At 41.9% G+C, this 121,896-nt stretch overlaps 1 protein-coding gene across 16 annotated transcripts; it reads right to left on the minus strand.

Annotated features, from left to right (window-relative positions):
* Positions 1 to 50,017: 50,017 nt before the first annotated feature.
* On the minus strand, positions 50,018 to 121,644 carry SLC41A3 (solute carrier family 41 member 3). 16 transcript variants are annotated; one of them, XM_074340431.1, is made up of 12 exons: positions 121,279 to 121,611; positions 109,701 to 109,987; positions 94,757 to 94,912; positions 87,765 to 87,872; positions 70,866 to 70,937; positions 66,340 to 66,484; positions 63,140 to 63,286; positions 60,268 to 60,412; positions 59,012 to 59,091; positions 56,751 to 56,885; positions 52,094 to 52,242; positions 50,018 to 50,862 (listed from the first exon to the last, which is right to left on the minus strand). In XM_074340431.1, exons 2-12 carry the CDS (start codon positions 109,953 to 109,955, stop codon positions 50,656 to 50,658), a joined length of 1,599 nt encoding a protein of 532 aa, XP_074196532.1. In that variant the 5' UTR covers positions 109,956 to 109,987; positions 121,279 to 121,611; the 3' UTR covers positions 50,018 to 50,655. The 16 variants fall into 16 exon arrangements, with proteins under 16 accessions (XP_074196532.1, XP_074196535.1, XP_074196533.1 ...); XM_074340434.1 differs by having other exon boundaries at positions 109,770 to 109,987; positions 121,279 to 121,610; XM_074340432.1 differs by lacking the exon at positions 121,279 to 121,611 and adding an exon at positions 121,167 to 121,266.
* Positions 121,645 to 121,896: the final 252 nt, after the last annotated feature.

Below are 121,896 nucleotides of genomic sequence, written 5' to 3' on the forward strand. Positions count from 1 at the left end.
CGGCAGGCCTATTCAGTTTTGAACCTTCTGGCTGGGCAAGAGGGCATTTATACTCTGGACATTGCTGTGCAGTTCTGTTTCCAACAGTTTCTGAAGGTGGAAATGAGATAATGATAGAAGAATAAGTGAAAATAGCTCAGACGATTTAGTGCTGACTTTTAACATCCTCTGACATGAGCAATCCGTGGAGTGATACTTCACTTCCTCTTTCTGTTTTCTTTGTGCTTTCCAAAGGTTCCTTATGCTTCTTTGAGCAGTCTAGAGATAGGATAGTACCAGAACTGGTTAATTAATCAGATCTACAAATTCCTCCTGGATGAGGTTCTTTCCAGCCCTCCTCTAGAGTATTTACTTCATCTACAAGCAGCTCTATCTTGGGCATAGATTGCTGTACAATTCCCAACACTGCTCCCAATGTCTCCTTATTAGGAGCAAAGACACTTTTCAAAAAGCTCCACAGCAGACTGCCATTCACATCCCATTGGACAGAACTGGGCAACCTATTGGCTTAAATTATCAGATTCGATTTCTGAGCTGGAAATTCGGTTTCTCCTGGAAGAGGAGTTATCTCTTTGAACAAACAGGAGTGCTCATAGGAAGTAAGTCTGTGGGCAGTAAGAGTGACTTGCTCAGGACACAGTGCCTCTTGTTCCTTTCCTGGGCAGCACTAAGCTTTATGTGTAACTCCTACTTGAATTTTCTACAAAGCTGTGCTTTCCTGCCTTGGGTGGGCAGCTCAATCACTTTTTGGAGATACATATTCCCCTTAGTTGACTGACTCCAGTGCCATGATAGTCTCCCCCACATGCTATGCTCTTTGCTTAATATTAGGAAATGTTGAAATGTTTAATTCTATCTAATATCATGGGAACAAATTTACTAGCAGACTATAAAAATATAACAAATGCAGTATAATTTGGCATCCACAGTAACATGTTCCATGAAAAACAGAAAGAGAACTAAGCATAGTTGATTATTTCAAGATAGTTCTGTTTTGCTTCTTTTATTACTTTCTTGTAATAGAAAAGAAATAGAAGATGTGCCAATGAGCAAGTGGGTGCAGGCACCAAAGGCTTTACTTATTGGAAAAACCTTAGAATTGCAAAATTTATGAATAACAACTGGATGTTTTTCTAAATATTAAGGAGAAGCCACCATTTTTCAGTTTTAGCAGAAAAATATTTAATTAATCCCATGAAGTACTTACATTCTACAAGATCAACATTTGAGAAGACTTTCCCTGCACTGATCCCATAAAGCTGCTCCATACTTTTCTCCTGGTTTTCAAATTCCTATCTCACACATATTCTCTCATTATTAACCTTATCTTATCAATGAGAAGATAAAGGCCAGGCTTAAATTCCTTTACCTCTTCACCCAAATTGTCATGTTTATCTATTTTTTATTACATAAGTAATATGTGAATACATATTTATAAAGGATTCACAAAATAAGTAAAAACATAGTAAAATGTGTTTCACCCACTGGCAGAAAATGTCTTTCTCACCTTTTTCCTCAGTAATCAGACCCCCAGATTTTTATTAGTCATGTTGTCACCCAAGATACAGACTGTATTTTCTAGCTTCCCAGACAGTTGGGAGTGGCCAAGTGACTAAATTCTGGCCAAGAGATTTAAGTGGAAGTGGTCTGTGCAACCTCTAGGAAGTTATCAGAATTTTACTTCTTGTTGTCTACCATGTAGATGTGATAGCTGGACTTAAAGCAACCATCATACTTTAATCTCATTGTTCCAGCATGCATACTTTCCATGCTGGAGCAATGAGATTAAAGGACTCTGAGTTCCCATACCACTGAATTCACCATAAGAGATCTAGACTGCCTACCTGCAATGTTATGTGAGTGAAAAATCAACTTTTACATCTCTTAAGCGGCTGTTTTTTGCATTTACTTTCTAGCATCTGAATAACATTTCAACTACTCTTCCCCCATTTAATCTTGACCCTCACCTTTGGTTCTGTTCTTAGAAGTAAAACTACAACAGTTTAGTGTGTACCTTCCTGCTCTTTTCTATGAATTTTCCTCAAATATGTATATGAACACATATACACATATGGATTGGGTGTAATTTTTTTCTAAAATTGGTTCACTTATTATCTTCTTTTACTTTCATTCATGAGGAATGAGTTTCTCTTCTTTTTTCCAAATGTAAGTCTTCCATCTGTCAGTGTCCCCTTCCCTTCATATGCCCCTGCATTGCCTTTAGCAATGGTGTTTTTTAAGTAATGCTTTGTAAATATGTAAAAATAGACATTCTTTTTTTTTAGTTTCAAGTGTACAAAACAATATAATAGTTAGACATTTACACCCCTCACATATCATCCTCCCCCAATCTACTACCCCTCTGACATCGTATACAGCTGTTACAATTCTATTGACTCTATTCCCTATGCTGTACTCCATATCTAGTGAATATATATATATATATATATATATATATATATATATATAAAATTGTAGTTGACATTCAGTATTATTCAGCTTCAAGTGTACAGCACAGTGGTCACACATCTACACCATTCATAAAGTGGTCCCCCAATAAAAAAAATAGACGTTCTTTCAAATGCAATTTCTATACCTCAGAATCAGGGCATGGAGTCATTTGTAGGAGGACTGGTGATTTTTCAGTGTTTTACTGGTTACCTGGAAAAAGCCAACTGGCCCAACTGTCCTCTCATTTATTTTGATGGAGTTTCAGGCTGGGGATCTGGAGTGGGCAATACCTCCAGCAGTAGGGAAGTTAAATTAACATTCCAACGCTGACTATATCGAGTTACAGAAAGCCACTCAGGCTTTCACCCTGGGCAAATGACCTGAAGTTGTTCAGAGCAGTGAAACATGCATTTTATCTGAGAAAAGAGATTATAGACTGATCCAGGCTCTGAACTTTGTTCAAGGCTGGGTCAACTGTTCTTCCAGGTGATAGCCCTAGCTAATGACAGATTCAGAAGCAGAATTTATGCTGTCTGTTCCTCCCTCTTTCTGGTTAAATGAACTGAGGCTAAAAAACTTGAGACAGTAATACAGTTTAAGGATTTTAACAGTGGTGTGAAAAACAAGCAAAAAGAACATCATGGTCTGGAATGGATTGTCAAAATGGCTGCGTGAGGTAAGCCTCTGGAAATCTCCCCTGGAATTTACAACAAATTGAAAAACTATAACTCCACAAAGGACACCCTGCACAGCAGACAGGGAAGACAAAGCGTCTCACTACTGAATTAACCTAAAGGTGGGCAAATAGCGCGAGCAGGGGGGAGGGAACGGAGAAGTGCAAAGATGGAGACCCATGGGCTCAGGATGCAGACCTAACTCAGTACTCTGAGCTTGCTGCATCCCGGAGCTATCGCAGCTATGGGAGAGGGAAGCACTCGGACTGCTAGGGCTCCATTTATGGACCACTGGGCCAAAGAAACAGCATATAACAAGACTGAACCCAACACTCACGGCAGAGACCTCGGAGCAAAGACTGAGGGAAGAAGGATGAAAATGGTGGTTTAAGCCCTCACTGCCGAGCAGAAAAATGAAAGCATTAGGCACTAGACTAGCTGCCCCCCCCCAACCCTCCCAGAGCTCGCCCAACCCCGACCTGCCCAGTGCTAGAAGCAGAACAGTAGCAGTGTCAGATCAAAAGAACAGAATATTTGCTGTTCTGAGAACTGTGGACCAGAGACACAGATTCGCAGCCCAACTAGTTCCAGTAAAGGAGAGGGAGCTGTGGAAGCAAGACTGGCTGTGGTGGTGGTTGCTGCCATTGCTCTGGGCCACCTCTACACACACCACCCGCCCTGCCCCACCTATCTGGACAGATCCCTACAGGAGTAAACAGAACTGCTGAAATATACAGGCTCAGAGTCTCATGCAGGAAAAGCTTTGGAACTTCAAATGCTCTCTGCACACTCACACGGACACTACACCGGGTGACCCAGTAGAACTATTAAAAGAAGAGAAGTTCATCTCCCAGGGAATCCCCCCATTGTGTGAGAAGCTGGAATAGTGCAGAAAAAATATAGCACTACCGTGTGAGAGAGAAAAAAAGGCTGCAGTCGGAGAGAAAATAAAACATTCTACCAACAAGTACTGGAAAACAAAAGAAAGACCTCTTCCTATCAACGTGTTGAGGAAGCCACTCCTGTAGATGTCTAGGAAGAGAAATAGTAAATCAGTAATTACCATTAATAACCAAGGCAACAAGACAGCTCAGAAAGAAAGTGAGAAGTCTCCAGAAAAGGAAGTTAAAGATATGGAAATATGTGACTTAAATGACAGAGAATTCAAGATTGCAGTTCTGAAAAAACTCAACGAGATGCAAGAACACACAGAAAGGCAGTTTAATGAACTCAAAAACACAATCAAAGAACATGAGCATTTTACAAAAGAGATTGAAATTTTTTAAAAGAACCAAATAGAATTTCTGGAGATTAAGAACTCAGTAGAAGAAATAAAGAACGAAATTACCAACTTAGGTAGTAGAGTTGACCAGAAGGAGGAAAGAATCAGTGACATTGAAGATAGAAACCTGGAAATGACAGGGATGGAAGAAGAAAGAGACTTGAGAGTTAAAAGAAATGAAAGAACGCTACAAGAACTTTCTGACTCCATCAGAAAGAGCAATATAAGAATAATGGGCATACCAGAAGGAGAAGAAAGAGAGAAGGGAACAGAGAATATATTCAAACAAATTGTCGATGAGAACTTCCCAAACTTGTGGACAGAACTGGATCCTCGAATCCAAGAAGCAAATAGAACACCTAATTACCTCAATCGCAACAGGCCTTCTCCAAGACACATTGTATTGAAGCTGTCTAAAATCAACAACAAAGAAAGAATCCTCAAGGCAGCCAGGGAAAAGAAGACGGTAACCTAAAAAGGAAAGCCCATTTAGAGTATCATCAGATTTTTCGGCAGAAACTCTACAAGCCAGGAAGGAGTGGAACCAAATATTCAAACTATTGAAAGAAAGAAATTATGAGCCAATAATAATATACCCAGCAAAGATATCCTTTAGATATGAAGGAGGAATAAAGACCTTTCCAGACATACAGAAGCTGAGGGAATTTTCTAATACACAATCTGCACTACAAGAAACACTAAGGGAGGCTATTTGACCACCATCAACAGGAACAATTTGTGGCAACAAAACCATAAAAGGGGGGAGAGTAAAGGCCTGAACCAGAACATGGGAATGGAGAAAGTAAGCAAGCTGAAGGAAATGGAATACTCTAAATATCAAACTTTCTTTTACATAAACTTAAAGGTAACCACTCAAAAAACATCCAGAACTGAAATATGTACTGTAATAAAAGAAGAAACAGAGGGAAACATCAAAGAATACCACCACACAGAAATAATAGACAACGAAAAGGAAGAAAAACAATGGAGCCACAGTCTTACCAGAAAACTAAAGACAGAATGATAGGAAATCCTCACATATCAATAATCACCCTAAATGTAAATGGACTGAACTCACCAATAAAAAGGCACAGAGTAGCAGATTGGATCAAAAAATTAACCCAACCATATGCTCTCTAAGAGACAAATCTCAGCTACAAGGACAAGCATAAACTCAAAGTGAAACGGTGGAAATTAACACTGCAAGCAAATGGTACCCAGAGAAAATCAGGTGTAGTCATACTGATATCAGATGAAACAGACTTCAGGGTGAAAAAGGTAACAAGACACAAAAATGGATATTTCGTAATGTTAAAGGGGACTATAAAACAAGAAGACATAACAGTCATCAATATTTATGCCTCCAGTCAGGGAGAACCAAAATATACCAAGCAACTACTAACAGAACTGAAGGGAGAAATTGACCAAAACACAATTATATTAGGGGACTTAAATACATCATTAGAGGTAACCACTCAAACAGAAAATAAATAACGAAAGAGCAGCCCTAAATGACACATTAGATGAAATGGACATAACTGACATTTATAGATCACTTCATCCTAAAACTTCGGACTATACATTCTTTCTAGTGTACATGAAACATTCTCAAAGACAGACCACATATTGGGATATAAAATCAACCTCAGAAAATTTAAGAAGATTGAAATCATACCAAGCATATTCTCTGACCACAAGGCTTTGAAATTCGATATCAACTGCAAAAAGAAAACAGGAAAAAACACAAATACGTTTAAATTAAACAACATACTGTTAAAGAACGACTGGGTCAAAAAAGAAATTAGAGGAGAGATAAAAAGACACACAAAAACAAATGAGAATGAAAATACATCCTACCAAAATTTTGGGGGATGTGCAAAAGCAGTTTTAAGAGGAAAATTTGTATCATTACAGGCCTATCTCAAGAAAAAAGAAAAATCCCAAATAAATAACCTCATGTTACACCATAACGAAGTAGAAAAAGAAGAACAAGTGAAACCCAAGGTCAGCAGAAGAAGGAAATAATAAAAATCAGAGCAGAACTAAATGAAATAGAGAACAAAAAGACAATAGCAAAAATTAAAGTGACAAAGAGTTGGTTCTTTGAAAAGATTAACAAAATTAACAAACCCTTGTCTAGGCTCACTAAGATAAAAAGAAAGAAGACACTAATAAACAAAATCAGAAATGAAAAAGGGGAAATAATCACAGATGCCATAGAAATACAAAGGATCATCCAAGAATACTATGAATGACTATGTCACCAATTCAATAACCTAGAAGAGATGGACAAGTTCTTACAAATATGTAGCTCTCCTAGGCTGAACCAAGAAGAACTGGAGAATCTAAACAAACCGATCACCAGTAAGGAAATTGGTTCAGTCATCCAAAACCTTCCCAAAAACAACACTCCAGGACCTGATGCCTTCACTAGTGAATTCTACCAAACCTTCAAAGAAGACCTAATACCAATCCGGCTCAAACTCTTCCAAAAAATTAAAGAAGAGACAGTACTCCCTAACTCATTTTATGAGGCCAACATTACCCTGATACCAAAACCTGGTAAGGACAACACAAAAAAAGAAAACTACATACCAATATCTCTGATGAAGACAGATGAAAAAATCCTAAATAAATTCTAGCAATTCGAATGCAACAATGCATTAAAAAGATTATTCTTCACGACCAAGTGAGGTTCATCCCAGGGGCACAAGGATGGTTCAACATATTCAAATCCATCAATGTGATACATCACATAAACAAAATAAAGGACAAAAATCAAATGATTATATCAATTCATGCAGAAAAAGCATTTGACAAGATACAACATCCATTTATGGCTGAAACACTTAATAAAATAGGTATAGAAGGAAAATACCTTAACATAATAAAAGCCATATATGACAAACCCTCAGCTAATATCATAATTAATGGTGAAAAACTGAAGCCCTTTGCTCTACGTTCTGGAACATGACAGGGCTGTCCCCTATCCCTTCTGCTTTTCAACATAGTGTTGGAAGTCCTCACCAGAGCAATCAGGCAAGAGGAAGAAATAAAAGGCATCCAAATTGGCAATGAAGAAGTTAAAGTGTCACTATTTGAGGATGACATGATGCTATATGTACAAAACCCTAAGGACTCCTCCAATAGCTATTAGAAATGATCAATGAATACAGTAAAGTTGCCAGCTACAAAATCAATGTACAAAATCCATTGAATTCCTATATACTACCAATGAAATCTCAGAAAAGAATGAAAAAAAAATTCCTTTTGCAATTGCAGCGAAAATAATAAAATACCTAGGAATAAAATTAACCAAGGATGTGAAAGACCTGTATGCTGAAAACTACAAGACATTATTAAAAGAAATTGAAGAAGACACAAAGAAATGGAAAGATATTCCATGCTCATGGATTGGAAGAATCAACATAGTTAAAATAGCCATATTGCCCAAAGCAATATACAGATTTAGTGCATTCCTCATCAAATTCCAAGTGGCATTTTTCAAAGAAATAGAACAAAAAATCATCAGATTTGTTTTCAACCACAAATGACCCCGAGTAGCCAAAGCAATCTTAAGAAAAAAGAACAATATTGGAGGTATCACACTCCCTGACTTTAGCTTGTACTACAGGGCTACAATAATCAAAACAGCATGGTATTGCCAGAAAAACAGACACATAGACCAATGGAAAAGAATTGAGAATGCAGAAATAAAACCACATAAATATAGACAGATAATTTTTGACAAAGAAGCAAAAAGATACAATGGAGAAAAGACAGCCTCTTCAATAAATAGTGCTGGGAGAATTGGAAATCCACGTGCAAAAGAATGAAACTGGACTGCTCTCTGTCATCATGTACCAAAATTAATTCAAAATGGATCAAAAATTTAAGCATAAGACCTAAAACAATAAACTGCATAGAAGAAAACATACGTACTAAACTTATGGACCTAAAACTTTCAAAGAGCATTTTATGAATTTGACTCCAAAGGCAAGGGAAGTAAAAGCTAAAATAAATGAATGGGACTATAAAAAAATTTACAAGCTTCTGCCCAGCAAAAGAAACCATCGACAAAATTAAGAGGCAACCAACTGAATGGGAGAAGATTTTTGCAAACAATACCTCCGATAAGGGGATAATATCCCAAATATACAAGGAACTCATGAAACTGAACAACAAAACAACAAACAACCCAATTTTTTTTTTTGGGGGGGGTGACAATTGTTAGTAAAATTACATAGATTTCAAGTGTACAATTCTGTATTACATCATCTATAAATCCCATTGTGAGTTTACCACCCAGAGTCTCCTTCATCACCATATATTTGATCCCCCTTACCCTCATCTTCCCCCCCACCCCCCTTAACCTCTGGTAACCACTAAACTATTACCTGTGTCTATAGGTTTTTGTTTCTCATTTGTTTCTCTTGTTCTTTTGTTGTTTTTGGTTTATATACCACATAACAGTGAAATCATATGGTTCTCTGCTTTTTCTGTCTGACTTATTTCGCTTAGCATTATATTCTCAAGATCCATTCACTTTGTCACAAATGTTCCTATATCATCGTTTCTTACTGCCGAATAGTATTCCATTGTGTATATATACCACAACTTCTTTATCCATTCATCGATCGAAGGACATTTTGGTTGTTTCCATGTATTGGCCCCCGTAAACAAAGCTGCAATGAACATTGGAGCACACGTGTCTTTATCTATAAATGTTTTCAGATTTTTTGGGTAGATACCCAGGAGAGGGATTGCTGGATCATATGGCAATTCTATTCGCAATTTTTTAAGGAACCTCCACACTGCCTTCCATAGTGGCTGCACAAGTCTGCATTCCCACCAACAGTGTATGAGGGTTCCTTTTTCTCCACAGCCTTTCCAACACTTGTTACTATTTGTCTTGTTGATGACAGCCATTCTGACTGGGGTGAGGTGATATCTCATTGTGGTTTTGATTTGCATTTCTCTGATGATTAGTGATGTTGAGCATTTTTTCATATGTCTATTCGCCATTTGTGTGTCCTCTTTGGAGAAATGTCTCTCCAGGTTCTCTGCCCATTTTTCAATTGGGTTGTTTGTTTTTTTTGTTGCTGAGTTGCATGAGTTCCTTGTATATTTTGGATATTAGCCCCTTATCGGAGGCACTGTTTGCAAAAATCTTCTCCCATTCAGTTTGTTGCCTCTTTATTTTGTCGATGGTTTCTTTTGCTGTGCGGAACCTTTTAAGTTTCATATAGTCCGATTGATTTATTTTAGCTTTTACTTCCCTTGCCTTTGGAGTCAAATTCATAAAGTGTTCTTTGAAAGTTTTAGTTTTATTTGTTGATTGTTTCTAATAGCTTTTTGGTGGCGTCTTAGGGTTTCTATATATACCATGATGCCATCAGCAAAAAGTGACAATTTAACTTCTTCATTTCCAATTTGGATGCCTTTTATTTCTTTCTCTTGCCTGATTGCTCTGGCGAGGACTTCCAACACTATGTTAAAAAGCAGAGGTGATAGGGGACAGCCCTGCCGTGTTCCTGAACGTAGAGTAAAGGGCTTCAGTTTTTCACCATTAATTATGAGATTACCTGTGGGCTTGTCATATATGGCCTTTATTATGTTAAGGTATTTTCCTTCTATACCTATTTTATTAAGTGTTTTAATCATAAATGGATGTAATATCTTGTCAAATGCTTTTTATGCATCAATTGATATAATCATATGATGTTTGTCCTTTATTTTGTTTATGTGATGTATCACATTGATGGATTTGCAGATGTTGAACCATCCTTGTGCCCCAGGGATGAACACCAGTTGGTTGTGATGAATTATCTTTTAAATGCATTGTTGTATTCAATTTGCTACAATTTTGCTTAGGATTTTTGCATCTGTATTCATCAGAGATATTGGTCAGTAGGTTTCTTTTTTCTGTTGTCCTTACCAGGTTTTGGTATCAGGGTAATGTTGGCCTCATAAAATGAGTTAGGGAGTACTGTCTCTTCTTCAATTTTTTGGAAAAGTTTGAGCAGGATTGGTATTAGATCCTCTTTGAAGGTTTGGTAGAATTCACTAGTGAAGCCATCTGGTCCCGGACTTTTGCTTTTGGGAAGGTTTTTGATGACTGATTCAATTTCATTACTGGTGATCGGTCTGTTTTGATTTTCCAGTTCTTCATGTTTCAGCCTTGGAAGGCTATATGTTTCTAAGAACTTGTCCATTTTTTCTAGGTTATTGAATTGGTGACATATAGTCCTTCATAGTATTCTTGGATGATCCTTTGTATATCTGTGGCATCTGTGATAACTACCCCTTTTTCATTTCTGATTTTGTTGATTAGTGTCTTCTCTCTTTTTATCTTAGTGAGTCTAGCCGAGGGTTTGTCAATTTTGTTAATCGTTTCAAAGAACCAGGTCTTTGTCACATTAATTTTTTCTGTTGTCTTTTTGTTCTCTATTTCATTTAGTTCTGCTCTGATTTTTGTCATTTCCTTTCTTCTGCTGACCTTGGGTTTCACTTGTTCTTCTTTTTTGAGTTCTTTAAGGTGTACATGAGGTTATTTATTTGTGATTTTTCTTGTTTCTTGAGATAGACCTGTAATGATATAAATTTCCATCTTAAAACTGCTTTCGTTGCATCCCAAAAATTTTGGTAGGATGTATTTTCATTGTCATTTGTTTCTATATATCTTTTGATCTCTCCTATTATAGCTTCTTTGACCCAGTCGTTCTTTAAAAGTATGCTGTTTAATCTCCATGTATTTGTGTTTTTCCTGCTTTCTTTTTGCAGTTGATATCCAATTTCAAAGCCTTGTGATCAGAGAATATGCTTGGTATGATCTCAATCTTCTTAAATTTTCTGAGGTTAGTTTTATGTCCCAATACACGGTCTTTCCTTGAGAATGTTCTATGTGTACTAGGAAAATATGTGTAGTCTGATGTTTTAGGATGAAGTGTTCTATAAATGTCAATTATGTCCATTTCATCTAATGTGTCATTTAGGGCTGATATTTCATTATTCATTTTCTGTTTGGATGATCTATCCATAGCTGTCACTGACATATTTAGGTCCCCTAGTATAATTGTGTTTTGGTCAATTTCTCCCTTTAGCTTTGTTAGTAGCTGCTTTGTATATTTCAGTGCTCCCTGATTGGGGGCATAATTACTGATGACTGTTATGTCTTCTTGTTGTGTTGTTCCCTTTATCATAATGAAATGTCCATCTTTGTCTCTTGTTACCTTTATCACCCTGAAATCTGTTTCATCTGATATCAGTATAGCTACACCTGATTTTCTCTGAATAGCATTTGCTTAGAGTGTCGATTTCCACCCTTTAACTCTGAGTATATGCTTGTCCTTGTAGCAGAGATGCATCTCTTAGAGACAGCATATGTTTGGGTTTTGCTTTTTGATCCAATCTGCTACTCTGTGCCTTTTTATTGGTGAGTTCAGTCCATTTACATTTAGGATGATTATTGATATGTGAGGATATCCTGTCATTCTGTCTTCAGTTTTCTGGTAAGGCTGTGTCTCCATTGTTTCTTTGCCTTTTTTTTGTTGTCTATTATTTCTGTGTGGTGGTATTCTATGATGTTTCCCTCTGTTTCTTCTTTTATTACAGTATATATATCAGTTCTGTATTTTTTTTGAGTGATTACCCTTAAGTTTATGTAAAACAATGTTTGATATTTTGAATATTCCATTTTCTTAAGCATGCTTACTTTGTTCATCCCATATTATGGTTCAGGCCTTTACTCTCTGCCTTTTTACGTTTTGAATGCCACAAATTGTCCCTGTTGATGGTGGTCGAATAGCCTCCTTTTTTATTTCTTGTAGTGCAGGTCGTGCATTAGAAAATTCCCTCAGCTTCTGTATGTCTGGAAAGGTCTTTATTACTCCTTTGTATTTAAAGGATATCTTTGCTGGGTATATTATCCTTGGCTCATAATTTCTCTCTTTCAATAGTTTGAATATTTGGTTCCACTCCCTCCTGGCTTATAGAGTTTCTGCTGAAAAATCTGATGATAATCTAATGGGCTTTCCTTTGTAGGTTACTGTCTTCTTTTCCCCGGCTGCCTTGAGGATTCTTTCTTTGTCACTGATTTTTGACATCTTCAATACAATGTGCCTTGGAGAAGGCCTGTTGGGGTTGAGGTAATTAGGTGTTCTATTTGCTTCTTGGATTCGAGGGTCCAGTTCTGTCCACAAGTTTGGGAAGTTCTCATCGACTATTTGTTTGAATATACTCTCTGTTCCCTTCTCTCTTTCTTCTCCTTCTGGTATGCCCATTATTCTTATATTGCTCTTTCTGATGCAGTCAGAAAGTTCTTGTAGAGTTCTTTCATTTCTTCTAAGTCTCAAGTCTCTTTCTCTTCCATCCTGTCTTTTCCAGGTTTCTGTCTTTGATGTCACTGATTCTTTCCTCCATCTGGTCAATTCTACTACCTAAGCTGGCTATTTCATTCTTCATTTCTTCCATTGCATTCTTACTCTCGAGAAATTCTATTTGGTTGTTTTTTAAATTTCCATCTCTTTGGTAAAATGTTCATGTTGTTCTTTGACTGTGTTTCTGAGTTCATTGAACTGCGTTTCTGTGGTTTCTTGCATCTCGTTAAGTTTTTTCAGAACTGTAATCTTGAACTCTCTGTTATTTAAGTCACATTTTTCCATATATTTAAGTTCCTTTTCTGGAGACTTTTCACTTTCTTTCTGTGCTGTCTTTTTGCCTTGGTTATTCATGGCAATTAATGCATAATTGTTTCTCTTCCTAGACATCTACAGGACTGGGTTCTGCAACAGGTTGATAGGAAGGGGTCTTTCTTTTTTTTCCTGTATGTGTTTGTAGAATGTTTTTTTTTTTTTTTTTTCTCTCTGACTGCAGACTTTTTTCCTCTCTCAAACTGTAGTGTTATGTTTCTCTCCATATTCCAGCTTCTCACACAATGGGGGTATTCCCTGGAAGGTGGGCTTCCTCTGTTAACAGTTCACCTGGGTTATAGGGCACCGCATACCTGTAGTGATGGAGAGAGCTTTTGAAGTTCCAAAGCTCTTCCTGCACCAGATTCAGAGCCCGTGCATTTGAGCAGTTCTGTTTACTCTTGCATGGATCTTCCCAGATATGTGGCGACAGGGGCAGGGTGAGTTGTGAGAATTGGCCCAAAGCAATGGCGGTGACCACTACCACAGCCAGTCCTGCTTCTACAGCTCCCTCCCCTTTTCCGGAACTAGTTCGGCTATGAATCTGTGTCTGCGGACCACAGTTCTCAGAACTGCAAATATTCTGTTCTTTTTATCTGACACTGCTAGTGTTCCCCTTCTAGCACTGGTAGGTGGGGGCGCGGCGAGCTCTGGAGGGTTATGGAAGGGGCAGTTAGTCTCAGTGCCTACGGCTTCTGTTCTCTGTGGCAGTGAGGGCTTAAACCACCATTTTCAGCCTTCTTCCCTCTGTCTTTGCTCCAAGGTCTCTGCCGTGAGCATTTTGTTTAGCCGTGTTATATGCTGTCCTCTCAGCCCTGTGGGCCATAAGCGGAGCCCTAGCAGTCTGAGTTCTTCCTTCTCCTGCAGCTGCGGTTGTTCCAGGATGCAGCGTGCTTGGAGCACTGAGCTAGGTCTGTGTCCTGTGCCCGAGCATCTCCGTCTCCGCACTTCTCCATTCCCTCACCCCTTCTCGCGCAATTTGCCCACCTTTAGGTGAATTCAGTAGTGAGACCCTTCGTCTTTCCTGTCTGCTGTGCAGTATGTCCTTTCTGGAGTTATAGTTTTTCAGTGTGTTGTAATTTCCAGGGGAGATTTCCAGAGGCTCACCTCATGCCGCTATTTTGATGACATCTCTGGACTATCCCCTTCTAACAGATAGTTTTTATTCCCCCTTCTCTGGTGTTGTGACCACCATGAAAATGCAGAATGGACATTCCTGTCCCCAGCAAAAATTTGTTTGGATATTGAGACTGAGGACATCCTAAATTCACCACGAGGATATGAGAATGTTTGAAGTTTTCTGAAGAGAACAGGGCAAGCTCCTAAGCAGGTCCAAAAGTGGTTTAATAGCACAGTAGAAGGAGCCTGGCTTGGGATTTTTATGATGGTGAAGGGGCTGGTGAGGTGACAATTCCCTTAAAGCCAGGAGTTTGTGTCGTTTGAAACTCACTCCCACTGGCAGCAAAAGAGAGAACTCCCAGGCTCTCTTATCAACCTGTCCCAAGATGGGCAAAAAGGGAAGCAGTCAAACATCATAAAATAGAGTCAAACTTTTTAATATATCTACCCTACTCTGTAATCTGGGAAACCAATCCATATGGACTGCATCCCTTGACTCTCTAGGCAAGCTTGTTGTTGGGTTGAGGAAATTGGAGATCCCAGCAGGTGATAGGAGAAGCAATAGGAATGGTTCTCCATCCACCCCCTCACTGATCCTCAGCGATCTTTTGCAAATGCACCTTCTTCCTGCACAGTTCAGGATCTCACCAGATCTGGTAATACCCCTCAGATTAAAAAGCTATGATTGGTTCCTTCCTTTTCTACCCTCTGCGTGCTTCAAGATCCTTTTTGATTCCACATCACTATAAATTGTGCTTTTATCAAATTCTCTTAAAAATCACAGCTGAGTGTGCCTTTTCTCCCCTCCTTTGTCCCTGAATGGCATAATGACATAGTGAATTAGATCATGTCACAGCCCTTCTTCTTCTTCTTTTTTTTTTTCAGTTTCACATGTACAAAAGAACGTAATGATTAGACATTTACACCCTTCATAAAATGATAAATCGGACTTCCAGAAAAATGGCGGCGTGAGGTGAGCCTCTGTAAAACTCCCCTGGAACTTACAACGAATCAAACAACAAAAACTCCACAAAGGACTCCCTGCACAGCAGACAGGCAAGACGAAGAGGCCCACTACCGACTGAAATCACCTACAGGTGGGAGATTCGCGAGAGTGGAGGGAGGAGGAAAGAGAGAAGTGCGCGGAGACGGAGCCGCGCGGGCGCAGGACGCAGACCTAGCTCAGTGTGCCGAACTCGCTGCTTCCCGAAACTACCGCAGCTGCAGCTGCGAGTGAGGGAAGAACTCGGACTGCTAGGGCTCCGCCAGGGCTCCACAGGCCTGAGGGGACAGCATATAACACGGCTGAACCTAAAGCTCACGGCAGAGACCTCGGAGAAAAGACTGAGGGAAAAAGGCTGAAAACGGTGGTTTAAGCCCTCACTGCCGAGCAGAGAACAGAGCCTTAGGCACTGAGACTAGCCGCCCCCTCCCACCCCTCCCAGAGCTCGCCCCACCCCCACCTGCCTGGTGCTAGAAGCGAAACAGTAGCAGTGTCAGATCAAAACAACAGAAAATCTGCTGTTTTGAGAACTGTGGGCCACAGACACAAATGCACAGCCCAACTAGTTCTGGCAAAGGGGAGGGAGCCGTGGAAGCAGGACCGGCTGTGGTGGTGGTTGCCGCCATTGCTCTGGGCCACCTCTCACAACTTACCCCGCCCCTGGCCCCACCTATCTGGGAGGATCCCTGCAGGAGTAAACAGAACTGCTGAAACATACGGGCTCTGAATCAGGAACTGGAAGAGCTTTGGAACATCAAAAACTTTCCGCATACCCACCGGGACACTGCGCCCTGTGACCTAGACGAACTATTAACAGAGGAGAAGCCCGTCTCCCAGGGAATCCCCCCATTGTGTGAGAAGCAGGAATAGTGCAGAGAAAACAGCACTACCGTGTGGGAGAAGAAAAATAAATTGCAGTTGGAGAAATAATAAGACATTCTACCAACAAGCACTGGAAAACAAAAGAAAGACCTCTTCCTATCAACCTGTTGCAGAAGTCACTCCTGTAGATGTCTAGGAAGAGAAATAGTAAACCAGTAATCGCCATGAATAACCAAGGCAACAAGATAGCTCAGAAAGAAAGTGAAAAGTCTCCAGAGAAGGCACTTAAAGATACAGAAATATGTGACTTAAGTGACAGAGAATTCAAGATTGCAGTTCTGAAAAAACTCAACGAGATACAAGAAAACACAGATAGGCAGTTAAATGAACTCAGAAACTCAATCAAAGAACAGCATGAGCATGTTACGAAAGAGATTGAAATTTTAAAAAAGAACCAAAGAGAATTTCTGGAGATTAAGAACTCAATAGAAGAAATTAAGAATGAAATAACCAGCTTAGGTAGTAGAGTTGACCAGATGGAGGAAAGAATCAGTGACATCGAAGATAGAAACCTGGAAATGACACAGATAGAAGAAGAAAGAGACTTGAGACTTAAAAGAAATGAAAGAACTCTACAAGAACTTTCTGACTCCATCAGAAAGAGCAATATAAGAATAATGGGCATACCAGAAGGAGAAGAAAGAGAGAAGGGAACAGAGAATATATTCAAACAAATTGTCGATGAGAACTTCCCAAACTTGTGGACAGAACTGGACCCTCGAATCCAAGAAGCAAATAGAACACCTAGTTACCTCAATCCCAACAGGCCTTCTCCAAGGCACATTGTATTGAAGCTGTCTAAAATCAACGACAAAGAAAGAATCCTCAAGGCAGCCAGGGAAAAGTAGACGGTAACTTACCAAGGAAAGCCCATTAGATTATCATCAGATTTTCCAGCAGAAACTCTACACGCCAGGAGGGAGTGGAACCAAATATTCAAACTATTGAAAGAGAGAAATCATGAGCCAAGAATAATATATCCAGCAAAGATATCCTTTAGATATGAAGGAGGAATAAAGACCTTTCCAGACATACAGAAGCTGAGGGAATTTTCTAATACACGACCTGCAGTACAAGAAATACTAAAGGAGGCTATTCGACCACCATCAACAGGGACAATTTGTGGCAACCGAAACTCAAAAAGGGGGAGAATAAAGGCCTGAACCGGAATATGGGAATGGAGAAAGTAAGCGTGCTGAAGAAAATGGAATACTCTAAATATCAAACTTTCTTTTACATTTCAAGTTTTTTGAGATGCCACCATACTGATTTTCATAGTGGCTGCACCAATCTGCAATCCCACCAGCAATGCATAAGGGTTCCCTTTTCTCCACAACCTCAGCAGCACTTGTTGTTTGTTGATTTATTGATGATAGCCATTCTGATCCGAGTGAGGTGGTATCTCATTGTGGTTTTTATTTGCATATCTCTAATGATTAGTGAGGTTGAGCATTTTTTCATATGTCTGTTGGCCATCTGTATGTCATTTTTAGAGAAATGTCTCTTCTTGTCCTCTGCCCATTTTTAAACTGGGTTGCTTGTTTTTTTGGTGTTAAGCTAAATGAGTGTTTCAGAAATTTTGGATATTAACCCTTTATCAGATATATCATTGACAAATATCTTCTCCCATTCAGTATGCTGCCTTTTTGTTTTATTAATGGTTTCCTTTACCATAAAAAAAAACAAACTTTTAAGTTTGATGTAATCTGATATGTTTATTTTTTCTTTTACTTCCCTTGCCCAAGGGAATATATCAGTAAAAATATTACTCAGGGTAATGTCTGAAAATTTACTGCCTATAATTTCTTCTAGGAGTTTTATGGTTATGGGTCTTACATTTAAGTTTTTGATCCATTTTGAATTTTTTCTCATATATGGTGTAAGAAGGTGGTCCAGTTTCATTTTTTTGCTTGTGTCAGTCCAGTTTTCCCAGCACCATTTATTAAATAGACTGTCTTTTCCCCAGTGTAAATTCTTGCTCCCATTCTCATAGATTAAATTACCATATATGAATGGATTTCTTTCTGGACTCTCTATTTTGTTCTATTGACTTCTATGTCTGTTTTTATGCCAGTACCATACTGTTTGATTACTGTAGCCTTGTAGTATGATTTGATCTCAGGTAATGTGATAGCTCCCACTTTGTTCTTATTTCTCAAGATTGCCCTGGCTATTTGGAGTCTTTTATGGTTCCATATAAATTTTAGGATTATATTTCTGAGAAAACTGTCATTGGTAGTTTGATAAGAATTGTGTTGAATCTATATATTGCCTTAGGTAATATTGACATTTTAACTATATTAATTCTTCCTACCCATGAACATGGTATGTGTTTCCATTTATTTGTATCTTCTTTGATTTCTCTCTTCAGTGCCTTATAATTTTCTGAGTACAGATCTTTTACTTCTTTGGTTAAATTTATTCCTAGGTATTTCATTATTTTTGAAGCAATTGTAAATGGGATTGATTTCTTGATTTTTCCTTCTGATAGTTTATTATTGGTGTATACAAATGAAACTGATTTCTAAATATTAATTTTATATCTTGCTATTTTACTAAATCTGTTTATCAGATATAATATCTTTTTTATGGAGTCTTTGGGGTTCTTTCTACATAGTATCACGTCACCTGCATATAAAGACAATTTTATTTCCTCTTTTCCTATTTGGATGCCTTTTATTTCCTTTTTCTTGTCTGATTGCTGTGGCTAGAATTTCCAGAACAAGGTTGAATAAAAGTGGTAAAAGTGGGCATCCTAGTCTTGTTCCTGATCTTAAGGCTAAAAGGCTAAAACCTTTCCCCATTGAGTAAGATGTTAGCTTGGGTTTATCATATATCATATATGGCCTATATTATGTTGAGATATGATCCTTCTATTCACACTTTGCTAAGAGTTTTTATCACAAATAGCAGCTGGATTTTGTCAAAAGCTTTTTCTGCATCTATCGATATGATCATATGATTTTTATTTTTCATTTTGTTAAAGTGGTGTATCATGTTAATTGATTTACACATATTGAACCAACCTTGCATACCAGGAATGAATCCCACTTGATCATGGTATATGATCTTTTTAATGCGTTGCTGAATCCAGTTTGGTAGTATTTTGCTGAGGATTTTTGCATTTATTGTCATTAGGGATACTGGCCTGTAGTTTTCCGTTTTTGTAATGTCTTTGTCTGGTTTTGGGATCAGAGTAATAGTGGTCTCATAAAATGCACTTGGGAACCTTCCCTCTTTCTAGATTTCTTGGAATACTTTGAGAAGAATAGATGTTAATTCTTTTTTGAATGTTTTATAAAATTCACCTGTGAAGCCATCTGGTCCAGGACTTTTGCTTTTGGGAGCTTGTTGATTACTGATTCAATTTCTTTGGCAATAATTTGTTTGTTCAGAGCTTCTGTTTCTTCTTGATTCAGTCTTGGAAGATGGTATGCTTATAGAAATTTATCCATTTCTTCCAGATTGTCTAATTTGTTGGTATATAGTTGCTCATAGTATTTTCTTAAAATCTTCCATAATTCTGTGGTATCTGTTATCACTGCTTCTTTTTCATTTCTGATTTTATTAATTTGAGTCCTCTCTCTGCTTTTTCTTGGTGAGTCTGGCTAAGGGTTTGTCGATTTTGTTTATCTGTTGAAAAACTAGATCTTGGTTTCATTGATCTTTTATGTTGGTTTTTTGTTGTTGTTGTTGTTCTCTATTTCATTTATTGCTGCTCTGATCTTTATTATTTTCTTCCTTGTACTCCCTTTGGGCTTGTTTTGCTGTTCTTTTCCCAGTTCCCTTAGGTGTAAAGATAGCCTGCTGATTTGAGATTTTTCTTGTTTCTTTAGATAGGCCTACATTGCTATGAATTTCCCTCTTAGAATTGCTTTCACTGCATCCCATAGATTTTGGGTAGTTGTGTTTCATTTTCATTTGTCTCAAAGTATCTTTTGATTTCTTCCTTGATCTCATTATTAACTCACTCGCTATTTAGCAACATGTTATTCAGCCTCCATGTATTTGTGTGTTTTCCAGATTTCTTCTTATAATTGATTTCTAGTTTCATAGCATTGTGGTCAGAGAAGATGCTTGATATGATTCCAATCTTCTTAAATTTATTGAGCTTGTTTTGTGGCCTAGCATGTGGTCTATCTTGGAAAATGTTCCATGTGCACTTGAGAAGAATGTATATTCTGCTGCTTTGGGGTGAAATGCTCTAAAAATATCAGTTACATCCAACTAGTCTAAAATGTCAATTAAGGCCCTTGTTTCTGTGTTGATTTTCTGTCTGGAGGATCTGTCCATTGGTGACAATGGGGTGTTGAAGTCCCCTACTACGATAGTGCTACTGTTGATCTCTGACTTTATATCAGTCATAAACTGTTTTATATATTTAGGTGCTCCTATGTTGGGTGCATAGATGTTTACTAGGGTTATGTCCTCTTGTTGGATTGATCCCTTTATAATTATGTAGTGCCCTTCTTTGTCTTTAATGTAGTCTTCATTTTAAAGTCTATTTTATCTGAAATAAGCATTGCTATCCCAGCTTTTCTCTCATTTCCATCTGCATGAAATATCTTATTCCATCCCTTTGCTTTCAGTCTGTGTGTGTCTTTTAATCTGAGATGAGTCTCTTGTAAACAGCATAAGCATGAGTCCTGTTTTCTTATCCACTCAGCCACTCTATGTCTTTTGATTGGCACATTTAAAATTTTGCCCATTCACATTTAGCCCATTCACATTTAAAGTGATTATTGACAGGTACAGATGTATTGCCATTTTGTGATTCGTATTTCTGGTCTTCCTTTGTTAGTTTTTTCCCCCCTTTCTTCTGTTTAGAAAAGCCCTTTTAACATTTCCTGCAATGCTGTTTTGGTGGTGATAAATTCCTTTAGCTTATTCTTTTCTGAGAAGCTCTTTATCTCTCCTTCAATTTTAAGTGATCGTCTTGCTAAACAGAGCAATCTTGGTTGTAGGCCTTTGTTTTTTTATCACTTTGAATATTTCCTGCCACTGCCTTCTGGCCTGCAGAGTTTCTGTAGAAAAGTCAGCTGATAGTCTTCTAGGAACTCCCTTGTATGAAACCCATTGTCTTTCTCTTGCTGCTTTTAGGATTCTCTCTTTGTCTTTAACCTTTGCCATTTTAACTATGTGTCTTGGTGAGGGCCTATTTGGATTCATCTTGTTTGGTGGTGGGCAAGGTGGTGTTACAGGTGAGTAAAGTTGTGGTAAGTGGTTTCTACAAATTCAGTATAGTCTGAGCTCCTGGACCAGTGCTGGGCCCGTGTCTACTTTGCAAAACAAAAACAAAGCAGAGCAAACCAACAACACCAAAAAAACAAATACACCCCCACAAAAACACGGTGAGAAACAAAAATAAATAAAAGAGACAAAAACAGCAGAACAAGACAGAAAAACATTAACCAAAGCAGTAACAAGACAAACAAACCCTGGAAACGGCAACAAACAGAAAGCAGACAAAAGAAAAAGAAGTAAAAGGAACAAAAATAAATAGAAAAGGAAAAAAAGGATAAAAAGAAACAGGAAAAAATGGTAATAATAATAATTTTTACAAATAACCAAAAAAGGGCCGGCCCAGTGGCTCAGGTGGTTAGAGCTCCATGCTCCTAACTCCGAATGTTCGATTCCCACATGGGCCACAGGGCTCTCAACCACAGGGTTGCCAGTTCAACTCCTCGAGTCCCACAAGGGATGGTGGGCTGTGCCCCCTGCAACTAGAAAATGGTAACTGGACCTGGGGCTGAGCTGCGCCCTCCACAACTAAGACTGAAATGACAACATCTTGAAGCTGAACGGCACCCTCCACAGTTAAGATTGAAAGGACAACTTGACTTGGAAAAAAGTCCTGGAAGTACACACTGTTCCCCAATGAAGTCCTGTTCCCCTTCCCCAATAAAATCTTAAAAAAATAATAATAATAATAACCAAAGAAAAAGAAAAAAAAGGCTCTCTGCCCACTTTAATCTGTAGGCTGCTTATTCAGCAATAGAGAGTCTCTGGGTGCCTCAGCACCAGCTGTGTTGAGGGGAAGGGCCAAGCACGTTGTGTGCTGGCCTCCCTCTCAGGCTTGCAGTGAGCTACGTGCAATTGGCTGGCTGGCGTGGGCTCTGGGGCCATACTCACCATCAAAAATCCCCACAGGTTGCTGCGGACTGTTCACTGCTGCAAAAACCCTCTATGGCCTGTGGAGGTGGGGGCCGGGTACCAGGGGCCCAGGGTGCTCCTGGCAACATAGCTCTAGGTGGGCAGGGCAGGTCCCCAAGACACCACGGGATGTGGTCAGTGGCCCCCACCAAGTCGGAGCAGCATGTGCTCCTGCACCGGCATCCAGTGCCACCAATGTCTTGGCCAGATCACGCCTCCGCACAGCTCCTGGCCCAATACTCTCCAGAAAACTCTCAGTCTCTGCCTGTCCCAGTCAGCACAGTTCAGTCCTTCCCCTCAGGTTCCTGGTCTCCCACCCGCCGAGTCATTCCCTCCACCAGGGACCGGGCGAGTGCTCGCCAGCCAGCCAGTCCGTGTGCTGGCTCCACAGGAGGGTGATTGGGTCTCTAGTTGCCCTCCGCCCCACCAAATCGAACAAAGAGAGTCCTCACTGATTTCTACTGCCAGCTAGCGTGGAACTCTCCTTCTCAGCAAAGGGTCTCTGGGATGGGGAGCCCGGCATGGGGCTTAAGCGTCCCTCCCACAACAGGGGAAGCCTCTGCCACTGCGGTGCCCCTTGTGGGGTTCACCCTTTCTCCGTGGGCCTGGAGTCAGCCTGCCTCACATATCCACCCCTCCTACCACTCTCAAAGTCATGGCCTCTTCTTTAAATCCTTAGTTTAGAGGTTTTGTTTGGCTAGTGTTCAGATGAATTCTGAGGTTGAATGTTGTATAAATCATTTGTAATTTTGGTGTGATTCTGGGAGCCAGTTAGCACAGCGCCCGTCTATTCCACCATCTTAGCTCCTCCCCCCATCTCTGTTGATTTTTTTTTTTTTCCTTTGAATTGACAGTACTTTCCTGTTTCTTTGTATGCCTTGTCATTTTATTTTGGTTGAAAACTGGACACGAATTTAATTATGTGGTAATTCTATAAATCAGATTCTTCCCCCTTCCTCAGGGTTTGCTGGGTTTTGTTTATTGTTTTTGTCTGTTTGCTTGTTTTGAGGGGTTTTTTGTTTGTTTGTTTGTTTGTTTTTGTAGGCTGTCTTTGTGCCAAGAATCTGCCTGAGGTGTAAACTTAAAGTATTCTGGGGGTTTTTCTGTGTCTTTATTTGGGCATTAAGGGTCACTTCCTAATTTTCCCTGTTGTTTCTAACTGTAGTTTTTATACAATTGTTTTTAAATATCCTAGTCTTTAGTGTCTGGCTCCCAAAATAGAAAAAAAGAGAAAGGGGTGTGAAAAAAGGGCCCCAGCCCTTTAAATGTCCTGGAAGTCAATTCAGCTGGAGGAGGGGAGGTTTGCATCAGTGCAACAACAATGGCTGTCCACCCCTTTGCACCTGTGTTATCAGAAGTAGCAATAGGCAATCAGAGCACAGATTCCTTATATTTGGAAATCAGGGTCCTCTTTGCCTACCCTGGTTCCCAAAAGCTGTGTGCAAGCTATTCTAGGAATGCGTGCACCCATGCCTGTTATAGAGTTGGCGGGCTGGAGAGGAGGAGGGTGTAGCTGCTACTGTGTTAACATCCAAAATTAACAAAATTAACCGCAATTTACCCTCCAAATCTTCTGGACGTTTCAAACTTTCAATGGATTCCAGATAGTTTCATCAGACAATGCTGCCAAAGCCATTGTTGTCTAGGTGGGGAGACAGATTTCTGGTGCTTCCTACTCTACCATCTTCCCAGAATCCTCTGGACTGCATTTTCTTATATGTAAAATGATGCTGGTGTTCAGAGTATCCTGCTAGGCTAGACTGATGGTTTTAAACCTTTTCCAGGTGAGGAAAAGACTTTTGAAAACAAAATCATTGGTAGAAAACAGTTTACAAAATGGATAAAAATGGAGCATTCTAGTTGAAGTTGGTCAGGAGGAGTTAATAATAAGGGTAGGGCTCCATCTCCATCCGACTCCAAATCTGCTTCTTGCTAAACCTGAGTCACACCTTTAATATCCCTGGTTCGCCTCAGAACATTATTTGAAAATTATTGTATCAGATGGTTTAAAGTTATCTCTAGCGGACTAGGTAGTGGAGTCATAGGTGACAGTGCCTCCGCCCATAATCTGTATTTAGATTGCTCTGGGTTCAAATGCCGCCTCTAAAATATGCTAGTAATGTGAATTTTGACCACTTAAGCTCACTGGCCTTTAGTTTCCTCATGTATAAAATGGAGGTTAATAATAGTACTCACCATATAGAATGTTGGACTTGATTAAATAATTCATGTAAAATGTGTGGTTGAAGATAGAGGTAGCTAGATGATGATAGATAGATAGATAGATAGATAGATAGATAGATAGATAGATAGATAGATGATAGATGATTTGCTAAATTGTGTTGGGAGATACTGGTATAAAATTTTTTGTTGTTGTTTGTAATGTTTCTGACAGATTTTGATACAGGGTGGCATCATAAAAAGTGTTGGAAAAGTTCCTTTTTATATCATGAAAGCTTCTGTTAAGGTTGGTGTTATTTCTTCCTTAAGTGTTTTATAGATTCTCCCTGTGAAGCCAATGGGCCTGCAGTTTTCTTTGTGGTAACGTTGTTAATCATAAATTCAATATCTTTAACAGATGTATGGTTAACAATAGAAGAAAATTATAATAATAGAGGAAATTTCATGTAGCTTTCCAGAAATCATCTAGAATGTTGGTTAAATATATAAACATGACATTTTACCTGATTCACTTGAAGAGTGGGTTTGAGGTGCTTCTACTTTTTCTAATCAATTGGCAAAGAGTCCACATAAATAATTCAGATGGCTTATTTTATACCCTAGGACTTCCACAGACCTGTTCTGTGTCAATGCAAGTGACATGTAACTTCAATGAATAGGTAATAGATAGATGATAGATAGACAGACAGACAGACAGACAGACAGATAGATAGATAGACAGACATATGTAGGATAGATAGATGATAGGCAGGTAGATAGATAAATAGCTGCAGAAATTGACATGAAGCATGCCTAAGAAAAAAAGTAAAAAACAAATCACCTAATTCTTATCAACAAATATGAAATGTGAAGCAATAATACTTATACAGAGTACTATTTAAAACAAAAATAATTCAGGCAACAGATTCTGCAATCAAGAGGTTATAATTTTGCTGAGCAGGTGTGATATATACAAATGAAGCAACCAGAGAATTATGGTTGAGTCTGACCACGGCTTTGGAAGCAAAGGAGTGGAATGAGGGAAATGAGGCGCATGTTAGTTCAGAAATTGCCCAAAGTCACACTAAGGTTTGTCGTGGGATTCGTTTGTGCCTAAATTCCATGCTTTCTCCACTACTTCATGCTGTCATCCCTTCTCCTCTAATTTGATATGTGGTTTTTCTTTTCTGTTTCCCTTTAAATGAAAATGATTCATTGAGGAAATCTATGTGACTGTGTCATTGGAAATCTACATTTTGTAATATAAAGTACCAGTTAAATTTTTAACATTTGAAAAACTTAATGTAAAACTGAGATAATAGCAAAGAATATATGAGCTATGAATATATAATGAAACATATTTTTGTATGATTCTCAAACTACCTCTGAAGGAAATTTTAAAATATTCCACACTTCTCTGAAATAATTGCAGCTTCTGAAGGGTTACAAAATATATTGTTTCAAGCTAATTTCTTAAAATGGCAATATACTTGGTTGCACAAGCTCTGGTGCTTTAGTTAAAATTAAAAAGAAACATTTTTCTAAAAATGAATCTGTTTCATTACCATTATTTTCAAAGATAAATTTTTTGTTTTGCAAATAAAAATTGGCTTTCAAATGTCTGATTCTGAAAGAGAAAAGATGCCACCTAGTGATCTAAACACACATTAATATTGACAAGTATTGAGCAAACAATGCTTTCAGATAGTACAAAATCAAAATTATAAAGAGTTTCTAATAGCTTTACTTATAATTTGAACAGAGATGATATTTAATGAAAATAGTTAATTACAATGAAATCACTATACCTTTATCTGTAACTTTTCTTATGGTCTTTATCGTTTTGTGTCTTTTCCTCTGTTCCATTCAGTTAAATGTCTTATCTACTCAACTAGATGTACTCTTCTGAGAATCAGCGTTATTTATTTTCGTATCCTGAAAATACTTTATGTAAAATAGTGGGGTGCACTCATAGTAGGCATTTTATAAATTTTTCAATCAATGAATAATTTAATTTGCTTCTTTATAGGGAATTTATACAAGGTACACCATCATCAAGTAGAAGAGGGGAAATAGGAACCCAAACCTTCTGAGTCCTATTCCATTAATCTTTTACCACCTCATATGTTGTGTTGGTTCACAGGAATTCAAGGAAGAAATGGAAAACTCATGTGACGTTTCTTCATTGTATTAGTTATTTATTTCTCTGTTTCTGTAGGTTATTTGTCTAAGATGTTATTTTTTTCTCTATGAAAATTTTCTACACCTTCAAATTAAATATACATCCCTTCCTCTATGTTTCTCCAGTAAATATAGTACTTAACTATGGAATTTACATTATACTTTGTGTATAATTAGTCATTTGCGTGTTTGCATACCTTCTAAAGCAGAGGGATATCTCCATTAGGATGCTACAGAGATAATTTTTTGCCATATCCACAGTAGTACAGACCCCGTTCTAGGCCTTCCCATAAGGTATTATTTTGTCTTTACAGAAACTTGGAGAGGTAGATAAGCCCCTTTATTTAAAAGTTGAATAACTTGTCCAAAACCACATTGCTAAGTGGCAGAACTTGAAATTGATCTAAGCCCTGTTGCTCCAAAGATCAAACTTTTATCATGCCGCATGCTTTCTCCCTCTTTTATAAGAATGCCACTGCACCAATTTCATTTTGCTGCGCACAGTAGGTGCTCAAGGCATGATTAATTTAATAAATAGAGAAAACTGTGAGCCAAGAGTGTTTTAAGACAAAAAACATGAATCAACCTGTTGACAAAAATAAAACTGTGCCTCTCTGTCTGGGCCTTGACTGCAACTCACAGAGGAGCAGAAATAGTGAAATAAGTAATAGGAGTTCCATCAGTTTATAAACAAACAGACATAAAAACACTAATGCTATTGGAGACAGAAGAGTCATTTCAAAGAAACCAGAAATCCTGATGTATTCATGTGTAATCATTTTGGATTTCTCCTCTTTTTTTTTTTTTTGGTTTGTTTCTTTTTTAAAGTGTATTGGGGTGACAATTCTTAGTAAAGTCACACAGATTTCAGGTGTACAATTCTGTATTACATCATCTATAAATCCCATTATGTGTTCACCACCCAGAGCCAGTTCTCCTTCCATCACCATATATTTGATCCCCCTTACTCTCATCTCCAACCCCTCACCCCCCTTACCCTCTGGTAACCACTAAACTATTGTCTGTATCTATGACTTTTTGTTTCTCATTTGTCTTGTTCTTTTGTTGTTTTTGGTTTATATACCACATATCAGTGAAATCATATGGTTCTCTGCTTTTTCTGACTTATTTCGCTTAGCATTATAATCTCAAGATCCATCCATGTTGTCACAAATGGTCCTATTTCATCTTTTCTTACCGCCGAATAGTATTCCATTGTGTATATATACCACAACTTCTTTATCCATTCATCTATCGAAGGACATTTTGGTTGTTTCCGTGTATTGGCCACCGTAAACAAAGCTGCAATGAATATTGGAGCACACGTGTCTTTATGTATAAATGTTTTCAGATTCTTTGGGTAGATACCCAGGAGAGGGATTGCTGGGTCATATGGTAATTCTATTTGTAATTTTTTGAGGAACCTCCACACTGCCTTCCATAGCGGCTGCACCAGTCTGCATTCCCACCAACAGTGTATGAGGGTTCCTTTTTCTCCACAGCCTCTCCAACACTTGTTATTATTTGTCTTGTTGATGACAGCCATTCTAACTTGGGTGAGCTGATATCTCATGGTGGTTTCATTTGCATTTCTCTGATGATTAGTGATGTTGAGCATTTTTTCATATGTCTATTTGCCATTTGTATGTCTTCTTTGGAGAAATGTCTCGTCAGTTCCTCTGCCCATTTTTCAATTGGGTTGTTTCTTTCATTGGCTCTTGAGTTGCACGAGTTCCTCGTATATTTTGGATAAAGCCCCTTATCGGAGGTACTGATTGCAAAAATCTTCTCCCATTCAGTTGGTTACCTCTTTATTTTGTCAATGATTTCTTTTGCTGTGCAGAAGCTTTTAAGTTCCATATAATCCCATTCATGGGTTTTAGCTTTTACTCCCCTTGCCTTGGGAGTCAAATTCATTAAATGCTCTTTGAACCCAAGGTCCATAAGTTTAGTACCTATGTTTTCTTCTATGCAGTTTGTTGTTTCAGGTCTTATGCTTAAGTCTTGAATTAACTTTGGTACATGGTGACAGATAGCAGTCCAGTTTCATTCTTTTGCACGTGGCTATCCAATTCTCCCAGCACCATTTATTGAAGAGGCTGCCTTTTCTCCATTGTATGTTTTTGGCATCTTTGTCAAAAATTATCTGTCCATATTTATGTGGGTTTTTTTCTGAGTTCTCTATTCCATTCCATTGGTCTGTGTGTCTGTTTTTCTGCCAATACCATGCTGGTTTGATTATTGTAGCCCTGTAGTACAAGCTAAACTCAGGGAATGTGATACCTCCAGTATTGTTCTTTTTTCTTAAGATTGCTTTGACTATTTGGGATCTTTCGTGGTTCCAAACAAATCTGACAATTTTTTGTTCTATTTCTTTTAAAATGCCATTGGGATTTTGATGGAGATTGCATGGAATCTGTATATTTCTTTGGGTAATATGGCCATTTTAACTATGTTGATTCTTCCAATCCATGAGCATGGAATGTCTTTCCATTTCTTTGTGTCTTCTTCAATTTCTTTTAAAAATGTCTTATAGTTTTCAGCATATAGGTCTTTCACATCCTTTGTTAAGTTTATTCCTAGGTATTTTATTCTTTTTGTTGCAATTGCAAAAGGAATTTTTTTTTTAAATTTCTTTTTCTGAGATGTCATTGTTAGCATATAGGAATGCAATGGACTTTTGTATGTTGATTTTGTAGCCAGCAACTTTACTGTATTCGTTGATTGTTTCTAACAGCTTTTTGATGGCGTCTTTAGGGTTTTCTATATATAGTATCATGTCATCTGCAAAGAGTGACAATTTAGCTTCTTCATTCCCAATTGGGATGCCTTTTATTTCTTTTTCTTGCATGATTGCTCTGTCTAGGACTTCCAACATTATGTTGAAAAGCAGAGGTGATATGGCACAGCCCTGTGGTGTTCCTGAACGTAGAGCAAAGGGCTTCAGTTTTTCACCATTAATTATGATATTATCTGAGGGTTTGTCATATATGGTGTGGGACACTACCAGGAGTGCAGTTTCGGGCTCACATAGAAAGGTGCTGGCTCAGGTAGTAAATGGCCATCAACTGTGATTGGATGACCATCAGCTGTGGCTAGTTGGCTGTCAGCTGTAACCAGTGAACCATTGGCCACTAAGACAACTGCTGTGGCTGCGCTAACAGAAAATGGGGGCTAGCAAGAAGATGGTGGCTAGCAAGCAAAGATTGCAGTTAGCACAGAGTATGGGTTGTGGATTGCAGAGAAGTGGATGGCAGGTTGCGAATAGAGTGGCTCCTGCTTCCTGAGTCTCCAACCCAGCCACCAGCGAGAATGTAGTGGTATGACTCCTCTATCTATGGCTCCGTGGGTGTTCCTTTTCGGCCTCACCATGTCCTGCATTCCTATGTGGGGAGCGGGGCTCGAGATCCCACGTGACACACGGCGTGACAAATGGCGCAGAGAGCAGGGTACGGTGCTGGCCAAAGCTCTCCAAAGGGCAATGGAGCAGTTTGTGCCTATGAACACTCAGTCTCAGAAAGACCAGGAGGAGCAGCCACTGGAGACCTGGACCCGCGTGGAGGGATGGGAGGACGTGGACGGTTCCCCAACCAGCATAGGCCAGAGAAAGCAAAGGTGGTTGCAGCACTGTGGGCTGGGAAGTGCTTGCTGAGACCCTCACCCCCAGGTTGGGGAGGACTTGGAGCCCTTTCCCTGTGGAGGGGGCAGAGATTGTGAGGCTCACAGCCCTCGCGAATAACTCTGGACTATGGGGAACTGTCGTCCATCCCTGATTTGATGGACCACTTGAGTGTTTGCTTGGGAACGTACCACCATGTAATGGAACCAGTGGATGTTTGTTTCCTGTGTCTTGAATGGCCGCCATCGAGAATATGTAAGCACCTTGACTGTAAGTCACTGTTGTTCCAGCACGGTACCCTGAGAGGCCCAGAGAGAGTGGCAGTGCCCTGAGAGCCCTGGCTGTGCCTGGGGAGACTCACCTTAAGAAGCCCAGGAAGTCTGGCTGTGTCCAGAAGGACTGGTGGTGCCCTGAGAAACCCTGGCTGTGTCCAGAGAGACTCGCTGTGTTGAGGATATTGCATTCACCTCCAGGCTTCTCGCACAGGGCCCCTCGCGGAAGATGCTTGTCGCGTAGATTATGAGGCGAGACCCTGTAGGGGTGGAGAGTGGGGACAGAGCCAGGAGTGTAGTTTCCAGGCTCTCGGCCTCACGTGGTAAGGTGCTGGCTCAGGTAGTAAATGGCCAACAACTGTGATTGGATGGCCATCAGCTGTGGCTAGTTGGCCGTCTGCTGTAACCAGTGAGCCATTGGCCACTAATATAACTGCTGTGGTTATGCTAACAGAAAATGGGGGCTAGCAAGAAGACGGTAGCTGGCAAGCGCAGATTGCAGTTAGTACAGCGGAGTGCGGGTTGTGGATTGCAGAGAAGTGGACAGCAGGTTGTGGATAGTGTGGCTCCTGCTTCCTGAGTCTCCAACCCAGCCGCCAGCGAGAATATAGTGGTATGACTCCCCTATCTATGGCTCCGTAGGTGTTCCTTTGTGGCCTCGCTGTATCCTGTGTTCTTATGTGGGGAGAGGGACTAGAGACCCCGCCTGCCACCCTGTATGACATATGGCCTTTAGTATTTTAAGGTGTTTTCCTTCTATACCTATTTTATTAAGCGTTTCAATGATAAATGGATATTGTTTTTTGTGAAATGCTTTTTCTGCATCAAATAATATAATGACATGCTTTTTGTCCTTTATTTTGTTTATGTAATGTATCACATTGATGGATTTGTGTATGTAGAACCATCTTTGTGTCCCTGCAATGAACCCCACTTGATCATGATTAATAATCTTTTTAATGCATTGCTGTATTCGATTTACTAGAATTTTGTTTAGGATTTTGGCATCTGTATTCATCAGAGATATTGGTCTGTAGTTTTCTTTTTTGTGTTGTCCTTACCAGGTTTTGGTATCAGGGTAATGATGGCCTCATAAAATGAGTTAGGGAGTATTGTCTCTTCTTCAATTTTTTGGAAGACTTTGACTAGGATAGGTATTAGATCCTTTTTGAAGTTTTGGTAGAATTCACTATTGGTCCTGGACTTTTGCTTTGAGGAAGGTTTCACATGTGGGATTAAATTTCCTTACCGGTGATCGGTCTGTTTAGATTTTCCAATTCTTCGTGATTCAGCCTAGGAAGGCTATATGTTTCTAAGAATTTGTCAATTTCTTCTAGATTATTGAATTTGGTGGCATACTATCCTTCATAGTATTCTTGGATGATCCTTTGTATTTCTGTGGTGTCCGTGATAACTTCCACATCTTTCATTTCTGATTTTGTTTATTAGTGTCTTCTCTCTTTTTATCTTAGTGAGTCTAGCCAAGTGTTTCTCAATTTTATTAACCTTTTCAAAAAACCAGCTCTTTGTCACATTTTTTTCTATTGTCTTTTTGTTCTCCATTTCATTTAGTTCTGCTCTGCTGTTTTTTGTTATTTCCTTACTTCGGCTGACCTTGGGTTTCATTTGTTCTGCTTTTTCTTGTTCTTTAAGGTGAGGTTATTTATCTGGGATTTTTCTTGTTTCTTGAGATAAGCCTGTAATGATATAAATTTCCCTCTTAAAACTGCTTTCTCTGCATCCCAAAAATTTTGGTAGGATGTATTTTCCTTGTCATTTGTTTCTATGTATCTTTTGATCTCTCTTATTTCTTCTTTGACCCTGTTGTTCTTTAAAAGTATGTTGTTTAGTCTCCACATATTTGTGGGTTTTCCTGCTTTCTTTTTATAGTTGATATCCACTTTCAAAGCCTTGTGATCAGAGAATATGTTAGGTATGATTTCAATCTTCTTAAATTTGCTGAGGCTAATTTTTTGTCCCAATATATGGTCTATCTTGGGAACGTTCCATGTACACTAGAAAAGAATGTATAGTCTGATGTTCTAGGATGAAGTCCTCTATAAATGTCAATTATGTCCATTTCATCTAATGTGTCATTTAAGGCTGCTATTTCGTTATTTATTTTCTGTTTGGATGATCTATCCATAGCTGTCAATGATGTATTTAGGTCCCCTAGTATAATTGGTTTTTGGTCAATTTCTCATTTTTGTTCTGTTAGTAATTGCTTGGTATATTTCGGTGCTCCCTGATTGGAGGAATGAATATTGATGATTGTTATGTCTTCTTGTTGTATTGTCCCCTTTATCGTTATGAAATGTGCATCTTTTTTTCTCTTGTTACCTTTTTATCCTGAAGTCCATTTCATCTGATGTCAGTATGTCTACAACTGATTTTCTCTATACCATTTGCTTAGAGTGTCAATTTCCACCCTTTCACTATGTTTGTCCTTGTAGCTGAGATGTGTCTCTTGGAGACAGCATATGGTTGGGTTTAGTTTTTTGATCCAATTTGCTACTCTGTGCCTTTTTATTGGTGAGTTCAGTCCATTTACGTTTAGGTGATTATTGATATGTGAGGATTTCCTATCATTCTATCTTTGGTTTTCTGGTAATAATGTGTCTTCTCTGTTTCTTTGCCTTTTTGTTGTTGTCTGTTATTTCTGTGTGGTGGTATGCTGTGATTTTTCCCTCTGTTTCTTCTTTTATTACGTTATATATTTCAGTTCTGAATTTTTTTTGAGTGGTTACCTTTAAGTTTATGTAAAAGAAAGTTTGATATTTAGAGTATTCCACTTTCTTCAGCATGCTTACTTTCTCCATTCCCATATTCCAGTTCAGGCCTTTATTCTCCCCCCTTTTATGTTTTGGTTGTCACAAATTATCCCTATTTATGCTTGTCCAATAGCCTCCTTCAGTTTTTGTTGTTGTTGTTCTTGTTGAGTAGGTCATGTGTTAGAAAATTCCCTCAGCTTCTGTATGTCTGGAAAGGTCTTTATTCCTCCTTCATATCTAAAGGATATCTTTGCTGGATATATTATTGTTGGCTCATAATTCCTCTGTTTCCGTAGTTTGAATATTTGATTTCATTCATTCCTGGCTTGTAGAGTTTCTGCTGAAAAATCTGATGATAATCTAATGGGCTTTCCTTTATAGGTTACTGTCTTTTATTCCCCTGGCTGCCTTGAGGATTCTTTCTTTGTCGTTAATTTTGACAGTTTCAATACAATGTGCCTTGGAGAAGGCCTGTTGGGGTTGAGGTAGTTAGGTGTTCTATTTGCTTCCTAGATTTGAGGATCCAGTTCTTTCCACAAGTTTGGGAAATTCCCATTGACTGTTTGTTTGAAGGGACTGTCTGTTCCCCTCTCTCTGTCTTCTCCTTTTCGTATGTCTGTTATTCTTATATTGCTCTTTCTGATGGAGTCAGAAAGTTCTTGTAGAGTTCTTTCATTTCTTGTAAGTCTCAACTCTCGTTCTTCTTCCATCCATGTCATTTCCAGATTTCTATCTTCGATGTCAGTGATTCTTTCCTCCATCTGGTCAACTCTACTACCTAAGCTGGTTATTTCATTCTTCATTTTTTCTATTGAGTTCTTAATCTCCAGAAATTTTATTTGGTTCTCTTTTAAAATTTCAATCTCTTTGGTAAAATGTTCAATCTCTTTGGTAAAATGTTCATTTTGTTCTTCGATTGTGTTTCTGAGTTCATTAAACTGCCTTTCTGTGTTTTCTTGCATCTCGTGAGTTTTCTAAGAACTGCAATCTTGAATTCTCTGTCATTTAAGTCACATATTTCCATGTCTTTAAGTTCATTGTTGGAGATTTTCATTTTCTTTCTGAGTTGTTTTGTTACCTTGGTTATTCATGGCACTTAATGATTCATTATTTTCTTCCTAGCCATCTACAGGTGTGCGTTCTGCAACACATTGATAGAAAGAGGTCTTTCTTTTGTTTTCCAGTAGTTGTTGGTAGAATGTTTTATTTTTTCTCTGACTGCAGCCTTTTATTCTCTCTCACACTGTAGTTTTATATTTTCTCTGCACTATTCTGGCTTCTCACACAATGGGGGGATTCCCTGGAAGGTGGGCTTCTCCCTTGTAAACAATTCACCTGGGTCATAGGGTGCCTCCTTCATGGGGGGATGTGGAGAGCTTCTGACGTTCCAAAGCTCTTCATGCACCAGATTCAGAGCCCATGTGTTTTAGTAGCTCTGTTTACTCCTGCAGGGATCCACCCAGATAGGTGGGGACAGGGGCAGGGTGGGTTGTGAGAGGTGGCCCAGAGTAATGGCAGTGTCCACCACCACAGCCAGTCCTGCTTCCACAGCTGCCTCCCCTTTTCCTGGAACCTGTTGGGCTGCATGTCCACATTTGCAGACCATAGTTCTCAGAACTGCCATTATTATCTTCTTTTAATCTGACAATTCTCTTCTTTTGATCTTTTAATCTACCATTCTGCTTTTAGCACTGGTTGGGTGGGGAGACAGCTGTTAGGCCCAGTGCCTAAGCCTTCCATTCTCTGTTTGGCAGTGAGCATTTAAATTGCCGTTTTCACCCCTTGTCCCTCAGTCTTTGCGCCGAGGTCTCTGCCGTGAGCGTTGGGTTCAGCCATGTTATATGTTGTCCCCTCAGCCCTGTGGGTCATAAGCGGAGTCCTAGCAGTCCGAGTTCTTCCCTTTCCTGCAGCTGCAGTAGTTCCAGAATGCAGCAAGCTTGGAGCACCGAGCTAGGTCTGCGCCCTGCGCCCCTGCAACCCCACCTCCGCACTTCTCCCTTCCCTTCTCCCCTGCTCATGCAATTTGCCCAGCTTTAGATGATTTCAGTAGTGTGCCTCTTAGTCTTCCCTATATGCTGCACAGCGAGTCCTTTGTGGAGTTACAGTTGTTTAATTTGTTGTAAATTCCAGGGAAGATTTCAAGAGGCTCACCTCACGCCACCATTTTTATGACATCATCATAGAAGTGATTCTTATACTCTCTCTGCCCCTTTACCCAGCCCAGCCCTCACCACACCTGACTAATTTAACTCACCTGCTGACACACCTGCCTCCAACTAGACCTTGAGCATCTGCTCTTACTCATCTCTCCCACCTGTGCTCATCACATAAACCAGTTCACTGTAGTCTCAGACTTGGTTAATAAGTAAATTACTTCCCCATCAAGGCCAAGGACAAAGTGAAAGAAAAACAGCCTCTCATATTCCCTCTTTGCAAACACAGCTTTCTTAGAGTCTGGAACACTTTAGCATAAATGTTGGGAAGGAGATGATTTCCACGTCAATCCCTGAACCCCATGATCCTTTCAGAGATGTAGTATGACAGGACTGGAGCTCAAAATCTTGGATGCCTCTTAAATACACAAGTGGAGAATCCTTCCCATCCACTGGAAATAGGGTTGGTAATTCAGGAGAATTCCCTAGTTACTTGTGGATGCATTGTCAAGAATTCAGCTGCCACCTATTTTCCTCTGTATCCTCACTTGTCTGTATACAAGCAGGCAAATCTGAGAAAAGAAAAAGAAGCCATGAGACTTGAGTCCTATCTATAGTTTCCAAACCTGTCAGTCACGAATCCCCAAACCTTCACTTTGGGAGGGACCAACGAACCCACATGCAAATGCAGAATGGTCTAAGAGACACAGTGAAAACTCTCCTTTCCCAGAGTAGAAACTAAGAAGTCTTTGGCCTTTTGTTTCTCTTAAGGAATATATTAATATACCAGATTTACTTATAAGGAAATGAATATCATAAGTTTTAAAAAGTAATTAAGCCTTGATGTTCAAAGTTAATGTTCCATTTCCTCCCTTACCCTAAATGCTACAGAACCTTTATGTATTGACCTCACTCCCTGAATATTTGTGCCAACCTATCTTCATTTTTATGCCAAGTTTAACTGAATTAAGTAATATCAATATATGTGTATGAAAACGGAAAATGTTAATGTCCCTCTGACCTTTTATCACATCCGCTAATCGAGATTCCAGTTCTGGGTGACTCCAAATACCTGCTTCTTCCATGGTTGAATCTAACTATGATCTTAAACCTGGTCAGTCACAAATTGCCCAATGGCTTTTAAACATATCTGGCCTTTGTACTACATCTGGATAATTAAACCATTATTTTACACCTCATAAATATTTTAGACTTTCACCACATCTTTCAATATTTAAACACTACCAGTTTTCCCTTCATTTTCCATAAAAGGAATCACTTTCTATTATACAGATGAATCAATAATTTGAAGAAATTCTTCAGTTCACTGCCATGAAATCTACAAATATTCCTGGATTCATACCCATTGTTTACTCCTAATACCATAATAAAACTGAACAATCATCTCTGTCCTAGCTCATCCCAATTTCGCCAATTGTATCATTTTCTCCCCTGCATTCTTGGGAATTTCATTTAATTGATTATAAATTAAGTAATCTTTATTTTGATTTTAAAACATGAACACTTTAGAACCCTCCAAATATATCCCTTGCATATTTGATATTAGCATAAACACCACACTTACTGCACTAAAGCCCATAGTATGAGAGGCTGTTGGTAGATTAAATTCATTTAAATTAACACTGATACTCTTTCTGCCAGTTCTCTACAGTACTTTCCAGAACTGATTTGAATCCACAAAGCAGTGAAGACTTTGACAAAAGGCATCAAGGTTGCTTTCGAGGCTTTTAGAACATTAGTAGGATTAAAGGAATCTCCTTGTCCTTAAATGTATCTGAATGGTTGACATAAGAGAAGGAAAAGCTTGTGATAAGGCATTCCCTGATTAGTTTTATTTTGATTGGCATCCAAGTTAAAATGTGTCTGTCCTTGGGATTATAAAACTGATAAGGTTAACAACTCTTTAAAAAGGGAGTCCACAAACAGTTTTATGCCTGATTCTAGAGAGAGAATGAAGCTCTTAGCACAGGAGTGTGGTGACTCTACCTTCAATAAGAACACAAACTTAGTTTTTCTATTTCAACTCTTGTAATTACTGGACACAAATTTTCTCCAGGAAGTGTCAAACTCTTTTATCGAGTCAAGGAATTTTGATCTGAAGGTGATTGTTTAATTTCACTACAGGCCTTTGGTAGCAGGTTAGGTGACTGTGTACATGGAATTTCTGTGGATTTATAATTCATAAGTGATAGTCAAGGGAAATTTGCCTTGAGTCTTCAGTTGACTTTGCTGTAATTAGTCCAGTGGGGGATACAGGAAATAAAGAAAGAAACAAACAAATAAATAATGGTATAGTGAGAAATTAGATGAATCTTCTGTAGGTTCTATTCAAGAAAACAGAGGAGAGACTACATAGGTAGTAACAAAAGAAGGGATTTCACATTTTATTTTAAAGGGAATTCACATTTTATTTTAAGGGGAAGAAATACATTGAGCAGAAACTGGAGATGAATTGATTCAGAATGAAGAAACTAAGAGTATAAGGGGGATAGAATGAGCAGATGGGAAGTTTATTGGTAAAGAAGATTCAGTTTATAATCAAAAATAAAATGTTCTCGAGAAAAGAGGATATATTTGAGAAATTGGACTTATCCAAGGATAGAGCTGTCTTTTCAATTCAAACAGAAGAGTCACCAATGTGTAGGAATGCAGCAATATTTGCAGATTTCATGGTGGTGAGCTGAAGCATTTCTTCTGATTATCTAAATTTTCTGTGTAGTAGGAGGTGAGCCCATTTCTGAAAGTGAGAATTTCCCAGATTCAAAAGACAGGGGAAATATCTGACTTGTTAGGTAGAAGTTAGAAAATGGAGGAGGAGGAGGGATGGAAGAGGGTGCCTACAGAAAAAAGCTCATAACTAGCTTTGATTAACTGCCTCCAGCCACATATCTGTTTTTACAACAGAAAATGAGATGGTCTGGAGCAAGATAAGGATCTGAGTCAATAGATCTCCACCCATCTTAGGAGATCAGTCCCTCCCATGAAAGAGCATGCACCACTTTTCCCGCCAAATCAATATGTAACTCCCTCATCTCACCCAGCAAAGTATAAGTCCTTAGGACAAGGTCTCTCTCTCTCTCTCTCTCTCTCTCTCTCTCTCTCTCTCTCTCTGGTCCTCATTCTCTCTCCCCCTTTCTGTTTCTCTCTCTCTCTCTCCCTCCCTCTATTCCTCCCCCACCTTAGCTAAGCCGGTTCTGTTCCCTGAGAACACATCACTAATACTGGGGGTCTAGGCTTCTCTTTCTCTCTTTCTCTCTCTCCCACTTTGGCTAGGCCTGTTCTTTTCCCTGAGAATGTATCACTAATAAACCCTGCTTGCATTTTTGTTTTCATTTTTTAAACATTTTTTATTGGGGAACTGTGTTTTTCCAGGACCCATCAGCTCCAAGTCAAGTCTGGTTGTTGTTTTTTTTTTTTTCAGTCTAGTTGTGGAGGGCACAGCTCACTGACCCATGTGGGAATTGAATAGGTGACCTGGGTGTTATGAGCACTGCGCTCTAACCAACTGAGCCAACTGGCTGCCCCCTGCTAGCATATTAATCAGCTTATTGACCTTTGATTCTTCACTGCATGAGCAAGAATAACTGAGACTCATGTAACATTTACAAAGCATAGAAGAATTTTTTAATTATCAAGACATAGTAAGTTGGTTAGAGCTCTGCAAGGAAAGGAAGGCCAGTCAGCCAACCTTCCACAGAGGTTCCCGAGAGTCCGTTTCTGTCCGTGGGTCGGTGGGTCTGCAGAGTCGGCTGGAGACCCTGTCCTCTGGGCACTCTACGGGAGGCTACATCAGACTGATGGCGGCGACGACTGGCCCGTCGCCTGGTGGTGTGGCTGTTGCGCTGGGCCGCAGCCCGCAGCTCCTACTGCTCCTTCTGCAAGGGGCTCACGCGCATGCTGCTCACTTTCTTCGACCTGGCCTGGCGGCTACGAATGAACTTCCCCTACTTCTACGTGGTGGCTTTGGTGATTCTCAACGTCGGCCTGCAGGTACATATTTAGCGCAACTACCTTTGTGGCAGTCACGGCCCCCCCGGCAGGATGGCTGACTTCCATCCACCGGCTCACCTGCCCCAGAGCAAAGCGACCAGCTTGGCTCGCGCATGCAAACTTGCCGGCCTGTCTTTCTCATGCCTCATTTTTTAATGTAAATGGGCGGCTAGAAATCATTCTTTTCTGAAAGCCTTCTATATAACCAAAAAAGCCTGAGATATAATGAAAAGTTGACTCTCAAGGAAATACGTAATTCAAGGAACAGAAAATAACTTAAAAATATTAAAATCCTCAGAAATATATGAGAAATTCTTGCATCCACAAAACAAAAACTTCACGAATTTTAGGAAATGACAATGAAAACAGGATGCCTTAAGGGGAAAAAAAAGAGGAAATGTTACAAACATCTCAAAAACAGATTAACTGTACAAGAATGGTCCAAATAGGCTAATTTCCGAATTTGAATAAGAAGTGAATAAAATTCCAGCTGAATGGAATGAATTCTAAGCAATAGATGGATGGCGTTAAAAGCTGGAGGAAATTAATAACATGATCTGGAAGCCATACATTTCTTCATCCCCAAAGAAGAAACAATGGTAAACAGCAACTACAGGGAAACAAAGATTTCAAACTGTACAAGGAAAGCATGCTTCAAATAGGAAACAACGTGAGATGTGAACTGGTTTTTATAAAAGGGAATCGGCTTGAACTCTGGCACATGGATCAAGACTGCAATCACAGAGGGGAGAATCCAATCATAGCATTCAACTTTGCTATTCAGTGAACAGTATTTGAGCATTACAATGGAAATATTAGGTATGGTTTTCCATTTTCAGAGTAAATCTGTAGGCAAAGCAGGGAAGACTTGATTGACGTTATAGAACACAATGGGAATATTATCAACTTTTAGAGTGTACAAGTACTGGCAGAGGGGAGGAAATGGAATAGTGGTGTTATCCTCACAAGGTGGGAAGTCCTAATACTATCTCTAGTTCAATTATCTGGGGGATCACTTCATAGGTTATATAAATGTCTAACCATTATGCAATAGACCTGTAACTAATATATTATTGTATGTCACTGTAATTGAAAAATAAATAAATTTATATTAATAAAAGACCTAGTAGGATCGCAGATCTTTAGAAAACCCATTGGGAAATATAACACATGCAGCTATGGGAAAGGGAGATATTTGTTGTAGTCTGCGATTGGGGATTGACATCAGGTGTACTGAAAGGTCAGCGGGTCCCGAGAATTGTTCATATGGGTAAAACTGATCTATAAACTAAGGATAGGTGGGGCTGATTTGGGAAGTTGGGTCAGTGCACTGGATGACCCCTGTAGTGGGAGAACCTGGACAGGGGAATCGTTGTGTGAACAGGCTGGAGGGGAAGGGTTGTGATAAGAAGGGGGTATCTAAGCACTGATATAAGAGGTGACAAACTTGAGTCTGGGATCCACCCCTCAAGACCAGCATGTTTAGGAATTTGAGATGCAGAGACAGGCAGAGCTAAGTTTAAGTTCCGGCTCTGTCATTTTCTAGTGACATACTTTTTTCATTTAAATAAAGTTTTCTGAATCTGGCTCCTATCACTTGTTCAATGGGTAAATAATCCATAAATAGTGGGGTTATAATGAAGATTAAATAAGCAATTATATGTAAATCCCAATCATAGGGTCTCAATACTACCAGAAATATTTTCTGTTTTCAGGATCTCAGGATCAAAGGGTTGTAATCCAACCCTCTTCCTGACACATTATTAGTATTTGTCCATGCGATAGTGCGGTCATTTAAAATGATTCGCCCCAAGATGTAACTCTGTGGTGTGCAGATTGTTTTGAGCTAAAGGAAACTTTAGCCTCAGGCACAAGAGAAATTTCTGCCTTTCCCTTAACTACCTAGAAGAACTTGAATTAGGGGCCTTGCCCATGATGAGTGATTATCAGACATAACCTCTTTTGACCTATCTATAGTGAGGCGCAAACTTCTATTTATTAAACATCTGCTCTTCTTCTCATCCTGCAAGTACCCTTTGAAGCCCCCAAGGTGCATTATCTCATCCCTAGCTCAGAATGTTTCATGTACCTTAACCCCCTTTCTATCTCTGAACCTCTCATGCAAGTGTGGTCTTTGAGTCTCTCAAGTATGTGGGGTCCTTATACATATGTATGTATTAAATTTGGGTATTTTCTCTTCTTAATATGTCTAATGTCTATTTGATTATTAGACCAGCCAAAAGAACCTTGAGGTAGAGGAAAGTTTATTCCTACCCCACAATAGTTAGTGATTAACATTGATTTAGGTAGTACATCTCAGTTTACAAATACCTTCCTATACATAAATTATGAAATATAGAATGTTTCTGCCAATAATAATTACTAGGAGAGAACTCCAGCTACCACTTCACTAAGATATCTGAAGAAGTCAACTCATTTTTCCCCAAAATTAAACTTCACTCTTTATTTGATGACCCTGTATGCCCTGTGGGGATTGTTAGACCCAATAATAGACTTATGTATGACGTAATGTGCTTCTGCTTCTTTTCTGTGTATAGGGGTTTTTGATAAGACAGCGGTAATTGTAACATTGGCACTAAATCTTCTATTTTGAGATTCAGACCTCTGGTATAATGCAATTTAACAAGTGTAATTTAGCTTGGGACTTTTTGAAAGCTTTTTTCTTTCTTTTCTTTGCCTTCTTCTCGCCAAAGCTTAATGATTCTGTTTAATACATTTACTATGCATGCCACTTTCAATGGCTCTATTTACTTCAGCCTTGCTTGCATGACCTGGTGACTTGGGAAAGGTTTTTGCATCTGTATAGGATACACTCCTGGCTCCAACTTAAATTTACATAACATATGCAAAGGTTGCAATAACCAGTTTAACTGCACCTTTCCCATCCCAATGGACAAAGCTAAACACAACAGGAGATTCCTCCACAGGCTGAGAAATTTATTTACATCCCGGTTGGAAAATATTGGGGGTGCCAAAAAAATGTATACAGGTGGATACTTTGGTCAATGTTGCGCAAGCAGTAGTTCACCGTAATCAGAAGTGAGGACTCTGATGGTGACCACTTTGAGCACGTATTGTAATTTCAGAAGTCAAATGTGACTTGTATTCATCTTTTGTTATCAGTATATATTTGATGAGACAAGTAAAGTGTTAACAGGAGCGGGCTTGTGAGCTAGCAGGATGGGACAGGCAAAGAGTTAACAGGAGTGAGCTTGTGGGCTAACAGGAATGAGCTTAAACATTAACCACTTGGCTCTGACTCCCATGGTTAGCACTGCACCTGTAAGCTGACAAGCACCTTACATCTATCATAGGTGGGAACAGAACAGTTCGCAATTGCAATGGCAACCCTCTGCAAACTAACAAACAGCCATCATAACTGGGAACAGAATGGTTCCCAATTGCAACAGCAACCCCCTGCAAGCTAGCTAACATCCATCATAGATGGTAACAGGGCAATTCCCAGAAGAAAATTGTAACGGCAGCCTTCCCCCCACCCACCCTCGCAAGCTAACAAGCACCCTACATCCTGCATGGAAAAATATAAAACCCCAACGCTCCTTCTCATTGGGGCAGATGTCACCTTTTGGACTCTACCCTGGCTAAGCTCCTGCCAGTATCTTTCTCTCACCCCTCTGTCTCTGCAGCTCCACAGCTGTCCCCCATTGGACTCTACCCTGGCACACTTCATTTGCCAGTATCTCTCTCTGACTGCTCTGTCTCTGCAGCTCTCCTTCTCATATTGCCCTGGCAAAACTTCTGTCAGTTCCAAATGATGTAGGATATTTTCTTTGTGCCGGGATCGTATCTTGTGAAACTGAAGAAGGAAGCACAGACCAAGGAGAGGTGAGGAATTGTAAGAGGATAGTTTATTAAAAGTAAAGAGTAAAGAGTCGCAGCTCTCGGAATGAGAGGGGGTTCTGACTGGGTTACCCAGTGACTGAAGCAAAAATTCTTACTTTTATACCTTCCCTTGCCTGCTTGGGGAAGGGGGCTGGTGCCATTTAATGGAATGTCTATCAGGTTTGTCCTGTTTGCCCACCCTAAAGGGATTAGTGAACCCATCCCTATCAGATCTGCTCCTTTGTCCAGCCAAAAGGGATTCATGAGATAATTTATTAACCTCACGGTGTGTTCTCATATCTTTGTCCTGGAGTGAAGGAGACATTCCAGAACCTGGAGTTTAAGGATATGGCTGCCTTTTGTTTATTCCACCAGGGACCTCCCTTTTTACCTACCAACATGCTAACTAACCTGTCTCACAAACAGAACTCTCTCTCTCTGACTTTCAATAAATCTTTTCTCTGAAAACTCTTGTAGAGTCTCGTATATTGTTTTATATTCTGCAAATGACATGGGGTTAATTCTACACCAAGACAATATTGAGTATTACAATTTTAATAGTTTTTTCCTTTCTTAAGATGTGTACACATTTTTTTGGCACCCTCTGTGTAAAACTTCAGATGAAACAAAGACTCTAGGCAGTAGTCTTCAGCAGACTCTGCCCACTTGACCCTCCTCTGTAATAAATCTTCCTTCTGTATTTCTATCTGCCTTGTGAATCCTTTCACAACCTGTGAGCAAGCAGCCACGACAGTTTTTAGTGCCTAATTTGTGTGATGGGAGTCACTGACCCTCCAACAAGATGTGAATCTTTGGATTGGTCCACCTACCATTAAATATATTCCAAAGTAGCCTGGCCACATGTCCAAGGCTATGGATGGCAGAGCTAGGGTTAAGGTTGTCTGAATCCCACATGTAGAGGAGCTGGTGACAGAGGGCAGGTGCATCCAGAGGGGAGAATGGGGCAAGGCACAGCAAGGAGAGGGGGGGCTCTAAAGGGCTGAATGTTGGAGAGCAAATGCTGGTGAATTTCACCAAGAATTATTAAATGACAAGTTGGAGAATGATGTCATGGCTATGGAAACAAGATTCCCTAATTGACCATTGTGAAGATTTCCTTGGATTTGGTGTTAATCCTATAAATTAAATATTTGTGAAATAATAACTCTGAACAGGAGGTCTAATTACATTGTAAAATCCCATGATTTTTATTTTGTTATCTGTAAGATGGGGATATTACTGTTTTCCTTATGTATAGAGTATGCCAACACTGCCTAACTTATACTTGGGAGAGGAGAGGGCTCTCCTTGATTGTGCATGCCTGTTGGTTAGGCTGGGAGAGGTCACTCTCAGGTGAATTGTTCGGGATTCCTGCCACATGTATTTAGCAGTGCTTTAAAAGACCCAATTCTCATGGCTTCTTTCTCTTTCTCAGCTTTATTTGTTTAGTTTTCAGACTGTCCCTGAGTGAGAATAAAGGTTCCTAATGTAGAAAGGAAAGGGGCCACATGTTAAAGCTCAAGAGAGTGAAAATAACCACATAGAATCGCTTGAACATAAAAATTCCTAACTAAGGTGGGCCATAGCAGGAAGTCATATCCTTGGCCTGTAGTTTCCCTGACAAAGGTTAATCTTTACCTTAAGTGAGCCTATCTGTTGTCTTTTTGCATCTAAGATAACATACCCTTGGAATGTCAGAGTAACCCCTTTTTCCAGACACCCCCCCCCCCACGGGGGGGGGGGAGGGCGGAGGTCAGCACAACCCACCACACCAGAGCAGGAAACTCCAAAATCCCTCATTGTTATCTTGTTCCCCAAATACCATCTCTATGTGCTGTAAAATGCTATTAACTCTGCTGTACCCACCAATGTAAAAGAAGTGTGTGTCTCTCCATTTTACTTTTTATCTAATCCCAGAGATTTCTCCGCCTTGTTTTCTCCCAGACCCCTAATCTACAACCAGTGGATTTCATGTAACCTTCCTCCTTTGATTCTAATGTGTAAAATAAGTTACAAACCCACCATTTTCCAGAGCATTTTCTCAACCTGTTAAGACTTTGCTTCCTGGCAATTGTCATCAGTTTGGCTCAAATAAACACTTATAAGCTTTCTCTTAGGTTGGATGTTTTCTCATCAACACAGACAATGACACAACAGGGGAGAAGGGACTAGCTCTTATTCCTAAATTGATCTATCTTTGACAAATGGTCAAGTTTCTCATTTGAGAAACTTGGATCTTCTAATTGTACCCAGGAAATATTAGTGCCAGGGTGATATTCATCACCCTCTTAGGCATATGGCAGATCAGGGACCTCCTTCCCAACATTTACACAACTTGCTCTATTAAGGCTGTGACTTCACAGAATACATGGGAGAGGTTTTCTTTATTATTAGTGTGATTTTTAAAATCCAGACTCTGGGCTTAGTGGAGAAATAATTCCTTCATTTACCATGTTAGTGGCTGCAATGGTGTTAGGCATATAGTGAACACAGGTGATAGAGATGAGTGAGAGCAGAAGTTTCTAGACCAGTGGGGAGGCAGATGTTTAATCAGATGACTCTAATGTCATAGGTGCTGGGGTGAAGGTGAGGGTTGGGAAAGAGAGAGCAATGAGTAATCATTTATTTATTTTTTCTAATTTTAGTGTATTAGAATTGTTATAGAGTATTCTTGAACATTTAGATAGCTTCAAAAAAATAAATCAAATTCCCTTACCAAACTTGTTCATAACAACTCAGTTTCCCTCTGTGTTCTTAACCGTTGTTCAAATTTGAAAATTAAATACAGTATATGCAGATTATTACTGGGTTTTTTTTGGGTGGAGCCTAAGATTTACATTTCTAACAAGTTTGTTTTGTTTTGTTTTTAAAGATTTTATTGGGGAAGGTGAACAGGACTTTATTGGGGTAGTGTGTACTTCCAGCAGGACTTTTTTTTTTTCCAAGTTAAGTTGTCGTCCTTTCCATCTTAGTTGTGGAGGTTGCTGTTCAGTTTAAAGTTGTTGTCCTTTCAGTCTTAGTTGTGGAGGGCGCAGCTCAGCTCCAGGTTCAGTTGCTGTTGCTAGTTGCAGGGGGCGCAGCCCACCATCCCTTGCGGGATTCGAGGAGTTGAACCAGCAACCTTGTGGTTGAGAGCCCACTGGCCCACGTGGGAATCGAACTGGCAGCCTTCAGAGTTAGGAGCACGGAGCTCCAACCGCCTGAGCCACCGGGCCGGCCCTCAGATTATTACTTTCTTAAAGTTGACTGTGTATTGAGGAGAAAAATTACAGTAGGCAGAATAAAATGTAGGGTGATTGTCAGCAAAACGACAGACTAAGAAGCTCTAAGCTCTCACTCTCCTACAGTAACACCAATAAAATATCCAGAATCTGTCTGAATCAGTTGGGGTTGTCAGTCCAGGGGACCCAAGAAGTAGCAACAAAGGTTTCTTTTCTACTCTCACCACTGCCAGCCCTGGCAGGAGTACCAATTAGCTCCCAGAATATATGTGTGTGTTTTTCTCCTTTCTTCCTGACTCCCCCAAATTGCTAAATGCATCTCCATGTTTACTGACAGCAACGTTCGTGAGCATGCCAATGGGTCTCAGGCCACTATTGGTGTGTCTTTGGGAGTTCAGTACACACATAGTATGATGGATCCAGGTGCAAAGGTTCAGTTATCCCCTTGGCTCCTACCCACTATGGGGAGGGAACGTCTTTTCCTCTGTAAAGCAGCCCAAGGCTCATGGATAGGGCTGCATTGCTGTAGGCTGGGGGTGGCAGCCCTTGGCTTGGAGTTTGGGGCAGCCAGATGAACTGCCAGGGGCTCCTGGTATGAGGGAAGAGGCTGAAGACTTAGGGAGTCCAGGACTGCAGAGTCCAGGTTCCGCTCAATCTGAGTTGACTCTGTGTCTGGGAGCAGAGAAGCTGGGATGCCAGCTGCCAGCCTGGGGGCTATAGTACGTTGGGGCAAAGATGTGGCCCATCTTTGTTCCTGAAGACACTCTCCTTTCTGGCTCCTGGCACCAGGATACAGGGAAGAACTTTATTCTGGTTTTTCAAATTGCTTTAGCTATTCTAATTCCTTTGCTTTTCCATATAAATGGTTTTAAAAGGTAAATGCATATACTTTTTTTTTTTTTTAACACCACAGAAAGTTCTACAACTTGCTATTTTCATTTAATAGTTCATCATCAACATCTTTTCAGGTCAGTACCTATAGATCTTTCTCATTTAAAAAATATAAATAAACAATACACACATAGTATGATGGATCCAGGTGCAAAGGTTGATAGTATTGCATTGTGTGAATATACTGGGATTTAGTTACCTGGTCCCTCTTAATGGCTAGTTTTTCAAATGTTCTGTCATAAGTAATGCTGATATCAATATTTTTAATTTTTAAAAAAATCTTTCAATTACAGTTGACATGCTAGTTTCAGCTGTACAGCATAGGATTAGACATTTCCATAATTTAAGTGATCACCCCAATAAGTCTAGTAGCCATCTGACACCATACATAGTTATTACAATATTATTATTCAATTATAGCTGACATTCAATATTAGATTCAGGTGTACAGATAGTGGTTAGACATTTATATAACTTATGAAGTATCTCCTCAATAGGTCTAGTACTCGCCTGACTCCATACATAGTATAACAATATTGACTATATCCCCTATGTTGTACTTTATATCCCTGTGACTATTTTGTAACTGCCAATTTGTACTTCTGAATCCCTTCACCTTTTCCACCAAAAGTACAGAATTCAGGGTTCTTTTATATCAAGGGAAGAGGGAAATGGGAAGGCTTTCAGGTTGATTGATGACCACAAACATATGAGCAACAGCAGGGGTCTGAGGAAAATTGTGAAATTTCTTTGTTCTTAGTCTGTTGACTCTGAGTTGATGTGAGTCTGGCCACAAGGTTCCTGCTTGTCTTTGATAAACAATCATTAATTTTGTACATATTTCTCATCTCAGGAGAAGCAGTTTCTGGTAAAGGGCTGTTTTACTAAAACTCAAGCCACAAGCAGAATTCCTCCAATGATTAGTACGGAAGACCATGGAAACAAAGCAGGTTCAACAGATGAAGTCAGAGAGGCCGAGCATTTCACTGTTACAATAATGCCCTAGTTTCCTAATCTGTAAACAGAAATGACAGTAGTATCTATTGTATCAAATTGTTGCGAGGTTAATGAGTTTACACATGTATAATAAAATGCTCAGAACATGGCACAGGAAGTGCTCACTAAATCTTAGCTCTCATGTGCTTTTACAGCATATGTACTTCTCTTTTGCAGGACTTACTGGAAATAGAATTTTACTACTTATTGGTGTGATATTGGTTATTAACCATCTCACCAGTAGACCCTTGAGACAACAGCCATGAGTGGTCTTCCCACATGTGCAACCCTAGCACCTAGCCTGGGCTTCATTGTAGGTGTGCTGGGTATTCTTCATTTGTCCCTCCAGAGCCACTCTCTACCCTCACCTGATTCTGTGCCCCAGGAGGCTGAGACTTGTATGGACCATCCATAAATGACACCCCTAGTCATTTAACTTCTGGGTGGGTTTGGCTATTGGGAAATACTTGCATGAGATGAAAGTGGGCAGAGAATAAGGTTGGGTTATTTATTCCCATGGCTTTCTCTCTGCCAGGCCACAAGGTGGTAGTCATTTTATTTTTTGATTAGAGAACTCCTCTCAGGCACCCACTTCTAACTACTCTCCTTTAAGTGAATGCCTCAGGGTAGAAGCTCCCCCACTGTGCCCAGCCCCAGGGTGCTTCACTGATTCATTGTTCCCATGTGGCTGCAAACTGTTTCTGCCTTAAACCTTGCTCAATTACTCCAATTAGCTGCAATCTCTTTCTTTCTGGGAAAGATGCAACAGGTTGTCAATATTTGATTTTTTTTTTCACCATATGATGTGTGGAAATACAGAGAAACCTCATTTAAATTGGAGTTGGGAGGCTAGAAGAGAGAACTGTAATGCATATCACTCAACGCACACTACTAACCCCAAGGGGAAGAGAGGTACTTTGCAACTCTGACTGGAAGTGATATTACTTTACTACTTAGCAGGAGAAAAATTCCTCCTTGCCCAGTGACAGCTCAGCCAATGGGAGACTGCCATAACTCACCCAATGAAAATTCACTATACTTAGAACTTTCAGTTTCCTCCAATAGACTCTTCATTTATAACAGCCCCTCCCACATGCATAAAAGCCTTCCTCTCCTTTGCTTCTCTGGACTTGCACATGGTCAACATTAGACTGCATGTCCCAAATTGCAGTACTTTGTTGTTCCCAAATCAAACCAATGTTGCTAGAGAAATATCTGCTGTGTATTTATTTAAGGTCAACGGAAGATAATAATCCTCAGCCAAAACCAGGGCTAAAGTTGTTTGAGTTAATAAGAAACGAAAAATGAGTACATGTATATTTTTTAAAAGATGGAGTTCTGGAACAGTGGTTCTCAAATGAAAGAGTGCATCAGGACTACCTGGAGGGCTTGTTAAACCCACATTGCTGGATTGTGACCCCGAGACATTCTATTTTGCCAGGCCTGGGGGAAGGGAGGATTAATAATTTGGATTTCTAATAAGGTTCTTCATGATGTTGATGCTCCTAGGCTGGAGAGTATAGTATGACAAACATTACACTAGAGAAATGCCAGAGGTTTTTGTTACTTATGCACCCCAAGTCTCATGGTTGCATTAATATCTTTACAAACACAAAATGCCAAATACAATATAAACTATGCTTTATTTTTCACTTCTCAGTTCATTAAAATCTAAACAGAGGTTTTTGCTAAAAAAAAAAAAAGAGGGGGAAAGCATTGACAAGAGTAAATGCTGGGAGCAGATGAGGGGGTGTGTAAGGCCCCATCCTAGGAAGGGGCTGCACACATTTGCAGGGCACACCAGCAGAGTGGCCTACGGAGCCGAACCTAATAAAGATAGCAGTTAAGCCAGGGCTCAAAGAGTCCTGAAGCTTGGGCACACAACAGGTCTCCTTCCTGCTTCACCCCAGTCTGGGCTGCACTGGCATGAAACAGGGCCAATACATCCTCCAAGGTGTACTGGACAGGCCTCTTCTCCAGCATCTTCAGGACAGAGAACGCTGCTCTCCACACACACGTGCACACTCATTCACACACTCACCCAGCACTTGGGAACATGCAGTCACATTCACACACTCACAATGCTCCTGATTTCAGGCTTCATCATGGACTCAGGTACAAACTCTGCGGTCAAGGTGTGTGTGAGTCTTCTTAGTAGATTGACAAAGGGCCACCTAAGGACCCAGCCAGGGAGGAACTGCGTTCTATACCCTGTTGGTGTGAGGGAACATTCTACTGATTAACTGGGACTGCGTGAGCTCATTAGGGAGGTCCAGACGCTGGTTCTAAAATGCCATCCAGCTCTGCTTCACTCAAGAACCAGCTGATAAGAAAGCAAAGTGCCAAGAGGCCAGTTCCTAGCAGGTCCCCTAGCCCTGTGAGGTAGGGGATACAGTGGTTGTCAGGATCCAGGGCCTGGTGCCACGTTAGCCGAACCATCACTTCTGCCAAGTACAGCAGGATTGTCACCTGTCATAAGAGCAAGCAGACACAAAAGATGGTGACCAAATCAGAAAGCCAAGTGTCATCAAGAAACTCTAGCAGATTTTAAGGGCAGACACCAGGTGGACAAGTCAACCCCTGGTAGTCCCCTTCCTCAAGCTTCTCTTGGGGTCTGACACCCAGCTATGAGCTTGTGAGTCCACCCTCATCCACACTTGCCTAGCTTCCCTCCCTGTGGTTGGGCCTTGCTCCTGGCATCCTGAAGTGCCAGACAGACCTGCTGCTGCTCACCAGCCTTTACCTTCTCTGCTGTACCAGATCCCTCAGCATCCTTGGAACCTTAGACACAAATCTTGCTGGGATTTCAATTTGGGTTTGCTGGAGGCCCTCTCATGGGCAGCTTTAGATGGTTGGCCTTTCCTGAAAGTGCCAGGGGGTAGGCCACACAGCCCTGGCCAGGTCTCAGGGATCCTTGATCCCTTATTGGGGGTTGTCCCCAGCCCCTTTCCTGCTGTTACTCAGGACAGGTCTCAGACTGCCCCAGCCTATTCTTCAGGGTCAGGGACATGCTGAGATTGTGAATGCCATAATTCAAGATCTGAAAACGCTAATCCCTTAGAATTGCCCTCCAGTGCCCAGTTATCCATGCAAAGGCCTCAGGCCCATCAGGACATCAGCCAGCTATAGTCTTGGCAGACAGTCTGCTGAGTACTACTCCAAGGCAGGCACCAGCTTAATCTCTTTCATGTCCTATCACCATCCAGCTCTGAGTAAAGTCCACACGTGCCTTTTAGCAACAGCTCAGCAGGATCCTGGTCCCTGCCCACCCCGTCTGTGATGGATGACTGATAAACATGGGCCAGTTCATCAGCTGGATATGTTCATCAGCTTGCTTCATGGCGACACGCTGAACCCTCAGGACAGCTCCTCTGATTCGCTGGTGAGGAGTGTGGAGTGAGCTGCATGTAGTATGGATTGTGCCTTGTGGTGGGTAGAATAATGAGAGTGCTGTGTGGAGTGCGCTGTGTGAAGTGTGCAGTATGGAGAATCCAGTATGGAGTATGGAGTGGCTTTTGTGTCTAGATCATGCCCTTGAGTTTGAATGAATTGACTTGACTCATGGAAGATGGGGATTGTGCCCTGAGTGTCCAGGAACCTCCAACCCCACCTCCTCAGCATCTCTACCAGGATAAGGAACAAAGCTTGCTGGCTGCCTAACCCCTGAATGCTGCTTTGCAGCTGCCACAGTTGTCCTTACCTGGATCAGGCCAGCTAGCAGATAGAATACCACAAAGGTTTTGCTGTTTGGGACCAAATGGCCTTCCACCAGGTAGATGACGTACAAGAAAATCAGATGGCCCGGAATCACTAGAAAGAGCAGAACTCGGGCTGACGTGGAATTGATTTCTGGAAGAAACAGAACCAAGGAGGGTTGTGTGACCTGACTGGAAGCAAAGCCCACCTTTGCATGTGCCAGTCTCCAGTGAGGTATCGACATTCATTCAGCTACTTCTTGAAGGTGCCAGGGGGTAGTCCACATAGCCCTGGTCAGTTTACTGAGCACCTACTATGTGGCAGGCATGTTCCAGCAGATGGGAATGTAGTCCTGTCCCTTACTGCATGGAGCTGACATTTTAGGGAAGAAAGAAAACCTGGAATCGAGTAGCAACAACAAACAAATAAGAAAGGTCATTTCAAACTGTAACAAGTACTAGGAAGAAAATAAACCAGATAATGTGGTAGAGGATGAAGTGTCTATTAGTGGAATGAGCTACTGGGGATTGGAAACCCTCTCAAGGAGATGACATTTAGGCTGAGATCTGAATCTGGGGGAAAGTATTTTGGCCAGAGGAAAGTGAATGTGCAAGGGATTTAAGGTAGAAAAGAGCTTGGGAGTGTCAAAAAAACAAAGGCTTTGCATGAAGAGTTAAGAACCAGGGAGGGTGGTACACTCATGGGACCTCAGGTAGCCCCTTCCTCCTGCCAAGCCTCTGGGACCCTGTCAGCAGGTACAAGTGATCCCCACACTCTCTTTAGGATCCAACACTCTACGAATTTGAGACTCTGCAAGAAACATGATTTACCCTGCCCCATGCTTTAAAACTGTAACATATGAATGTGATGTACTTCTCAAACACAAAGAGTTTCAATGAAAAGTAAGTCTCCATTTGCCTCTGAGTTAATATAATGTATTTCTTCAACTTAATATGGAAAAGGGAAAAAAGTCATGTGTAGCTTAGAAGATGAAAAGTCTACTATAAAATAATATGTAGAAAGAGGGTGAGAATACATAAGAGCACCCATATCTATTCATGATCAAAAATTAGACAAGGTATAAAGAGATTCTTTAAAAAACAAACAAACAAAAAACCAACTTAAAAAGGAGGAAGCAAAATAATTATTGTTGGTAGCTGGCATAAAACTCAAGAAAATCTACAGAAAAACTACATAAAGAATTCAGTAAAATATGAATTTTATTGCTGCTATAGGCTGTTTGTTCCTCCCCAAAATCTGTATGTTGTAACCTAACCCCCAATGTGATGGTATTTGGAGATGGGGCTTTTGTGAGATGATTAGGTCACAAGGGTAGAATCCTCATGAATGGGGTTTGTGCTCTTATGGAAGAGACTTCAGAGAGCTTCCTCACCCCTTCTACCACATGAAGACACAGTGAGAAGACAGTTGTCTATGAACCTGAAAGAGAGCCCTCACCAGACACCGGATTTGCTAGAGCCTTGATCTTGACTTTCCCGCTGCCAGAACTATAAAAAATAAATTTCTGTTGTTTATAAATCACCTAGTCTGTTTTTGTTATAGCAGCCTGAACTAAGACAGGTACATAAATAATATAGAAAGAAATACATTTTCTATATACAAATGACAAGTCAGAAAATGTATGGGGACTTCCACTTCTGGACAAGATGGGGTAGACACACTACTTATTCCTCTCACTAAATAAAACTAAAAACCTTGGGTATTATATATAAAATAAACATAAGAAGATTCTTTTGTTGTTGTTTGCTATTTTTTATTTATCCATCTAAATTCCTTTATTATATGTTGTTCATTCTTGTAGCATGGTTGCCTCTTTTCTTTTTCCTTTTTTTAGTTTCAGATATACAAAGCAATATAATAGACATTTACACCCCCCACAAAGTGATAACCCCTCAATCTACTACCTCTCTGACATTGTATACAGCTGTTATAATACCATTGACTATATCCCCTATGTTGTACTTTACATCCCGTGACTATATATTTAATTATAGCTGGCATTTAATACTATTCTACTTCAGTCTCAGGTGTACAGTGCAGTGTTCAGACATCTACACAGTTCATGAAGTGATCCCCCTGATAAGTCCAGTACCCATCTGGCACCCTACATAATCTTTACAACATTATTGATTATATTCCCCATACTGTATTTCACATCCCCGTGACTATATTGTGACTATTAATTTGTATTTTCTAATCCCTTCACCTTCTCCCCCACCCCCACGCCTCTCCCATCTAGCAACCATCAGTTTTTTCCTCTATATCTCTGAGTCTATTTCTGTTTTGACAAACATAAGAAGATTCTGAAAGGTGGAGAAAAAAGGCAAGCTGGCTAGGGACCTCAGAGCCCAGGGAACAACATGGCAATGAGTTGCCCAAGTTGTTGTTTTTTTTTTTTTTTTGCCTCATATATCCTAGCCTGGGTGCTGGAGAAGTCAGTAACCCAGAAATGCCAATGGGTACTGACCAAAAAACAGATTCAACGAAAACCTGCTTTCTCTAGCCAAAGATCCACAAAAGGGCAGCCTGGCAAACTAGAAAACTTTTAGATAATAACTGCTCTACTCCAGCCAAACACCACAGGAAAAACAGCAGCCCCACCTCCATCAGCAAAGGTCAGGTAGGGAGTCTGGACTTCTGCCCTCATCCAGGTGGAATGTGGTATTCATTCCTTCTGGCTGTGTGGAAAATAAATTGTACCGTGACTAGTGGTAATAAGGACCTTCCCAACCCCAACCACCATATCAGTGCAGGCCATGTGGGGAGTAATAACAAGGGACGCCTTTCCCTTCCAGCAAGGATGGTGTCAGAAGGACATGGACTTCTACCCTTCACACCAGTAACGAGGTGCTCCTTTTCCAGGAGGGTGTCAGTGGAGAAGGAGGGGGAATCTGGACTTCCACCACCACCTGGCAGTAAGGAAGCAGTGCATTCCCTTTTCCCACAGCGGTGCAGTGTCAGAGGAGGCCAGCTAAAATAGAAGACTTAAATAAGATCCAGAGTCTCATAATACTCTAAATGTCCAGGATTCAATCTAAAATCACTCATTATAGCAGGAAAAATCTCAGTGAGAAAAGACAACCAACAGATACTAACACTGAAATGACACAGATGGTAGAATTATGTGAAAGAAATTTTAATAAATCCACTTTTTAAATGTTTCAACCAGCAATTACAAGCACACTTGAAACAAATGATAAAAATAGAATAATTCAGTAAAGAAAGAGAAAGTCTCAGAAAAGTAGAAGATAACAAAAAAGAGCCATATAGAAATTTTAGAACTGAAAAAATACAATAGCCAAAAAAGTCCAAACAACTCACTGAATGGGATTAATAGCAGAATGGAAAGGACAGAGGAAAGAATCAGTGAACTTGAAGGAAAAACTATAGAAACGAGCCAATCTAAATAATGAAGAGTAACATACTGGGGGGAAAAATAAGAGAGCCTCAGGGAATTGTGGGTCTATAACAAAAGACCTAACATTCACATCATCAGAACACCAGAAGGAAAAGAGGAAGAAAGTGGGGCTGAAAACAGAATTTGAAGAAATAATGGCTTAAAATATCCCAAATTTGGCAAAAGATAAATCTGTGTATTCAGGGAGTTGAGTGCACTCCAAGCAGGTGAACCTGAAGAAATCCATACCAATGCACATCATAATCCTAAGTCTACAAAGAAAAAAGTCTTGAAATAAACAAGACTTAATGACACCTGATGTACACAGCAAAAACCATTCCAATGATGGCAATTTCCCATCAGAAAACATAAAGGTCAGAAGGAAGCGGCATATTTTTCAAGTGTTGAAAAGAACTATCAAACTTTTACCCAGTGAAAGTATCCTTCAGGAATATGCCAGCAGACCTATCCCAAAAGAATGGCTAAACGTAATTCCTGAAACAGAAAGGAAACGATAAAAGAAAATAAATGGGAGGACGACCCAATTTTTAAAAGTAACAAAAAGATAAAACACCTCCAGTGGTTCTCAGAATAGAAAATCCAGTCTCCTTTCTCAAGCTTTGAGGCCCTATATGATCAACTCTTTCCTACCTTTCTGGCCTCCGCTTCCTTCATCTTCTCCCTTGCTCATTATGCTCAGGTCTCACTGGCCTTTCAGTTCTTCAAACTTATCAAGCTCCTTCCTGTCTCTGGCCCTTCGCTCAGGCTGTTCCCTCTGCCTCAAATGCTCTTCCTGCTCCAGCATGCCTCCTCCCCAACCTACCCATGCTCATCCTCAGAGAACTTTCTAACCCCAAATCTGAGTATCTCCTTTAATTCTTTTTCATCATACCCTGTGCTTTTTGCCTTTTAGAACACATAACAATTTGTAATCATGTGTTCATTTTTTGGTGTGTTTGTTCTTTCACTTATACCCACAAGGGTAAGAAACAGCTTTTTCTCTCACCACTGTAAACTGATACCTAGTACCTAGCAGACATTCAATAAATATTTGCGTGAATGAATGAATCAAAGGCAGGGTTGGGGAGTCAGGTCTCTGGGAGAAGGAGCTGTGCCCTTGAAGATGATCTGTGCTGAAGTCAGCACTGGTCTTAGACAATAGCTACAAGCACCATATTCCAATGATGTTAATTTACTTGTTTAAAGAAATAGTCACATGGCTTCTGGAAGACATCAGACCCACCTGAGGTGCAGAAAGTGGAGCATGGGTTTGGCCAGAATGTTTTCATCCAGAGGGGTAGGACCCCAGGCGTGCTCCACATGTGTAGGTAAGTGGAGATCCGGCTTGTCTGAATGGCCACGAGATTGCCACCAACACCTGCAAGAAAAAAAAGCATCTGGTTTCCCGCTCTTTATAACAGTATCTTGAGTTCTAACCCTTGTTTTAAGTTCACTTCCCCCAGGAAGCCTTCCTTGACTGATTCAGCACTTGACCTCTTTTCCTTTCCTCCCCCTTGACCACAGATCTTATTTGGTACCAAGCAATGGTGGCCTGAACCTCATGAGTGAGGTATCAAGGTAGAAACTGTATCACCTTGACAGCTCTTAAGATGAAGGAAGTGTGACGGCAAAGTAGGTTCTGATACATATTTGTTGGGTAGAGGGAGAGTCAAAGGGAGGGAGGGAGGCAACTCAGGAAAGGAGTGAGGGTGAGGGAGGGAGGACAGTAGATGGAGAGGCCGATGGGAGGATATCTTGATAAACCACTTAAAGTCATAGGAAGTGACAGGGACCAGACTACAGACTAGAATACCTGAGACAGCGAAACGGAGTTTATTCACCTCAAGGTGAGGAAAGGGAAGAGCACAGTGGGTAAGAGCAGCAAGGGAGAAGAGAGACGCTCATGTGGCAACAGAGCTGGGGCTTAATGCAGAGGCTCCCAGCTTCCACAGGGAGCTGATGGTGTACAGCTCTGCCAGGGTCAGCGGGCCCAGCTAGCAACGGCAACCCTAAGCTCCTTCTGCAGGGGCAGACTCTGGGGCTGGCAGAGACCAGGGCCCACCCATGATGACTGTCTCCTTTAGAGGATGGGTTGGGTTGCCCCCATTCTATTTCCTCAGTCACACAGAGAACAATGGACCAGATATGCCCCAGTGACCTCCAGGGCAGAGACCAATGGCCTCAGTGCTCCACAGGATACAAAAAGTGGTCTGTGGGCAGGGGAGGGCTACAGATCTATTTTGCTGGGCCACACATGATTTAAAAAATAAAACAAATTCAATTGGCAGCATTTACAAATTAGGCCTTTAATCCAGATTCCAGCTTCTCCTAACAAGTCAGCTGAGGTATCTCTGGACCTCAGTTTCTACCAGCAGCAAGTGGGTGGAGCAGAACAGGCACTACTCCTGTCACACCAGGAACACGTGCCCTGTTCCCCATCACACGTCACTGCCTAGCTATTGACTTACCTGCTTAACTCATTCAAACTGCTCACTTGGCCCCTATAGTATCTGACTTGGTGCCATCCAAGGATACCTTTCTAAGTTTATGGCTGTCTGGGCCTGACTTAGCTGTTGCTGGCCTCACTCATAAAGGCCAGCCCTTGTGCTGGGAACACGCCCTGTGGGGCTCTGTCAAGGAGCAGATGTACTGAGGTAGCCTACTGACATGCAAGGAACACAGGCCTAGCTTCCCACAGAAGTGGGGAGGGGTAGCCCAAGGAGGGCCTCTGAAGCTTGTTTCTGAAGTCCCAGAAGGCCAGTGTCTGGGGACCAAGGAAACTATGCAATAAGTTATCATCTTTGGCTCTTTTCCTGACCAGTAGGCCCACTTATAGAGCCCTATCAGAAACCAGACACAAACCAAGCTTTGGTTAAAAGATGGGCCCTCGCCACTAATGTCCAAAGGGTCTAAGCCTGGAAGGTGAATCAATGAAGGGTTGGGTGGAATATAACAGGGATGGAAGGGATTGGGGCAAACTGGACAGCACAGGTCCTCTCTCAGCAGCAGCTGATTCCTGCCCTACCCCCAATGTAAACCCAGTATTGTCATAACCTTGCTTTGCAGAAGACAGAAATCCAGATTTTTATGTGTAAATGTCTGAGTTTTAAATGTCATCAATGTTAAAATCTAAGTTAAAAAAAAAAACCATGAGAGGCCAACACCCAGTTCTGATGGCTACATTCATTCTGCGGTGCCAGAGAATCCTGGGTTAAATTCTGTGTGCCTTCAAGGCATGGGATTTAGCTCTGTGGGAAAGTTCAGGTGGCATTTATAAAGAGCAGGGTGTGATCTGGTAAGCAATGGGCAGGGCTCCCCTGGAGGTCTCCTTCTCTCTGAGAAAAACCAGGCTCAGTAGCCTCTACCTGCTTAGCTTCATGACTCTGCCTCTGAGGGTCTGGGGTTGGACCTCTGCCATCATTGCTGCTCAGGTCCCACCACCTGGGCCCTGGGGGCCAACCCAGCCCAGGGACTCCCCCAGTGATGGGGGTTGCCAATACCTACCACATATGATGGGAGTAAATATGGCCATGCCTTTGTACTGCTCTTTGGAAATGGTTTTGTTCAAGATGAGCCCTCCGAAACTGGGGAGAGAGCAGACCGCAGTCAAATGACTAGAGTTTACAACTGTAAGTGGCCTTACAAACCTTCTTTGTATAAATTGCCTTATCAGTCTGTCTTCCCAGCTTAGCAAACACTTTCCTTACCCCTACATATCTGTTATAGCCAGGCTGGACTCCCCAGTGCCCTCTGCACCCTACACATGCACTTTCATCTCTAGTCTGAGTCTTAGCTGTTCTAGAAGGCCCTTCACATAATGCCAGCCCACGAAAAACAAACAACAAACTTCTTTTTCCAAGGTCACTTAGCTGGCTGGAATCTGTGACTTGACAGCCCCTGAACTGCAACTGAGCTGATCCTTAGCAGAAAATGAGCCTGCATGAGTATTATCTCCTGCCCTTTGTTCCTGGAAGATGCTGCAGCAAGACCTCACTCCCACCAGCCCCTGTAGTTTGGCAAAGGCTACCCTGTCCCCAGAGCTCCAGAGAAGTGAGATCAGTTTGTGTAAGGAGCCCGGAAGCAAAGATACCTAGACCATACCTTCTCTTCCCTGAGTCAAAGTTAGAAAAGCACATCAGAAAGGAGTGAGGTGGCTCTATCTGGGTCTGCTAGCAGAAAGGGCCCTCGAGAATGAGGCTGGAAGATGGAAGACCTGGGCTCAGCTGGAAGACCGAAGGATCCAGGGGGACTAAACCCTCAGCCCCACTAGGTCCCACCAACAGTCATCCTGTGGAAATGGTGTTCATTGAGCCATCACCTTGAGGCCAGGTGAGGGACTCCCTGCAACCTAAGCAGGGGTTCAGGCCAGTGAGAGTTGTGGCAGCAGGGGAACAGGAGACCTGGTATCCCACAGTGCCAAAATGGGGCAGAGGGCCATGGCACTAGTGCGCTCATCTGACGTTTCCAGGTTCAGCTCTTCCTGGCTCTCTGGTGCTCTGGCAATTGTAAACAGGACTGTCTCTCAGAACAAACAAGTCTAGGGTTCTTGGTGGGAGAGAGAGAAGAGTAAAGAGGTATTACTCAACCAACACCAGGAGTTAGCGAAGGAGCCCACAGTTGAGTTCACTCTGTGACCACAGGGCGGTGAGCATCATCCTCTTCCAGGGGACTCCTTGGCTCTCAGGTCACTCTCCTGACCACAGAGCCAGGGGATGGCAGAGGGAGGGAGAAAGGGGACAGAGGCTCTCACCCAAGCTCACCTGCTGATCACCATTGCCAGGATGATTGGGAACCACCCGAACTTTAGGATCTGCATGATGGGTGGGTTCTTCTTGGCAATGAGGACCCACACCGGAGTCAGGGCCATGAGGCTGGTGCAGACCAGCGGAGTCAGATACCGGCTGTCTAGGAAGAGAAAGAGAAGGAGAAAGGGGACACATGCAGCTGTGTGGCCAGGGCCAGAGCACACAGCATGGCCTGGCGGGCTGTGGCCTGGGTTGCAGAAATGAGAGGTGGGCTGGGAACTAAGGGCTCTGGAGTTCTGAGGAGACACCCTAACCTCAGTGTAGGGTAGACTGTACTACCATCCTTTCCAAAGAATTTTCTCCATCCTGTTAAGCTACTGGAAAAGTTCCTCCCTGTCGACAATTCCTGTCACATTTAACTTCATTTCTCCAGCATTTTTGTTATTTTCCTGACTTAAGTACCCTCCTCCACCTCCTTCCAACTTTACTATTATTAATGCTATCATTTATGGGATCATGACCATGGGCCAGCACTTCTGGTACATGAATTCATTTCGTGTTCTCAACAACCCCACAGAGATAGACAAGAGGAGACTGCAGTGTGAGAAAGTGGCCCACCCAGGACACGATCCAGCAAGCAGTGAAGTCACGGCTATAGCCACAGTCGGTTAGTGAAGCCAATCCTGCTCCCTCCTTGGCATCCGTGTCTCATAGGGCCTGGCGCTATGGCCAGCTTTGCAGCTATTCATGTCCCTGTGTCATGTGAAGATGAACCTAGGTCTGAATCAGCTGACTTGGGCATGCACACAGACACCATTCTCACTCATTCCCTTCTGTCTTGTACTCTGTGTGTGTTTCACTTTCTACACGCACACAGACCAAGACACTGGCTTTCTCTAGAACTATCCTCTCATCTCTGGCCCTGCCTCCTGAGGGCAGGTTCAGGGTGGTGCACACCCCTCTGTTGAGTCGTCCCAACACGCAAAGGGGTAGGTCTGTGTTCCATGTCCCCTTTCTCTCAGCAGCATTAGTAGGAGCAACCCCTTCTTGCCCTTCTCTGTACTAATCAATCGTGGTCCCTTCATCTGCCACAGGGAGGCCCACTTCCTCGGGCAGCTACAAGGAAGGACAGAACCCAGGTGCCTGAGGCTGGCTAGAGACAAACTGCTTCATGGTGAAAGTGGTCAGCCTCTTTGTCTTACCAGAAGACAGGAGGCAGGCCCAGTGAGCTCTAAGCAAGTCTCAAACACTCTGGGAGACAGCAACCTACAGGAGTGCCTATTTGCAGGACATTATTGCGGCTAGCCCAATTTTTCTAGAACTACTCAGAAGCTGTGGCAAGGGTTCCACCTCAGTCTTCCAGCACCATGGTGAGTACTTCTCCTGCATGTGGCTTATCTTCCTGACTACACTGGCAGGTGTGATGGTCGATGTGTCACTCCTTGTCAGTAAAGATTTATCTGATATGTGCCAGCCCCAGTGACCCCCTCCTCCCAGTGCTCCAAAGATAAATTCACAGTCTAATTGGAAAGACGAACCATCCATCAATGATTCAACATCTAATAAGTCATGTGTTGAAACACACTATTTCAGTAGGGGTACAGAAGGGACAGGCAGGAAGGGTCTGAAGACACCTGTGATTCATATTTATTTTGCAAATCAAATGCAATTAACTAACCCATACACACATCTTCTTGTTTTAAATTCAGTTTTAAAATAAAATTAGATCTTCATTGCCACTTATATGAACTTTGAGAATCTCCCAAGCTGTTAAACATTGGTGGTGGCAGGCAGCTTCCGGGGTGGTGAGGAGCAGGTCCCAGAGCTGAGTCGGAAATAGTCCCAGTGTCTGAGCACTCCCAATCAGAAGTGTTTTGCTGCTCTGCTTCAGTTGCCAACATGTAAGAACGGGTGACATCTCAAATCCTTGGGTCCATGTTCCGACAGGGCAATGATAAATTGGAGCTCCGCTGTGGCTGCTCCTCTGTCTGGGGCATTTCCTCCCACCAACGATCACCACATGCCCCACCCAGTGCTCCTCAATGTCCTCACCACTGTCTACTCTACTCATTTATGCTACTTGCCCCCAGGCATCTGGGGTCCTCACCACACTCAGAAGTGACACTAAATGCAAACAGTTGTGTGTAGCCATCTTATCTAGACTGTACCAGCTGGAAAGTAAAACAGTGATGTTTGGAGAGGAGCAGTCAGCTGTGCAAACCCAGCAGGCGAGAGCCATCTGGGCAAGGGTGATGCTGCCTGCCCTCAGAGCTCAGGGCATGCACAAACCGTTTCCAGGGCAGACCTGGGGATACCTCTGGTGTAGTGAGGGCCTGTTGCCAAAAGATGTGTGAACATCTCGTCTCCCTCAGCTGCTGAACAGGTTGCCAGCCTGCTTCAGAGGAGCTCTGGCTTCCCCTGCCTCGTGCCTATAGGAGAGCATATGCTGGTACTGCTGCTGCCTTGGCTGAGGCATTCCTTCTTGGGAGTCACTTCTTGGGCAGTTTATATGAGTCTTGTATGAACTGCCTTCCCCAAGGAGGCACTGTCACCTGTGAGGATGTGCTGCAGTGACCAGACCAGCCTCAGGCCCTCCCTGGCCTCCTCGCATACCCTGATCCTAAGAGGGAAAATGACAACCTATGTGTCTGCTGACTTGAGTAGTTGTGTCCCATCTAACATGATTGGGACAGCTTGAGGCACTTGCTGGAGAACACCTTGACTTGTTCAATGACCTCAGGCTTTGCCTCTGTAAAAGGAGGATTTCTGACTCCATGACGGACCCCAGGTTCCTTCCTGAGGGAACAATGCCCAATCTGAATGTTGCAGGCACAAACACTCCCACTCAGCCTTGCTGGTGGGCCCCTCCTCCTTGGGGCCCCCCTACCTTTGTATTTATAGAAGAAGCTACTAAAGAAAGCCAGAATGGACAACGTGATAAGGTCTCCCAGGCTGGCTGCAATGGGTGTGGCGATGTTGTCTGGATTGACCCCGAGCTTTCGAGCACCAATCACTATACAGACCATCAGCATTCCTGTAGAGAGGAGAGAGAAGAGACTCAAAGCTCAGGGAATCAAGTGGCCCCAAGGAAGCTCAGCAGCACAGGGGAGAAGTGACACAGGATGAGCAGGTGGTCAAGAGGCTGCTCAGTAACTTCCCTCTATCCACATAAGCCTAGGCTGAAGGCTGGGACAGTCGGACTCTGCTTTGTGACTTGTAGGCATAATGCTAAGAAGCGACCTGCTGGCTCTGATGACACACTCAAACCTGTCGGGGAAATAGCAGTCAAGTGGTTCCTGGGTTCTCAAACCGCTTGGAACTACAGACATGAAGCTCACAGCTCCTCACTGTAGGGAAGATACTCCAAAACTGCTCTGAGCAATGGGAGCCCCAAGGACTGAGCCTACTGTGTCTGTTGGGGAAGCAGGAGCCTGGGTGGAATTAGTAGTGTGAGAGGTTTGTTAGGGGCAAAGCCTGTGAAGGGAAATGGGAGGGGTGGCAGTACAGAGTGGACTCTGCGGCAGGAGACAGGGAAGGAAGGAGCAGGAGCACACGCACACTGTAGTGCAGTGCTGGGCAGCTCGGCAGGGCTGTCAGGTGTCCTCAAGCCAAAGGCACATGGGTAGGTACACATCTCTGGGGAACAGGCCTATCTCAGGAGCCCCACAGGGCCACCACTGGGTGCAGGAAGCATGTGGCCTCTGAGTGCAGGGGTGATAGATTTTAGGGTACAGCATTAGAGATCTGCTCCCCAGCTGGAGACCTGAGAGGTACCTTTTCGTGGCCACCCTACCTCACCAGGTCCTACTTTCTGTTCTGACTCTGTTCTGAGGTGACTGTCGCATGTGAACTTCTAGGCCCCAGCTGCTGCCTAGGACTTAATCCAACAGCATCTAATGTGGGTCTTTAAGAAGACACTTTGTATCTTGGCTCGTGGTGTTTAACACTTTACCTAGCATTCTGTAACTAAAAATAATTAGAATTATTACATCAATGTGGTCCTAAAGCTGCCACAACCGGCCATAGTTTGTGCCCTATTTTGTGACCAGGTCACAGCTCTTTTCTCCCTTTTGAAATACCAGTTTTAAGTGAATCTGAGTTGTGTGGCTGAGCTGGTGGTCTGGTGACAATCCCACTGGGACTATATAAGGGGCACCACCCCCAGTTTGAGAGCGCTTATTATAAACCACCACCACCACGTGGCTTTATGGCAGTCATGTCGCAGTCACACTGAGCCACGGGCAGCATTTCTGACCTTCCACACATCTTTGGACAACCCCAATTACATACATCCATGGAGCCGAGCTTTACCCCATTTCTGGGCTTCAGTTTCCTCATCTGTAAAATGGGGAGGTAGGAATGGCGTTCTCTACAAGGACCCACAGGAACAAGCCTGAATCATTTGATTGTGTTGTTTTCAGAGGAAACATCATGCCAAGTATCTCCTGGGCTCTATTTCTCCAGAAGGTTTGGCATACTCATCCTGCCCTTCCTTTAACCACACTGAGTGATAGTGCCACTGGCCATGGGCACATGCACAGGCAGGTGACTAGGAGCAAACATCCCACCCAGGAAGCACAGCTAGGGAATATGCTCCCAGGCTTCTGCACTCTTACCTCCTTCCCAATTATGTGCCCTAGTTCAGGAATGCAGCCCTTTCATCAATCGGCTGAAGTCACCAAACAACCTGCTGTATTCACTCACAGAGAGCTGAGCTCAAAGGTGTTTCATGAGCAGTGAGACAGGCGGCGACAGAAGTGTAAATACAAATCCAACTCCTACAGTATCACTTGTTCCTTCTTGTACTTGCACATGTTGCAACATACACACAGACACACACAATCCAGAAGAGAATCAGAATAAAGTCCATTCATTCAGCAAACATTTGGGAGCTGGTTATATGCCTGGCCTGTTTTAAGTGCTCTCATAACCATCAGGCTCTGTACTCACACATAAATGTTTGTTGGAACAGACAGTACACAAGTAAGTGAACAAGCATTTGAAATAAATAAACAGGATACTAAAATAAAGTATGACTAACAGGGCTACTCTAGACAGATGAGCAGAGAAAGCCTCAGAAAGGAAGAGGCACTGACACTTAACTGGAACTATTATATGCTCCTGTATTGATGTCTTACTTTGAACTAGAATATGAACATCACAAAACAGGATCCCAGTACATTTTGCTCACCAGTGTATCCCAAGCCCTGTAACAGTGCCTGGTCCATAGCATGTCAACACTCAATAAATACTGAGTGATAATGAATGGGTGACATTCTATCGTAGTCACACAGCAATAGGGTCTCCACTGACATCCATGAGGTCCCTGAGGATGGGGTTATTTCTGCCAATGCTTCTGTCTTTCTGCCTTCTGTAGACACATAGGAAGCATCTGCTGTGTGGCAGGCAGATGGAAGAATAGGAGATGGGAACCCCACTCTGAGCTGACATTGTAGCAGGGAGGTGACATAGAAAGTTAACAAAGAAACAAGATAATTTCAGATTTTTACAAATGCTCTAAAAGGAAAACAGCATGGTGCAATAGAGCGTGGTGGCAGTGCAGAAGGGGAGAAGGGAGGAGAGCAGTACTTGTGAGGGAGTAGTCAGAAAATGCCTCTCTGAAGAGATGAAATTTGAACTAAAAACTGAGCCTTGCTTCCCACCATGACTGCAGACTGCAGACTCCAGCAGAGGCCCATACACAAGCCATACTCAAGAAACAGTTAAGGAATGAGTGAATGAATGAATGAAATGAATGAACGAATGAATAGATGAACAGACGAATGTGTCTACAAAGCACAGGCCAGCTCTTTCAATAAACAGAGGGAAAAGAAATGGAGTTAGGAGCTCACTCTGGCACACACACTTTACTCAGGAAGGGGCTCACTGCCTTCCTCCCCTGCCCACAAAGTGGGCCAAGACCCAGGCAGGCTCTTCCCCACCCCGTAGCCAGACACGCAAGGCTCCACCATTAGTGTTCCATCTTTCCGATTTGAAAGCACAAAGACCTGAGACTGGAGCCCTGAGGAGTGGGGCATGCCAACAAGCCAGGAGGAGTAGAGGTGCTGGGGTGAGGGCACAGCTCACCTAGGGCAAAAGCAGCAAGGAAGGCAGTGATGACACTGCTGGCACACAGCAACTTCACCTTCTCAAAGTCTAACTCCTCCGTAGAAAGAGCTCCCAGCATCAGGGCAGCCATAGCAGCCAGGAACCCCACAACGGTGGCCTGCACCTGTTGGGGCAGAAATCAGAAATGTGAGGCAGGGTTCCCCTGACCACCTCCACTCCTCCCTGCTCTTCACCACAATACTGGTATCTATTCTCAGTAATCCAACACATCTCAATGGAATCATGTGTTATTAAAGAAGGTTGAATAAACAAAGAACACTACCATATATACGGATAGGGCGAGCTAGTATTTTTCCTTTTAAATTGAAGCTTATTGGGATGACAATTGTTAGTAAAGTTACATATATTTCAGGCGTACAATTTTGTAATACATTATCTATATCTCACATATAAAACTGAAAACAAAAAAAGAACAAGACAAATGAAGGAACAAAAACTCACAGACATAGACAATAGTTTAGGGGTTACCAGAGGATCAGGGGGAGAGGAGACTCTAGAAGAGGGTAAACAGGGTCTAATATATGGTGACGGAAAGAGAACTGATTCTGGGTGGTGAACACACAATGTGAGTCAGTATTTTAAAGAAGAAGAAAGCTCTCCAAGTTCACCTATATCATTCAATGAAAGTCCCAACAAGACTTTTCATGATACTTAACTCATTTTAAATTTCACAAAGATAAGCAGATGTGTGAGAATAGCCAAGACAATTTTGAGGAGGAAGATCAAGAGGAAGTTTTGACACACTCAGTATCAGTATGTATTTTAAAGCTACAGTAACTAAAATAGGGTGTATTGGCAGGAAAAGAGATCAGCAGGACAGGAGGGCGTCCGGGAATAGCATCAGGAATACATGAAACATTAACATATGAAAATTTGATCATGAATATATGAAAATTTAATATAATAAAAGTGGCATTTTAAATTTGTATGAAATATTGACTGTTGAATGAAAAAGGTAAGAGAAACTGGACATCTGCTTGGGAAAAATAAAATAAATTCCTGTTTTAAATCATCACACACATGCACACCTAAACATAAAAATCTAAAGTTGAAAGAGAAGAAAATATAGTACGTTTCAGATTTCAGATTAGGGAAGGCCTTCTACTAAAGATGTGTCATTTAAAATCTATATAGAAAAATAGATAAACTTTAAGTCCAACTATGACTTCCGTATGATTCAAGATCCCACAAAATTCAAAGACAGAGATAGACTTGGAGAAAATATTTCCAACATGTATAACTAATAAAGGATTAGTATCCAGAATAATGAAGTCCATGTTACAAATCAATAATAATGATAATAATAATAATAATAATAATATAACCTGATAGAAAAATGCACAAGGAATGTGGACAGGGAATTCACAGGATAAGGAAATACAAATGGCTAAGAAACGTGCAAAAAAGCTGATCAACTTCCCTAGTAATCAGAAAAATTTTAAATGAAATCTCAATTTGAAGGTATCTTATTTATTTATACCTGCTGCTATTCTTCCTCTATTAAAAGATAAGTTCTGTCTTATTTTCTGCCATGGCTCCCAGCTTTGAGAAGAGAGCCTGAATCTCAGCCCTCATCTGTGCTCACTGAATAAATGGATGAATGAATCAATGAATGGATGGGATACACTATTTTTTCCCATCAAACTAGGTAAAATTAAAATTTCAAAGATTGATAATATAAAATACACATTGACAAATATGTGGGGAAATGGTCTCTTATATATTAATGGTGGTAACATTGGTTCAGTAATTTAGACGGGAATTTGGCTGTAAATTACCCACATGTCTTATGATCTAGCATTTCCCAAGAAAACAATTGCATATGTGTACAAAGACCCATATGATAATGATAACGATGTTTAGAGCTGCTATTTACTGAGTTGCTTACTATTTGCCATTACAAATGATTTTCATTCATAGTCATTAAGAGTACAAATTATAGAACTGTACATACAATTCTATACTTTTTAAGCTTAAAAAACAGAAAATCGTATCACATATTGCCTATGCACGTGCACACACACACACACAAACACACTCACATATTGTAAATGCAAAAAGTGGTTTAGAAGAGTATTTTCAATGCTGGTGAGGTTATGGAGAAACTAATAATTCAAATATTAATACTAGTGCTATTATTGAATACTACGAACCAAATATTTTGAAATACTTTTTGGAAAAATCTGGACCTTTATTCTGTTCGTGAACTTGTGGGAAGTTTTCTTAAAAAAGTCATGCAAAAAGAGAACATTTTCGTTGCAGTGTAATTTATCCAGTAGAAGCCTATAAACGACTGCAGGTGCACCCACAGGGTTAAATGAAGTCGGACAGGGCTGAAGTTGGGCAGGTTTGCATTGGCCTGGCCAGGCCAGCTCTCAGTGGCTGCCCTTCAGTCTCACCAGGGAGTTTCTAGGCCCTACCTATTGTTAAAAATTTTAAATATCACTCTTGAGTTCATTTACATGATGGACTATGTTAAAGTTATTAAAAAGTTTAATTGTGAAACTTGTTGCACCACTTGATTTGATGTTAAGCTTTTTAAAAATGGAGGGACAAAATTATACCCATGCTATCATCAGGACCATGTGCAAAGCCACTGCCTGGCCCACGGCAGGGTTTAATAAATGTTTGTTGACAGTCATGTGGAAATGTACATGCATATTAACAAGGATTTGGTGTAAAACAGAAAAGTAAAACCGGTGACTTGTAGCTAAGGTATTTATTACCTGCTCCTTGCCAGACCCTCTATTAGGAGTATCACAAGTGTCTCATAATCTCCGAAGCTCTTCAGCTACAGGCCAAATATGGCTATAAATTACCCCATGCAACTCATCTCAAGTGGAGAAGGCAGACATCTAAACACAAAATTGCAACAAGGGCAGCCCCAGCAGCACATGCCAGACACCAAAGAGCTGTACCTGGCATCAGGTTGGAACTGAGACCTGACTGGAGTCTTCAAAGGGCTTCATTGCCAGATGAACAAGAGGAGAAAGGACATTCCAAGGAGAGGTAATTGCATATGCAAAGGCAGCGGATGTCGGGACAGAAAGCTGGTGGGGAAGGTGGGACCAAACCGTGAATGCCTTTTGAGCCATTCCCACACTTGGATAAGGGGAACTCACGAAGGGGCTTAAGGAAGAAAAGGCCTAATCAGCTTTTGGTTTTAGAAAAGGTCACTCACATGGCTATGCAGAGGTGAGCTGAAGATCAAGAAGTCTGGTGCAGTTAAAACAGCGAAGAGGTCTGCAGTCAGCTAAGGGACCAAGAGGCCAAAGCAAGGAACAGCAGGGCTAGATTCCAGCGTGAATCAAACATAGGCTGCTCAGTGACTAGATGTAAGGATAAGGGGCAGAGAAGCTGAGGGTAACTCGGTTTCCAGTTTGATTAAATGGGAAGACTATTCACTGGGCACATCTAGTGTGACTGATTACCACTTGCAAGCTAGACTCCATGCCTCTCCCATGACCCACAGCTCACAACCACCCACATGGCAGGTAATGTGAAGTGACTTGCCTGAGAGTCCCCAGCTGGTTGACTCCCAAAGTGAGCTTTCAAACATCAAACTAGAGGGAGTTGGGGACTTCAGAAGAGATGGGTGTGAGGAGGGAAGGTGACGAGGCTAGATCTGGCTATGCTGTTTCAGGGATGCTTCTGGGACAGGCAGGGGGAGATAACCAATAAAGAGCTAGAAATAGAGGCTCTGGAACCCAGGTGAGAGGTAAAGTTGGTATCCTCCTAATTTGATGAAAAGGGAGATAAGGCTAAGCAAGTCTGTGCTCTGCCTAAGGCTATCAGTTGATAAATAATTGCCTTAACTCCAGGCCTGTCTGATCTCAGAGTCCAGTTTCTTTGTGCAGCCACAGGATGCCCCCAGCCAGACAAGCCTCGGTTCTAGATGGAGCCACTCTCTTGCTAGATCCAACCCTAGCTTTCTGTGAGCCCTGGAGCCAATCTTTGCAGACTCCTCTTGCCTTGGGCTTCCTGACTCTGAGAATCTCAGGATGAGCACTTAGCCCAACTAGGGTCTGCTAGAAGGAGGTACAAGTTTGAAGCATTTAAGGGACAACGTTTTGCAAAGGCTGAGAAGGAACAGGCAGAGAAGCAGGAGAGGCCAAGGAGGAATTCCCAGGCAGGAAAGATGTGCAGACGCCCCAAACAGAGTAAGCGGGATCACATGCACAGGGCATCACAGGACAGTGGCAGCAAGCCTGGCAGCACTGTTTGGGGGGAGAGTGGGCAGTGAAGGCAATTAGCACCCTAGGCTATGAGAAAGAGAGAAGAGTGTAGGAGAATCTTCCAAGAAGCCTCCACCTGCTGCAAGAGTGTGGTCTGGTGGGCATGAGGTGGAGTGACGGGTGGCTCCCTTTGCCCAAGCTCAGTCCAGAGCACAGGGACAAAGGCTCACTTAGCTTTCATCCTTCCTACCTGCAGTGGGTCTGGCTGCAGATGCAAAAGGGGACCCATCAATCAAAAGGAAGAGTCACCTGAATGAGGGCAAGGTTACTGCTGATGACTCTGTACTGCTCCCGGGGATCATCAATTTGTCCAGTATTGGCCTAGGAGGGAGAGAAAAGGGCAGAGGGTAAGTCTGGCTGGGCCCAAAGCCAGGTCAGTCCTTCCTGGAAAAGGCAGTCCCCTCAGGATCGAGAAATCAGCAAATACCATTTCACTGACATCAGAACAAATTATTCTGACCAGCTTTCAAAGCAGTGATTCGGGAATGGAGAGGTAAGAACACAGGTTCTTTTGAGATCAGATGGAGTTATGAACCATCTCTCCCAAACCCACGTATGCAAGTGAGTGCACACACATACGCACACATGTGCACAAAGGCATGCATGTCACCCACAATTTCAGAGCCACGTGACTCCCAAGTTCATCCACAGACCACAGGCAGAGGACGCCTCTGTGAAGTTGGCCTGTGGCCTCAGCCAGATTGTTGGCCATGTGCACCCAGCACCTGCAGTTCCCTTCTCCCCTCTCCAGTGAGTCACATCTCAAAGGACCACGAACCACCCCAACTTCATCTTTGCAAATCATCCCATTTCAGAAGTGCATTTAAGTCCCTCTTCTCTTAGGACAAGAAAATGATCAGAAATATTACTTTCTCCTTTAAAAATGGTAGACAGCTCCTAATATCATAGCATTTGCTAGCAAAATTCAAGATGTAGATAAGAAAAGGTTTCAAAGTAAATATATTTTCCTAGCTCCTTTGTACTGAGTTAAGTTCCTGAACTCCAAGGGAAAAAATATAATCAGTTTTCTTTGTACAAATAAGGGGAGGCTTTTTGTCTTCAGTATGATGGACGTCTGAGACACATCACAGAACAGTCTCGGAGCCTCAGTCGAATCTTCCCACAGGCAGATTAATATCCACCTCAAAGATCCTCGTAGGAACAAGGGCACAAGATGGAGAACACTGCTGCACATGTCCAAAACACAAGGCCAGCAGGCTCGTCCTTCTGTCTGCTCCACACTGCACTGTGTGCTCCCAGGGACTCAATGTGCCTCTTGGCTGTTTCCGGTGGATCAACCAACTCCAAGGTTGGTGCTGCTCTTATCACATAATGGGCTTGCTGCTGGCCCGTGACCCATGAGTATGAATCAGAAAGGCATTTCTTCCTCAAGACGTTTTATTTCCATATCATTAGCATAATAATCTCAAGATCCATCATGATGTCACAAATGACACTATTTCATCTTTTCTTATGGCTGAGTAGTATTCCATTGTGTATATATACCACATCTTTTTTTATCCAACCACTTATTGAAGGACACTTTGGTTGTTTCCATGTCTTGGCGACCATAAATAAAGCTGCAAGAACACTGGAGCACATATGTCTTTACAGATAAATGTTCTCAGATTTTTGGGGTATATATCCAGAAGTGGGATTGCTGGGTCGTATGGTAATTTTATTCTTAATTTTTTGTGAACCTCCATATTGTTTTTCATAGTGGCTATATTCCTACCAACAGTGTATGAGGGTTCCTTTTTCTCCACAGCCTCTCCAACACTTGTTATTATTTGTCTTGTTGATGATAGCCATTCTGACAGGTGTGAGGTCAACTCTTCATTAAACTCTGCTCAGCTTCTATCTGTGTGTGCCACCTCTTTAACACCAGGATCCTGTCTTACCCAATAAGTTATACCTTCAGAAGGATGTTTAGTCCATTCACAGTAAAAAATGACTTGTCATTACTTTGTATATTTCCTTCCTAATAACAAAAAAATATTTACTGGATTAAAATGAAGGAATGAACATAAGTTTTGCTATCCTTCTCCTTACCCAAATTGGAGGATCGGGAAAGATAATCTTTTAACTTTTTATCTTGAAATATTTTTGGACTTCAGAAGAGTTCCACAGTTAATACAGTTTTCTGTAAACCCTTCACCCAGCTCCTCCTGATGTTAACATGTTACACAACCACGGGACAATCATCAACTAAAATATTAACACTGGTACGACACTGTTGACTAAACAACAGAATGTATTTGGACTTCCACAGTTTTTCTACTAAAGTCTGTTTTCTGTTTCAGGAAATAAATCCAATCGCCCATTGCATTCAGTCATCACTGTCTCTGTGATCTCTTCCAATCTATGAGTTTCTCACCTTTTGTTGCCTTTCATGATTTTGACCCTTTTGAAGAGCACTGGTCAAGTATTTCATATAATGTCACTCAACTTGGGTTTCTCTGGTTTTTACTCATGATTAAGCTGACATTATGGATTTTGAGGGAGAAGATTGCAGGGGTGAAGTGCCTTTCTCTTTGCATGGTATCCGGGGTTGCATGATACCAACATGGCTGATCACAGGTGATATTAACCTTGATCACTACGGAAGGTGATGTCTGCCAGGATTTTCTACTGCAAACTTAACTATTTTTCCCTTCCCATACTCTAGTAATTGGAAGTGAGTCATTAGGTCCAGCTTCAGCTCCTAGAGGACGGCATATCAAAGACTTGAAGACATGTGCTAAAACTACCACGGCAATACAAATATTTGAGAAGATACTTTGAGGCGATGTTAAGGTCCTATTTCTCCTTAAAGTGCCACCCACTAATTCATCACTGGATTTTGTCTGCAACAATGATCGTTGTGGTATGCTAATGGTGATTTTAAATTTCCATGTTTCTATAGTTAGTAATTTAATTTTTAAATTAAATCTCTAAGATAGAATTGTCCCCTCTCCCCCATTTATTTATTGAATTAATCATTTATTTATATGGTAAGTATGGACTCATGGGTAGTTATTTTATTCTAGAGGTCATAAGACAATACTATTTATTTTGTTGCTAAAACCGTTCCAGCTGTGGGCATTAAGAGCTCTTTCAGGTTGGTTCCTGCTTCTGACATGCCCACACCTCCTCTTTAGCTCTCTACTTTCAGGCACTATCAGATATTCCAGATTCATTTTATATTTTCCCTGCCCCCACCCTAGAATGAGCCATTTTCCCAAGGATGCCGGTTGTTTTTATTGGAGAATGGTATCAGAAACCAAGATCTCGGCACTAGGTGAGCTAGGTACTGCCGGGGTGGTACAGCTTCTAGGTCCTCTTAGTGGATGAAGCTAGGAAATATAAGTATGTACATAATGACTCACCTCTAAACCATGTATGCAAACATATCCATATTTATTTTGGTATCTATCTGTATTATATTAAAATAAAAATGAGGGCCGGCCCGGTGGCTCAGGTGGTTGGAGAGCCGTGCTCCTAACGCCGAAGGCCACTGGTTCGATTCCCACATGGGCCAGTGAGCTGCGCCCTCAACAGCTAAGATTGTGAGCAACAGCTCTCCCTGGAGCTGGACTGCCATGAGCAGCTGAAGGATGGCACGAGCTGCCGTGCGCTGCTGCGGGCTGCCGTGTGCTGCCATGGGCTACCGTGTGCCACCATGGGTGGCCGGTGGCCAAGCGTGAGTGGCCGGCAGCCTGCGAGAGCTGCCGTGAGCTGCTGGGGCGGCTGACCGACGACTGGTGACTAACTGCCTCAGCCGTGGTGGCGCAAGGCTCATAATACCAGCATGGGCCAGGGAGCTGTCCTACACAACTAGACTGAGAAACAATGGCTTGAACTGGAAGCGGGGAGGGGGAAAAAGGGGTGGAGAAAATAAAAAGGCAACCTACAAAATGGGAGAAAATATTTAAAAATAAATAAATAAATACATACATACAAATGAGTTCATACTGATATCTCTGCCTCCAATGCAGTAACACAGGATTCATTCTAGCATTGAGGAGACAGTTTTTTTTTTTAAATGTATGAATGCTGGAAAACAAGAAGAGGTACCTATAGTGTAACACAGATTAAGAAGAAATCCCTGAGCAATAGAAAGCAGATGAGTTAGGTTGATAGAGGAACCCATAACCAAAAATGAAAGCAGGAAATGTCTAATGCACAAAGTAGAGGTGGCCTCATGGACGATGGAAGCAGAAGGGAGCCTGGGACAAGTGAAAGGGTAGTTGGTTCAAAAAGCACAGGAGGAGCTTCAAGGAGGGTTGCCCTCTTCCCTTGCCTAACCGGTTTGTGCCACCAATGGGCCAGCCACCTGGCTCTAAGCGAGAGTGTGTGTCGGGATCAAAAAAAGCAGAGTAGTGTCTAAAGTGGCCATAAGAGGGGCACAGAGTCCCCAGATCCATAAGACCAGTTACTGGCACATACCTCCAAGTAACACATTCTGACTCTCCTCGAAATCACCAGACATATCCTGCACTAAAGAAGGTCAGCATTCACAGATACACACAGAGGAAATCTAAAATAAAATGATGCTTAACCAACCACGACGACTGTTATCTAAAGGAGAGCCACAGTCATGAAAGACTTCTCAAACTTAACAAATGGAAGCACAAAAACCTAAGAAAATTAGAGTGAAAAACTAGAAACTGAGTAAGACTATAAATAATCATGGGGATATAAAGTACAGCATAGGGGATATATCATCAACAATCATATTACAATATGATTATTGTAATAATCATATATTGTGTCAGATAGGCAATAGACTCATCAGGGTGATCACTTTGTTAGGTACATAAATGTCTAGTCAATATGTTGTAAACCAGAAATGAATATAATATTGTATGTCAACTATAACTGAAAAATAAAATAAAAATTTTAAACTTTTATTTATTTTAAGTCTGTTTTTCCAGGACCCATCAGCTCCAAGTCAAGTAGTTGTTTCAAACTAGTTGTGGAGGGCGCTGCTCACACTGGCCCATGCAGGGATCGAACCGGCAACCCTGGTGTTAGACCATCACGCTCTAACAGACTGAGCTTACCAGCCGCCCCTTGAAAAATAAATTTTAAAAAGACTTAAAAAAAAAAAAAAAAAAAAAGAATAAATAAATACACCAGTAACCACAGAAAAAAAAAAAAAAAAGACTCCAGAGTCTGTAAATTAAGAGAGCTGTGAGAGAATGGTGTTTTCATAAACGAAAAGACAATTTGAAATTCTAGACAGTACAAACTCAATCTCTAAATTTAAAACAAAATACAAAACCAAGCAAATCATCCTCATTGGATGAACTGAATAGCATAGTGGACGAAAGAGAGAGATGAGCAGTGAATCAGTGAGATAAAAAATCAAGCAGAATTATTTCCCCAGCATGAAGCACAATTGGAAAGAGATACAGAAAGTATGAAAACAAAATTAAGAAACTCAGAAGGCAGATCCAGAAACTATAAAGTGTACCAAATGAGAAAGAGAGACAGAGAGTATATGAATATCAAAATGTCAGAAATTACAAAGAAAAGGATTTTCATAAAGACAAACATAAGTCTTTAGATTGAAGAATCTAAGATATATATATATATATATACATAAAATAAGGAAAAAAGGTCTATGCAAAAACAGCATGGGGAAACTTCAGAACATAGATGATAAAGACAAAAATTACAAAATGTCTAGATAGATACAATAAACAGACTACCTAAAAGAAATGAGACTCAAAAAGACATAGGGCTTCCATCAGCAATACTGGTTACGAGAAGACACTGAAAATAAACCTTAATACTGAGGGAAAACAGCTGTGAACACTGCATTCTCTAGCCAGCCAGGTTGGCATTCAACTGTGAAGATAAAGCATTATTAGGTTGGTGCAAAAGTAATTGCAGTTTAAAAGCTTAAAAACAATTACAAAAACCGCAATTACTTTTGCACCAACCTAATAGCATATGGCAAATGTCCCAAAACTTCACCTCCCAACAAATTTTATCTGAAACAATTACTAGAGAATTCACTCAGGTAAAGGAACAAAAAATTAAAGGAATCTGAGGGGGAGTGACATCAGCAAGATGGCAAACTAGGAAGCTCTAGTCCCTTTTCCCTCCAAGCAAACACAGAATAAACAACAACAGATTGACCAAAATAGTTTTGTCAGAGCTCTATAAACCAGTGAAGGATCTGTAGCAACCAAACAAACACCCAGCCAAGAAAAAGGCCATACTCAAAATGGTAGAAATGTCATGTTATTTTTCCTCACCCTTGCTCCACTCTCCCTGGCACAGAGTAGCATAGACAGGATGAAGCTGCCAATTCCTGGTTCCTCTTCAGGATAGAAGGAAAAGTAGAATTAACATCAAGCCTCATCAAACTCTTCTGAAACAATTGAAGAGGAGGAAACATTTCCAAACTTATTCTATATGGACTGTTTTGCATTGACACCAAAGCCAGACAAAGATATTGCAAGAGAAGAAAACTACAGACATATTAATAACCCTTATGAATACTGACTCAAAAATCCTAGCAAACAATTCAATAGCACATTAAAATTATTATACACTATGACCAAATGAGATTTATTCCTAGAATGCAAGGATGGTTCAACACATGAAAATTGATCAATGTAATATACTCCATTAACAAAATGAAGGAAAATGAACCACATGATTATCTCAATTGATTCAGAAAAAGCATTTGATAAAATTCAACACCTTTTCATAATAAAAACATTCAACAAACCAAAAATAGAAGAAAACTACCCCAATATAATAAAAGCTATGTATGAAAAGCTCACAGTGAACATCACACTCATAGTGAAAGGTTGAAACTTTTCCTCTAAGATCAGGAAAGACAAGGATGTCTGCTTTCACCACTTTTACTCAACATAATCCTGGAAGTCCTAGCCAGGGCAATTAGGCAAGACAAAGAAATAAAGGGTATTCAAATTGGAAAAGAAGAAGTAAAATTATCTTTATTCACAGATGACAATGATCTTATAGGTAGAAAACCCTAAAGATTCCACAAAAAACCTGAACTTATATAGCAATTCACGAAAGTTGCAGGATATAAAATCAACACAAGGAAAACAGGTACATCTCTACAATAACACTGTTTAATTAATTTCCTCTTCAGATTTTTCAATTTCATTTTCATTTACCATAGCATTGAAAAGAATAAAACACTAAGGAATTAACTTGACAAAGGAGATGGAAGATTTATATGCTCAAAATGCTACTGAAAGAAATTTTAAAAGACACCAATAAATGGAAAGACATCCTGTGTTCATGTATTGGAAGACTTAATATTGTTAACATAACAACATTACTCAAAGGTATCTACAGATTTAATGCAATCCCTATCAAAAACCCAATGGCAAAAATAGAAAAATCTATTCTAAAGTTCATATGGAATCTCAAGAGACCACCCCAAAGCCAAAACAATCATAAAAAAGAGGAACATAGTTTGAGGTCTCATACTTCCTGATTTTAAAACTTATTACAAAGCTGTAATAATCAAAGCAGTGTGGTACTGCCATAAAGACAGGTATGTAGATCAATGGACTAGAACACAGACCCAGAAATAAACCCTTGCATATACAGCCAAATGACTTTTGACAAGCGTGCCAAGACAATTCAATGGGGAAAGGACAGTCATTTGAACAAACAGTGTTAAGAAATCTGGATATCTGTATGCAAAAGAATGAAGTTGGACCCTTACCTAACACCATATATAAAAATTAACTCAAAATGAATCACAGACCCAAACATTAGAGCTAAAACTATAAAACTCTCAGAAGAAAACATACAGAAAAGCTTCATGACACTGGATTTGGTTATGATTTCTTGGATGACACTAAAAGCACAGGTAACAAAAATAAAAATAGATAACCTGTACTACATCAAAACTAAAAACTTTTGAGCATCAAAGGACACAATCAACAGTGAAAAGGCAATCTATGGAATGGGAGAAAATATTTGTAAATCATATCTGATAAGGGGTTAATATCCAGAATATAAAGAAATCCTACAGCTCAATAACCAATAAACAACTCTCAATAAATTAAAAAAAAAATGTGTAAAGGACTTAAATAGATATTTCTCCAAGAAAATATAAATATGGCAAAAAACAAATAAAAAGATGCTTGACATCACTAATCATTAGGGAAGTGTAAATCAAAATCGCAATGAGATACCACCTCACATCACATACTGTCAAAAAAAAAGGAGCGGGGAGGAAATAAGTGCTGGGGAGGATGTGGAGAAATTGGAACCCTTGTATATTGTTAATGGGGATGTAAAATGGTACAGCTACTATGTAAAAGCGTATAAAGGTACCTCAAAAAAATTAAAAATAGAATTAACATATGATCTACCAATTTTACTTGTGGGTGTATACCCAAAAGAATTCAAAGCAGGGTCTCATAGAGATATTTATACACCTATGTTCACAGAAGAAATATCCAAAAGGCAGATGCAGCCAAATGTCCATTGATGGATGAATGGATAAACAAAATATAGTATGTACAGTCATGTGCTGCATAACAATGTTTCAGTCAATGATGGACTGCATATAGGACAGTGGTCCTATACGATTATAATGAAACTGAAAAATTCCTATGAGTGAATTCTCTAATGATGTCATGGACATCGCAATGTGGCAGTACAACACATTACAAATACTTACCCTTGTGTGACAATTGCCTACAGTATTCAGTACAGTCACATGCTGTGCAGGTTTGTAGCTTAGAAGCTGTAGGGGAACAGAATTTGTCATCCCAGAATAAGTCTATTTGGCATCAGGATTATTTTAGGCTGGTTAATTTTAAGAAACAGTAGACAATGGGAGAAGCTCTGAAAACCAAGTAGAAGTTACCCTTTATAAAAGATATTTACATTTGTAAGAGAAATGTTCATTTGTAAGAGTTTCTCTCTTGCCTTACCAGGAAGAGGGGGATGACTTTACCTCTAGAAACGCTTATCAGGGCAGAAGGCAATGACTTTAATCTGCATAACATTATCCCTGTTTAGTGTGTTTTACCTAGTAACCTTCCATAACTGACTCCCGCACTCTTCCCCAGTATCTTCTTTTGTCTTCAGCTGAGTATGGTATTTAAGGTGGTGGCTTCAGCCATTTTGGTAAGTTACTCAGTCTTCCTGGATCTCTCCCATGTATACAGGAAGTATACATGTTATTAAACTTTTGTTTGTTTTTCTCCTGTTAATCTGCCTTTTATTACAGGGATGTCTCAGCCAAGAACCCAGAATGGTAGAGGGAAAATTATTTTTTCCTCCCCTACAGAGCAATAGGCTATACCACATGGCCTAGGTGTGTAGTGTGGATGAAAAGGGGGACTAAACCTGACAAGCTCAGGGGAGGCCTGCATGGTGGGCCTTACAAACTCAGGGACCAAAAGTAATCACATAGGATGGTTTGAACATAAAAATTCCTAACTAAAAGCGGGTCACAGCAGGTAGTTGCGTCCTAGGCCTGTAGCTTCCTTGACAAAGATCAATCTTTACTTTAAGTGAGCCTGTCTACTGTCTTTTGGCATTTAAAATAACATACCTTTGAAATGGCAGAGTAATCTTCTTTTGCAGACCCCTCAAGGCACAACAGCTGGCACCAGAGTACTAGACCACAGAAACCCTCATTATTACCTTGTTGCCCACACACCTTCTCTGTGTGCTGTAAATGTTACTATCCTATACACACCAATGTAAAAGTAGTATGTGTCTCTCCATTTCACTTTTTATCCGATGCCCTTTACTTTCTCCCATCCCCTTAATCTACTACCAATGGATTTCACATAACTGTCTGTCTTCTGTCTCTTCCTTTTATTCTAATGTATAAAATAAACTGCAAAATTGCCATTCTCAGGAGCATTTTCTCAATCCCTTGAAAGTTTGCTTCCTGGTAATTGTCAGTTTGGCTTAAATAAACTCTTAAAGCTCCTCTACAAGTTTGGAAGTTTCTTATAGTATAGCCAGTAGTATGCTATACCATCTAGGCTTGTGAAAGTACATTCTACAATGTTGGTACAATGAAGATACTGCCTAACAATGAATTTCTCAGAACATATCCCCATCTTTAGGCCATGTATAACTGTACATGCAATGGCATATATCAGCCTAAAAATGGAAGGATATTCTGACACAAACTACAACATAGAGCAGAGGACATTATGCTAAGTGAAATAAGCCAGTTACAAAAGGACAAATACTGTATGATTCTATCTATATGAGGTACCTAGAATAGTCAAACTCATAGAGACAGAAAGTAGAGCAGTGGTTGCTGAGGGGAAAGGGAAGCAATGAATAGTTGTATGTTCAGTGAGTACAGTTTCAGTTTGGGAAAATGAAAAAGTTCTAGGATGGATGGTGATGATGGCTGTACAACAATGTGAATATATATAATGCCACTGAATTGTACAATTAAAAAATGGTTAACATGGTAAATTTTATATTTTACTATAATTAATATAAAATATTATAAAAGTCACTGTTAGGGGGGTAAAAAGCTAAGCATAGAATGGGAGAAAATTTTTACAACCAACATATCTGAGAAGATCGATATATAGAAATTTATAAAGGATTCTCAAAAGTCAAGAGTAAAAATAGTAATGCATTTAGAAAATGGTAAATGATGCAAATGGACACATCACTGAAGGGGATATGTGAATGGCAAACAATCACATGAAAAGAATGCTGAACATCATTAGTTATTAGAGAAATGCCAATAATACCAAGATGAGATAACACTACACACTTATTAAATAAACTACAATAAAAATTGGACAATACCAATATTAGCAAAGATGCAGACAAACTGGATACAAGGTCTGACAATTACGTTAGCAAACTCATCCTAGAAAAAGTGCTACACACCTCATTGCTGAATATCACTATGGTCATCTTCGAAGTACTGCTCTTGGGAAGCTATGCACTGATGCCAGCACCTACTCCACCCTTCAAAGCAATTTTGGAGCTCTTTTTCTGGAATGGCCATCAGAGCTGTCGTCGTATTACCCTTGATGTCTTGATGTCCTGAATGTCATCCAAATGTCTTCCTTTCAATATTTCCTTTATTTTCGGGTGAAAAAAGAAGCCATTGGGAGCCAGATCAGGTGAGTAGGGAGGGTGTTCCAATACAGTTATTTGTTTACTTCCTAAAAACTCCCTCACAGACAGTGCTGTGTGAGCTGGTGCATTGTCGTGATGCAAGAGCCATGAATTATTGATGAAAAGCTCAGGTCCTTTTCGTCTAACTTTTCCACGCAGCCTTTTTAGCACTTCCAAATAGTAAACTTGGTTAGCTATTTATCCAGTTGGTACAAATTCATAATGAATAATCCCTCTGATATCAAAAAACGTTAGCAACATCATTTTGACTCTTGATTTGGACTGACGGAACATTTTTGGTCATGGAAAATTGTCTGACTTCCATTGTTCACTTTGACGCTTTGTTTCAGGGTCGTATTGGTACACCCATGTTTCATCACCAGTGATAACATGGCCCAAAACATCGTCTTGCCTCTCCAAAAACTTCGACTCTCCTTTGCAAAATTTTGTTCATCGGTGAGCTCCTTTGGGCCATTTTTGCACACACCTTTCTCATGTCAAGATTTTCAGTTAAGATTTTCCTGTGTCTCTATGGATTTTCACTTGGTCCGCTATGCTTCTCACAGTTAGCCGATGATTCTGACGCACAATTCAACAAATTTTTGCAATGTTTTTATCAGTTCTGCTCATTACTGGCCACCCTGACCTCTCTTCATCAGTGACGCGTTCTCTCCCATCAGAAAAATGTTTAATACATCTGTACACTGCCATTTTCTTCATGCATTATCCCCATAAACTTGGAAATAACATGTCCCTGATTGCACTTCCACTCTTGCAAAGTTTAACAAGAAATGTAATGTTTGTTCATTGCTTTAATTCAAGCTCAGACATTCTTGCAACAGCACACAAAAACACGCCAACAACAACAATGCACTCCACTCAGCAAGACACTGCCACAAGTCGACACAAACACAGCTGAGACACTGATACACCGAGGTCATGAAACCTTACCGAGCTGTTTGTACAGTGCTGCCAATGTAAGTGCACAGTGGCAAGTTCGCAAACTTAATTGTCAGACCTCCTATCTCAAAAACTGCTGGTGAGAATTTATAAACTTTTCTGGCAGTTTCTTTAAAAACTAAACAAACACTATCATCCTACCTAGCAATTTCATTCCTTGACAAACCAGAGAGAGAAATGAAAACCTGTTCTACACAAAAACCTGTATACAAATATTCATAGCAGCTTTATTTGTAATAGTCAAAACTGTAAACAACCAAAATGTCCTCCAATAGCGAATGGTTTAACAAACAGCAGTGTATCTATACCATGGAATACTACTCAGCCATAAAAGCAATAAATTATATTGATATATACAACAAATAACTTGGATGGCTCTCAAGGACATTATGCTGAGTGAAAATAAACCAATCTCAAAAGGTCACATATTATAAAATTTTGTTTATGTAACATTCTCAAAATGACAAAAACATAAAGGTGGAAAACAGATTGGTGGTTGCCAGAGATTAGAGATGGTGGGAAAAGGGAGAGGGTGGTTGTGACTGTAAAGGGATAGTCTGAAGGATCTTTGTGGTGAGGAACAGCTCTGTTTCTTGATTGTGGTGATGGTTACATAAATTCTACTCATAAAAAAAAAAAAAATTCTACTCATGATAAAATGACACAGAACTCTACACATACGTTGTGCCAATGTTAACTTCCTGGATTCAATAATGTACTATAGTTAACCTTAGATGTAAACATGGGGGGGGGACTGGGAGAAGAGTACAAAGGTCCTTTCTGTACTATTGTTGCAACCTCCTGTGAATCTATAGTTATTTCAAAATAAAAAGTAGGGAAAAAAAGCTATGGGAGAACATTCTTGTACTGAAAGTTCTGGTTGTGTCTGTGTTTCTTTAGGAGAACTACCAGAAACAGAATTTCTGGGGTAAAGTGTTTACACACATTTACAGTTTTACAAACTGCCTTTCTGAAAACCAAATTACACTTGCCAACATTAGTGCCTAAGAATTCCCATGTCCCACACTATTGACAACTGTGGATGTACTCATAGTTATCAGAGACACCTGATATGCAATAAAATTCATTGGTTAATGAATAGCCACTGATGAATAGTATGATTGAGAATTTTTTCTATGTTGATTTATATTCTCATTTACTTATGAACATTAATTTACAATTCATGTCTCCTGTTTATTTAGATATTGAAGGGTTTATCTTTGCATTGATATGAAAGAGCTACATAGATACTTGAGAATACAAACTCTTTGTTATTTTATATGACTCTTTCCCCTTTTGGTTATTCCTTTTAAATTTATGCAAGGAAATTGTTATGAGTAAAATTGTGTCTCTCTCCCACCCCCACAAATAAGAATTTGAAATCCTAACCCTACTACCTTGGTATGTGACTTTTTTGACAATAGGATTGTTGCAGATGTTAAGATTAGGTCATACTGGAGTATGGTGGGTGCCAAACTCCAACATGACTGCTGTCCTTACTTAAAGGGGAAATTTGGAAACAGACAGGAAAAGAGGCAGAATGCCATGTGAAAATAAAGACAGAGATGGGGGTGATGTGTCTACATGATAAGGAACACCAAAGACAGCCAGTAAACTATCAAAAGCTAGGAGGGAGGCATGGAACAGATTCTCCCTCTCAGCCTTAGAAAGAACCAACCCTACCAAAACCATGATCTTGTATTTATCACCTTCATAACTTTGAGACAATACATTTCTGTTGTTTAAACTATTTAGTTTGTAGTGCTTTGTTATAGGCAGCCCTAGGAAACTAAAACAAATTATTATATAGCTTCCAATTTAATTGAGACAAGGCTATCATCTTTCCTTTATAGATTTTACATTTGTTCTGCTACTTAAAAAGTATTTCTTTTTTAAATTTTTATTGGGGAATATTGGGGAACAGTTGTTTTTCCAGCACCCATCAGCTCCAAGTCAAGTTGTTTTCAATCTAGTTGTGGAGGGCACAACTAGAGCTCACTGGCCCATGTAGGAATCAAACTGGCGACGATGGTGTTATGAGCACTGCGCTCTAACTAACTGAACCAACCAACCGCCCATAAAAAGTATGCCTTATCACCAGATTCTAAAACTACTGGTGTGTTTTTCTGGTACATTGCTTTACTTTCAATTATTCAATCTTTCAAAATATATATTTATGCATGACATAAATTAAAGAAAAATTACTTCTAAAGAATGAACCAATTATCTCAGATCCCTTTATTAATAATTCATACTTTTTCACTGATTTAAAATGCCAGTATTATCATATAATAGATTATGAGGTGTGATCGAAAAATACAGTGAATGCTGCTGCCAAATGCCATCCAAGGGAAAGGCAGGGATCTTCAATACGGGAAGTGGCACATATGATAACAATGTGTGATAAGTTTCAATTTGTTTGGTTCAGTCAGTTGGGTATGAGCTATGGTTGAGAGGTGTGTTTTAAAGTGTGCCATAAATCATGGATCACGAAAATGCATTAACATGAAATAGGCAAACGGTTTCATCCTGCATCATGACAATGCTCCCTGTCACGTATCTCTCTGGTACGGCAATTTCTGTCAGATAAAAACATTACAATGTGTCCTCATCCACCTTATTCACCAGATCTGGCACCATGCGACTTCTGGCTCTTCCCGAAAAGTCAAAATGACATGAAAATTAAATGTTTTGAATTGATTCAGGATCCCGAGGCAGTCATGACAGCACAATTAAAAGACACTCATGAAAGAGGACTTCCAGAACTGCTTCAGAAAGTGGCAAGAACGATGGGACAGTGTGTTTGAAGTGAGGGGGCTCATTTTGAGGGAGATTAATGGCAATGTACCTTTTACTATAATAAATTTTTAAAAATTTAAATATTCACTGTATTTTTTTTATCACACTTCGTATAGTTGTATATATCTGAGCTTAGATCTAGATTTTGTTCTATGATAACATCAATTGAGACAGGTTGCAAAATATTTTAACTACTATAGCTTTAGATTAAATTTTAAAATCTGGAACTCCAATTTTAACATTCTTTCTTTTTTTCTACCAAAATTTCCTTGGTATTCTCACTCATGCTTCCAGATAAACTTTAATATTGTCAAATGTTTCCCTAAATCCTTTTGGCATATTGATAGTAATTGCATTAATTTTATAAACTAATACAAGGAGAACTGATAACTTTACAACATTGACTTTTCCCAGTCAGGAGCTTTGTATTTGTATTTCCAAATCTGTACATGTATATCTCAATTGGGGTAGTAGTTTCTTGGGTGGGTGGATGGATGGCTAGATGGCTAGATGGCTAGATGGATGGATGGATGGATGGATGGATGGATGGATGGATGGATAGACAGACAGACAGACAGATAGATTTGTCAAAAGCCACTGACCTGTGCATGTAAATTTGTGTTTTTATTGTATTAATTTCTATCTTAGTACGATGATTACAAAACGGTAAGAATGGGTGTTGAATGCCTTTAAAGGTTCTACTGTGATTATAATGGGGCTGTTCTCCTTGGATAGACCACTGTAAAGAATTATACTAATTCTTTTTCCTTCCATGGTTTATGTACTTTAAAAGAATTATAACTCTAAAATACGATCATTATATAGAAGTGTTTAAACTGCAGTTAAGCATTATGAAATAAAAACGTATCACCTGAAATGCCAGCATGGCAGAGATAACCATCAACATTTTTTTCTTCCTAAATGACCAATATAATCATGCATGCGTGTATGTGTATACATGGGCATGCGTGTGTTTGTGTGTGTGTGTAGTGTGTGTTTCTGTATCATGTTACCTGCTGCTTAAAACATTTCAATGTCCTACAGGGCTCTACATGATCTGGACCCATGTGTGTCAGTTCACTATTACTGCTGTAACAAATTATTGCAAAAGATTAGTAGCTTAAAACAACAGAAATGTATTATCGTACACTTCTGGAGGCCAGGGCTCTGAAATGAGTCTAATGAGGCTAAAATCAAGGTGTCAGCAGGGCCTGGCTCCCTTCGGAAGCTCTAGGGGAGAATCTGTTCCTTTCCCTTTTGCAGCAGGTAGACAGCCACATTTCTTGGCTCGTGGCTCTTCTTCCATCTTCAAAACCTTCTCTCTGGGAACTTCTGAAAAACTTCTCTCTGGGACTCTGCTTCTCTCGCAGGCCTTCTTTTCCGTCTGAAACTTCCTTCTGCCTCTTCTATATAAGGACACTTGTAACAGTAGGGTTATCCAGGATGTTCTCCCATGGCAAGGCCCTTAACTTAATCAAACCTGCAAAAACTTTTTCCATATAAGGTAACATTCACAGGTTCCACAGATTTGGACATGGACATCTTTGGGGGCTGCTGTTCAGCTGACCACCCCTCACCTAATCTCTCTGGCCTCCTGTTGCCAGGCAGCCCCATCCCCTTGCCCTCTGCACTCCAGCTAAGTTTGTAGCTCTTTTCTCAGTTTCCTGAACACACCACACTTCCTCTTACCACCGTCCTTTTTCATCTACAAATGGGCATCAGAGAGAGGAAAACAATTTCAATTCCTGGATAGCTGTGAGGGAAAAAGAGTGACAAAACTAGGAAGCTGGTTGGGTAGAGCCCAGAGTAAAACCCCTCCGGTATTCAAGGAGCCCTTCTAGAGAACAAAACCGCCTCACAAAGATTATTAACAGCATGCAATCCTCTTTCTCCTCTACGAAATCTTCCATCAAGCCTATGGTGCTCACTATGGCTTCAGTGTGAATGTGTGGAGCTGGGCTCGGGGTTCAGGTGTCTGAGCAGGGGCAGTACATAGACTTGAGCAGAGGAGCACAGAGCCCTACCTGACACTGGGTTAAAGGAGAAACTCAGGACACACGGGGGCTGGGCCTAGACTCGCCACTACTAGAGCCTAACCATGGAAAAACAGGAGGACAGGCCGGAGTAACCAGGTAGAACATCACGACAGAACAAAACCCAATAATACTCATCTTTTCAGAGAGTCCAATCCACCCACTTATAAGCTACTTCAGGGAGACCTGGTGGTACAGATGTGTCCCTCCCCAAGAGGTAGGTGACCCAGGTATCCAGGTGTCCACTTACAGCTGTGGAGAGTCGTGACGCCAGTGTCATCTCCAGGTTCCCCTTCAGGCCCACTAGGGGTGGCACCAAAGTCAACAGGTCTTTAACCTCCATAAACACGGGCCAGTGCTGGTGGGGACAGAATAAGAAACTCAATCCACACACACACACACACACACACATATTGGCATATCCTGGACATTTCTTGAGGGAAGCTTCTACAAGTTACTTCTCACTCACTATAAAATCAATGAGTAAGACCAGTTTCTTAAATGACTTTAAACTAAACACAAAACAATGATAAAGTTGTGAAATTTTCTTAATATATTCAGTGAATAGAACTAGTAGTAGCCTCAAGAGAGTCTCTTTCTCTCTGTGGTCCTCAGCACCTGGGAAAATTGGGGGCTAGGATGGGTCTAGCCTGCAGGCACGCTTTGTTGAGTATGAACAATGTATTTGTAGAAATAGGAATGAGTCACCAATTTCAAAGCTGGGAGATTCTCATGAAATGGGAGAGCTGGGCAGGGACTCCCGGGCAGCCCCAGGCCTGCTCTGCTGCTCCCAGGCACCGAGGTCAAGTGCAAGGTGTCCTGGAGTATCATATGGGGGGGCTCTGGATTTGTCAAAACAGATAGACTGTGCCTCTATCCAGGTCTTTATCAAACATAAAGGAATAAAAATTAAAAATAAAAAGAATGAAAAGGATGCACGTTTCAAGAAAACTAGAAGTGAAAAAATTTCTTTGTGAAGTGAAAACTATTCCAACCTGTTTAACATGCAAATTACATTGTTCCCCAACCAATTTGTAACGCTCCATCTGATCCTACTGACTTATTTGAGCTCCCTGTCCCCTACAGATATCTGTGACCCCCGTACTAGAAACTCCTGGCTTTGGAATGCTAGAGCTGAGAAAAACCAACTTTGTCAACTAGGAGACAGGAAGCCTTTGTTCCCGTTCCCTTGGACAAGAGCTGTGCGAAGGTGAGGCCCTGGAGAGTCACCTATAAAGCAGCATGCTAAGACATCTCACCAGGCCTGGAGGTCAAGAGATTGGGCCAGGTCCTTTAAAGACCCATTGTTTATTATGGTTTCTTCACTCCTTGGTTTCTCCCTTTACCTTATCTACAAAGCTGTGAAATTCAGAATCTTTACCAGCTCTGATGGAATTGTGAGTCTGTTCTCTCCTAAAAGTTCAGGAAAAAACCATGTCACCAGGCAAGGACATGCTGCCATTATCTCAGTCCTGGTCATCCAGAAGCATCTGGCCCCAATGCAGCTGTGCAGCTGTCCTATCAGCTGCCACACTCCATCCAGCACAGGTGGTCTCCCCTTCAGTTCACAGACATAGGCCCTCCCTACTGCCTGGGCTCCTGCCTCCAGGCAGTGCCCCCCACCCTAAATCCCCTCTTACCTCCTCTGCAACCTGACAGGCTCCTGTGTGCTCTCTTTCCCTGCCTACATGCAAAACCAAGTACCCGCCAACCCAAAAGTAAAAATAAAACCCCTCCTCTCAGCCTCCCCTGCCACGGAAGCCTTCTCCCTCCCCTCTTCCTCAGCATCACTAAATTTTGAATGAGTTCCCGTCATCACCCATCATAATTCAATGCTGTGCAAGCTTCTGACTGCCCCTGCACCCCAAAGCAATGCCCCTCTTCCTAAAGGAAGCAGTAACCTCCACTGGCTCTTCTAACTAACCTCCATTCTGCTGCTCTCTCTTTGTTAGGGCATCTTCCACCCCACCCCCCACACCCTCACCCAAGCATGTACTAAACTCCTACTGTGTGACGGGCACTTCTCTGCACTCTCTGCGCTGGTGTCCAAGACTACAACCCCTGTCCTACACTGACCTCTCTAGTCATTCCATCTTAACCTCCAGTCAACCTCCTTTTCCACCTCCTCCCCTTTTAATTTTTTTTAAAATTTAATTTAAAGGATTGTATTTCCTCTTTCCACATAGGAAGTCTACAAAGTTAGAAATTTCACCAAAGTCTAATAATCCCTGATTCTTCAAAATGGGCATAGACTTTTCCACTCTGGGTAGTTCTCAGGGTACATGATAGCCTTGTGGGACTGATTCAACTAGAAGTAACACACTTTCTCAGTAAAACAAAGGATCACTCTTTTTCAAGATTCCAACTCCACAGCTGAGAAACTCCCTGTTAAGGGACAGATTGAACCAAGCAGAGAGGAAGATCAGGCTACCACCACCAAACTACTCACTGCCTGTGGCACACACTGCTCTTGACCAATCCTTTCCCACGGCTGGATTCATTCCAGCCCATTCAAAGTCTGCTTTTTGCATTCAGGAGCCTGGGAGTTGTAGACCTCCTGACTGTAATTCTGACTTTCCTTCACGCTTTGTCTTCAGTTCTCCTTTCTGTCCACATGCTCTCGTTTCCAAGGCTTGAGTTACCTTCCCCTGCATGCCTTGAGTTACCTTTTCCACAGCCACCTCACTCTCCATCAACAAACAGCCTGAAGGGGGTGAAGGCTGGAAGGTGAAATTTTCTGCAGGGAGTCCCATCCTCCTTGAGTGTGGGCTAGGACACTAGCATGGCCAAGTAGATTTGAGAAGTCATGTTTAGACATCAGGACTCATACTCTACAACCATGGGGGGTCTATTCAGCGACATAGTCAAGAAACATGGAAGGGTAAAGCAGAAAAACAGGAGGACCATGGATACTGACTGACACTGTTAATGCAGTGAATTAACTAGTGCTGGAGTTATCTAACCTGCAGACTTCTTTATAGGGATCATAAATGTTTTTAGTCACTTTGAGTTAGGTCTTCTGTTACCCACAGCCAGAGCACTCCAACTGATCACTGGGCTCTGTGCTGCTGACGCACGACCTTACGGGCTCAGATCTTCCTTCATAGTGTTACAGCTGCTGATCCCACTGGTGACTGAACCTGTGGACATCCCAGAGGCCCCTCAAACTCCACCTTCCTCGCCCAGCTCACCTTGCCCTGCCTTGCCCATTGAGTTTCCAAGCATCCTCCTGCCTTGCCAGCCAGGACTTAATTAACCCCTTGTGTTCCCCGACATCCTGACATCCAAGTTTTCATACTGTGTTTCCCCGAAAATAAGACCTAGCCGGACAATCAGCTCTAACGTGTCTTTTGGAGCAAAAATTAATATAAGACTTGGTCTTATTTTACTATAAGACCATGTCTTAATATCATATCATATATCATATCATAACATTATAATATAACATAACATAACATTATAATATGATATAATACTGGGTCTTATATTAATTTTTACTCCAAAAGATACATTAAAGCTGATTGTCTGGCTAGGTCTTATTTTCGGGGAAACATGGCAACTGTCTTAAATTCTGCCACTGCCCTCTCCAGCAACACTTTAAAAATTTATCCCAGGCACTGGGGAGGCTGAAATCAATCAAAAGCAATGGATCTTGTACTTGGGGAAGCCTGAATCATCACCAGTCTTCCAGCTTTCCCCTGCTGCCTGGAGCTGAACTCTCCAGGTCATCTCTGACCCAGCTTCCAAGGTTGAGTTTTGTTGCACATATACGACCATGTCACTCAGGCTTTTATAACCTTTCATTGCCAATTCCACTCCTGGACATATACCCAACAGATGTGAGTCCTTCTGCGCCCTCGCTAAAACATACTCAAGAATGTTCCTAGTAGTGTCTTACCTTGAGAACAGTCAAATCAAATCTACAGTATTAGAAGTCAGAAGAGTGGTTTAGGTTGGGTGGGGCCTAGAGGAATCTGCTGGGAGCTTAGAATGCTCTTGATGTGGGTGGTGGTTACTAAGGTGCATTTACCTTGAGATGCTTTATCAAACTGTACACATATGAGTTGTACAATTTTCTATACTTCTATGCTACACTTCAATAAAACAAATACGTGATATTTATTATTAAAACAAAGAATGGCAACAGAGTCAACAATACCTTTGCTCTCAGTATATAACTCAAACTCCAGAGCAGAGTGAACAGGGTCCCTCACTGCCTGCCCAGTGCCCCGTCCCTGACAGTGTGCACTCATGTTCCTCACTCTTTGCAAACACACTCTCATCTATCCATATCTATACACACACTGATCCCTTTACCCGGAATGTTTGCTGTTTCTCACGTCATCCTGGAAACTGCTACGTTATCTTTAAGGTCCAACTCCAACTGTTCTGCTAACTACAGATTCTCTGACTCCTCTAGGAAGAATGGATTGTTCTCTCTTCCTTCCCAGGCAAACATCTGCTCACTGCCTCCACTCCCTCACTCTCATCTGTGGGGTGATCTGATAAGCAGCTGCCTCACCCACTAAGACTACAAACAACAGGAAGATGGGGGCTGGTCTGTTTCTGCTCACCACTGCACTCTCAGGGCCCTGCTGCAAAAGGGAAAGGAACAGATTCTCCCCTAGAGCTTCCGGGGGAGCCAGGCCCTGATGACACCTTGATTTTAGCCTCATTAGACTCATTTCAGAGCCCTGGCCTCCAGAACTGTAAGATAATACATTTCTGTTCAGGCTGCTTGTTGATTCATTTCAACAGGATGTGCTGAATGAATGAAGGCGGAACCAGATGAATGAGTGAATTCATCTACTCTACTCAGCGTTTGGCTATCAGCTGCTCAAAAGCAGAGATCATGTCTGATTCTTCTCTAATTCAGTGAAGAGCAATCACAAACCCTCTAACAACAATAAAAAAAAAAACCAAAACACTTTTATTGTCTCCAGTACACACGTGTGTACATAAACCCCAAAAAGTTCTGGAAGGACATTCATCACCTGATAACACAGGAATTAACTAAGATTGAGGGCTGTGGTCAAAGAGGGGCTAACCTCAGCTTTCAGATTTATTTTATTAAATAGAGAAATATTTATACCTTCCATGTGTAATAAATAAATTTTTGAAAAAACCCAACTGATACTCTGGCCACTTACTGGCCCTCAATCCCCAGGCCCAAGCATAGATTGAACCCAGGCCCCAAAAAGAGGGAAAACCCTGGCCCTAAACTGAGAGGAGGTGAAGTCAGCACTCAGCCAGTGCCCTTGGTCTCAGGACTGCACCAGGGATGGCCCATGAGGCACGCCTCCCGAACCAGACGGTCATCTTTGCTATAGGCTCCTAAGCCGAGGCCCAGCATGCTCCTCCCGTTGCTCTGGGGCTTGCACCGGCCTAGGCACAGTTGGAGCCAGGAGCTGGGACCCTGTCCCATATTGTGGGGCTTTTGTATGGAGTGGTGAGCCAAGACTGACTGCTTCCTGCACTGCTGAGTGGCAGTGAGCAGGGAGGTGGTGCTACAGGCTGGGGATCCAGAGAAACTCAAGTGCCCTTGAACCTCATAGCACCCTGGTGTCATAAAACCACATCTGCAAAGTGGAGAGAAGGAATAGATATGACTTCCAGAGCTATTTTCTCTTTCTCCCAGCTGCTGAATCTCCCAAAGGTGAATGGCTCAAGGCTTGCATTTGCAGACAGCTTTCCCCATGTATACTCTAGGCCTGCCTCCCAAGACACCCCTTTTTGACCTTCCACAGCCACCTATGTAGAGCACAGCTTGGAGCCCCTTCACCCCATTATGTGTTCCTCAGTTGTTACAGCCTGGGAGGGTATTTGTCAGTCAGGAGAGATCAGCAGAATGTGGAAGATTTAGTGGAATGTGGGGAGTAGGGAGTGTGGGGATTGTGCCTGACCATCCATAAAGGTGGCATAGGATGCCAGTCCAGGAGGAAGTCTAGGTGGAGGGCAGAACACCTTTCCTGATTCTGCATTAAGCCATCTGGGAGGCCAGCATGAAGGAAAAGGGCAAAGAGTCTCTCCCCAGTATTTGCAGGAAGGTCTTAGGGAAGGGGTGACAAACAAGCCCAGATGAGCACAAATTTTTTAACACCGAGCTGGTCAGTATGCAATGGGCTGCCCCAGCCCCAGGAAGGGTGAGTATCCCATCTACTGAGGTATGCAAGCAGAGGCCGCCTGGGAGGCATTGTGAGCCTCATTCAGAGACCAACGGGCCAGGGTGGGTGCTGATCACCCCTCTCTAACTCAGAGACAAGTGCACAGGGAAATGCTAGGCAGCAATTAATAAGGAGATGCTGTGCGTACTGAGGAAGGTAGAGTGCTATCTGGGATGACTCCATGGATTAAAAAAATAAATTTAAATTTAATTTTACAGGTTAAGAAGTACATTATATAGTATGATCCCAAATATTTCTGTGTTTATGTGTTCTGGATAAACAGGACAATGTTGGCAGAGATTATGGGCACCCACCCTCCTTCACTTATGTACATTTTGTAATTTTTCTAAAAAACATACTAACTCTATAAGAAATGTTTAAGTAGACAGAGCAAACCCTCAATGATTCAAACAGCATTACCCGAGCCCTAAACAGACCGGGAGAAGCAAACGCCAGAGTGTGTGATCCCTCGAGGGCCTCCCAGAAAACACCTCTACCTGACGGAGATCACCATAGCCCCTTGCTGGCCTGGACCCGCAGCCTGGGCTCTGGCTCTTGTCCTCCCACGGAGCTTTTGGGGGCTGGAGGGAATAGTGCCCATCACCCGTGGGCCACAACACAAAGTGCACTCAGTCATCCATCCTCACAATCCTGCAAGCTGGGAGCATTTATTAGCTCAAGCTTAGGATGGGGAAACTGAGGCAGGGGGACACTAACAGTTCCCTCAGATAGTGAGCAAATCGCAGAGCCAGGCTACGAACCCCTCAGGCCCTGCCTAATGAGCCTGCTTTCCCTAGAAGGAAAATGGTTTTAGTTCCTGGGGCTAACGTGGCTCATGTGAACTGACCTTCAGAGAGGATCATCAGAAGCTATTGTGAATCAGACACTGAGGTCCCTGGAGGACTCTTCTGCCAGCAATATTGAGCCCAAGACTCCCAGGCATCGAGGCTAGACTCAGAGTTGCAGCCCCACTCAGGGGCCTCTTGTGTCCCCCAGCCTGTCCTATCTGTGATGCCTGGGGACCCTCGTTCCCCCAACCCAGTACCCCACACTGTCCCCTCAGATGCCCAGTACGCACTTGGATGGTGTTCATCAACAGGCCTGCAGTCATCATACCCAGGCCCGAGAGCAGAAGGGGCACCGTGATCTGGCATGTGAGGGTGCAGGCAGTCTCAGGGAAGACTCCACAGGGGGACCGGGTGAGCTCACAGCTAAAGCCTCGAAGCTTCTTGCCCTGAAAGCAAAACTCCAGATTCAGCTGGGTGACTACCATGGTCAGGCTGTCAACTTCATTCCCAGGAGTAAGATGTCCAGGTCCAGGGAGCCCTCCTTCCTCTGTCCTCTGCACCCTCACATTTCCTAAGAAGTTCGCACAGGTAGCGTGACCAGGTGCCCTGCGCCTGTGAAGGGTTGGTTCCCCGTTGGTCGAAGGCCAGAGCAAATGAGTGACCAGAAAAGGCCAATGTGACTCAGAGACTCATTCAGGGCCTCAGCCAGCTCCTTCTGTCTATCCACTCTCTGCAGATCAGGTTTTCTTCAGAGAGTGACTGCTACGTCAGCTGGGACCTCCCTCAGCTGGCCTGCCACTAGGAGGTTCACTGTCCCCTGGCACGACCTTGACAGCATCCAAGCTGGCTCAGGCTGGACGCAGAGCCAAGTGAGGCCTGGCCTTGAGGAGGGCCAAGTGGAGGCCTGCCCACCTCTGCACGTTTGCCCTGGGCAGCGTCTACTCTTGGCAGGTAAGGGCCTGGACAAATCTCAGCATGATGGACCCACTTCTCAGACTGAATCTACAGCCCTCTGAGGGTCTGCAAGAAAGAAGCCACATCCTGTGTTCACCTCAACTTCGATGTCCAGGGGGTCATGGCCACATGAAGAAGCTGTGTTCACAGGGGAAACACAGCCTTGTTCTTTCTTGGGCCCAGAAGATTTGTAAATGTGTTTCCAAAGGAACCACACTCTCATCTGCTGCAAAGGTAAGACCAACCCGGTCCAGAGGAGAAGGGTCTGGGGCACCCCCTCTAACTCCTAGGAATTCTATTGTTGGGTGTGCCTGCTGTGCATTCCACAGGTGCCAGGGACAGAATGTCCAGGCCTGAAGGCAAGCCGGAGCAGGGATCAAGGCCATAGCCAGCAAACGCCCAAAGCTGAGAGTCGGGTGCACACTCACCTGTGGACCCCAGGGACCTCACCTAGACCAGGGCCTGGTCCAGGCCTCACCTCTGCTCCTGTTCCTAAACCACAGACCTCCTAGACACTTAGCTGGTTCCCCTATCTATCCCACACTTTAGTCCCACTTCCTGAATTTCACAGCCCTCACCAGTCTAGATCCTACTGACCTCCCAAGCCTATCCCCTCTCCTCACAAACTCCCACCAAACATCTCAAATAACCGTTTCCCTCAAGCCCCAGACATTCCTTCACTGTATCTTTCCTCCCACCACTCATTTACTCATTCATTCAACAGGTATTTTTAAGCCCTTCCCAGGAACAAGACATAATGAGCTCTAAACTTTGTCATTCCTCCCATTGGGAGTTGGAGTTCTGTCTCCCCTTCGATCTGTGACTGCTGGACCAGAACAGTGGAAGAGACACTGTACTAGTTAGTTTCTGGGCCAAAATCTTGAGAAACTGACAGCTTCCACTTCCCATCTCTTGAGATGTTCATGCCTGAAACCCAGCCACCATGCTGTGCGGAAGCCCAAGCAGTCACACAGAGAGGCCACATATAGGGGTTCCAGCCAAGAGCCCCAACTGGTTCTAGTCGACAGCCAGCATCAACTGTCACGTCATGTGGACTATCTTGGACTGGGTACAGTGCCTAGCAAGCCACCCCTGCAGATGCTGCATTGAGCAGATAGCCATTCTCAATGAGCCCCACCCAAAGCCCTACACATTCATGTTCAAATTGAATGACTGGCTTTAAATAAGCCACACAATTTTGGTGTGATTTGTTGCACAGCAGTAGGTAACTGGGACATTTGGGGAGCCTCATCTCCACCCCTGACCAGACTCATTTCAGATAAACCAAAAACTGCCAGACTTCCCCCTCCAGCCCAGACCTCTATCCTGGGCTATCAGCTATGCTTAACCCCACCAGGGAGAGGGACACGCACCCCAAACTGTCTTTCATGATTTCTTCCAAACCTTTTGCCCCAAGTTTCTAGCCTCAATGAATGGTTCTGCCAGAAACCCAAACCTCACTCTAACCACCCCTCCCTGTGATCACCTCAACCCCACATCCAATCTGCCTGTTCCCAAATTTCTCCCGCATCTGCTCCTCCTCTCCAGCTCATGGACACGACCTTCACCATGGCCCTTACTACTTCCCAACCCATCTGCCCACCAACAGTAGCACATACTCTTCATACTCACATCCCCAGGTCACTTGTTTGCCCAAATATTATCAGCTGTCAACTCATTATTACCTGAGAAAGTTTAGATTTTTATGGTCAGGCATTCAAGGTCCTTTATAATTTAGGAAAAATACATCCCTTTGGGCCCTCTCTCCTTCTAGTCCCTGGTCATATAATGCACGTCATAGACGGAACTTCCTGCAGACCCTCCTGTGGGCCATGCCTGTGCTCATGTTGCTCCTTCTGCAGGCTCCACACACGGCCCAGGCCAAATTCCTGCCTGATCTCATGGCCAACTGAGTCACCTCCTTGTTTTGAGGCCTCCCAGCTTCCCGGCCTGAGCCTCACATCTCCTTCCCCAGAATTCCCAAAGTACTTTGTCTGAACCTCTCTGAAGGCAAGTCTACTCCTGCCTAATGCAAGCACGAACTGCACATGCACCCACTCTCCCTTCTTGGACTGTGCTCCTCTTGAGAATGGAGGCTGGCTGATTCACTGCTACAGTTTTCACAGCAGGGGAAATTATTCATTCATTCACACTACAAATTAGTATTTAGGGCCTAATATTTGCCAGACTCTGGTCTAAGTGCTGTGATGCATCTGTTAGCAAATAGATATATTTAGGGCTTTCCAGTGTAGTAATCAAAAAGAAAAACAAAAACATAATTATGACCTGTGAAAAGTGCTCTGAAGGAAAGCCAAGGCATGAGGAGAGCATAGAGCAGAATCAACTACACACAAGCACTCAGTGACCAGCAAATAAATGAACAAATGAATGAAATGATAGCTCTTCCATTCCCTTTGTGTAGCAGTCCATGATTCTCAACGCCCTTCACAATGAATCACTTCATGTGCAATCAAACACCAGACTCTCAAAATATCTCCAGGATGCTCACCAGCAAGTACCGCTTTACAGAGGCCCTACAAGTTCACACCCCAAGTTAGCACCAGAGGCAGGACTCAGACCCTCAGCTCCTGACTCCCAGCGCAGACTGCCTCCACTCCCTATCCTGCTCTGTCCCGCCGGGCCCCTTCTCCTGTCTGCCACTGCCCGCCATCAGTGGTTTGGATTCACTGATTCAAGCACAAGTCTGAACCAGTAGGAAGCTAAGAGAAATGGCATGTTTCTGAGAAAAGAGTTGCAGAAGTTAACTGGTTTAAGGGAGCTCACTGGTTTAAAACAGAACCCTCTCGGCTGGCCTGAAGCACTAACCAAGGCACACACATCACCAACAAGTGATCACTTTCTTCTGACTTCAGCAACTCCTTTATAGTTTCTTTACAGTTTTGAATGTGGTCAGACATCATAATACAATACATAATCATACACAGTGGGACCCTGAACCATTCTCATCGGTACACAAGAGATATGGAAATAGACATCATTTGCATCATTTCGCATAGAAAGAGATTCCAAAAAAAAAAAGAGAGAGAGATTCCTGATTAACCAAGTTATAAATCATCACAAAAATGATTCTCATTTGTGTTTAAAAAAATCAAATGAGAAATTAAGATAAACATATGCACACTCACACAGACACAGTAAAAAGTTCAGAAGGCTACACACCAAAATGCTAAAAGTGGTTATTATCTTTGAGTGGTAAAATTATAAATGACCTTTATTGTATAACTTTCTGTACATTCTATTGTGATTATTTGCTTTTATAACCACCGAAACATAAACTGTCACCAAAAATAAATAAAAGACATCATTATGAGAGAAAACTTACTTTCCTGTGCAACTTGAGAACAAAACATGTCAACAAGGTTTATTGGCTTATAATCCAGAAAATCAAGAATGTTAATTTTAAAAAATGGTTCAGTAGCATAGTGGAAAATCTCAAAGAGCTTAAACTAGATTCCAGGGCTGTACTAGGCAGTGGGTGGAATCTGGGTCAAGCATCAGATGGTGCTTTCTCGGTGACCTGCAATAAGCCCCTGCCCTTCCATGGGCCTCTAACCCACCCACAGCCCCATAACACGAGTGGTGGGACTGCATCAGTGGGTTTTCAGTCCATTATGCCATCAGAATTACCTGGGAATTCCTGAAACATGCAGCTCAGACCCCAGTGCAGACCAATGACTCAGGTCCCCAGGCCTGCGGCATCAGAACCACTCATCTATTCCAACTCCCTTGATTTTTAGGGGGGGTGTCACTCCAGGACAGTTAGGAGGGTCCACAGAGGATGGACAGAGGGTTCTGGAATACACATCATCATTCCTAGCTTTCACTTCGGATTGTTCAGTGGGAACTGGATACTTCCCCAGGAGCATACCTTCTAAACGGCCTCCTATTGCTTTCATGAGCCAAATGGTCATTCTTAAAGGCCTGAACTTTTCTCCATCCTGTCAAGTTCTCAGAAATCAAACCAGTTACATTTTCAGTAGCAGGAAAGGTCCTTCTTTATTTTCTGCTTTTGATTTGGCTAGCAGAACCCACCACAAGTAAAAATGGACTGAAGTATACTACTTGCTCACCCCCACGCCTGGCCCTGACAGCCTGTTCTGATGCAGTTTCTCCAAGCAGCTCCTTCATGTCACTCAGGCCTCACTCCAACATCCCCTCCTCAAACAGGCCTTCTCTGGCCTCCCTCTCCAAAGCTGAGGCATATCACCAGCTTTATTGTTTTCGTAGCCCTTATTACCATCTAACACTGATTTATGTATCTTGTGTCTGTCTCTTTTCACTTGACTGTGACGACCACCCCACCACAGCATCCAGCACAGTGCCAGCCCATGGCACACATACACACGTTGCACGAATGAGTGAATGAACAAATAAACAGAATCACAGAAACAAAGAGAAAAAGAACCCAGTCAGCCTTCCATAGGTTGAGTGGTGAAAAGCCTAAAATTATTGATTTGCTGCCCTAACATTTGGTAAAACCATGGCCTAACCTGCAACTTCCCCTCCCCTCTCTTCTCCAGTGGATAAGGTCCCCTAGCTAAGCAATGCTCCTTATCAGGAGGACCACGCACAGTTTCCAATTATCCCTGAATAGTGGGTTTTAGTTCCTGCCAGCCATGGAATTACTCAAACAAGACAATCCCACCCTCCCACAAAAACCAGTGGACATCTCAACCTATTGTTACTAAAAGGCCTGCCTCCCACAATCCCTGGCAATTCATTCTGCTCCCGAGCACAACCCGTGTGGCCCTGCCTGGTAGGCAGTGTCCTCCTCCCCTGGGCTGAGTGCACGTGACAGATAAACTGTGATTTCATCTAGCCAGTGTTGGGACTGTGTGTTCAGCCATCCCCGTAATGCTAGGGCTAGAACCGCGTCCTCACCAATGAGGTGAAAAAGAGATGATCAAACCAAGTTGGTATCATGAGCAGGGGAGCTCAGCCTTGACCCAGGACACCTGGCCATCTGTCACTAACTGCTCTTTGCTGACTAGCTCTTGACACGGCGAAGGCCGCCTGGGATGGAGCCACTAATTGATGGCCAGCTTGTGCTTTAGCCTGCTCCATGTTCGGTTGTCTCTCCTGGGCACTGCCATCTCCACCCACCCTAAAGTGTCGTCCTGGTCCCCAAGGCAAGAGCTATTGTTAATTGACTGTATCCTGGCGTGAGGTGCCTTCAGGTATGGTCTGTGCCTGGCAGGTGGTCTCTGGCACTCCTGCCACCTAGTCTAACTTAGAAATTGGCTTGACAAAAATGGGATTCCATGGGCCATCCCCAGCCCCGTTAAAATAGTTAATACAGCTCAAAGTAAGGTAACACAGGGCCTTCAAGGATTGAAATTTTTCACACAAGACCGCCTTAGTGAAGGCGTGACTATGCCCTCTGCTTCTCATTTTAAAAGTCCAATTCAGCCTGTTCTGAAACCTGGAAAGAACACAGGGTGTTTCACTGTGGACGATCACAACCTTAATGCTGTGGCTCCATCCACTGCGATCCCCATTCCGAATATCCAATGTTATTGAAATTACTGACTCCATCCAATCAGCAACCAGTAAATATTTTGCAACTACAGATTTGGCTAATATGTTCTGTTCAGTGTCTATTTCAACAGACTCTTAGCTGCAGTCGATCTTCAACTCTGAAGGGACACAATACATCTTTTCCAAGCTTCTCGTGGGGTACCTCACCAGCTCTGCCATCACACAGACTTTGCAGGCAAGATCCTAACTGCATATGCCACCATTCTCTAGGAGCACAGGTCTGACATTACACTGAGGACATCCACCTCCAAGAAGACTCACTTGACACACTCATTAAGGACATACAAATACTCACAAAGGAGTTCACAAGTAAAGGATGGGCCATTACCCCACATGTGGGGCAACCCTGCCACCTTGGTCAAATTCCTGAAAATTATTTAGTACACTGAGGGCAACTCCATCCTTGACACAGTCAAAAACAAATAAACATAAAAACAGCTGTTGATCTTTTAGCATCTACAATTTTAATACATGCCCAACATCTGTTGGTCCTTTTTGGATTCTGGAGAAAACACAGTCCTCCTCTACAAATTTTACTTATGCCCACTGACGCTGTCACTTGCAAAGCAGCCTGCTTTAAATGGGTGCCTCCAACAAAAGGCTCTAGCATCTGTCCAAATTAAATCAGCAGGCACTCCCATCAGGGCCCTCCGAGACTTTCACTGTACAGAGGCTTTAGCAACCTACACCCATGTCTCCTGGAGTCTCTGGACCACCTACAAAAAATTGCCCAAGGGCTTCTGATGCAAGAAACTACCCTCCTTGCCTGCACTATGTATAAACAGAGAAGTAGTTGCTAGTTGCATACTGAGTACTCCAGGAAAGAGAGGCTCTGTGTCACAGACCCTGGCCTGTGACCCTCTGTATCCAGCTGCTCACTGAGCCTTGGGAGGCACAGCTACCAAGGCCTCCTCAATACAGGAAGAAGTACCTGGGCTCTCTGGCATATCCCACCTGCAGGAGGGGGTGGCCTCCCCTGTCCTCAGTCCCTTGCCAGATACCACAGTGCCAGAGGAGGTCAAACCTGTGCCTCAGGCTCCTGGGTTATGTGGGGAGCTCCGCTGAGATGAACTGAGTGAGCAGTGTTGACATTAATATCCAAACCGTAGGGAATTTTTATGAGTTTATTTGAGCCAAACTGACCACATATACCAGGGAGCAAGATCTCAAATGCTCCTGAGAATGACTTTGCTCCTGAGTTTTGCAGCTTCATTTATGCATTTGAAATTAAAGAGAGAACAGAAGGAAGATTACCTGGAGATGAGAGAAAGCAAGGCAGGGATTGGATTACAGGATGGGTAACAAGGTTATGTGCTTTCTTGGGGGTGGTTACAGCCTGTTTCAAAGGGTTGTTAACCTAGATGCACTGAAGCAACAGACAGGCCTTGCTTACAGAAAAGACAAATCTTTTACTGAGTTACATGCCTGGGGCATGACTATCCACCAGGACCTGCCCAGTTAGAAATTTATGATCAGATCACCCTGTGAGGTTACTTTCCACAGAACCCCTTTTTTGTCCACACATTTAAGTTACAAAGTGGCAAATGGACCCCCAACTGAGGGAACTGATAAATCTGGCATTGATTTATGTGGATTCATGCTCTCTGGGGATACACACTCCTTGCACCCCCACCCTCACAGGTCCCTCAACTGCAGTTATTGGCCACAAAGGGGAATTTGTATAAGTTCACCATGGGGTCCTCTCCCTCCTGTTCAAGAGCCTAATTCACTTGCTAGGGAGGGGAGGCACTTCATCTTCTCCCTAGAAGCTCTAATCACCACTAAGGTTTAAGTTGGTGTCAAGGCATCAGAGGTCAATGTGCTGTAAAGCCTAAAACTAAGAGTATTATGAGCTCCTGTGACATTTGGGGGAAGGCAGCTGGGGCCTGAATAGACTAACCACATGGCCCCTCCCAATCTGTTCCCACAGATAAGATCCCCTAGCCCACAACACTTCTTTTCATGGGAACTGTGCTTTCTTATTCCGGAGTAGTGGGTGCTAGTTCCCTGCCAGCCTGTGAACAAGCCAGTCACACCCTCCTGCAGAAACCAGAGACTCCCCCACCCTTTGATACCACACAGTACCTCCCACAGTCCCTTTGGGTACACTCTGCTGCCAAATGCACCCTCCTTTGGACTCTATGTGACACACTGGCCTCTCCTGGCTGTGAGTACATGTGATTAATAATGCACTGTTGATTTTCAACTGTCCAGTGTCATGTGCTGTGTGTTCAACCATCCCCATAACCCTACAGTGGGAATCCCTTCCTCATCAACGGGGTGAAGAGGAGGCAATCACAACAGGCTGGCTCATCCCATGTCACCCAATCCAGTCTCCAATCTCTTCCATCATATAACTCTCCATCCCCTTGCCTTTCCTTTCAGCCAGCTGACTTTCCCTGTTGCCTTCCTATGCTGTTCCAGGTCTTTGCTAAGGTGCGATCCCTGCCAGACCCTCACTCCTCTTTATCTCCACTCCACCCACATGGGGCTCAGGGTTCCTGACTACCCTATAGACCAGCACTGTGGATTGCTAGTTTGAACTTCTGATATATGTAACACAATGAGAGTAGATTCATGACAAAGAGTAGAGTTCTGTCTTCTTCATAAGAACACATACTGGACAACTATGTAAGAGATAGCTTCTGTTTCTAAGGAGGGCACAGGCTCAGAGTCTTAAAGAAAGCGTATTGATTTGATTACATAAAAAAAAAATGCACAGCAAAAAACCCCCACCAAAAGCAAAGTCAAAAGATAAACAGAAAAATGGGAAACATATTTACAATCCATATCACAATATAAGGGCCAATTAACAATATATAAAGAGCACTTAGGTATCAATAAGAAAAAGGAGACCCATTCCAAAGAAATATGGGCAAAGAATATAAACAGAAAGGTCCAAAGATATTTGGATATTTGGTTATTCATTGCAGCATAAGCTCACTCACTCATGATAAGAAATGTAAATTACACTACACTGGACATGGCAGGCAGCACTCCATGATGACCCCAATGATCCCTGCTTCCTATACTGACACTCTTGTGTGGGCTGAACTCAGTGACTTGCTTCTAGCCAAGAGAAGCAAAGTGGCGCTTCTGTGATTAGGTTATAAAAGATAGTGATTTTTGTCTTGCTAGCAGACTCTTATTTCCTTCTCAGACCACATACTTTGATCACGCAAGATACCATGCTGGAGACGTCCACAGGGGAAAGAACTGAGGGTGGCCTCTGGGCAACAACCACTGAGGAACTGAGGCCCTCAGTCCAACAACTTGCCAGGAGCTGAATCCTGCCCACATCATGTGAGAGGATGACTACAGCCATGGCTGACACCTCGACTGTAGCCTCATGAGACAGCCTGAAGCAGAAAACCCAGATAAACTGGATCTTGGTCCACTGCAACAATGAGATAATGCATTTTGTTTTATGTGGCAAAGTTCTGTAATAATTTGTTATACAGTAATAGAAACAAATACAGTACAATGAAATGCAATTTCCCATCTGTTAGATTGTTAAAGATCAAAGAGGCTGGAAATAGACTATGTTAATGAGTGCTGGGGAACAGATATTTCCCTATGGTGTTAGAGGGAGTATAACTGGTCCCACCTCTTAAAATCATCTAGGTGATCTGGTGATATCTATCAAAGTCACAAATGCACGTACGCTTTGACTCAGCAATTCTACTTGCAACAGTTTATTCTACTCATTTACTCAGACATGTATAAAATGTCAAGGTTATTCATTGCAGCATTTGTTAGGGATACCATTTTAAGCTGTTACTATGGGCTGAATTGTGTACCCCCACCCCCAACAAAATAAAAGTCCTAACTAACCCCCAGTACCTCAGAATATGACTGTATTTGGAGATAGGGCCTTTAAAGAGGTAATTAAATTAAAATGAGGTCATTAGGATGGGCCTTAATTCAATATGACTGGTGGCCTTATAAAAGGAAATTTGTGCCATGAGATGAAACAGTACCATTTTCCGACGACATGGATAGATCTTGAGATTATAATGCTGTGCGAAATAAGTCAGACACAAAAAGTTGAGAACCATATGATTTCACTGATGTGGGATATAAGTCTGAAAACAACAAAAGAACAAGACAAATGAAGAAACAAAAACTCATAGACACAGACAATAGTTTAGTGGTTACCAGAGGGGAAGGGGGAAATGGGGTGGTAGATGAGGATAAACTGGATCCAATATACGGTGATGGAAAGAGAACTGACTCTGGGTGGTGAATATACAATGTGATGTATAGAACTGTACACCTAATGTATTACAGAATTGTATACCTGAAATCTATGTAACTTTACTAACAATTATCACCCCAATAAACTTTAATTTAAAATAACGAAAAGAAAAAAGGAAATTTGGACATAGACACAGAGGGAAGACCATGTGAAGACACAGGAAGAAAATGGCCATCTACACACTAACTCCTGCTGATAACCTTCATCTTGGACATCTAGCCTCCAGAACCGTGAGAAAATAACTTTCTGTTGTTTATGCCTCCCAGTATGTTGTACTTTGTTATGGCAGCCCAAGGAAACTAATACATTGTTAAATTTAAAAGCATATCAGAGGGAAATGGTTAAATAAATTCTGGTATATCTATATGATGGGCTATTGAACAATCATTAAAAAAAAAGGAAGCTCTTAATATATCTATAAAGAATAATCTCCAAGATATATTGTAAAGTAAAAAAAACAAAAACAAAAAAAAACCCATAGCACTCAACAGTTTGTATATGGGTAAAAGAGTGAGAAAAAACACAGAGACAGATGAACAGATAGAAATATATGTTTGTACATGCCTAAAATATATTCAGGAAAAAATACAACACCTGGGTCCCTTTAGTTATCTCTGGGTAGACTGGGGAGCCTTGTCCCTGTGCACATTTGTGAACCTTTTGAACAGTGAACCACATAAATGTTTTATCTTTTCCAGAAAAAACAATTAATTAAAAAAAAGTGTAGCCTGTACTGTCAGTCAGTTCACATTCAAACAGTGTAGAGTATCAGATTAATGCACAAGGTAACAAGAAATGGCAAACATCCTATCAGCTACAGAAACGATGCCCTGTGTGAAGATAAAATGTTGGGCTGGCACCTAAGGAAAGACTCCATGAAAGACTGCCTATGTGAACAGGGTCAGCAAAGACAACAGCAGCCTCTCCACTCAGGGTTGGTGAGAAAAAAAAGACACAGGGAGAGGACAACCCACGTGAGGAAAGCCAACACTTGCTGGCTAGAGCTGCAGGATAAGGGCCATGCCAGCATCGAGCCAGTGGGGCACCACTGCCCCTTTTCGACCTTTGTCACAGAACCTAACTGCACAAAGGAACCCACCTCGTGAGGCAGGTGACCCTCTCCTCTGCTCAGATCAATCAGGCCATGCCAATCATGGCCATTCCATTCCCTTTGCCAGTATTTGATTTCAAAGTGCAACATGCCTCAAATCTGGCCAGTGAGAAGTTGGGAGCTCTGTTGGGGTCTCCTAGGGAAGTTTCCTTATGCTTAAGAAGGAAGAACCAGAACAGATGGTCCATTCTTCTCTCTGGATATGATGTGGCCATGAGGACAAAGATGACCCGGCAGGAATTTGGAAAGATCCTGGGTCCTTGGAGGTTATTAGTTGGTGATGACATCACTTTTCAATCCTGAATCACCCTGTCTTGGAAAAATCTCGTTTTGGCAGATGACATATTTCCTTCTAATTGAACTCACTATAGATCATGTTTTCTAGTGTTTGTAGCTGAAACCATCCTAATTGATACAACTGAGGTGAGCCCAGGATGCTTCGATGTCCATTTTAGGAGTATGAATTATATCCCATCAGCAGTAGAAAACCAACAGATTTTAAAACTCAGAAAGACCTGCATTGTGGAGATCCCCGACATGGCGCTCAGGCAGTGACCCCCAACATGGGTGCACACAATCCAATGGCATGTGAGAGAAATGCTAGAACAGATATTTCTGCCTAATTTTTACCCTTTTATATAAGTTCTTAAAAATCTGCACAGTACTATATGTGATAGAATATCAATGACAACAAGGATAACAGTAGTTAATTCTCACTGGGTGCTTTCTAATGCCAAGCAGTATTATAAACACTTTCCAGTCCTCTTAACAACCTTATAGGGTCATTTCTAATTTACAGATGAGAAAACTGGGGAACAGAGAGCAACTTGCTTAACTGACAAAGGTCAAACTCAAACCCAGTTAGTTTAGCCCTAGAATTTGGGCTCTTAATTACTATAACACTGCCTCTCCATATGTAATTTATAAAGCTATGTGTATATGTGTGTGTATGTCTTTGTGGTATGTATAATTTCTAAACCAAAGTATGTATGCGTATGTATTGGGGACTTATACATGTGAATGTGTATATAAATATATATGTCAGTGTATATATAAATATACATATGTGATGTATCAATATGCATGCGTACGTATGGGGAAACATGGTTAGTGATGTTATACTGATAGAAACACTCAACAGACTTCTTGAAAATGGCTGGTATAGAGAATGGACTGCAGGGAGTGAGACCTGAAGTAAGGAGGGTGGTGAGGAGGCTGAGGCAGGAGGTGGCAGTGGGGTGGGGAAGAGGGAATCCATGGGAGGAAATCTTTGGGATGTGGAACTCCTGGTACATGGAAGCCAGGCACTGAGGTGCTCTTGAGGTTAGAGCAGTGTTGACTGACCACAGGTTAAAGAAGGATGTAGGACTAGAGGGTATCAGGTCACTGGGAGGAAGAAGAGGACCGAGGGTCTGGAAGTTACAGAGACCAGACATAGGGCATGGGGCTAAGTCAGACTGGGACAGAGACTCCAATTGAGGAACAACTATCCTGGGGCCTGACAAGATCCAGGTGGAACCTGGAAGTGGAGCTGGCAGTGGTGCTGGGATGTTATGAGGAACTGGACAGCTGGGGTGCTGGGAGGGTCACTGAGAAGTCCATAAGGAGCAGGGCCAGATAGTAACAGAGTGAAGTAGGATCGCGCCACAAGAGGGAGTGGTGGGGACTGTGCCAAACCAGAGCACACAGACACCTATGGTGGGCAGCAACCAGATGGTAGCCATGAGGGAATGAGGATCCAATGTTTTAGGAGTTGCCAAGTTTTCTAGAGAAAAAAGGAATTCGGATTTTTACATGAAATCTCCTGATTTTTAAGTGTTACTTTAAAAAAAACTTTAAATCCCTAGCCATACAGCTAAGTGGCAGACTGGAACTCAAACCCTGATTGGTTCCAAATCAGTGAGGGGTGGGGTACAAGGTCCTTGGTGGCACAGGGCCCTGTAACAGTGAGTGAGGCAGAGGTGGGGAGTGATGGACATGTCAACCCTCTTCCTCCCAGCTTGCCTCACTCAAGACAATCTTTGTTTGCAGCTGGTTGCCAAATAATAGAAAATAACTGACCGGTAATGACTTAAAGTGTTCTTGGGTCCCATACTTTTACAGGGAAGACTTCTTAAAATCATGCTGATAAAAGGAACGGGGGGGGGGCCGGCCCGGTGGCTCACGGGGGGGGGGGGGGCTGGCCCGGTGGCTCAGGCGGTTAGAGCTCCGTGCTCCTAACTCCGAAGGCTGCCAGTTCGATTCCCACATGGGCCAGTGGGCTCTCAACCACAAGGTTGCCAGTTCAATTCCTCGAGTCCCGCAAGGGATGGTGGGCTCTGCCCCCTGCAACTAAGATTGAACACGGCACCTTGAGCTGAGCTGCCTCCCAGATGGCTCAGTTGGTTGCAGCGTGTCCTCTCAACCACAAGGTTGCCGGTTCGACTCCCACAAGGGATGGTGGGCTGTACCCCCTGCAACTAGCAACGGCAACTGGACCTGGAGCTGAGCTGCACCCTCCACAACTAAGACTGAAAGAACAACAACTTGAAGCTGAACAGAACCCTCCACAACTAAGATTGAAAGGACAACAACTTGACTTGGAGAAAAGTCCTGGAAGTGCACACTGTTCCCCAATAAAGTCCTGTTCCCCTTCCCCCCCAAAAAAAATAAAATAAAATAATTGAACATTAAAAAAAAAAAAAAAAAGGAACGGGGCTTTGATGGTGGAAGAACAGGAAAGGTATGGTACATGCATAACTTTTTTGTTTGATGGGTAACTCTCAGTTCCTCACTCTATGGGATTCTGGTAGGGTATAAATCAAGGGACCCTGACTCTCCTCAAAGAGTGATGACAACATAAGTCATGCTGGCCAAGCAGAGATTGTCATCCCTCAGGTAATAGTGATGATTGGAATAGGAGTGGACCTTTGACATCAGGGTCAATTTTTGGAGAGTGATGTGGATATTGACAAAGACCTCTCTCTCCTTCTCTCTAATAACATATGCACAAAGGATAGATTGCCAAGGGCCACCCACTTCTCTAGGTACAGAAACTTGCCTGCAAATGAAACAGAGCTGAAAGACAGAAAAAGAGCCAGCATCCTGTCATCATTTAAGCACTTGGATCACACCATGCCTGATATTCAACCCCTTAGAGATTTAAATTATATGAGTTAATCAACTGTCTTTGAAAGCTTAATCTAGGTTAAATTTAGTCTCTGTCACAAGTAAATAAAAGAACCTTGCCCAATTTATAGAAACGTATTTGAGAAGAGGAGGCCCTGCCCCATGCTCCTCAAGCTGGGCCCAATGTGTGGCTGCCATTAAACAGTGCCCCCACCACCATCATCCTTATATAGCTCCCTCTTACCTGGAAAGAATTCAAAAGTATGCCAGCCCCAGACAGTCCCAGGCCTGCAAACATAAAGGGCACTATCACCTGAAGGCCAATGGACAAGGCGGTCTCCCTGCTGAGCTCAGTCCCCAGTGGTTTAGGGGACACCCTTTGGCTCTCAGGGACACTCAGAGGTCCATCTTCTGAAGCTCTAGGGAGTCTTCCTGTGCTGAGGGTATGCCGCAACCCTAGCTCCTCTGCTCTCCGCTGTCGGGTCTCTGTTCCATCCATGTGAGCACAGCTGAGCTCCTGGCAGTTTTAATCTAGGAGACACAAAGCAACAGGGGTTGTAGGGCAGAGTTCCTGACCCTTAATGGTGCTGACACCCTGTAAGTCTTCAAGACCTTCTGTCCACCAGAGGCTGGCATCATTCCAGCCAATCCACAGCCTTTCACTTGGTGCCTGCTCCATATGGCTTCCTGCAACCCCAATTTACATAAATTTTTACTTAATATGTTTGAGGGGAAAAAAGTTACATATAGGAGAGAACATTATAATATATGAATTGGAACCAGCAAAACTGGTGGTATAAGGACCTGTGAAATTTCTCTCATTCATAAAAGTAACAGGAAAACTGGCAAAAAATTATGAGAATCAACTTTTTCTGAACTCTGGAAATTAATCAAAGGCTTACAGCAAAACAAGGAACATTTATTCAAGAGAAAATGCTGAATCTCAGCAAGACCAGCAATACTGTAACATCCGGAATGTTTTAACTTGCCTTTAGTCCTATCTTCTGCTTTCTGGCTCTGCGGCAGCCTTAAAAACCAATAGGCTGGAGAGAACAGAATGGGCAAGAGCTCTTTCAAAGCCTCATTCTCAAAGAACTGTCATTATTTGGCCTATCAGGTGGTTCACTGTAAAGATGCCACCTGCAGATTGTCTGTATTTCACTTGACTTGTAGTTCACTTAGTATAAAAAGGGTTCTCCCTAGGGAACATTTGTTGAAAACAATTATAGGTACTTTGTGGCTGCCTGAAGCAGTGGACAATAGTTGGGTAAGTAATATACTAACCAAAAACCTAAAAGGAAAAGCTGGGGAATGAGATGCATAGGCAGGATTTAAAAAGCTCCTACACATTTCTGGGAGTCTAGAAGGTAACCCACATTGAGCTGGGCATATGCTCAGAAAATACCTGAGAAGGCCCTAAGCTCTCACCACTGCCTGATATGGAGTCTTTGCACAAGCAGAAAGTGAAAAAGCTAAGGCAGAGTTGTACCAACCTGACTGAATGTTAAAGGTGTGCCCCAACACACACACAGAGCCCCTTGCCAAAGATTGGGAGACTTACTGGTTCCAGGCATGGCGTTCAGGCAATCTCTAACCAATCATTATCTGACCACAAAGCAAAAACTTCAGTGACAACAAAGAATATAGACTAAATAATTTGTTCAGAAAAGTCTCTAACAAACAACTAGAACAAGCAGCAATAACAAGAAACCCTAAGAGGAGAGAATCTGATTTCCAGAGTTGTCACATTATGTAATTTTAAATGTCCAGTTTTTAATTTAAAAAAATAAGACATGCAAAGTAACATGAAAGTATGGCCCACACACAGGGGAAAAAAAACAATTAATAAGAATTATCCGTGAGGAAGCACAGACTTTGGACTAACTAGGCAAAACTTTTAGTCAGCTATTTTAAATGTTTAAAGAAATTATGGAACCATGTCTAAAGAACTAGAGGAAAGTATGAAAATAAAGTTTAACCAAGTAGAGAATATCAATAAAGAAATAAAAATTATTTTTAAAACAACCAACAGAAATTCTGAAGTTGGAAAATATAACAGCTGAAATGAAAAATTCCCTAAAGGAGCCCAAGAGCTGATTTGAAAAGAGAGAATAAAGAACCATTGAGCTGAAAGATATTACCCATTTTAAAGAACAAAAAGAAAAATGAACAAGTCCTCAGAGACCTATAGGACACCATCAAACGTACCAACATACACATAACTGGAGTCTCAGAAAGCGAAGAAGAGTAACAGAGTCCAAAAGAATATCTGAAAACATAATGAGCAAAAGCTTTCCAAATTTGATTAGAAAAATTTCCATATTCAAGCTCAACAACTTTCAAGTAGGATAAATAGTAATATAAAGAGATGGACACCAAGACATACCATTATCAAACTGTCAAAAGTCAAAGACAAAGAAAAAATTGTAAAGGCAGGGAGAAGCAAATCATATACAAGGGATACTCAATAAGATTAACAGCTTTTTTCTCATCAGAAGCCATGAGGCCGAAAAGCAGTGGAATGATACATTTAAAGTGCTGAAAGAACAAAACTTCCATCCAAGAGCTCTATAAGCAACAAAAGTATCATTCAAAAATGGAGAAATTAAGAGATTTCCAGATAAACAAAAACTGAGAGAATATGTCACTAACATACTTGCCGTACAAAAAATACCAAAGAGTGTCTGTCAGACTGAAATGAAAGGACCTAGACAGAAGTTCAAATCCACATAAAGGTAACCTCAAAGAGCTATATAAAGGTAACTACATAGGCAAACTTTTGTTGTTGTTGTTAGTAACACTTTTTTCTTTTATCTGATTTAAAGACAACTGCATAGCAGTAATTATAAATAAGTGTTTATGGGCACACAATCTATAAAATGCAGTTCGTATGACAATAAAAGCACAAAGGGGAAGTGTATAGAGCTATATAGAACAAAGTTTTATACACTAGTGAAATTAAGTTGCTATTAATTTGAATTATAAGCTAAGGTGCTAATTGCAACCCTCAGAGCAAATGATAAGAAAATAAAGATGATACATTAGAAAATATCTATCTAATTCAAAAGAAGGAAGTAATGGAGGTTCCAGGAACAACAACAAAAAAACCCGGTAAGACCTAGAAAACAAATAGCAAAATGGCAGATATAAGTCCTATCTTATTAGTAATTACATTAAATAAATTGATAGATAAAAGTAAAAGGCTTGTAAAAGATATACTATGAAAATAGTAACCAAAGAGAACTGGAGTGCTTTACTATTATCAAGCAAAATAGATGTTAAGACAAAACTGTCACTACAAAGGACATCTGATAATGATAAAAGATCAATATATCAAGAAGACATGACAATTATAAGTATATATACACCTAACAACATAATCACAAAATACATGAAGCAAAAACCTGACAGAATTGAAGGTAGAAAAAGATAGTCTCCTCCACAATAATTGCTGGAGACTTCAATACTCCACTTTCAATCATCAATTAGAACAGCTAGACAGAACAGCAGCAAAAAAACAGACACCTTGAACGATACTATGAGCCAATTAAGTCGAACTGACATCTACCCAACACTCTACCCAACAAAAGCAGAATATACATTCTTATAATGCGCATGAAACTTTCTCTAAGATAGACCATATATCAGGCAAAAAAGTAGTCTCAAATTTAAAAGGATTTAAATCATATAAAGTGTGTTCTCCAACCACAATCGAATGAAATGAGAAATAAAGAATAAAAGAAAATTTGGGAAGTTCACAAATATTTGAAACAACACACTCTTAAATAACTAACAGTTCAAAAAAGAAATCAGAAAATTATCTGAGATGAATAAAAATGAAAATATAACATACCCAAACTTATGGGATCTGTCAATTCAGTGCTTCAAAATAAATTTATAGCTGTAAATGCTGATACTAAAAAGGAGAGCTCAAATTAATTAATTTTTCACCTTAAAAAAATATGAGAAAGAAGAGCAAACTAGCCCCCCCAAAGTAGAGGGCAGGAGGTAATAAAGATTAGAGTGGTGATAAATGAAATATCGAATAGAAAAACAATAAACTAAATCAACAAAACCAAAAGTTGGGCCTTTGGAAAGACTGACAAATTTGACAAACCTTCACCTAGACTGACCAAGAAAATAAGAGAGAAGATTCAAATACTTAAGAGCATACATTACTTACAAATTTACAAATATAAAATTAATTATGAGGGAATACTATGAAAAACTGTACACCAACAAATTAAAAAACCTAGATGAAGTGGACAAATTCTTAAAAACACACAAACAAAACTAGGTAAGAAATTTAAACCTTTTAATAGACCTATAACAATGAAAAGATTAATTTAAATTAGTAATAGAAACATCCTCATAAAGAAAAGTCCAAGATCAGATGGCTTCACTGGTAAAATCTACCAAACGTTTAAAGAATTAAAACTAGTCGTTCACAAACTATCCCCTCCCCCCTCCCAAAAAAAAAAAAAAAAAAAAAAAACAGATGAGGAGGAAACACTTCCCAACTTGTTCTACAAGGCCAGTGTTACCCTGATACCAAAACCAGAGAAACGAAACCTAAGAAAACTACAGACCAATATGTCTTATGGACATAGACACAAAAATCATCAACACAATACTAACAATCTGAATGCAGACATATTAAAAAACCTACACAACATGACCAAATGCAACTTTTCCCAGGAATTCAAGGTTGGCTCAATACCTGAAACTCAATCAATGTACTATACCATATTAGTAGAATAATGGATGGGGAAACATGATCATCTCAATAGACTCAGAAAAGGCATTTGGCAATATCCAACACTCTTTCATAATAAAAACACTAAAAAACTAGGAATAGAAGGAAATTACCTCAACCTGATAAAAGGAATCTATGAGAAACCTAGTTAACAAATTTACCTAATGGTGAAAGATTAATAGTATTCCCCCTAAGATTAGAAACAAGACAAGGATGCCTGCCATTGCCACTTCTGTTAAACATTGTAACTGAGCACAGCTAGGTAAGAAAATGAAATAAAAGGCATCCAAATTGGAAAGGAAGAAATAAAACTATATTTACAGATGACATGATCTTATATAAAGAAAATCCTAAAGAATGAACACACAGAGAGAACAATTATCACAGTTAATAAGTTCACTATGGTTGTAGGATACAAGATCAATACAAAAAAATTAAGTTTTATTTCTATATACTAGCAATAAACAAATCAAAAATTAAACTAAGAAAACAACTGCATCTGAAATAGCATCAAAAAGAACAAACTACTTAAGAATAAATTTCACAAAAGAAGTGTAAAACTTTTACCCTAAAAACTGAAAATAATTGTTGAAAGAAAAATTTTCTGCTTTTGATTTGGCTAGCAGAACCCACCACAAGTAAAAATGGACTGAAATATACTACTTGCTCACCCCCACGCCTGGCCCTGACAGCCTGTTCTGATGCAGTTTCTCCAAGCAGCTCCTTCATGTCACTCAGGCCTCACTCCAACATCCCCTCCTTAAACAGGCCTTCTCTGGCCTTCTCTGGCCTTCCTCTCCAAAGCTGAGGCATATCACCAGCTTTATTGTTTTCGTAGCCCTTATTACCATCTAACACTGATTTATGCATCTTGTGTCTGTCTCTTTTCACTCGACTGTGACGACCACCCCACCACAGCATCCAGCACAGTGCCAGCCCATGGCACACATACGCATGTCTTTTAAAAGATATCTAAGGGCCTGCTTTTTACAAAATGACTATACCACATTTATTTATATAACTAATAAATCACAACTTACACATTTAACAAATTGTCCAAACATGTAAACATTGATCACATATCTCTATTTAATCAAACTCTTCTGAACTTTTAATTAAAACTACAAGTCTATTATACCAGATTTCTGTAATATTTTCAATATGCACAAAATATTATGATTACAAAATTAATCAGTTCATTTACACTAAAACTGGTTAGAAAATATCCAGTATCATGGATATAAACGTCCAGATTCATTATCTGTATTATTATTATTCTTAATCCTTTCCAATGTTGTTTTTCTAATGTATAAGTAATTTCACTATTACTTTTGTGTCTTCCTAGGGTTTCTGCTATCTCATGGGCCCTGATTCCTTTTAGTGGGGAAAGCAGTGCCATATCCTTAATCTCTTCAAAAAATAAGACACTGCTAGCAATGACATGTGTGGGAGTTCTTCAATCCTCACAAGACCTCAGGGAGGTCTATTACTGCCCCCGTTACATAGCAGAAGAAATGGGGGGGGGGGGGAGAGTCAGCAGGCCGGCCTCTCCCCCGTGCCTGGAGCCCTCCTCGGTATCTCCCCTTGCCTCTATAAAATCATTTGATGGAAACAGGAACTTTGCTCCAGGATTTGCCACATAAACAAACTCCCTTGACCTCAAGCTACCCTCTAGCCCTCTCCCCATTTTCTCCTCCCCTTCAGGACACGATTACACAGAGACATGTCCCCACTGCCTCTATGTCCCACCTCCCCTGTGTTCAAGCACCCCTCTGGCTCCTTCCTGCACAAACTGCCCCTGCCAAGGCCAGCAGTCCCCTGCATGATGCCAAACAACCACTAGACCTGTGCCCGATGTCTTGGCCACTCACGGTGGCATGAGATGCTCAATGCTTGAGTCTTGCCCACCATGGCTTTCCCATGTCCTTGTCCCACAGCTGTGCCCCACACCCCTACTACATAGGACTTTAGCCCCTGCTCCTTTTCATCCCTCTTGATAAAGTCCTCACCACCCAGACAATGCTGCTGACCCTCAAAAATAATGCCAAGCTCTCATTTCTGGAAGTAGCTGTACTGGAGCCACCCCCTTCCTGCTAAGTCTAGCTGAACTTTGACCAATATCTTCCTGCTAAAGCCCACAAAACATTCCACCCTCCTCCCCAAGTCAGGACACTCTTTTGCCGCGTTCTTGTGCCCAGGATTCTACAATAAAGGCTATGTTAACATGCTCTGACTGATTTTCTTTCTCGTGTGACTCCCTGAGACCCCTTCTTTCAGCTTAGGGTTGCTAGACTTAGCAAATAAAATGGGACACACTTATGCTGAAAAGTGATTCAGACCTCCTACTCAGCTAAGAGGCATCTCGAATATGGCAAGTCTAATGTAGAACTCTTGATTTCCAATTCTGTCTCTCTGTCTCTTCCTTCTAGTAAAAGGCACCATTATCCACCCAGATGGTCAATGTAGGAGAAATGGCTTGGGGTAAAGGAGACATGAAGATATAATCCTTTGGATTTCATACACATCTATATCGTTCGGACTTTTCCCTGATATGAATGTGCACTATTTATTAAACACACACACACACACACACACACACACACACACACAAAACCTATTTTTTTAGAGCAGTTTTAGGTTCACAGCAAAATTGAGAGGAAGGTACAGAGATTTCCCATACACCCCTCCCCCACACGTGCACGGCTTCCCCCATTATCAACATCCTACACCAGAGTGATGCATTTGTCAGATGAACCTACACTGACATCATTATCACCCAAACTCCATAGTTTATGAGGTTTACTCTTGGTGTTGCACATTCTGTGGGTCTGGACAAGTGTATAATGACATGTATCCACCATTACTGTACCAGACAGAAAAGTTTCAGTGCCCTAAAAACCCTGTGCTTTACCTACTCATCTCTCTCTCACACATCATGCACTTTTTCTTTTAAGCTTGTAAGAGTTTATTTGAGCTAAACTAACAACAATTGCCAGGAAGCAAAGTCTCAACAGATAGAGAAAAGGCTCCCTCGTGCACTGTTAAAAGGTATTTTTTTAAGCAATTGACATTTGTAAACAAAATTAGCAGTGGTCTATTATCATTTATGCACGGTGAGAATCATTGATTTATCATTCATTCAACAAATAATGTTTTCTTCTCTCGTTTTATGCCTTGCATTTTCTAGGCACCAAGAATATACTGAAAAGCAAGACAGATAAAGGTGTTGCTCTTGGGGAAATTTACATTCTAGCTGCAGAGACAGAAATAAACAAGAAAATAAATAAATAAACAAGATAAATAAAGTATGAATAAAATTAAATACAGTGAATTGATAGGGACAATCTGGGGAAGTTGGATGGGATGGTTTGGATGGACAATCAAGGAAGATCCCACCCTAGAAGACAGGGTGGGAGCCCCATTGACAAAAAAGGTGCCAATTGTGCAAAGTCTAGGGGAAGACTTCTCAAGAAACAGCAGCAAGCACAAAGGCACTGGGGTAGGGCAAACTTGGCACTTCTGAGGAAGGAAAGGCAAAGAGGTAAAAACATCTGGGGAAGGTGGACAGTGAAAGTGGATGGTAGGAAGTTAGGGCAGAGCAGAAAGCAGGGCCTTATACGCCCAACAAAGAGTTCATGTTTCTTCTTCAGGATGAGGTGAAAGCATTGGATGGTTCTGAGCAGGAGGATGACGTGATAATGTGTTGTTTTCAAAAGACCATTGGTGTTTTCCCCACTAAAAGGAATCAGGGCCCGTGAGTGACCCTAGATGACCCCCGTGGTGAGATAGCAGAAACCCTAGGAAGACACAAAAGTAATAGTGAAATTACTTATACATTAGAAAAACAACATTGGAAAGGATTAAGAATAATAATAATAAAGATAATGAATCTGGACATTATATCCATGATACTGGATTTTTTCTAACCAGTTTTAGTGTAAATGAACTGATTAATTTTGTAATCATAGTATTTTGTGCTTACTGAAAATATTACAGAAATCTGATATAACAGACTTGTAGTTTTAATTAAAAGTTCAGAAGAGTTTGATTAAATAGAGATACGTGATCAATGTTTACATGTTTGGACAATTTGTTAAATGTATAAGTTGTGATTTATTAGCTATGTAAATAAATGGGGTGTAATCATTTTGAAAAAAGCAGGCTCTGAAATATCTTTTAAAATGTTGACTGTTCAACAAGTATTCTGAAATAATGAATTAGGTGTTAACAAAGTCAGGTAGGGGGAAGGTCTGTACAAGTATCCAGACATCCAGGCTTTATGAACAACAGCAAAGAGAGGGTGTCCAGATGTCCAGCTTTTTCTAGGCTCCCTTCACCAACCGAATAGGACTTGAATGGCTTGAGCAGTTGGGTAAGTAGTGGGTCAAAGGGATTTTTCACCCTAAATCAGGGATTCGGACCTCTAAAGGATAGGGGAGGAAAGGTCTCCACTCATCCCCAATAAAAACCCTGAAAGCAAAAATCAGAGAAAAAAAAATGATTAATTTGACTCCATCAAAGTTTAAATATTCTGTGGGACTTCTAAACAAACTTCTAAACAAAATTAAGAGACAAGCAAAGGTCTACAAAAAATGTCTGAAACCAACAAAAGAGACAAAGGAACAGTGTACAAAAAAACAAAACAAAAAAACCCACAACTCCAACACAGCCCTAAGGAACAGAAAAAGCAATGGAGAAAGAGATGCCCAGCAGGAAAAGGCAAGTGTTCCAGGCAGCATAGACCAGACTAGAGACTGGGGAAATGATTTAAACCCAGCAGCGAGGCCCTACCTCACCATCAGATGACCCAAAGGCCCAGGGAGAGAGAAGAGCCAGCACATTGCCTGGGTGGGGGCCAGTGGGTCCACTCCTGTGAAAGGCAACTTGGCAGTGACCGTTCAGTACTCACATGTCCTCACCCCACAAAGCACAACCGTGGTGACTCACTCACAGGGGCTCACAAGGAGACACACCCAAGATGCTGACAGCAGCTGCACTGGAACCTGACAGCACAGCCAACGCTGAGCTCTGTGGTGTCCCCGAGAGGAATGGTGTGTGGCTGTGCCGGGAGTGCAGCAGCACTATAGCCACAGCACAGCAACAGGTCCTGCAGAAACCACTGTTACATGAGGAAAGCAAGCTGAGGGATGGCGTCTAAAAAACGTCCCACATTCTCCTGTCCTGTGGTCCCTCTTCACGAGTCATATGCATGGGAGCGCAAGGAAAGGTCTGGCCAGGGGTGACCTTGGGATGGAGGGGAGTCTCCTGGGACAGAGGCTCCACCTCGGTCAGCACCTTTTGGTCATTCCCTCCTGCTCTGTACCCCTCAGGGTGGGGAGAGTGTGGTCCACCAGCAGGAACTTCACATCCTCCTGGATGGTGGTCAAAGGCCCTCAGCTTCATTGGGACTGTGGGAGTGTTTCGTAAAATGAGTGTGTGCTCAAATGTCACTTGGGTTGGTAACAATGGTAACTCCTAAAAGTACAGCTGGACAAACCAGGTCCTGAAGGACAGGCCTGCTGGTGAGGGAGGCTCCTGTCAGGAGAGTGGGCTTTAAGGGAGGGTGGACTGTGGGTGCAGGAAAACCCCTCCTTTAGCCCATGGGAAGGGGGCAGGTCGCACAGACTCTAGGGCAGGAGTCTACCCAGGCTTCCCACCAGGGGACGCCACATGGAGGGGGTGCTACAGGACAGCCTCCCAGTACATAGAACTATCCAGCCAAAGTGTCAGTACTGTGGAATGAGAACCCTACACCGGCCATACTTCTTAGAGCACCTCCCTCGGGGGAAGGCCTTGACAGGAGTCAGGTAGCGGGGTCCGGGGTCCACCAGGGCTGCCAGTCAGATGAATCTGCAAGGTCACCAGTTTTTCAGATGCCTCACAAGGAGTCTGTCCCATCAGACTGAAGAGGACACTGACAATGTGTCACCCAATGAGTGTGTGTGGGGGCAAAGCCAGCCTAGGATCCCAGGCCTCTGGGCAACTTAGTCTTAACATATCAGGTCTGGGACCTGGTCTTTAGCACCTCAGACAAACCAGTGAGGCTGCACCATTCCTGACCACTCTGGAGGGGAGATGGGAAGTGGATGTGGGCCAAGGTGCTGTGAGGCCTCAGCCCTCTGGGCTTCATAGGTGACTTGGTTCAGTGGGAACACTTTGGAGTCTGCCCCCAAGATTGTAATCCCAGCTTCTCCCCTTCCTTGATGTTTGTCCTTGGAAAAGTTAAATTTTTGTGCTTCCAGTGCGCATCTGTTAAATGGGCATGGTAGCTTATGAAGAGTACAAGGAATAATGTATTTTTATCACAGGACACCTGGCTTGTCCCCCACTCCCAGTTCAAACTCCTAAAAGCTCTAATGTTTTAGATCAGTGGTTCTTAAAACACAGCAGCATCAGAATCACCTAGAGGACCAGTTGAAGACAAGCATTGCTGGAACCACCTGGGTCGTTTCGCATCAGTTGGAGTGGGGGTGCTGAGAACTTGTACGGAGAGCAAGACAGTTAAGCCCAAAGAGTGGATGTATGGGGTGTGGGGGAGGTAGCCTCAAAGCAACCTGAACAGGACTTGCCCCCACCCTCAAGCTCTAGGTCGCCTCTTCAGCCGGCCCCACCGCCCCCGCCCTGAGCCCTTGATGTCCCTCCCCCTTACAGTTACCCTATCCATCACATACTCACCCGCAGCCCCAGTTTCGGATCTGGCTCCTACCCAGGCGTCACCTCCGCCCGTCCCTTTCCCTCTGTCTTCCCCGTTTTACTTCATCTTTCGCGTACCTCCTGGCCGCAAGCCCCCATCCAGCGCTACCCCACCCCCCTTCCGCAGTTCACCTCATTTTCCAGGCTCCGCACGCCATGCCCCGGCCCTTCCAGATGTGTCCCCACCCCGCCCCAGGATCTCCATCAGACTGTCGTTCTGCACACACACCCTCACCCCCACCCCCACCCTCGTCCCCGTACTTTACTCCATCTTCTGTGCATCCCCAGTCCTGGGCCTCCTTCGGAATGCCCTGTGGATCCCATCCTCCCCTTACCACCGCCCCACCCGCGTCGAGCGCAGGGCCGCGCTTACCCGAATCCCTCCGGGTCGCTGGCGGTCAGAAGGCGCGCCCGCCAGGCTGAGGACGCGCACGGCCGCAGAGTGGGCCCACGGAGGAAACGGCAAAGACCGGGTTGTCGTACCGCTCCGCCCTCCTGGGCACCGCCCCCGACCGGCCCCAGCCGGGACCTGGTACTCTCGGGCGGGGAGGAGATGGGCCCGCGAGCCCGGAAAGACTGGGCCGCGGAGACCCCGCCCTCCGGGTAGTAGGGCCGCGTTTTAGAGGTGGGGAGACGTAGGGTCAGATGTCAGCTCCAGGCTTGGGTCACCCAGGCCTTGAATCTAAATGAGCGAATCCTGAGCGCGCCGAGTATCTTCCACGTTTTCTTGCAGTGCGTCCTTACAACAGTCCTTAGGGGGAACTTCTCTTTGAGGCTGGTTTGCAAAGAAGGAAAGCAGGTCTCTCGTGTTATCGCTGCACGAAAGCCGGGACTCGAGAGGTGAGGTTGGTGAAAAGAAAAGCAGGTTTTATTCCAAAATGCCAGCATTAAGGGAAGACAGTGGACTCCCTGTCACAAAGACTGCCTTCCTGCTCTTAATACCACCAAAGGTTTTATAGACATGCAAGGAGTGGCAGAACAATGTATTGAC

This window comes from Rhinolophus sinicus, linkage group LG09 (genome assembly GCF_036562045.2).
Source record: "Rhinolophus sinicus isolate RSC01 linkage group LG09, ASM3656204v1, whole genome shotgun sequence".
NCBI classification, from domain to species: Eukaryota; Metazoa; Chordata; class Mammalia; order Chiroptera; family Rhinolophidae; genus Rhinolophus; species Rhinolophus sinicus.

Bases quoted from the DNA above. Each gene is read 5' to 3' on its own strand.
- SLC41A3 (XM_074340431.1), bottom strand. From the start codon at position 109,955: ATGGATGGAACAGAGACCCGACAGCGGAGAGCAGAGGAGCTAGGGTTG. The intron at 60,413-63,139 runs GTAGGGGGGCCC...TTCTCTTCCTAG, and splicing joins CTTCTTCTATAAATACAAAG to ACAGCCGGTATCTGACTCCG. The intron at 50,863-52,093 runs GTAAGGACAACT...CTCTTATGACAG, and splicing joins TGCTAGCTGGCCTGATCCAG to GTGACAATCCTGCTGTACTT.